The following is a 144,179-nucleotide window of genomic DNA, read 5'->3' on the forward strand; positions in this document are numbered from 1 at the left end:
GAGGAGGGAGTTAAGGGTGAAGAAGAGACGACGGGGATTGGAGCTGAGAGAATTGGTCAATTGGGTGTAGTAGTTCTGTTTGGCAAGGAAAAGGGAGGAGTGGAAGGAGGATAGCATGAATTTGTAGTGAAGGAAGTCTGAATGGGTGCGAGATTTCCTCCAGAGGCGTTCAGCAGATCGGGCGCAGGAGCGAAGGTGATGGATGCAAGGGGTCAGCCAGGGCTGGGGATTAGTACGCTTTGTGGGACGGGAGGTGGAAGGTGCGAGGGTGTCCAGAGCAGAGGAGAGAGTGGCATTGTAAGCGGAGACAGCTTTGTCGACAGACTCGGAGGACATGATGGAGGGGAGGAGATTAGAAATATTAGAGGATAGGGTGGGAGGGTCAATAGCCTGGAGATTCCTGGAGGTAGTGGTTAAAGTTGGACAGGGCTGATAGGGGGGGTGAAGTGTGAAGGTGATAAGGTGATGATCGGAGAGAGGAAGAGTTGAAACATGGAAATTGGAGGGAGAGCCGGAAGAGGAGAGGACGAGGTCAAGACAATGGCCATCTCGGTGAGTAGGGGTGGTGGAGCAAAGCTGGAGGTTGAAGGAGGATGTTAGAGTGAGGAACTGAGAAGCGTGAGGGTCAGACTGGTCATCAACATGTATGTTAAAATCTCCGAGAATGAGGGACGGAGATGAGGGTTCAAGAAAGACGGAAAGCCAGGCATCGAAGTCGGTGAGGAAGGAAGAGAGGGGTTTATTAGGGGGGTGGTAAATGACTGCCACTCTGAGTGGTAATGGGTAGAATAGCCGGATGGAGTGAGCTTCAAAGGATGAGAAGCAGTGAGACTGCGGTAGGAGGAGGGGTTGGAAACTACAGGAGGGCGAGAGAAGTAGCCTGACGCCTCCACCGCGGCCAGCTGGGCGGGGAGTGTGGGAGAAGAGATAACCTCCATGACAAAGGGCCGCGACTGAGGCAGAGTCGTCAGGGGAGAGCCGGGTTTCAGTTAGGGCGAGCAGTTGAAGGGAACGAGAGATGAAGAGATCGTGGGTGAAGGGCAGTTTGTTGCAGACCAAGTGGGCATTTCACAAGGCACATGAGAAGGAGAGGGAAGAGGGGGGAGGAGGGGAATAGAAACGAGATTGGAGACATCACGGAATCGTTTGCATGGATAGGAGGAGGACAGGTTAGGGGGGCCTGGATTAGGATTAATGTCTCCTGCGGATAGCAGGAGGAGGAGCAAGAGAGTGTAGAGGAGGGTGGGGGAGGTCGGGCGACGAAGGCGACGAAGACGGGGTGCACTGAGGAGGAATGGTGATGGGTTAATGGCAGGAAGGCGGTGTTGAAGGTTAAGAGCAAGGAAGGAGGAGGGGGCCAAGAGAGATGGTGAGGTGGTGAGGGATGCCGTAGCGAGCAGGACGGGAGGGAACATGGGTGGGCAATGAGTTCCAGAGGTAAACAGCGGTAAGGGGAAGGGAAAAAGATTAGGAAGGGACAGGGCAAGGAAGAGGATGTGGACAGGGGCCATAAGTAGTGATTGCGGTGTAACAGGTGTATGTGTAGTGATAGAGGTGAGAAGCAGATAGATAGAGCAGATAGCTGGATTGGAGGCTTGGAATTGAAGGGGTTGATGGACTGGAGAGCAGGTAAGTCAATGGCTGACAAGTTAGCAGCAGGCAACTTGCAGGCGGGCTGGAGCAAGCTGGTGCAGATGGACAGGAACTAAGTCAATGGCTGACAAGTTAGCAGGTAGGCAAGTAAGTCCGTGGCTGAACAGCTAGCAGGCGGGCTGGAGCATACTGGTGCAGATGGACAGGAACGAGCAGGGAGAAACTGGAGAGCAGGTAAGTCAATGGCTGACAAGTTAGCAAGTTAGCAGGCAGGCAAGTAAGTCAACGGCTGATAAGCTAGCAGGTGGGCTGGAACAAGCTGGTGCAGATGGACAGGAACGAGCAGGGAGAAGCTGGCGCAAGCAGGTGCAGATGGACAGGAACGAGCAGGGAGAAGCTGGAGCAAGCAGGCTGGAGCAGATGGACTGGAGCAAGCAGTGAGAAGCTGGTTAGGCGGACTGGAACATGCTGGAGCAGATGTACTGGAGCAGGCAGGCTGGAGCAGGTGTACTGGAGCAAGCAGGCTGGAGCAGATGGACTGGAACAAGCAGGCTGAAGCAGATGGACTGGAACACTGGAGCAAGCGGGGGAAGCTGGATCGGCGGACTGGAACAAGCAAGCAGGCTGGAGCAGATGGACTGGAGCAAGCAGTGAGAAGCTGGTTAGGCGGACTGGAACATGCTGGAGCAGATGTACTGGAGCAGGCAGGCTGGAGCAGGTGTACTGGAGCAAGCAGGCTGGAGCAGATGGACTGGAACAAGCAGGGAGAAGCTGGAACAGGCGGAATGGAACACTGGAGCAAGCAGGGGAAGCTGGATTGGCGGACTGGAACAAGCCGGGATTGGGCGGACTGGAACAAGCAGGGAGAAGTTGGTTCAGGTGGACTGGAACATGCTGGAGCAGAAGTACTGGAGCAGGCAGGCTGGAGCAGGTGTACTGGAGCAAGCAGGCTGGAGCAGATGGACTGGAGCAAGAAGGGAGAAGCTGGAACAAGCGGACTGGAACACTGGAGCATGCAGGGCAAGCTGGATCGGCGGACTGGAACAGGCTGGGATCATGCAGACTGGAACAAACTTGGAGCAGGCGGAACAGGTGGACTGGAACACACTAGAGCATTTGGACTGGAGCATCAGGCTGGAGCAGATGGACTGGAGCAAGCAAGGGGGAAGCTGGATCGGCGGACTGGAACAAGCTGGGATCAGGCAGACTGGAACAAGTTCAGATCAGGCGGACTGGAACACGCTGGGGCAGTTGGACTGGAACAAGCAGGCTGGAGCAGATGAACTGGAACAATCAGGGGGGACGCTGGATCGGCGGACTGGAACATCACACGAGGGCAGGACACAGGCAGAGAAGGAAGGCCGACAGCAGCTCAGCTGATCTGCCCTGCTGTGTTCCGGCGAATGGACGTAAGTAATCAGTAGCGGAGAAAGGGCCTGGGCCGGGTGGAGGGCTGGCGGCGGTAATGGCGACCTCACGGGGAGGAGCGGTGGCGACCACACGGCGGGGGGCCAGCATCAACCTCCGAAAACCCCAATACCAGCCCGTTTTAACGGGCTCAATGGCTAGTATACACATTAAACAGCACTGTAGAACAATCATATAACAGAAATATGATAAATGTCAATACAAATGCTACCATGAATAGACAGCAGGGAAGAACATTCAAATAGCATAGATATGATACGATATTAGCCTAATACCAATGAAACACTGAACGTTAGAACGTTCAAATAAAATAGATATATTGTAACAACTGCATTGGCATCATAATTACATGTCTTAAAATGGAGCCAAGGGGCCAAGTGCTGTTGTAAATTGCTTTGGTTCTACCACAGAAAGGCAGTATATCAAATCCCATTACCCTTTAAGACAGAGGTTTTCAACCCAGTCTTCGGGACACACCAAGTCAATCTGGTTTTCAAGATATCCCCAATGAATATGCATAAGATAGATTTGCTTATTAGGGAGGCAGTGCCTGCAAACTTATCTCATGCATATGCATTATGGATATCTTGAAAACCAGACTGACTTGGTGTGTCCCGAGGACAGGGTTTAGAACCTCTGCTCTAAGAGAACAATTCTATAAAGGGACAACTATTTTTAGTCACCAGGAAGTTGTCTATTTGGAGCCTATAGATTAAAGGAAATTAGGTGCCTCCTTTCTAGAATACTGGCGGAGCAGCGAAAATAAGTGTGTATAATTGAGGCGTAACTAACAGCCATAGAGCCTTGATTGCTAAAAAAAAACACACATAAATTATATTATTCTATAATTTTATGTGTATAGCTTTTACCCGTCCAGACTCTGCCCATGTACACACCTACTTTCAAAGTGCACGCCATCGCATTTAAGCACAATGCTCTAGCATAACACGTATCTGGAATATTGACCTTTACACGTGTATGGGTCAGAATTCTGGTCATTTACACATTTACACATGGCACCTAAATGTTGATGTCCTCTCTATAGAATTACTCCCTAAGCATGCACCTCTGCATTTACATTACAACTCTGCCCCTGCTCCCCCCAAAAAATGTTCCTGGAACACCTATGTGCAGAGCTCAATGTCTTTTATAAGTGTATCCACCCCCCTTCCACCCTCTGCTACCTAAAACTGTATGGATGACAAGAACCCATGTATCTTTATGTGACATGGGTGTCGGCATGGTTGGGGGCAGATTCTGGACACAGCACAAGCAGACTCTACTACTACTACTTATCATTTCTATAGCACTACAAGGCATACACAGCGCTGTACACCAAACATGAAAAAGACAGTCCCTGCTCAAAGAGCTTACATTCTAAACAGGACAGGCACACAGATAGAACAACTGAGAGGTATGGGGATAAAAGGGTACAGGGCAAGTGAAAAGTGGTTAGGAGTCAAAAACAGCATTAAAGAGGTGGGTTTTTAGCCTGGATTTGAAAATGGCCAAAGACTCGTGATGGATTTTTGCATACAGTATACCTTTAAATGTGCCCCAGTTCATTTTACCCACAATTCCTGCTAGATTTTCATGGTAGTTTACATGTATTGGCATTTTTGAACCATTAAGTTTATTTTAATTGATATGATTAAGATTGCTATATTTTATAAATTTTGAATAGAACACAGTGCTATTTTTGCAAATGGGTTCCCTGAAGAAGGTATGGCAAAACATGATCCATGTTGGGACCCTTAAATAGTTGCTTTTGGAAAACACCTATACAAGCTAGGTTTTTTCATTACAAAATTTAATTTCTGTATTTATGGTTTTTGAAGTGCTATGATTGTACTTATTGGAAGACATTAAGAAGTGTATTTTCAAAGCACTTAGACTTACATATTTAACTGCTTTGAAAATGAGCCCCTAAGCAGGGCCGTGCCTAGGGTCTCTGGTGCCCCCCTGCAGACTATCAGTTGGCGCCCCCCCCCTCCATCTAGCAGAGCAGGCAAGTAAGCCGGACCTCAGGAAAAAATAGCACTGTGTGTATCCTTCATTGATAAGTCTCTGACTCTAAAGTTTAGCAATTTCATTAAAGCAAAATTTATTTTCATAACACTTCAAAGATTTCCAACTCAAAATACGAATGCTAATTCAAAATGTGAGAAAAGTCCTCTTAGTTTCCAAAGATTCTTTTTCTAATCTCCTTTGCACCAAAGGATATAATTCAGATCAAACATTTATCTCTGATCAACTATCTCAGATCAAATATTTATTTCAGATCAAATATTAAGGTTTCCTTGCTTACGGTCACTTAAATCTACCTAGCCTTTATATAGCTTATAGGATTTAAACACTCTTAAACTGAAATTCACCCTTTTGTATTCTTCATAAACTTCAAGTAATCCTGAAATATTCAGATCCTTTTCTCACTAGAGAAACCTCAAACTTCAATCTCCACCAATCTCTTTTCACTCATATTTTCTCATTTACCACATAATCAGGCACTCTTTTATAAATTTCAGTCAACACACACAGGAACTCACAGCTGCATGTCTCTCTTGGCCAAACAGACAGTCAGTTGCTCTCTCACTCTGTTCCCTTCCCCGCAGATTTCTAACAGAAGCTGATCATCCAATCAGAGAGCTCTATTTGAATGCAGATTAACATACAGAAACTGTAATGGGAATTTTTAGTCACAAACACTAGATAAACCCTTCGTTTTTGGATCAAACTTCACATTTTGATCAGAGCCATGACCTAACATTAAGGCTGTAAACATTTCCATCATTTTTTATCCATAAATATGCAAATGAGAACCTCCCAAAAACGGACTAATTTGCATATGATTTAAACAAATCTGAGCATATGACAACCAAGTACAGACTCCCAGCACCTGAATTCTGCAATTAGATTTAATGCAAATACTTTTAAAACTTATTTTTAGCACTTTTAAAATTTCAGGTTCTTGAATGCTGGTCAAGCTCTGAAGCTCATCCTGAGTGAAGACTTATCCCCAAACCAAAGACATATATAGCAATCTGGTTGCATTCTCTCAAGTAACTTGAAGAGCCTGCCTACCTCAATGAATACTGGTTTGCCATGAAAAGGAGGGCAGGGGAGATAGGAGAATCACAACTTCAGGTAAATGATTTTGCAAGTGAGTGGAAGGCAGGGCAGCGGCGCAGCAGCGCCTCTCGAAGGCAGGCACCCCCCTGCCATGCTTACCCCGCTTACCGAATTGGCATGGCCCTGCCCCTAAGTCTATGGTCAACTCAACTGCCCATAACAGTCTCTTTCATCACTATTCTTTTAACTCTAAGTTCATGATTTTTAAATAACATTATTTAATTTCTCTGATAAGGCTTAATTTGTACTATATGTTTTTTTAAATTGTGATAGTTTTATAATACAAAACAAAAGAGAAGATCCAAAGTCCAACAGAACACACACAACGGAAGGACCGGAGTGAGAATGACGAAAGGGAAGGAAACTAGCTTCACAGAAGATTATCATTTATTAAAAATACAAACATCAAACATATTGGGACTTTACATGGGCCGTGTTTTGGCAATACTGCCTGCATCAGGAGACCATCACATCTGAGATCAATGCTAACAATGAAAATAAGCAGAAATGCTGTGATATCCCAGATAAAAAATTGTTATAAAGCAAGTCCCCAGCATATACCGATCGAGTTGCAAGCACAAGCAATCCAGCTTACTGTGGAGCCTATTGTGTCTTTAGAGAACAGGCCCACAATAGGCAGCTACTTGACCTTCACACAGTGACCTGCAGCCTCATTTTCGAAAGAGATGGATGCCCATCTTTTGACATAAAATCGGATCATCTCCCAGGGACGTCCAAATCGGTATAATTGAAACCTGATTTTGGATGTCTCCAACTGCAGTCCGTCAGAAGGATGTCCAAATCTCAAGGGGGTGTGCCAGGGGTGTGTTCAAGGTGGGACTTGGGTGTTCCTAAGACATGGACGTCTTTCAGCAATAATGGAACAAAACAAAGATGTCTGTTTTGAGCTAGACCTGTTTTTATAGCAAATAGCTGCAGTGGGAATTGAACCCACTTCTTCAGGCTCAAGGTCTGTTGCACTAACCACTAGGCTACTCCTGTACTCCACACAAGAGGTGCCCCAAATGACAAGATGACCACTGGAGGGACTTGGGGATCACCTCCCCTTACTCCCCCAAATCACAAAACATATTTCCGACCAGCACTTTCAAAAGGAAAAGATAGACGTTTTTTTTTTTTTTGTAGACAATGACCTTTCCTGTTCTGATTTTGGACATTTTACAAAAAATGTCCAAATTCAGACTTAGATGTCATAGCAAAAAATGTCCCTTGTGCATTTGACTTGCCCAAAGTCACAAAAAGCAGCAGTGGGAATTGAACCCATGTTGCTAGGATCAAAGCCTGCTGCACTAACCATTAAGCCACTCCTCCTCTGTTTTGGACAGCTTGCATTTAGATGTCTTTGTGTTCAAAAATGGCCGAAAATCAGAGCCGTCCAAATGCAAGGACATCCATGGCATTTTCGAAAACAAAGATGGACGTCCATCTTTTTTCGAAAATGACCTTTTCCCCGCCTTTGAATTTGGACGTTTTACAAAGACGTCCAAATTCCAACTTAGACGTTTCTTTCAAAAATGCTCCTCCTGGTATAAAACTGAGTTCGGCATTTTTGAACCATATTTGGACATTCCTTAATCCCTGAAGCAGTGAGACGCAAAATACTGTCCATCATCAGTGGGATCATTAAAAGCTTTATATAAGAACATAGGAATAGCCATACTGGGTCAGACCAATGGTCCATCTCACCCAGTATTCTGTTTCTAACAGTGGTCAATCCAGGTCACAACTACCTGGCGGAAACCCAAATAGTAGCAACATTCCATGCTACCAATCCAAGGGCAAGCAGTAACTTCCCTATGTCTATCTCAATAGCAGACTATGGACTTTTCTTCCAGGAACTTGTCCAAATCTTTGTTAAACCCAGATGAGTTCTAGAGCATTGGGTGAAAAAATATTTTCCCCTATTGGTTTTAAAAGTATTTCCATGTAATTTCCTTGAGTGTCTCCTAGTCTTTGTACTTTTTGAAAGAGTAAAACACCAATTCACTTCTACTCGTTCTACACCACTCAGGATTTTGTAGACCTCAATCATATCCCTCCTAATCTCTTTAGTCTTTTCTCATAGGGAAGTCGTTCCATCCTCTTTATCATTTTCATTGGCCTTCTCTGTACCTTTTCTAATTCCACTATATCATTTTGGGATGCGGTGACCAAAACTGCACACAGTATTTGAGGTGTGGTCACATCATGGAGCGATACAAAGTCATTATAACATTCTTGGTCTGTCAGGGCATAGACATTCATTCTCCTTTTCAAATGTTACAACAATTTTTCAGTTTTAGACATTTATATTCCGGCTTTATAAAATTGGGTCTTAGATGTTTATGCATGTCTAAAATGTGAATGGCACTTCTAAAATAAGTACCTTAGTTACAAAGAACAGCCATGTGTACCACAGTACCACTGTAGAAGTAAACTGTGTGACTCCTCCTGCAATCCCTACAAGCAAGGAGATGAACTTCAACACCATCTTTCTCCAGAATTAACACAAAACCCTGGATTGCATCATGGAGGCCACTCCTATGGGGAGGGCCTAGCAAAATGGGTCAATCTTTTCACTATTCCCTTCTAACTCCAATACGCTCTCTGGTGGCAGAAGCAGGGTCCGTAGGCCCATTGACACTATCAAGAAGCGAACTTCAAACAAAAACTTGGAAAAAGAAACTGGCATAAGAGTCTACAAGACATTACATTGGAAGCTATGCTCGTACATATCACAGTGCTTTACTGTTAGTCAGTGGAGGAAAAGACAGGGAACATAATGTAATTTAATTCAAAGCTTGGTTTGTTTTTTTTTTACTTTTACAGACATTAATTCTGTTTAAGGGGGCCCTATTTTTCCTTCTCTTCTGTCATATATTTTCAGTGTAGAAAATGTGAAGAGGTACGCCAGATTGGTGAGGTAGACCAGAACTTCAAGCCAAGAATAAACCTACCTACCTGCCCGATAAATCATTTTGAATATCAGGCCCAGAGATTTTTAATAGTTCTGGGCTTTCTGTGCTATACAGAAGACACCATATAGAGCAATGTTTCTCAATCCTCTCCTGGAGGCACACATAGCCAGTTGGGTTTTCAGGATTACCACAATGAATATGCATGAGATACATTTGCATACAGTTGAAAACAAGACTGGCTTGGTGCAGTAGCGTAGCCACAGGTGGGCCTAGGTGGGCCAGGGCCCACCCACTTAGGGCTCAGGCCCGCCCGACAGTAGCATACGTTTAGCGGTAGCTGGTGGGGATCCCAAGCTCGGCCAGCTCAAGATTTCCCCCTGATGGTAACGAAAACGCTACTCTCCACGATAACGGCACCTGCGCATGCTCAGTTTTCAGTGCATGCCTGCTGCAGACTGCCAAGATGGAAAGAAGTGTTTTCTCATCAGCTGAGATATTTTTTGGGTGGTGGTGGTGGTGGGGGAGAACACTTGGTGCCCACCCACTTCTTGCCTAGGCCCACCCAAAATCTGTTGTCAGGCTACGCTCCTGGCTTGGTATGTCCTGAGCCCTGGGAAGCCAAGAGAGAGATATGTCTGGCGAAAGTGCAAGCGGAAGAAAAAAATGGCTAGAAATGTAAAGAGGGGTGACAAAAATTTCTTCAGGTATATTAGTGAAAGGAGGAAGACAAATAAGGGAATTGTGAGACTGAAAGATGCTGCGAACCGCTATGTAGATAATGATGAAGAAAAAGCAAATTTGCTAAATAGATACTTTTGCTCTGTATTCACAGAAGAAAATTCTGGAGAAGGACCGCGATGGACTGGCAAAAGTGCAAATGAAAATGGAGTAGATATAGCACCGTTCACGGAAGAGAGTGTGTATAAACAACTTGAAAAGCTAAAGGTGGACAAAGCCGTGGGACCGGACGGGATCCACCCTAGGATATTAAAGGAGCTCAGAGAGGTTCTGGGGGGTCCTCTTAAAGATTTGTTTAATAAATCATTGGAAACGGGAGAGGTTCCATGGGATTGGAGAACGGCAGATGTGGTCCCTCTTCACAAAAGTGGTGAAGCTGGAAACTACAGGCCGGTAAGCCTCACTTTGATTATTGGAAAAGTAATGGAAGCGATGCTGAAGGAAAGGATAGTGAATTTCCTGGAAGCCAATAAGTTGCAAGATCCGAGACAACATGGTTTTACCAAAGGGAAATCGTGCCAAACGAATCTCATTGAATTCTTTGACTGGGTGACTGGAGAATTAAATCAGGGATGTGATATAGACGTAATCTACCTAGAATTCAGCAAGGCTTTTGACACGGTTCCCCACAGGAGGCTCTTGAACAAACTGGACAGGCTGAGGATAGGACCCGAAGTGGTGAACTGGATTAGGAACTGGTTGACGGACAGATGCCAGAGGGTGGTGGTAAATGGAATTCGCTCGGAGGAGGGAAAGGTGAGTAGTGGAGTGCCTCAGGGATCGGTGCTGGGACCGATTCTGTTCAATATATTTGTGAGTGACATTGCTGAAGGGTTAGAAGGTAAAGTTTGCTTTTTTGCGGATGATACTAAGATTTGTAACAGAGTGGACACCCGGGAGGGAGTGGAAAACATGAAAAAGGATCTGCGGAAGCTAGAAGAATGGTCTAAGGTTTGGCAATTAAAATTCAATGCGAAGAAATGCAAAGTGATGCACTTAGGGAGTAGAAATCCACGGGAGACGTATGTGTTAGGCGGGGAGAGTCTGATAGGTACGGGCGGAGAGAGGGATCTTGGGGTGATAGTATCTGAGGATCTGAACGCGACGAAACAGAGTGACAAGGTGGTGGCCGTAAGTAGAAGGTTGCTAGGCTGTATAGAGAGGGGAGTGACCAGCAGAAGAAAAGAGGTTTTAATGCTCCTGTATAAGTCATTGGTGAGGCCCCACCTGGAGTATTGTGTTAAGTTCTGGAGGCCGTATCTTGCTAAGGATGTAAAAAGAATTGAAGCGGTGCAAAGAAAAGCTACAAGAATGGTACGGGATTTGCGTTACAAGACGTATGAGGAGAGACTTGCTGACCTGAACATGTATACCCTGGAGGAAAGGAGAAACAGGGGTGATATGATACATACGTTCAAATATCTGAAAGGTATTAATCCGCAAACGAACCTTTTCCGGAGATGGGAAGGCGGTTGAACTAGAGGGCACGATACGAGATTGAAGGGGGGCAGACTCAAGAAAAATGTCAGGAAGTATTTTTTCACGGAGAGAGTGGTGGATGCTTGGAATGCTCTCCCATGGGAGGTGGTGGAGAGGAAAACGGTAACGGAATTCAAACATGCGTGGGATAAACATAAAGGAATCCTGTTCCGAGAGAATGGATCCTCAGAAGCTTAGCTGAGATTAGGTGGCAGAGCCGGTGGTTGGGAGGCGAGGATATTGCTGGGCAGACTTATACGGTCTGTCCCAGAGCCGGGGGTTGGGAGGCAGGGATAGTGCTGGGCAGACTTATATGGTCTGTGCCCTGAAAATGACAGATACAAATCAAGGTAAGGTATACACAAAAAGTAGCACATATAAGTTTATCTTGTTGGGCAGACTGGATGGACCATGCAGGTCTTTTTCTGCTGTCATCTACTATGTTACTATGTTACTCTGGGTTGTCTGTAAAGGCAAAAAAAACCAGTCAGGTTTTCAGGATGTCCACAATGAATATGCATGAAACAGATTTGCATACAGTGGAGGACTGGGGTGAGACCCCTGAGTTAAGGGCTGACTCTGTGTTACTGTCATGGTCTTCCCTTTCAAATTTATCATTTGACATCCCGCCTCAGTGATGTAACCATTGGTGGGCCTGGGTGAGCCTAGGCCCACCCACTTTGGGCTCAGGCCCTCCCAAAATTTGTATTTTGTACTCCTTTAGTGTGGCTGGCAGGGATCCCCAAGCCCTGCCAGCTGACGACCTCCTCCTCATTGAACAAACTTACACCTTGGGCCAGGGGTTCTCAACCCAGTCCTCAGGGCACACCAAGCCAGTTGGGTTTTCAGGATATTCAGAATGAATATGATTGAGAGAGATTTACATGCACTGTCTCCTTGGTATGCAAATCTCTCTTATGCATATTAATTGTGAATATCTGGAAAACCCGACTAGCTGGGTGTGCCCCAAGGACTGGGTTGAGATTGAAGCACTGCCTTGGGTAGCCAGTGGCCGTGTCCCTGAGCCACCACTGCCAGCTGCTGACCCCCTTGTACATGCTTAGTTTTTGCACATGTGTGTGTTCACAAAGACCAGTGGCTGCAGTGGCTCGAGAACACTGCCGCCAGCTGCCCAAGGTGTAAATTCGTTCAGGAAGGAGGTAGTATTCAGCTGATGGGGCTTGGTGATCCCCAACATCTCAGATATTTATTTTAGTTTGGAAGGGAGGGTGCACCAGGAGGGAGTATAGATTAAATCTGGGTATTTCTTTTAGTTTTGGGGGGTGCTGGTGAGGTGGAGAGATGAAATTTTGGGCCCACCTACTTTGGGCTCATAGTCACCCTAAATAGACCATCTATCTATGCTACTGTTCCACTTGTAACTGCATATATCCAAGCAGATGACAGAGCATGATATACAATATATTCCATTCAAAGAATTAAATATTAGTCCACTAACAGAAAAATGACATAAAAAGGCTTGAAATGGTATGGAGTTTGTACCAAAAGATTCATGAGAAGAGACTTGAAGACTTGAGGAAAGGAGGAACAGGAGAGATATGATCCAGACATTTAAATACTTGAAAGGTATCAATATAAACAAATCTCTTTCAGAGACAGAAAAGCAGTAGAACTAGAGGACATGAAGTGGGGTAAACTTAAGAGTAACATTAGGAAGTACTTTTTCATGGAGAGGGTGGTAGATGCCTGGAATACCCTTCCGTTGGGTCAAAAACAGCAATGAAATTCAAAAATGCACGGGATTAACATACAGGATCCCTATCAAGCATTGGTTCTGAATCTTTTTTTCAGTTGGGACACCCCTGACGAAAGATGCTCACCTATGTGACACACTGCATACATAACCCTCACGGACCATGGGTCTGACACAGTATGGCAGTTTTCATGAATTAAACGTACACATGCTCTTCATCCACAAAAACCCTGTCCCCACCCATCAACAGATGCACATCAGAATTAAAACATTTCTCCATGGAAGACTGTTTAGTGCTGAGCAGCCTTTATAGAGTTGGTGCTTGGCGTGGAGTCCCCCATGCCCAACTTTGGGCGCAAGGAGTTACACCTGCTGAAACCTGGTGTAAATGCTGGCGCAAAACTCATGGCAGTTGGACATATAAATGACCCGAATGTACCTAAATTTTGGAAATGCCCCTCCCCTGGCACACGAGACAATTTAGGCACCCGGTGTTATAGAACAGTGCATAGTCAGAGCCAACCATAAGTCTTAATTATTGCCAATTAATAATAATTGATTGTTAATGCTCATTAATGAATTAGTCTGCATGTGGATCTGGTGACCTTTATTGAATCTGGGGAAAAGAAGCCAATGCAATAAAGTGCACTCAGCTTTGCACATAGCTTAGAGCAACTTTTGCATGCAATTCTCTGGGCACCCTATTTATTTTATTTATTTATTCAGATTTTGCTCACACCTTTTTCAGTAGTAGCTCAAGGTGAGTTACATTCAGGTACTCTGGATATTTCTCTGTCCCAGGAGGGCTCACAATCTAAGTCTGTACCTGAAGCAATGGAGGGTTAAGTGACTTGCCCAAGATCACAAAGAGCAGCAGTGGGATTTTGTGCAAGAGATGACTTTGTTGCTAATAACAGCAACAGCTCATTTAAATCAGGTAATGGAAGCATTAGTTATTACATGCAGAGAAGTGCACAGAAGTCCCAGATGCTGTGGGCAGCCTTCTCTAATGCTGAGGCTTTAAGGGAGGGCCACCGAGAGGGGGGCAAGATTCCCCAGGCCCAGCTTCAAAGGGGGGGGGGGGCAGCTCCAGGGTTGGTCTCCCTCCTGCTCCTGTGTATCAGGACCCAGGTGATCGAGTTATCAGGATAACCTGGTCCCTGGCACACAGGTGCTGGAGAGTGACAGACCAAGGGAGGAGCAGACGCAAAAAGGTAGGGGGCGAGGGGTGGTGGCCTGTGGGGGTTGGGGGGGCAGTAGTCAATGTGGCCTGAGTGGGGAGGGGACCAGCAGCTGCTAAGGCCCTGCCTCGGGCCCAGCTCTGTCTCTTGGAGGCCCTGAAAGCCTGGCCTCAGAAGCAGTAAAATATTAACTAATTTATTCTGCTGTCAGTGAGGATTTCATGCTTGTTTCTTCTCTTCAGGGTGAGCATATAGGACCTACAACTTTTTTTTTTTAGCCTTGGGCGGGGCGGGGGAGATACATTGCCCAATGCAGCCACCTGATAATTAACAAAATTGCCCTGAAATAAACATTTATAAAAACAAAATAAAATCTACAAACAATACGGGAGCCTAAACAAAATGAAATTGTATTACCCGCACACTTCTAATATGGGCTGGAGTCCAGGAGGGGGTCAAACTGCTGACAGAGATTGTGGCTGGCAGCCATTAAAAAAAAAAAGGCAGGCATGAGATGCTTAGGGGGAGATGTGCAGAATAATATAAACGTTTATGCATGAAATAGCTACCACATGCCGAATTTGCCATAATATATGTGCATGCAACTCCCCATGTGCTGATAAATATTGTTGACATTGCAAAACTTGTATGTGCATACAGAATTGCACGTGTGTGTATACAACTGTGCATCAGTATTGGTACAGCAAACTTGTATGCAGAACAGTATTCCAGTACCTGGAGTTGAGTTACAAATAAGAGCAAGATACAGCTGCTGCTAAGGCAGACGTGTATGTGCATGCATCCAATGTGCTCTCCCATGTAAGTGCACATTTTTGCACACAGCCTGCTCGTATATTAATTTGAGCTGTAGCTACACCTAATCCAAAATTACTACATGGGCCCTAGAGTGTTAATGTTCGTCCATACGATTTTCTGTAGCGTCCGTCCGTCTGTTTGTTAGTGTTTTAGTGTTCGGTCTGCGTCTATGTACGAAGCATGGTGTTCAAAGGGCTCTGTGTATAGCCAGCTCAGATATAGGATGTCTCTTTTTCTGTAAATCGGGATTAGTTGCTCTAAAGATGTGTTGGTGTATGGTGTGTAGTCAGTAGGGGGTGTGGTATATGCGGGGGTCTGAACTTTGGGGGTGTGGTACAGAGTGGACTTTGCGCTGTAGGAGGTGGGGTACATGGTGGGCTTTGTGCTATGGGGGGTGTGGTTTAAAAAGGTCTGTGTTGTAGGGGTGTGGCATAGGGTGGGGTTTCCCCCAATGGGAGGTGTGGCATATGTGGGTTCTGCACTATGGAGGTGTGGCATAGGGTGGGCTCTCTTAGGGACCGACTGTGGTCACGGGGGTGGTCTGGTCTCTCTGTGGATCACTTGTTAGTTTCATGAATACTCGCCCGCCGCCTCCTTTTCTCTTTCCTTCCGTTTCTAGTCGCGAACACCGGGGATCGGATCGTCTGTAGCCCTGCACCGGCCCGAGATCTCTTCGGACATCCTCGGCGTTGCAGGAGCTCGGATTGCAGCTGCTATGGCCGGGACCTCGGGACCTGATCTGCGGTGGATCCTCCTCCTGCCTCCGCTTTGCTTCACAGGTGAGATCTGACTCAGCTCAGCCCTTCTCCAAGCCTAATCTCGCAGTAGAAAGGGGGGGGGGGGGGCGAGAAACGACCCGAGTCAGGGAAAATGGTTCAAATGGACCTCCAAACTGAAGAGCCTAAAATAAAGAGATCCCCAGGTCCTAGCTATTGGGTAGAAAACCCACCGATCCTGGAGGTGGGAAGAAGAAAAACTTAGCAAAAGCGATTTTGGAAGAGAGACTCCAAACGAGAGAGAAATTTCTCAAAACTAAAATAGAGAGGAGAGATCCCCAGTATTGATGGGGGGGGGGGGGGGAGAACCGCATGTCCTGCCCTACAGTAACGTGGGGAGTGACCTGCTAAATCGGAAAACATCATGAGATGGGGGAGACCCCAGATTCTCCCACACAGGTGAAATAGCCAGATCTGGGGTGGATGACCTCACGGTGCTGTTCTTTGCACCCCAAAGGGGAGAAAAAGCTATCTTATTGTACCTATTATTACTTAATTGGCGCGGCGTACACTGAAGGTTAGGAGATAAGGTATCATGCCAAGGTCAAAGGCTGTGGCAGAGCCGGAGATTAGAACTGGAGGGACGGGGAGGAGAGATAAAGCGACCTACCAGGGGTTACACACTTATTGGCAACGCCGGGGACTAGCACTGAGACACGAGGGAATAAAATTGACCTGTACCCAGGGCTAGGTTTAAATCTCACAGGGCTCTAAGTGCCGGATCTTGGCAGTTTCCCTTTCAACCCCCCCCCCCCCTCCCCATCCATCCCATCTCCGCTGCTGCCCTGTATGACAGGTGCCTGCTGCTTTTGATGGAAAATTCAGGTCTGGTCAGTGTTAGAGCCGGGGATTAGAACTAAGGCACAGGGGTTGAAAGTCACTCGCTCACGATGGTAGAAGGGAGTTCTGCCTTTTCATTGATATTTTAAACTCAAGCCTGCCCTAGTTTGATATCGTTTCTGGATGTGTGTGCTTTATAGTAGTAGTTTCTTTTCCTGCTATTCATTTCTCCTTTCCTCTCTCCTGGCCCTCCCTTTTTCTCTTCCTTCGGTTTTCCCCTTTCTAGCTCTCCTGCTTGCTGTTTCCTGGTCCTCTCTCCTTGCCTCAGGGCCAGCTCAACCAATTAGACAATATTAAGCAGGTGCCCCTAGGGTGGCAGCTTTTTTTTTTTTTGGGGGGGGGGGGGGGGCAGATACAAACAAAGTAAAACAATAGATCCTGACAGCCACACAAACTCAAAGAATCATCAGTACATATTGTAAGCAGCATTTTTAAAATATTTGTATAAAATATATGTTGTATGTTAAGTTTAATATCAAAATCTTTGGGGAGAGGGCCTGAAAGTTAATTGATGGGAGGTGTAAGGCTGAAATCTTGCCTAAGGCACCGATTACCCCTGTACCAGCGCTTCCCGGACTTTTCTTTTTCCCTTTCTTCGGTCTCCCCCCCCCCCCCCCACCCGCCGCTTCCTTCTTTCCGCCTCCTGGTCCCCTCTCTCCCCATGACCCTCCTCATCTCTCTTATGCTGCTTCACTCCTTGAAGCAGGGTTGACCAATGCTTTCAGGTTTCACTGACTGTGTTTTAAGATGACTAATATAACGCTGCTGACAGGAATTACACATGATTGCATCTTTTGTGTAAAAAGGAAAGAACTTGTTGTTTTGGTCTGCCAAAAATACAGTTAAAACCAATAAGATGATATATTTATAAGGTCTGACGAATATTTAAAAATATAATCCTGAGCTGAGGAAAGAACTTTATGAGTCCTGAAAGATTATATATTTAGTCATTCTAATTACATATAATCTATGAAAAAATGTTCCTTCCACGGAGCACTGGTCTCCAAACATGGTAACCATTGGAGCCCTAGAATACGCAGATTATCTTATGCATATTTATTGTGGATATTTTGAAAACGCAACAGCTCCCATGAAGTCAACCCCTGCGTATTGTCTCTGCCCTGCTCACAGGATGTGTATAGGGTTGCCACCTTGCACAGGTTATCATGAAAATGCTGAGCTAATCCTAGTTTGGCCCCAGTGCATGCAGGGAGATGTAGTCCTGCTTTGGGAAATCAGAGCTACAACTCCACATGTACTCTGGGATATAAACAAGAACCAGACCAGGCTCCATAGGTTGCCCTAGGAGAAGTGGCAACAGTCTGAAATGTGCTGATATTGTCCATAATGCTAGAGATGCTAAGTTACCCAGTTCCAGGAAGGAAATATAGCAACATAGGAAAATGGAGGCAGATAAAGACCATATGGCCTATCCAGTCTGCTCATCCATACCATCTACTATCCCTTTCTCTCCCTTAGAGATCATGTGTGCATTTCCCAAGTTTTATGCAACAGAGGTATTTAAATGTCTCTGTCATTTTGGGGAGACTTACTTACCCCCAAAAGCAGTGTGGGATTTACAGTCCTTTATTCTACCTATTGAAATCCATGCTGCAGACCCCATAATGCACAATGACAGGCTTGTCAGAAAGCCAGGACTGGCTGAAATGTCCCTGTTGGAAATGGACAATTTGGCTGCTCTATAATACTCTGCAGAGCAAAGTGACACAACAAACCAGAGAGAAAATATTTATAAAAAAAGAACAACGCAAAAAGTTTCAACAAGTTGCAGGTCTCTACCCCAAGCTGAGTAACTACAATTAACAGTTGCTGGGAGAGTGGGCGACAGCCCAGGTAGGTGCTGATAAGGCTGGGGAGGAGGGAGGGATGTGGTGTGTATTATTACTGAAATGTTTCCAATAGTCTTTAGTAGAACAGGAAACAGGACACAAGTGATCAGGTCCAAGCAGAGGTACCTGCGTAGGGAGGAATGTGGGACCCTCGCCAACAGTACGGTTGGAAGCTTTTTAGGGACCCTTGGGAATGTCCCAGTTATTCAGATTAGCCTGGGAGAGCTTTCCTCTCAGAGATCCACTTTCCTGAGCAGCAGCTGATCTGGTAATGGATCACTGGCATAAATAACTTTTCTGTTCAGTAAACCAGGTGACTGGATGAAACAATAGAGTCTCTTTAAATCACTCTTGGGAACTGATTCATTTATTTCTATTCTTCAGGACAATATGGGAAGGTTGGCAAGGAAAGAGGTGAGGAAGGAAGGGTGGTAAGAGGCAGAAATGGGGCAAAAAATGAGAGGAGAAGTGGGAGAGGCAGAGGGAGCAGGAGGTGAGAAGGATGGGGAGGCAGGAGCTTAAGCAAAGGGTGAAGGGAAAGGAACAGGGAGAATCGGAGGCAAGGAGGATGCTAAGAGGGATCCATCGTTAACCCAAAACTTACGGAATGCGATAGAATCTTAGTAGAAACTCTGCACCTCCATATCTGCAACTACCACATCATACCCACAGAAACCTCCCAACAAAGGGAGCAGAGCAGGATTAATATGGCTCCTCTTATACTCACCATGCAAGAAAAGAAAAATCAAATTCTGCTGTCCCCTCAGTCACAGGGACACAAATTCCCTCCATTGGCTTGTGAAACAGCTGAAAAATCTTAAACTGAGACACTTGACTCTGTGCAGTATAAAACTGGCTGTATTGAAACAGAAATGCAGTTCTCCAATATTAAACAAAATACTGTACAAAAATGCACATTCTCCAAACCTGGCAGAGAAAAATCAAAGGCTTTTCACAAAAGAAAAAGCAGGGAAATTCTGTATAATCCTGTGAGAAGTAGAAAGATCTGTTATACCCTGCCCTCGGGCCAGAAACATAGTCCTCCGGTTTCTATATAGTGTGACTAAGGTTGCACATGTAAATCTGGTCGTATTCTGGATTTGTGCACCCGACTTAATTGATTAACGAGCCATTCAGGACTGATTGCCAATTAACAAGCAATTATTGATATTAATTGGCATTAGTTAGAATTTACGTGCACAACTGTCTAAGCTAGTCTGTACAGTAATGCATGGAAATTCTAAGACGACTAGTGGAAAAGGGGGTGTGGCCATAGGCAGGTCATAGGCGTTTCTATGCTCGTTGTTGTAGAATACACCCGGTCTTTGCGTAATTTAGGCAGTGGGATTTATACCAGGTTTTACGTGGCGTAACTGCCTGCGACCAAATTTAGTCATGTGGTCGGGTGCTTTGCGTATCTAGGCGTGGCTTTTAGAATATGCCTAGGCGTATTTTTTTCAGTGCTGATTTTTTAGGCATGCTATATAGAATCTAGCCCAATATGACCACAGACAACACTGACTATCACCAGATGAATCTTGGAAGTGTCTGTGTTATTTCTCTTCTGGATTTGTAATTCTTTCCTTATACTAGTTAATTTATTATTTGCAGCAGTGAGAGAGTAATTTTCCAAGGAGGCGCCTACTTAGGTGCTAAGAAAAGTAGGTTCCTACTTTCAGTGGCGTATCCAATCAGGGTGTGTATGTTGCTTACGCACCCCCTGTAAGTCCCTCCTCCCTCCCACCGCATCTCTCCCTTCCCGGCGTGGCCCTGCAAAGATCCCTCCCCCCTGCCTTAAAATCACTTCCAGTCTTCGCCCGAGCAGCGCAGTGGCACCCATAATCTGCCTGTGGCCTGCATGGGGCTTTTTTTCTGAACCGTTCTACCCCTTCTGATGCAACTTCCTGTTTTCTGAAGGGCGGGATGGCTCAGAGAGAAAGCCCTGGTGCAGACCGCAGGCAGCCTATGAGGTGATTTTAAGGTATGGGGGGGGGGGGGGGGAAGGAGTGGGGGAGGGGGCAGAGGGAATTCCTTGTGGGCTGGTAAGGGGCGGGAGAGAGAAGGGAGGGAAATGCAGACACACCCTGTCAAAAATTCCTGGCTATGCTACTGCCTACTTTTCTTTAAAAAATACTAGTGTATGTAGCTTAACCTGTGCCTACATTAAGGGTTGAAGAAAGGACTTCACTAGCCCTGAAAGATTATTATTCTAATTGCATATAAACTATAAAAAATGTTCCTTCCTTGGGGCACTGGTCTCCAGACCTAGTGATCACTGGAGACCTAAAATATGCAGGTTTATCTCGTGTATATTTAATGTGGATATCTTGAAAACCCAAGTGGGTGCAGCTGCCATAAAGATTTCTCAATCCCATGCATTGTCTCTGCCATGCTCTCAGGATGTGTTTAGGGTTGTGACCTAAAGCTGGTGTAAATGTCCCGTTCAGATTTCAAAATAATGTGCGGAAATGATCTATGGGGGCAATTCTATAAGGTGCTGCCTAGAGGTAGTAGGAGCTAGTTATGCATATCAAAGGCGCCATCAATTTGACAGGTGCTGATGTGCAGTAGGTGCAATTCTATAAGGTAGAACCAAAGTGCCATATTGCCTAACTGCAAGGGGACATACGTGTGTGGGCGAAGCATGAACGGGACAAGGGTGTGTCTCCTAGTTAGGTGCATAAGAGGGAATTCTATCCATAGCACTCAAAAATGGGTGCCGAAAAAAATCAGCGCTAAGCGCTATTCCCACACCTAACTTTGGACACCAGACATGCCTGCAGGCTCCCAAGTTAGGTGCACTTACCCAGTATTCTCTAACTATGAGTGTAATTTTTTGGAAAGCCCCTGACATGCTCTTGCCTCTCCCTTGGCCACATTCCCTTTTGGGATACATGCTATGGAGTCTCTTAGCATTACTAGGCCCACCAACGCATGTCAGCTATTGACACCTACACATGGGCGTACCAATGCCGGCCTTACACTAGTATTCTAGAACAGAATCTTGGCGCCAAGCGCATGGCATTGGGGCACCTAAATTGAGGTGCCAAGTTGTAGAATTGCCCTTCATCTGTTTAATTGTGCTTTTCACCCAAACTCCACCCATGTGTACGTCTACCAACAAAGTACGTGCCAACAATTCTACGTGTATACAGTACAGTCTCGAGTACCGACCTTCGCTAATCTGACCATCCGGCATATCTGACAGACATCACATTGATTTCTATTAAAAAATCTTTGTTTTAGAACAAGTTTTGAAAATCAGGAACTCTATGCCTTTTTTTAATGCATTGTTTGAGGGGTTTAGGCATTATTTTCTGTATCATCGGACTTTTCACTTATCTGACAATGGGTCGGTCCCATTTACGTCGGATAATCAAGACTATACTGTACTTGTAAAATTGTACACAGGGGGAAAAGGGCTCATTTACCACGTGGATGCCCATCCTACCACCTATACACCGTCACGTTCATGCACTGGGTTCAGGTTAGCTGTTCTCCCTTAACCCTTTCTCATCTCAGTTCAACCAGATACTTTAGGTTTATTAAACTTTGATAAAATCGCCCTTATTGCGAAACAAATCTGAGCGATGAACATTCCAAAAGCAACAGATCAAAGCAAGAAGGAACTCCATTAAAATATAGAACAGAAACCGTCAATCATTCAACATAATCATCCTGAAAGAGATGAAGGAGAACCCCTTTGTCAACCATGCTAGCTGAGGGGGTGTTTTACTAAAGATTAGCTTGAATTATGTGCTGCAGGTCCCATTTTATTCCTATGGGCCCTGCTGTAGATAACTCGAGACAATCTTTAGTAAAACACTCCCTAACTATCTTCTTTTTCCTAGCCTCAGCACTTTGGAACCAACTTCTCCTAGCCCTCCGAGTTGAATCATCCTACCTCAAATTTAGGTGTGCCTTGAAAACTCCTTCTTTTAACACAGGCCTTTGTTGCCTGTTGGATGCAGTCCGGGTTCCAGATTCAGGTTGTCTGCCTGCTTTCCTCTTTTGATTCAGCTGCCCTAACACATTTTTATGCTTCCACAGGAAAGGCGGCATATTACATTGTAAAAACAATGAACAACAATAAACAATATCTCTGGATGTGATGTTCACAGTACATTATGCTAGCACAAAGGCTACAGCATTTTCAGGAGCTGGTCCTCAGTTATGGAATAAGTTGCCAGGACAGTTACGTCTATGTGCAGAGAAGATTCAGTTTAAACAATTGTTTGAAGGTGAAAAGTGGAGATAAAAATTTGGAATATGGTTAGCCACGGGATACAGCTGGTTTCTGGGGTTTGTTATGTGGTTAGTATTAATGATGGGGGATTAAGGTGGGATAGGTATCAACTGATGAAGTGTGTAGTTGCTTTTGTACTGATTATGAATTGTGTATGTATTTTATGTAAACCGCTTAAGCATAAGCAGGTTAGAAATTTTTAAAATAAGATAAATAATCAAATATACGAAAGTGGCTAAAATACCGCCATTTACATTCATTCTTATTACCTACAACTAGGCACCTTTTTATATAATTACCCTCCATGTGGACAGATCGCCAGGCCAGTAGATGGAGCAGTCTTCAAACTGGAAATAAGAACATAAGAATAGCAATATTGGGTCAGACCAATGGTCCATCTAGTCCAGTATCCTGCTTCCAGCAGTGGCCAATACAGGTCACAAGTACCTGGCAGAAACCCAATTAGTAGCAACATTCCATGCTACCAATCCCGGGGCAAGCAGTGCTTTCCCCATGTCTATCTCAATAACAGACTATGGACTTTTCCTCCAGGAACATATCTAAACCTTTTTTTAAACCCAGATACGCTAACTGCCTTTTACCACATCCTACGGAGCTAGTACCAGAGCTTAACTGTTCTTTGCATGAAAAAATATTTCCTCCTATTTGTTTTAAAATATTTCCATGTAATTTCATTGAGTGTCCCCTGGTCTTTGTACTTTTTGAAAGGGTGAAAAATTGATTCATTTCTACCCGTTCTACACCACTCAGGATTTTATAGACCTCAATCATATCCCCCCTCAGCCATCTCTTTTTCAAGCTGAAGAGCCCTAACTTCTTTAGCCTTTCCCCATACGGGAAGAGTTCCTTCCCCTTTATCATTTTGGTCGCAGGACAGGACTGCATAGACTTCTAAGTCGCAGGCTTTGCATCAGTTATCAGAATGAAAGTACACACGTTTTCGCTTTGAAACTTATGTGTACAAAGTACTCGCGATCACTGGCACCTGCTTTTCGTTTGTGTAGCTTTTGCTGTAGAGGTCAACATGAAGATCTGAAAGTGCTGTCTATGCATACTGTTCCCCTAGGAATGCCTCCCCTCAGTGCAGCAAAAATACATGTGGTTTTGCTTTTTTTTTTAATGTAAGTCCTGCCTTTTCAGTAGAAGCTCTGAGAGTTACATTCAGATACCTGTAGGCATTTTTTTTTTTTTTGCTACATTTGTACCCCGTGCTTTCCCACTCATGGCAGGCTCAATGTGGCTTACATGGGGCAATGGAGGGTTAAGTGACTTGCCCAGAGTCACAAGGAGCTGCCTGTGCCTGAAGTGGGAATTAAACTCAGTTCCTCAGGACCCAGGTCCACCACCCTAACCACTAGCCCAGAGGGTTTACAATCTAAATTTGTACCTAAGGATTAGGTGATCTGCTCATTGTTGCAAGGAGCTGTGGTGGGATTTGAACTCTGATTTCAGAACACTGTGTGGACTTCTAGTCATCTTACAGGGCGAGCATTTCAGGTAGCTGATTCATGCAGGTAAAAAGGATCTTGGCTCTGAGGTGGAGGCAGGGATGGTGAAGGGGAAAAATGAGGGAAGGCTAGAGGAATACACATAACAACAGACTTTTCTGTTGCATGCCCTGGCTTGCTGTTTTGTTGAAGTGGAATAACTAAATCCCCACATTCTTGGCATTTTATCACCAGTGTCCCCAGATCCTTCCTTTCCTAGCCTTTCTTACTAATCCTTCCTCCTCTTTCTAAACCTAGCTGGTCCCCTCCCGTTACCCCTCTTTTTCTGCCTCTCTGCCTTTTCTTCTACCCCCTTCTCTTCTCACCTTCCCCTCCTCTGACCTCTCTTCCCTTCCCTTTTCTTGTGCTTGTTTTCTTCAGCTCATCTATTCATTCTTTCTGTCCCTGTTGGACAGGAGGGTGTGGAGTAGAGAATGACAGGGGGATAAAATTTGTCCCTGTCCCCGCCCCGTCCCTGTGGGTTCTGTCTCCATCCCCACCCCATCCCCATAGGCCCTGTCCCCACAGGTTCTGTCCTTGTCCCCACCCCATCCTCTTGGGCTCTGTTCTCATCTGCAGAAGCCTTGAACACTTTATGATTCTATATTTTAATCTTTTTATTAAAGTATAAAAAGGAACAATATGCTGTGCAACTGTTGTGTATACATTACAAATAGAAAACAATAGTAACAATAAGCTGCTATAATAAACCCTCCCACCAACACCACCCTCTACCCTTTTAACTCCAACAATAGCTGAGTTCTACTACTTCCCTAAGGAATCCTAATCCACCCTGTTAAAATGTCCAGGGGTACAAAATATAACCCGTTCTATATGCCCTAGAGGCAGGGGTGTGCTGGTAAATTGTTAACAGGGGGCTCTCTCTCGCCAGCAAAGTAAAAGAGAATTCAGGAGGGGCCCAAGCCCACATTTTGGAATACATTTGTTAAAGTAGCCATGGAGAACCGGCTCCCAAAATTCTTAAGAACTTAACAAACGGCTTTCGAGAGCCTGTGAGAGCCTGCTCCAGCACACCACTGCCTAGAGGGGAGAAATATGCCCTATAAAGCACTGTTATGTGGATGAATAAGAAGTCATCAACAATCTCAGGATTCAGTCTAGCTCTCCTGTCTTCCACAGTCCTTCCTGCAACAGAAGATATCTTCTTAGAAGATGTGCTGGTAGCAGGATGTATAGAATTCCCCCATGCAAATTTTGCTAGCTGTGGCCAGCACGTTTGCTTGTTTTTCAAAAAAAATAAAATATTGTCATCTGCATCAATCAAACATAAATAACAGTCCAGTTCATTAACAGGCTTCAAAGTAGAAAGTGACACGGAGACAGAGTTTGTCCCCGTCTTCACAGGATCTGTTCCCGCCCTGTCCCTGTGGGCTCTGACCCCATCCCCATTCCCGCGGTTACTGTGGATCCCCGTCCCCCATGTCATTCTCTATTGTGGAGGGCCGTGAGTGGCAGTGGAAGAGACAGTTTCTTTCTGTTTCACCTGCCCAGCTATCAAATGGAGTGGAGGAGTGGCCTAGTGGTTAGAGTACCAGTCTTGTAATCCAGAGGTGGCCAGTTGCTCCTTGTGATCTTGGGCAAGTCACTTAACCTTCCATTGCTTCAGGTACAAACAGCCCTCCTGGGACAGAGAAATATCTAGTGTACCTGTACTTGGGCAAGTCACTTAACCCTCCATTGCCTCAGGTACAAACAGCCCTCCTGGGACAGAGAAATATCCAGTGTACCTGAAAGTAACTCACCTTGAGCTACTACTGAAAAAGGTGTGAGCAAAATCTAAAGAAACATTCAGTACAAAGGATGGGGGGAGGATGAGAAAAGCAGAAATCAGGGACAACCAAGTGAGAGGGGGAGGACTGACCTTATGTTTAATTAGAGCTAAATATTTGTCTGTTTTGCTTTTACCAGAAACATCATTATGAGATTAAAATATCTTGTTTCTAAGTGTGTTCTGATATGAGCAAAGGGATTGGTGACCTGGTGAAGGGCATGTGGTGAGACTGTTTTCTGCTTCTCTTGACAGCTATCTGCTGAGTTTGCTAGGCCTGGATAGACTGTGGTCTGATGGGCTGCAGCTTTGGGAGACAGACAGACAGACAGACAGACAGACAGACCAAGAGAGAGCCAAAGTGCCAAAGCTAGTGGCAGAATTGATTTCAGTAGGGTGGGCTGTACAGTTTGCTGCTGAAGAGACTCCCTTCAGATTATCTTTTGCAGGGATGTAACACTCTGTTATGATCTCCTTTATGAGTTTCCCTCATCAGTGGCATGTGCTCATTTGGGGGAGGGGTGTTGGTGGTGGGGGAGCCTGGAGGGGAGAGAGAGGCTGTACAGAGCTGATAGAGAAGTAGGGAAGCTTTATGAAGTGCTCAGCACACCAGAGGCAGATTGGCTAATTTTAAACAGAATTCCTGGTCGAATGCCAGAATGTCTCCAGCTCTCCAAGGGCTCCCTGCATTCCCCACCCCCATCAATCTCCTGGCATTGTAGAAAGTGCGCAGAGCGACTGGCTGTGCCCAGCTCTGGAGCTTATTAACACAGGGAATAGAGGAAGCCAGTGAAGGAAGGTCCTGGGCGATCATGTGGGGGCCCTTCAGGGCCGTCGCCCCCTACTACTGTCCTGATGTAGACATCTGCTCATTAGTGGGCATGCCAGAGAATTCAAGGTCTGAATGATCCCCTTTCCTGATACCTCATGAACAGAGTAGAAGCATCTTGGCAGTTTAACACTGTCTGTGCTACACCTGTTTTGTGGGAAAATGGAGGACTTCTGTTTCTAGTCACCACCCAGGCCTTTCCCTTATTCCTATCCATCCCACTGGTGCAGTGTGTGGGCCCAAGCCCTTTCCTCACTGCCTCTTGTTTCCAGTCACAACCCAGGCCCTCTGGTCACTCTCATCTATCCTAATGGGACAGTGACTCCCCCAGGGTCATCTCAGTTCCATCTCAGGGAGTATATCCAGTACAATGACAGCCCAGGGTACCCTCCCTCCCCCCCCCCAACTTCCATCCATTCTACTGGTGCAATATATTCCAGTACGTTGACAGCCCTGCCTCCCCCCACTCCTGCCTCCCATCCATTCCACTGGTGCAGTGTGTATATCCAGTACAATTATTATTTTATTATTTCTTAGGATTTATTTACTGCCTTTTTGAAGGCATTCACTCAAGGCGGTGTACTGTAAGAATAGAACAAACATGTGCAATAGGCAATTGCAGCAGTAAAAATATTCAAATAACAATTCAAAGTATGGCATCGTATATTACTTACAATGTCAACACAATATGTAATAGAACATTATAATTGATAGTGAAGGGTAAAGCAAAGATGGAACATATAATGACATCCAGGGCACCCCCCCCCCCCAATCCCATCCATCTCACAGCTACAATGTGTATATGGAGTATCCTGATGGCCCTGCCTCCCCCCCCATCCATCCTGTAGGTGAAGTATGTAGATTTAGTACAGTCCTACCTCAGAGCCCCTCTTCACTCCCATCCTGCTAGCACAGACACTGGGGGCATAATTCAGTTCTGATTCTGCTCTTTTACTCCTATGGACTTGTAATCTTGCCTGATCTAGAGAAACTGGAAATATAAATCCAAAAACCAATGGGGCAGAGCTAGAACTGGATCAGTCCCCTGGGTTTGACCCATATCAGATGGCACAGCAATTTAATTTAAAGGAACGGTGTACAAAGTGAGGGGTCAGAGATCGGAGGAGGGAGAGGAGTTTACAGCCGCTGTGGAGAGGTTTCCATAGTGACCGCAGGACTACCCGGTGTGAAAAGCTTGGGAGAGGGGGGGAGGAGGATTCAGAGAGGGAGGAGTGGTTTCTGCTTTCCATCACACAGTGGAGGGGCCAGGAGCAGGCTCCCAGTCTCAATAGCCTCCCCCCTTTCTAGCCTCTTTAATGCTAAGATAATGCATTTTTCTGCACCTCTGCAGCTTTCTCCTGTGCCCCCTTCCTCCTCCCTGTCTCTCTGTACAGCTGAGAGAGACTAGCAGATGGGATTATGAGTAGGGCTGTGCTGGCCCAGGTCCTGGGACAATAGGTCTCAGTGTTCTGGCTGGGGGTGGGGCAGGACTTATACCAATGTGTGCATCCAACAGGTGCCTACTTCCCAGGGTTTCCCAACCCCCCTTCCCATCTCAGCCGGGCTCAGACAAGAGACCACCCACACAAAAGATACCCTTGTCTTCCGGTCTCTAATTACATCTTTTTCTCCGTCTTTCCATCTTCTTCCTCTTTTGTATCCAGGCCTCACTCCCACTGTCCACTCTCTTTACCATCCTGTCTTCCTCCCTTCCTTTCCCAATAACTCATCCCATTCATTCTCCTTTCTTCCTCCCCAAGTTTCCAAGTTTAAGTGTTTGCTATTCTACCCATCAAGAACATTTTCTGAGCGGTTTACAATGCTAACACAGGTGTAGGAATACTGTGTAGATGAAAGACTTGGGGCCTGATGCTCAAAACCTAATGCCTGCGTTAGAACCGAATAGCGCTGGACTAGCCCCGGTGCTAATCTGCACAGAATGCTCAGAGGACTCTAGCGCAGGAAACAGCATACACACCAAAAATGGCCACAAATTGTATTGTAAATGAGGTCATTTGATATTCTAATGCTCAGAGAACAGCAGACAAGCAAAACCCGCTCTTACTGCTGGAAAAATAACACCGGGGGGGGGGGGGGGGGGGGGGGGGGGGAAGGGGGTTGAAGAGAGAATTTCTTGTGATTTTCTCTTTAAAATCTGCTGGTTTTCTTTTGATTTGGAAGCGGAAGGGAGTCCGTACAAGCCTCCAAGGACCGGTACTGAAAAACAAATGTGTGTGAGTCCAAGCAAAACCTACATAAGTACATAAGTATTGCCACACTGGAACAGACCAAAGGTCCATCAAGCCCAGCATCCTGTTTCCAACAGTGGCCAATCCAGGTCACAAATACCTGGCAAGATCCCGAAAAAGTTCAATACATTTTATGCTGCTTATCCCAGAAATAGCAGTGGATTTTCCTGAAGTCAATTTAATAATGGTATATGGACTTTTCTTTTAGGAAGCCGGCCAGACCTTTTTTAAACCCCGCTAAGCTAACTGCCTTTACCACATTCTCTGGCAACGAATTCCAGCATTTAATTACACGTTGAGTGAAGAAAACGTTTCTCTGATTCGTATTAAATTTACTACTTTGTAGCTTCATCGCATGCACCCTAGTCCTAGTATTTTGGAAAAAGTAAGCAAACAATTCACGTCTACCCGTTCCACTTCACTTAGAGGAACCCAAATTATAGCTACGTCATGCAAGGTTCCACGTTAGGAGTCATGGACCAAGAATGGGATCTAGGTGTCGTTGTTGATGATACGTTGAAACCTTCTGCTCAGTGTGCTGCTGCGGCTAAGAAAGCAAATAGAATGTTAGGTATTATTAGGAAAGGAATGGAAAACAAAAATGAGGATGTTATAATGCCTCTGTATCGCTCTATGGTGTGACCGCACCTTTAATATTGTGTTCAATTCTGGTTGCCGCATCTCAAAAAAGATAGTGGAATTAGAAAAGGTGCAGAGAAGGGCGACGAAAATGATAAAGGGGATGGGACGACTTCCCTATGAGGAAAGGCTAAAGCGGCTAGGGCTCTTCAGCTTGGAGAAAAGGTGGCTGAGGGGAGATATGATAGAGGTCTATAAAATAATGAGTGGAGTTGAACGGGGTAGATATGAAGCGTCTGTTTACGCTTTCCAAAAATACTAGGACTAGGGGGAATGCGATGAAGCTACAATGTAGTAAATTTAAAATAAATCAGAGAAAATATTTCTTCACTCAACGTGTAATTAAACTCTGGAATTTGTTGCCAGAGAATGTGGTAAAGGCGGTTAGCTTAGCAGAGTTTAAAAAGGTTTGGACGGCTTCCTAAAGGAAAAGTCCATAGACCATTATTAAATGGACTTGGGGAAAATCCACTATTTCTGGGATAAGCAGTATAAAATGTTTTGTACTTTTTTGGGATCTTGCCAGGTATTTGTGACCTGGATTGGCCACTGTTGGAAACAGGATGCTGGACTTGATGGATCTTTGGTCTTTCCCAGTATGGCAATACTTATGTTAAAAAGCAGCGGTACCAGCACAGAGACCCCTGGGGAACCCCACTAACTACCCTTTTCCATTCAGAATACTGACCATTTAACCCTACTCTCTGTTTTCTATCCTTTAACCAGTTCTTAATCCACAATAGGACACTATCTCCTATCCCATGACTCACCTGAATATGAAAGCTCATATTGGTACCTGTTTTCTGCATTTCAATATAAGCCTTTCAAGTGAAAAAATGTTTTGAGAAGCTTATATTTAAAAGCGCAGAAGAGCAGCACTGATTCGTGCTTTGCTTTCGGGTTTGCCTGGTGCATTCGCACAAGAGCTGCACTTACTGCGACACTCGTCTGCATATGCGCCAAGCCCGTTTCTCTCCTTTGCTTTCGCTTTTACAATGCACGTATAATTTGAACGCCATTAGCTTTGAGCATTCTGCGCTGTTCCTGTGATACTTTGCTGGTGCTGTTCGCTTCAGCGCCAGAGTTTTGCGCATCAGGGCCTTGGTGAGGGGGAAAAAAAGTAAGGGAAGAGGGGAAGAACTACAATTTGTTACAGGAAAGGTAAGAAGATGAGTAATATGGGATCAGGAAGAGGGGGTATCCTGCAGGTTCACGCTGGAAGTAATCTCACGAAACACCCTGTATGAAAAGGGTAGGGATGATTGAGATTTTAAAGTAAAGGCATTATTAAATAAAAAGGTTTTCAAATCAGATTTAAATTTGTCTAAAGAGGTCCCTTTGTACAGAGAGAGAGAGGCAATGCATTCCAGAGGATAGGGCCTGTGACAGGAACTATGGAGTGGGGAGCGGCATTGCGGCATCATACTTGATTTGTCTCATGGTGAGACTCTCACCCCCCCCCCAATCTAAATCCAGATTCTCCCCTACAGAAGTGGGGGAGGAGGGGTCCTATAAGACAGGTCTCTCTGTTCTTTAGCTTGGGGCAAGGTGGGAGCTGTTCTAGTGTTTGACTGATAAATTCCTTACTCCTTTTATTCCGGTTTGTTTGTTTTCCTTTGAACTGGTAAAACAGCAAACTGAAAGGCCAGAGGTTACAAGACTTTAGCCAAGGTGTTATCATTTTTATCAAAAACAGTGTCTCTAGAGTTTTCCATGCCTCAGCAATCATAGCCTCCTGATTTAAAGAAACAGGGTTGTGGCAGGAGAGGAGCCTGGGAGATCCTAGGCTGCCACATAGGTGCCCTGTAGGATGTAGAGGGAAGGGAGGACCACCGAAAAATAAAAGTGAACACTGCAGAACTCAGCGTCAGCAGAACTGGAAGAGGGGTATGAAAAACTATACAGCTTTTATTAAACTGGCTAGTTCAGACCCAAGTATTCAAATGCCTGATCTCTGCAACACAACCAAACTAAAGCATGTAATGGACATAACACAACTCTTCCAATGTACGATTCCCTAATGTGGCTGTGCCACATGAAAATGTGGGATACAAATGCAATAAATAAATAAATAAACTTTATCTTACCACAACATCACCTTGTATTTGTTCACACCGGAGTCTGCAAACGCCTCTCTGGTACTATGTAAGCCACATTGAGCCTACAAATAGGTGGGAAAATGTGGGATACAAATTTAACAAATAAAATAAATAAAAAAGCTAGCTGGGCATATCCAAGCAACAGCACTGACTATTCGGGTCAGCTGCAATACCCGGCTTTATGTGGGTACAGTTGATATTCTACGCTGTACCCACGTAGCTAACCGGGCAAAGTTAGGCCTGCTATTTATGTGATCTTACATTAACACTGCTTATTCCCTGAGCTCACGTAACTCCCAACTCTTCTCAGACTCTGCCTTAGTAGATTATCCCTTCCTGAACCGGTCAGTGCAATTTAATTGGGCACTTGCTTCTTCTGCTTGGTTAAATTGTTTGGAATATATAGCCATACAGTTTCCAAAACCTGTAGTAGGCAGGTGACCTGAAGCAGAGCAAAGACGTAGTTCTCTATATAAGAATAGTGAGGAAGCTTACACTGTTACTGCCTGTGCTGTACCTGTTTTCCGGTGGGGTAGTGTGTGTATGAGGGAAGACTGTACTGCTGTTGCCTGTGCTGTATCTGTTCTGTGTTGAGGCAGTATGTGAGAGGGGGAAGATTGCAGTGCTGCTGCCTCTGTTGTATCTGTTCTCTGGTGGGGTAGTGTGAGTATGAGGGAGGATTGCACTGATGCTGCCTGTGCTGTATCTGTTCTGTGGGTAGGCAGTGTGTGTGAGAGAGGGAGGATTGCACTGATGCTGCCTGTGCTGTGCCTGTTCTTTGGTGAGGCAGTGTGTGTGTATGAGGGAAGATTGCACTGCTGCTGTGCCTGGGCAGTGTGTGTGTGAAGGAAGCTTGCATTGCTGTTGCCTGTGCTGTATCTGGTTAGTGGTGGGGCAGTGTGTGTGTAAGGGAAGCTTACACCGCTGCTGCTTGTGTTGTATGTATTTTGCAGCAGGACAGTGTGTAAGATAAGGAGTAAAGGATAAGTGAATGTGCAAATATTCTTTTATTCGTAAAAGTCAAATTCTGCCATTAAAAATCATCTTAGCTCAGACTGAAAGTCATAAAATATGAGAAATAGTGACAGCACAATCTGCTTTCCCTTTTTCTCTCTCATTTCTCCCTCGTCTGTTTGTAAATATCACTCGGGTTTCATTTACGATTGAAATAACACAACAGTGAGAAATGTCAGATGCAAGTATTTAATTCATTATTGATTTTAAGGGATTTACAAGCACTTGAAAGTCAGGCTTTACCAAACTAAACAGAATTATTGGCAGACCTATAATATAGAGCCATTAGTGTGGAGAAAGGGTTGTGAGAGGGTTAGGAAAGATGATGGTGAAAGAGAGGGGTCATCTATGCAGATAACATGTAAGGTGCCCTTCATTACCCCAGGGTTGGCCAGTTGAACTGAAAAACATGTTGAATATTAGTGAGCCCTTTCTATCCAAGCTATATCCTCTGCTTCACAACTCAAATATGCTATGCTATCAGAGATGTCCCCTTATCCCAACACGCCCCCCCCCAACCAGGGCATGCTGGGTATCAGTGACCCTCCTCCAGAGATACCAAAATACCCAATACCAGGCTGGACATTTGGGGACAGTCCTGGATTTCTGACCACCCCATCCTGTTGCATTATGGGACTTGTAGCACTGATTTCAATGGGCAGGATCAGCAGGGTCAGCTCAGTCTATGGATGGTGAGGCTCTGGCTTGGCAGAGACAATCGTAATAAGAGATGTTAAAGTCCTGATCCAGCACCTCTCCCTCCCTCTTCCTTACTCCCTCTGTGGTGGTGGGGGGAGGGGACGGAGAGGTGCTGGACCAGGCTTTGGGATTTTGGTGTCCATTTTCACTAGTGTGTGAGGGGGGGGGAGGAGGGGATGAGAGAGAGAGAGAGAGAGGGAGGGAGGGGGGGAAGCTACTAGATTGGGGGGGGGGGGAGGGTTTCGATGGAAAAGTTGGCTCAGGGTACCATAGTCCCTTGAGCTGGCCCTGAGGGTGAGGGTCAGGCACTACAAATCCCACACTGCTTTGGGATGTAAATTCAAAACCAGGATTGTCCCAAAATCTCCAGCCTGAAACTGGGTAATGGCATCTCTGTTCCAGGCAGGTAGGTCCTCTCTTCCCATGTGACTGAGATATGCTGGATACTAGCATCCTATTCTTATCCCAGCCAGGCCGTCTGTGGAGTGACACAGGAATGTTGGGAATAATTTACGGTTTTTATTAGAACTGGTGGCATGACCCGTAATGTTTATTTTTATAGTGTACTGGAAAAATGCATTTTATTTTTGATGGAAAGGTCACTCCCTGGGGGAAACCAGAGGTCCTGGGCAAGTCCAGTGTTTCAGTGGCTCCAGCATGATTCACTGACTTGGCCAGAAGCAAAGTGTGGTGGCTGTCAGATGGGCTGAATCTGGAGGGGGAATCAGAGGGCAGAAGCTCAGCAGCTTAATGTTGCAATAATGAAGAGAATGAGTATTTGTTATCTCACCTTTCATCTCAGATGAGTCTCTGCATGCTTTGCAGCTACAATGCCTAATAAACAGCCAGGGGTAGCCTGTGGGAGATATAGAGGGATCTAGGGTGGGCCGGGGGTGGGGTGGGGGGCTTGTTGTGGGAGCCTCATTTTCATAAGTCAGTAGGGGCTGAAAAGTGGGTCATACATGAAAAACACATTTGCTGAATGGAGCGGCTGGCTCTAGAAACAGCCACCCCAAAATACATACTCTGCAGATCTTGAGTCCCTCCTGTTAGTGGGGTGGTGAGTGTTGAAGGGAAGGCTGATCTTACTGTTAGATAAGGGGATAGATGGGGGAAGAAGACATTCTGGAATTTTTAGGGTTTTTTGGGGGGATAATTTCACAGTCTTTTTATTGTAGGGTACTAATGGATGGATGTGATGGGGAAGGATGGGAATTTTATTGTTTTGTTGGTGGAGGGTGCGTTAAGGAGGTTGCTTGAGGGAAGGGGTATGTTAATTAATTCGTTTGTATACTTCTTCAGTAGTTTTTGTTAACCTGTAAGCAGTATAAATAATAATGATCTTAAATTTCAAGATTGTGTAGAAATTTGTCCAGCCTTTCCATAACACCCCCTCAGGCTCCTACAATTAGGCAAGACTCTGGAACAAGCCATGTCGGGTTATTCCTATTGTAGCAGTATTACGCCAAGGGAGAAAGTTCTACAAAACCTTGAAATTTCAGATTTGACAGCATCAGACTTACAGAAAACAGTTTTGATGGGTTCAAGCTAAATTTTACAAAGATACATGGATAATTCTTAAGCTTCGGGATGAAGCTCAAATTCTCCAGTGATACCAGATAAATCTTTGTGTCATGAGCCATGTATAATAACCATAATAATAAATAATAATAATCCTAACCAAGTTTATAGATGTATCTGAATGTATTCATAGGCGCCGACTCCATGGGTGCTGTGGGTGGTCGAGCACCCCCAATATTTGATCCGCCGGAAGTTGGAAGTTGCCAGCCCAACCTGCCTGGTGCCCGCCCTCTTCTCCCTCAACAGTCCTCCACCGGTCCACCCTCGCCTTCCTGCGTGAAGCCCAGAATTTTAAAAGTCATCTTACCTCGGGGTCCCGGCGGCAGCAGTGAAAAGCGAGCAGGCTCGGCGCTTCAGCCTTCCCTTCTCTTGCCTCAGCTCGGGACCAGAGCTGAGACGAGAGAAGGGAAGGCTGAAGCACCGAGCCTGTTCGCTTTTCACTTCTTCCATCGGGACCCCAAGGTAAGATGAATTTTAAAATTCTGGGCGGCACACAGGAAGGCGAGGGCGGACCAGCAGAGTACTATTGTGGGAGAAGAGGTCTGGCTGGGGTTGGACTGGCACTCAGAGGAGAGGGAGGGGGGCCTGGAACTTGGAGGAGAGGAAGGGGGGAGAGGGAGGGGGAGGGGAGGGGGGAATGGAGGGGGGAGGAGAGAGAGGAGGAGAGAGAGGAGGAGGGGGGAATGCACCACCTGTAAAAAAAAAAAAATTCAGCACCCCCAATCATTTTGAAAAGTTGGCTCCTAAGAATGTATTTAGTGCCCCTGTATTTTATTTATTTATTGTTTTTACCTTAGCTGGATATTAAACCGTCACTTCCTCTTTTCCCTGCTGGTTGTTTTGTGGCTGACAGGGTTTAACCCTTGCTTTATTTATTTATTTTGACATTTATACCCCACATTATCCTAGACATACTTGAGTTCAGTGTGGCTTACAATAAATAAAACAACAGGCAAGGTTTACAGTACTATAAACAGAATATCTGGTAAGAGCAGAGTAGCACAAGTAAGATACAAATAAGAACTAAATAATAAATCATTGATGGCCACTTACAATCTAACACACTCCATCAATGGGTAGAAACTTCTCAAAGAGGAAAGTTTTCAGTCTTTTGCGAAATACCAAGTAATCAGGCTGACTCTTGATTGCCATTGGCACTGAGTTCCACCACTTAGCACCTTGGTATGTAAGGTCTGCGGAGTGAACCGACTTACAGCGCTCTCTCTTGCAATCTGCAAGATGAAGTCTAAGGTAGGCCCTAGAACCAGAAGTTATATTTCGAAGAGGACTAGTTATTAAGGGCTGCATGTAATCTGGTGTCATGCCATATAATATTTGAAAGACAAAAATACATCATTTAAAAATAATCCTGGCTTTAATGGGCAGCCAGTGCAGCTTGCGTAATAATGGAGTGGCTCTATCAAAACGTGATACCTTGAGGACAAGCCTAGCTGCTGAATTTTGGACTGTTTACAGCTGTTTTAGGACACCCTCCTTACATCCTTTCTCTTCTCTCACCCCCCCCCCCCCCCCAGTTTGCTTTGCAGAAGTGGTGGTTTCCGTGCCAGAAGTCGTAGAAGCAGAATTGTGGAAGAATGTCCTTATTCCCTGCACTCATATGATCACTGAGGGGCCGGCCGATTACAGTGTTCAGTGGTTTATAGTAAGTATGGCAGGGGTGTCGGGTTGGGGCTCCAGCAGGTAATATCCTTCAGACTGGAGTCACTGTGATGTAATTTGGGCTCTGATACTTCCTCTCCTCATTTCTTGTAGCTATCTCTGCTATGTAATAATAATGATAATAAAAAACAATACTGTGATTTTCATCGACATTATGAATACTAGCAGACACAAGAATTAAAGACAAAGGGGCCGATATTCAGATCGCGGGAGTTAGCCTGGCTAACTCCTGCGGTCAGCTCTAAATACGACCTGGATTATTTTTGGCTGGTTTGAACATAACCGGCTAAGTCGACATTCAGACTTAACGGGTTATGTTCAAACTGGCCAAAGATGTCCCATTTATTCACGTGGCCAAATATAACCACTAAAGTGGGGCTGAAAATCAGTAGATAGACGGTTATATTGCCCAATATAACTGTCTATCAACTTGCTGCTTACTGGCGATATTTAGCAAGAGATAGCCAGCTGTTTCCTGCTAAATATTGATAGATAACTGGTTATGAGGTATTTAACCGACCAGGTGCTGATCCTGGGTGGTTAAATGCTTTTGATTATCGGAGAGAAAGAACTGGAAAAATGAACAAAGCATCAACCATGTTGGATTATCCCTATAGACTGGACAAATTTCTACAAAACCTTGATAAGATGTGACAACAGCTTCGAGCCTTATGCAATTTAGGTGCATTTAAAAAAAGCTCTAAAAACTGCCCTCTTTCAACAAGAGTAAATTTTGAACTGTTTGTATTGACACAAATTGGTCTAGTTGCAGTATGCAGAAACAGGTTTGATTCTGCTGTTTCCCTGTCCAATGTCGAGTTGATTATAATGTTTATTTGCACATGTCTTTTGATGACTGTGAATGCATATTGTCCCTCACTCAGGATTGTAGATGTGCAGGCTATACATTTTTAAATAAATACATTAAAAAAGCCAGTGGACTTAAACAGTAAAGGTTCAAGCTACATTTTACAAAGATACCTGGATAATTCAGATCTGTTTTACAATATCTGCTTGTTTTTATTTCTAATATGGTAACCAATATCTTTCTGTAACACTAAGTGTCTATTTTCTAATCTGTTTCCACCAATCATGATATATATTGTAAGCCACATTGAGCCTGCAAAGAGGTGGGAAAATGTGGGATACAAATGCAATAAATAAATAAATAAATTCCTAAGGTTCTGTATGAAGCTTGAATTCTCCAGTGATACCAGACAAATCTTTGTTTGTGTTATGCGCCATGTATAATAATAATAGGGTCAAAATTCAGCTGGATTTGGCCATTACCGGCATTATGTCCAGATATTCACTGCTAGCCCATGTATGGGGACTGACATTTAATATCCGTGTTTAGGCATTTGGCTATCCCTTATTCGGTTAAGTGTGATATTCAGCATTTAACCACCTAAGTGAAATCAGACAAAGGTAAGACTGAGTTTTGTGTGTTCCGATTTGTCTGATTAACTTAGGTGGTTAAGTGCTGAATATCAGACATCACATAAGTGCCGACTCCGCCCTCTGGCTCTGGTTAACATAAGCAGTGGTGTACCGAGGGTGGAGAGGTGGGGCAGTCCGCCCCAGGTGCAGTGTCATCCCCCCGACGCATCACCTCCAACCCCCCCCCCCCCCCCAGTGCATTACTCTTACCTCCTGGAGTGCAGGGAGCAGCTGCACAGCTGTTGGCTCCCTGCTCCCTCTGATGTTACTTCCTGTTTCGGGGCAGAGGGCGCAGGGAACCGGCAGAGCTGACAGCCGTGCGGCTTCGCCCAGCACCCCAGGAGGTAAGAGCAGTGCATCTGGGGGGACGACGCTGCATCTGGGGGAGGGGGTGCACAGCGGCGATCTGCGTTGGGTGGCAGCCGACCAAGGAACACCGCTGAATGTAAGACCATAAGAAGAGCCATGCTGGGTTAGGCCACTGGTCCATTGAGCCCTGCATCCTGTCTCGGACAGTGACTGCTATGTGTCACTTGGTAGTACTCAGCAGATCCTAGTGGGGAGCTTCTTTCTTTGTTACTCACTGTCAGACATAAGAGGTGGCCATCCCCATGTTTACCTGACTAGTGAGAGTTAATGGAGCTCACCTCTAAAAAAACTTGTCCAAACATTTTTTTAAACCCACATATATTATTAATTAGGACCAAATCCTTTGGCATCAAATTTCACAGCTTAATTGTTCATCGACTGAAATTATATTTTCTTAAGTGGGTTTTGATTTTGCTCCCAGTTAGTTTCTTGGTGTGTCCCCTAGTTCTTGTACCACAGGAAAGAGTCTATAAGTATTTCCTATTTACTTGTTCCACTCCACTGATGAGCTTGTAAACCTTTATCATGTTATCTCTGTGGGTCTTTTCCTACATCTCCTTCATGTAGTTTGATTCTAGTTCTAACTTCTGTGGCTCTCTATGTTCTGAGTTCTGCGCAGGTCCCAGTTCTGGCTCTGATCCCTCCACTCTGTGTTTTAATCAAGGTCTGATTGTATTTCTGGTTCTGATCTGGATCTCTGTGCATCTCTATTTATTGACTATAGGCAGATAAGAATGGAGAGCGCCGGCGCATTGCGTATCGGGATGAATTCAGCACCTCGATTGATCGCAATACAGAGTACACAGAGAGGGTCTCTGTGGACCAGGACTTCAGCCTCAGGATCACAGGCGTGGAAGTGACAGATGAAAGGGTTTTCTATTGCCAGGTGATGGCTGGTGAAGCAGGGAACGGCGAGGGCATGACAAATCTTAAAGTATACGGTGAGGCACGCGCCTTGTGGAAAGGGAGGAAGGGTACAAGAGGAGAGCTGGAAAATGCTGGGTGAGGTTGTGGGAGATGGGATTTAGGGGTGTGAGAGAGAGAACTAGGGAGTAAAGCTGGAGGACATGGGACTAGGGATTGAGGAGCAAAGGAGCGATGGTGACATCCAGGGATTAGTTTGGGGGAAGGCTGGAGGGATACTGGATGAATAGATGTGGTATAGAGTAGATGAGTGGGATTGAGAGATGCAGAAGGGATGGTTTGGAGTGGACTGGGACAAGGGTGGGAGATGGAATACAGGAGGGATTGCGGTTTCTACAGATGAATGGTATGCAGTGGGATGGTGCAGTATAAGTGAGGTACACAGGCACTATGGGAGGGTGAGATTGTATACAGAAGAATTTGGGGTGTTGTGCGACAGAATGAGAGGCTGGGATTGAGGGGTACATAAGTACGTAAGTATTGCCACACTGGGACAGACCAAAGGTCCATCAAGCCCAGCATCCTGTTTCCAACAGTGGCCAATCCAGGCCACAAATACCTGGCAAGATCCCCCAAAAGCTCTATACATTTTATGCTGCTTATCCCAGAAATAAGCAGTGGATTTTCCCCAAGTCCATTTTAATAATGGTCTATGGACTTTTCCTTTAGGAAGCCATCCAAACCGTTTTAAAACCCTGCTAAGCTAACTGCCTTTACCTCATTCTGTTGGATTATTTGTAGTAAATAATCAGCAGATTTTAGTACACACAGCTTCAGCTTTAGAAATGTTAATTTCTTTCTTCATCTCTCTCTCATTCACCCCTGAATAATTCACTGCTGAGTCACTTTAAAGTTGAAGTAACAAAACATCTGTTTACTCACAGTTTGTAGTTAGATTATAATCAGACAGGCTTATATATACATATTACTATACATTTGTATTATCAGCTCCTTCCATGTGCTTAGATGGTAATGGATGCTCACACCACCATAGATCCTCTCAGGTTAGGAGAGATCATGAGCTCCATGTGCTCCATGTGCTGCATGTGCTGTGTCTAAACCCCCACAGGAAGTTGCATAGGTGTGTGACCTCTCTAAGTAATTCACATCAGAGGTCACAGAGTAATCACAGAGAAATAATAGGTGACAGGCAATGCATGTAAAATACAATTACATTCCAACAAACCCCTTCTCATGCATAACTGTCATGCAATTATTTATTCATACAAAGTCCAAGCTTTATACGCAGATTCACAAAATGTTCTCTGGGTAACGGTTTGGTCATGATGTCAGCTGTCATCTCACTGGTGTGACAATAGTGTAGACTGATGACCCCTTCTTTCGCCAACTCTCGCACGTTGTGGTATTTCGTTGCGATGTGCTTGGTGCGTGACTGAACCTTGTCATTCTGTGACAGTCGGATGCAGCTCTGATTATCTTCCATTATCTGGATTGGTCTCTGTTCAGCTATTCCGAAATCCAGCAAAAGTTTTCAATCCACATCAGTTCTCTGCACGCTTCCGATACGGCCACGTATTCAGCTTCTGTAGAAGACAGACTCACAATACTTTGTTTATGACTGGCCCATGAAATTTGTACATTTCCATACATAAACACATATCCACTTGTGGATTTATAATCAGAATGATCCCCTGCCCAATCTGAATCACAGTAACATATTAGTTTTGGATTACTATTGGCTGAAATCTTTAATTTACAATCAATGGTACCCTTTAAATACCTTACCATCCTTTTAACTGCAGTCCAATCTGATTTGGTAGGTGAGCTGACCTTTCTGCTCAAAATTCCTACTGCATTTGCTATATCAGCCCTGTATGTGGTAGCTAGATATAAAAGCTTACCTATGGCTGATCTATATTGGATGTTATCTGGTAAAGGTTCTCTTACTGTTTCATCCTTCAGAAAATCAGTGATCATGGGAGTGCTTACAACTTGGGCATCTTGCATACCTAAACTTTCAATAAGCTCATTTATTTTCTGCTTCTGGCTTAGAAGATAAGAACCATCATTTTGTTTCTCAATTTCTATACCAAGATAGTATGACACATTACCAAGTTCTTTTATCTCAACATTGAGGTTTAAACACTTTACAATGTCCTTGTACTCTTGCTCACTTTTGCTTGCAATGAGCAGATCATCAACAAAAGCTAAAATGTATGCATATTGTCCATTTGTGCACCTAGTGTACAAGCATTTATCTGCTTCACCTTGCTTAAATCCTAAATTTGTCAATATTTCATGCAATTTATCATTCCAACATTTTGCACTTTGCTTTAATCCATAAAGACCTTTGTTTAATTTACACACTAGCTGTCTTTGTTTTGTATTTATGAAACCTGTTGGTTGTTCCATGTACAAGTCTTCAGTTATATCTCCGTGAAGAAACGCTGTTTTCACATCAATGTGGTTGACTTGCATGCCTTTTGAGACTGCAATGCTCAGAAGTGTTCTGATTGTCGTGTGTTTCACTACAGGTGCAAACACTTCATCAAAATCTTCTCCATATTTTTGAAGATATCCCTTTGCGACTAATCTGGCTTTATACCTTTCCACTTTTCCTTGTGCATTCCTTTTAACTTGAATACCCATTTGCATCCTATAGCTTTCTTGCCAGGAGGTAATTTTGTAAGAATCCAAGTATTATTTTTATCCAATGCATCAATTTCTTCTTGTGCAGCTTTATGCCATTCAGCAGCTTCTTCTGCTGACATTTTCTCAATCTCATCCCATGTTAAGGGCTCTTGAGCTTCTGCTGACTTTGTTAGGTAAGACAGTCTTGGGGGTGGAACACCTTTGTTTTCCCTGGATGAGCGTCTGACAACAGGTTGGTCCGACCTTTCCGCATCCTCTAAATCTGAGAGTTCTTCTCCAATTGATTCCCCTTCTCCAACTGTACTGTCTTCTTCAATGATCCTTTCTGTGTCTGCTTCCTCTGCCTGTTCCTCGTTAGATACAGATGAGTTACTTTCAGACATCTGCCTTGGTATGGCATTTATATACACTGGCATGTCTATTATGGTTCTAGTTTCATATTCTGGATGATAAGGCTCATCTGGGATAATCCAGCCTTTATCAACCCTTTTGTTTTCATCAAAATATGTAACATGTCTTATGCCAACAATGCCAGTTTTCAGATTCAAAATTCTATATCCTTTGTGTCCTGGAGTATAGCCAACTAAAATGCCCCTTTCTGTTGTGGAATCCAGCTTATGCCTTCTTTGCTTTGGTATATGAGCATATGCTGTACTTCCAAATGTTCTTATGTGTGAAAGGTTTGGCTTCCTACCATGCCATGTCTCATGTGGTGTGCGCTCAGCGCCTTTAGTTGGCATTCTGTTTTGTAGGTACACTGCTGTGAGAATGGCTTCCCCCCATAGTCTTTTAGGGAGATTGCTATCTGACAGCATACATCTGGTCATTTCCACAAGTGACCTAAATTTTCTCTCTGCAACAGAATTTTGCTCTGGTGTGTAAGCTACTGTTGTGATATGCTGAATGCCTTCTTGTTCTAGAAATGTGCGCATGCTTTGTGAAGTGAACTCACCACCATTGTCGGTCTGAAGAACCTTTGGTTTTCTTTCAAATTTATTGCTCACCATGGCTACGTATTTCTTCAGCATGTCTGTGACTTGACTTTTTTCTTTCAGCAAATAGGCCACACAATATCTAGAGAAATCATCCAAGAATATTAGCACAAATCTGTTATTTCCCAATGATGGGATATTAAACGGTCCACATAAGTCACTGTGTATTAAGTCCAGCACTTTATTACTCCTATTTCCTGTGTATGCAGGAAATGAGGGTCTCACACCTTTTTGAGTAACACAGTCTATGCATTTCTCCATTTTACTAGTATCTGCACTTATCTGAATGCCGGTGGCTAGTTGCTTACTGTAAAGATCCTGGATCACCTTAGAATCACGATGTCCCAGGCGGCGGTGCCAGATTTCCAGACTACATTTACCATCATTCTTCCTTACTTGCGCCATATGTGAGGCTTCACCTGAAATGTTCAGCTTATAAACATCATTATGCATAAAAGCTTCAGCATACACTTCATCATTTTTAGAGATTGTGCACTTACTGTTTTCAAAATGAATCACAAAACCCTTCTTATCTAATGTAGATACACTAAGCATATTGCAAACTGCTTGGGGAATATACAAGACATCACTTACAGGAATTTCTTTAACTTCATTAGACACTTTGCATTTTAAGAATCCAATTCCTTTTGCTTGGATCTGAGCAGTCCCTGCGTTTGCAGTTTTAAGAATACCTTCCTCTGGACACATTTCCTGAAAGAAATCCTTACAATTGGTTAAATGGCATGTGCTCCCTGAATCCAAAATCCAAGTACTTTCATTTGAATTATTATTTACCATAGTCAAAGATTTTTCTGCCATTAGAAAGCCCTTGTGTTTATCTTTGTCCTTCATACATTTCCTGGTTTGAAAATTCTTTAGTTCTATTGGCTTAGGTGAGCTAGAGGGAGTGTTTTGTGTTTCCTTACACCATTTAGATACATGTCCCTCCTTTCCACATGAGTAGCAAATCAGCTTGCCCTTGGGTGGAGTTTTCCCATAGCTCCGCCTTCCTCTGTTCTTTGCCAAGAAATTTGTTTCATTTCTCTCTGACTTGCTTTGAGAACACATCTCCTCAGAATCATTTATTATGCATTCCTGCCTTAGTTTTGATGTTGTCTGTTCAAAAGATTGCCCTTCAATGGCCTCATTTACAGACCTAAAAACATCAAACTTCTTTGATAGTGAGGTAAAAAGAAATGCTCTTTTCAATGCATCACACATGGGAATTCCAGAAAGTTCTAGCTTTTGAAATGAAGACATAAGATGCATAATGTGATCATTACATTTACTTTTATCCCTTAATTTGGTTTCATTCAACTCTGCCAACCAAATTGGTTGCTGCTTTGCATATGTAGTTGCATACATAGTTCTCAGTTTATATAAAATGTCCTTTGGTGTATCTTTTCCCTCCACTAATATGGCTTGTTTCTCTGAGAGAGCTTCCAAAAGCATGCACTTCACATAATAGTTTGCATTGTCCCATTCAGCCATATTTTCAGCTGTTCTGTCTTGATCTAAGCATATATATAATCCTTTTGCTCGAAGGAGACATATGAATCTTAGTTCCCACTGCTGATAATTAAACTCAGTTAATTTAGGCACCTTGAGAGAATAGAACAATGGTGAATTTCTTCCCTCAGCCATTTTCTTAGCCTTCTGTCTGCTGTGTGGGGGGAGAGAGAGACAGACTGAATCTTTCCTTTAAAACTTAAGAGAAAAATGTGGCCTTTTTTTCTGCCTGGTAATATTTCTCTTCTTTTTCAATTCCTGGCCCTGGGCCCGTAACCCTTTTGTTGGATTATTTGTAGTAAATAATCAGCAGATTTTAGTACACACAGCTTCAGCTTTAGAAATGTTAATTTCTTTCTTCATCTCTCTCTCATTCACCCCTGAATAATTCACTGCTGAGTCACTTTAAAGTTGAAGTAACAAAACATCTGTTTACTCACAGTTTGTAGTTAGATTATAATCAGACAGGCTTATATATACATATTACTATACATTTGTATTATCAGCTCCTTCCATGTGCTTAGATGGTAATGGATGCTCACACCACCATAGATCCTCTCAGGTTAGGAGAGATCATGAGCTCCATGTGCTCCATGTGCTGCATGTGCTGTGTCTAAACCCCCACAGGAAGTTGCATAGGTGTGTGACCTCTCTAAGTAATTCACATCAGAGGTCACAGAGTAATCACAGAGAAATAATAGGTGACAGGCAATGCATGTAAAATACAATTACATTCCAACACATTCTCCGGCAACGAATTCCAGAATGTAATTACACGTTGTGAAGAAAAATTTTCTACGATTTGTTTTAAATTTACTACTTTGTAGCTTCATTGTATGCCCCCTAGGAGGGGTAGTTGGAGCATACTGGGATAGATTGTGAGGGATAGAATTGAGGGATATGAGAGGGATAATGGGGCTACACTGGGACAGGGTGTGGAAAGGTAGGATCAAGTGATACAGGGTAGAGCTTGGGGTATATAAGATAGAGCTCCCTGTTTTTTTCCCCCTCTTGCAGAATAAATGGATGTTGCAGGAGAGGGTTGGAGAAGGAGGTGTGAAAAGCTGGTTCAGATTTTGCTAAGCTCATGTAGTGGAGGCAAATAAAAGGCTCACCAGGTTCTGCCTCCTGTCTGCAGGACTCAGGTTTAACCTTCTTTTTGGAAAGACATGAAAGGAATTCTTGTGGAAGCTGTGCCAGGTTACCCTGAGGAGAAATTGCTCTGGGGCTGGGCTGGGCTTGGGGCTGCTGTCTGGAATTCAGACAATGCGCTTTGTGTGAGAATGGTGCTCATTCCTAGATTAAACAATTGCTTTACCACTGAGTTTTCCCTCATCTTGCTGAGGGAGTGAGGGTGGTGGTCTTGGTACTGGGGACAAAAGCAGGTGGGAGCACCAAGGTTGTCCAGAGAGCCTTATTCCAACACCCCACCTCAAGTCACCAAACAGGTTCCCACAAAACAGCCTCCAAACAGCAGCTGGGAACACACAGCTAAAGTTAGATCAACAGAGGGAGGCAGGGAGGGAGGGGGAGAAGGAAAGAGAGAGAGAGAGAGAAGGAGGGGGAGAGGGAAAGAGAGGGAGGGGAGTGGAGTGGAGAGAGAGCAAGTGCATGAAACCTGCTTCTTGTCTGGAGATCCTTTCTCCCCTCCTCTGTCTCTGCCTTATCTCTCTGCTTGTTTTACAGTTCCCCCTCCACACAGTCTCCCCTCGCCTTTTCTTTGCCTCTCCTCTCTCTCTTTGATGCCTGGGTTTTCATCAGATGTTGGAGTTTACACATAACAATTAAATATTCATCAGTTTGCTTTATCTGATCACTTTGCTGTAATATGCAGGAGGTAAAACACCTGGCCAGGAATGAACTTGTCCTGTCTGTTCATAGCTGCCTTTATTTCAGACCCATTAGCAATTGGGGGGAGGGTATGCTCCATCCCCCCCCCCCCCCCCCCCCCACTATCCTGCTCTCTTCTTACATTTCCCTCAATCCTGGAGCAATGGTACCAGCAAATGGATTTCAAAGATTCAGTGGGAAGCTTTCAAGTCCTCCTTGGCACTCTTTCTGTACAACCTCCTCCCACATGTTACAGAGGAGGGAACAGGGCATTGCAGGGTCTGTTGGAGCACAAAGGCTTGCAGATCCAGTGCTGAATCTTTTGAGCGCATTTATTGCTGCCGCTGCTTAAGGCCACTGAAGGACACAACAGCACCAGCCAGAACTGAGACATGGCAGCAGCAGCAACACTTCAGTGCTTATCAGAAGTTGGTCCTGGAAGCAGTTTCCTAAGTTGCTTATTTTTAAATGTGGGCCGGCCTGTGTAGAGATTGACGCAGACGTGTGCCCAGGTAGCTCTTCTCAGGCAAATGGTGACCAAACCCACCAGGAGGAATCCAGGGAGTGTGAGATCACTAGATAGTGCACCAAAAAATGTGCTGATGCCAGAATGCTGAGATGCTTTCTTTTAAGCTGGTGAACATGCACCACTGTGCAATATAGATGCTCTCCCTCTGATGGGACATGATACTTATAGTACAAATGGGAAAAGTATTCTTTATGCGCAAGCAGGTGATGACCAGAGTTCCAGTGACCATTAGACAGTGTGGTTTAATGTAAGAGCAAAGGCAAAAAGGGGGGGAGGGGTCAGATGAAAGTAAGGGTCCTCAACAGTACTGACTAGCAAAACACTGGGGAGTATTTTAGGGAGGCACAGCCAGAGTGGGAAGGTCTTTGTGAAGCAGAGCTTCAGTGTGCTAAATTTAAAGGTGTTTAACCAAGGGTATCAAACCTTTGTGGAGTGGAGGAGTAGCCTAATGGTTAGTGCAGTGAGATGAGAACTAGGGAAGCTCAGTTCAAATCTCACTGTGGCAACATATGATCTTGGGCAAATCACTTAATCCTCTATTGTTTCAGGTACAAATTTAGATTGCATGGGGACAGGGGCGGACTGACAGTCATCGGGGGCCCCCCCGGGCAGTAAGGGTCATTGGGCCCCACCCAGCCATTGCCCGCTGCTCCACCGTTGCATCGCCACCCCCTCACGCACATCACAGCCCCCCCCCACTGCCGCAATTGCCACCCTTCTCCCACACACTACAGACCCCTGCAAGTGGGTCCTACCTTGAAGGTCCCTGGTGGTCTATTGGCTTCTTCGGGGGCAGCTGGGCAGGAAGGAATCCCACTCTTTCCTGCCTACTGCCGCTAGTGTGCCCGGGGCTGACGTTGGGGTATTTTCAAAATGTCTGCTGAGACTTCCTGTGGCAGTCTCATGGGTCTTGGCAGTCTTGCGAGACTGCTGCAGGACATCTCAGCAGTCATTTTAAAAACATGCCAGCCCCGGCCCCAGGCACACTAGCGGCAGTAGGCAGGAAAGAGTGGGATTCCTTTCTGCCCAGCTGCCCTCGAAGAAGCCACTAGACCACCAGGGCTGTTCAAGGTAGGACTGCCAGTGGCAGTGGGCAACCGGGTAGAGCCTCTGGGCCCTCAGGCACTGCCCAGCTACTCGAATGGTCAGTCCACCCAAGCTACTATATCTAAATGGAACTCACCTTGAGCTACAACTGGAAAAGGTGTGAGAAAAATTCATTTCTTACATGTCAGTGAAAGGAGGACATGCAGAGCTGGAATTAGAAGGTTATGAGGTGAATAGGAGGGGTGGGTAGAGGACGACAAGTTAAATAGGAGAAAAACAGAACAAACCCTGGGAAAACTTGAGAGTAACTGTCGCTGAAGTTTCACTATCCTCAGAAACTGATGAATAAGGATGTATCTAATGGGGCTCTTTCAAACTGTAGATCTTGTTTATTTGTGCAGAACGTCCTTTAGTTTGTAGCTTTTATAACATTGGGCTTTTTGAAGACCATATCACTGCTGTAATGCAGTAAAAGATAACTGCCCCACCTCATGAAGCAGTAGGTAGCCAGAGATCAATTTTTGGGTGGGCCAACAAGTAAGGTAGGTGAGCACAAGTTTCTTCTTCTGTCCCTCTCCCCCCCCCCCCAATTCTCCTACCAAATGAAAAAATTTAAATACCTCAGCTGGTGGGGATCCAAAAGCGAAGGTGACTCAATAAAACGATGATGCTGTATTGGTCCAGAACAGGGGTAGGCAACTCTGGTCCTTGAGAGCCGCAGGCAGGTCAGGTTTTCAGGATATCCACAATGAATATGCAGAAGATAGATTTGCATACCATGGAGGCAGTGCTTGCAAATCTATCTCCTGCATATTCATTGTGGATATCCTGAAAACTTGACCTGCCTGCGGCTATCGAGGACCGGAATTGCCTACCCCTGGTCTAGAAGATTTGTTGGTCAACAACAATGACTTGACACGGCCGTGTTTCAGGCAACTGGCCTGCTTCAGGAGTCTTCCTATGTCGTGTGGATAGGTCTATCAGTATCACTTGCTGTAATGAAGTATGTCAAGTTTTATTCTCTGTTGTGGTTCACACCTTCGAATATCACACTTTGAATCTTCACTGCAAGTAGCACCGCACATCCTCGAAAATCACACTCTGAATCTTCTCTAGATTTGTGACAACTAGAAGATACAGAGTGTGATATTCGAGGGTGTGCAGCACTATTTGCAGTGCTTCCCGTCATTTTTTTGAACTGCAACAGAGAATAAAACTTGACATACTTCATTACAACAAGTGATACTGATAGACCCATCCACACAACATAGGAAGACTCCTGAAGCAGGCCAGTGGGCCGAAACATGGCCGTGTTGAGTCATTGCTGTTGACCAATACAGCATCATCGTTTTATAGCATCACCTTCGCTGTCTCCTTAGTGTTATTATATCTGCAAGGTTTTTTTGTTCTGTATTTTTGTGGATCCGAAAGCACCACCAGCTGGAGACATCTGGAGCCCATCGCACCTGTCAGAAAGTCGTGGTAGTTAGCCACTGCATTCATGCTCAGTCCTTGTGCACGAACTGAGTATGTGCATGGTCCTGATGTCAGTGGCTCAGAGTGTGGCTGCTGACTGCCACACTTTTCTGATGGGTGGTGGGCTTGAAATGTGTTCAGCTGGCAGGACATATGGATTCCTGTCTGCTATACCAATGGTGCACTGCTGCTGAGTGGGCCTGAGGCAATAGTGGAGGAGCTCAGGCTAGCCCAGGCCCACCCATAGCTATGCTCCTGTCATGAAGTAGATGTTCCAGTTGGATTCCTGGAATTACCCCAAGTCATAGTTCTGGCTGTTCTTTTGGTGTACATAAGTTATTATTTATTTTATTTATTTATTGGCATTTATTAACCGCCTTTATGAAAAGATTCACCCAAGGCAGTGTACAAGCAGGTAGAGTTTAACATAGAACTTACAATTTTGTTAACAGCATAACAATAGTAAAATAACCAAGAATAGATATAAATACAAAAAAATGAGATAAACTTGAAAACAGTAAATTGAAACCTAATAATAGAACTACCGTGAAACATTATGAAAAATATACACATTTAACAGCACTGGAATTCAAATACCAGAGATATAATACAATTTTAGCATAATATTAATGATACACCTAATAAGCATACATTAGAACATTCAACTAACATAGATATGATGCTAAAGGTTTTCTACAATATGGCTTTACCATATAGCTGAAGAACCAAGAGCAGATATATGATAGGAACAAGATGCATGGTACAGAGTCAGTTGGGATAACTTGATGGTTGGCTAAACTGAAGGCAAGTTCGTTGTATAGTTAAGCAAGAGGTAAGGAACTGATCTAAGTTACAGTGTGTGTAGCAAGCTAGTCCAGGTGCAGAATGAGATATAGTCAATCACCCTATGTATTAAAGGCTTGGGAGAAGAGCCAGGCTTTCACCTGCTTCCTGAAATAGAGGTAGCCTCGAGTTATACATAGCCCCTCTGGGAGTAAATTCCAGAGCATGGGGGCTACTGAGAAGGTTCGCTGGCGGGTATCACATCATACAATTTCTTTTGACGAGGGTACAGATAGTGATGATCCTTGAGAGGACCTTAGAGGTCTGAAAGGTGTGTAAAGAGCTAACATTCTTTGCTCCATTTTGTCAGAGGACCTTGAAAATCAAACATAGAGTTTTACATTTAGCCCTGTAAGGTACTGGTAGCTAGTGTAGCTTTTGCAGGAAGAGTGTGATGTGGTCATTCCACTGCAGCCTTCTCTCAGTTGTGCTGCAGCATTCTGAATTAGTTGGAGCTGATACAGACTCTCTTGGTTTAGCCAGTGTACAGGGCATTACAGTAGTCTAGTCGTGATGTTATCATGGCATGGACCACTGTGGTCAGACTTGTCTTTTCAATACATGGAGAGAGATTTTGTAGCTTCCATAGGTGATAGAGACAATTTTTGAAGCTTGTTTGAATTTGTGGGATCAGAGTGGGTGATGAGTCTAGAAGTATCCCAAGATTCCTGACCTGTGATTTTAGGGGGAGTTCATACTGGGACAGACCGAAGGTTAATTAAGCTCAGCATCCTGTTTCCAACAATGGCCAATCCAGGTTACAAGTACCTGGCAAGATCCCAAAACAGTACAATACATTTTATGCTGCTTATCCTGGAAATAAACAGTGGATTTTTCCCAAGTCCATCTTAATAATGGCTTACAGACTTTTCTTTTAGGAAGTTATCTCCCCTCAGCTGTCTTTTTGCCAAGCTAAAGAGCCCTAGCTTTTCTAGCCTTTCCTCATAGGGAAGTCATCCCATCCCCTTTATCATTTTTGTGCCATCCCCATTATTTTGTGATTCTTAGTGCAGGGCTCTCTGTTCATGGTCAGTGTTGGATTTTCCTTCTCATCCATCTTTTGCATCAGTGTATATTCTATTTGCCTTTCTCTAATTAGTTCTTTCTGTAAAGGAATTCAAAGCTTATTACCTTTCTCCTCGTTGAGCACCTCTCTCAGGACAATGAAAGAGTGTACCACATTATTCAACGCAAAATGTGGTAGTCAAGTTTATGGGACTTTTGTGCTTTTGGATGCTGCATTGGCTGTGACACCCCTACGGTAACACTGTAATTTAAAAATAGGGCCAGTTTTCATATTTTGACCTGTGGGCTTTGCATCAAGCTTTCAAAGGGGAAGTACAAACATAGTTTTCTTCATATTTTCAGAGATTTGCACCTGTCCTTTTGTGGGTGCTCTGTCAGACATCTGATTGGAAAATATAATCTCTATCTGTGATTTCCTTCCACTTCCACTGGCTTGTACATATTTTATTTTAAATCTCTTTATTGACTGAACCAGCACAGAACACAAGTGAACTTCTGTAAAGATCAATATCAACAAAATGTTCTATTGTAATAATAGTTCACTAAAGCATGATTTCTGCTATTCACTATCCTTTTATTTATATACTAGTAAAAAAGGCCCGTTTCTGACAGAAATGAAACGGGCGCTAGCAAGGTTTTCCTCGGAGTGTGTATGTTTGGGAGAGTGTATGTGAGAGTGACTGTGTGAGAGACAGAGTGAAAGTGTGAGTGTGTGTGTGTGAGAGAGAGAGTGAGTCTGGGTGTGAGTGTGTTTGTGAGAGAGTGTGTGTGTGTGAATGAGAGTGTGTGCAAGTGTGTATGTGAGACACAGTGTGAGAGAGAGTGTGTGTGTGTGTGTGCGAGAGAGAGAGTGTGTGTGAGACACAGATTCTCTGTGAGAGTGAGTGTATGAGACCAAGCGAGTGTGTGAGTGACTGTGTGGCACATAGAGAGTGAATGTGATACAGTGTGAGACAGAGTGTGTGAGTGTGAGTCAGAAAGACATTGTATATGAGAGAGAGAGTGTGAGCCCTGCCCTCCCAATCCATGCCCATCTGTCCCCTGCCCCCTGCATTCATCCTTTTCCAGCAATTCTCCTCTCCCCCTGAGCCCTGCCCTCCCAATCCATGCCCATTCATGCTCCTCTGTCACCTGCCCCCTCCATTCATCCCTATCCAGCAATTCCCCTCTCTCCCTGAGCCCTGCTCTGCAATCCATATCCATCCATGCCCATCTGTCCCCTCCATTCATCCCTATCCAGCAATTCCCCTCTCTCCCTGAGCCCTGTCCTCCCAATCCATGCCCATCCATGCTCCTCTGTCCCCTGCCCCCTCCATTCATCCCTTTCCAGCAATTTCCCTCTCTCCCTGAGCCCTGCCCTCCCAATCCATGCCCATCCATGCTCCTCTGTCCCCTGCCCCCTCCATTCATTCCTTTCCAGTAGTTCCCCTCTCTCCCTGAGTCCTGCCCTCCCAATCCATGCTCCTCTGTCCCCTGCCCCCTCCATTCATCCTTTTCCAGCAATTCCCCTCTCTCCCTTCCATGACCCCCCTCGCATCCATGCTCCTCTCTCTCCCATGTCCCAGCCTGGCCCGCCCTCTTCTCCCCCCCACCCTTCGCATCCATGCTGTCGTTTCTCCCCTGCCCTCCCGCTCCCATTGTTCAACTTTACTGCCCACCCTCTTCTCTCCCCCCAACATCCCTTTTTTTTTTCTTTTTAAATTTACCTCCATGGCGGTTCCAGCAGCGCAGCGTCAGGGAAGGAGGTGGCGCTCCCGACGTCTAGCCTTCCCTTCGCTTTGTTCTGCCTTCTTCTGACGTCATCCTTGACGTCAGAAGAAGGTGGAACACAGCGAAGGGAAGGCTAGAGACGTCGGGAGCGCCGCCTCCTTCCCTGACGCTGCCGGAACCGCCACCACGGAGGTAAATGTAGTATAATAAAACGCACCGTGCGTGGGTGCGATCCGTTTTTTTTTTCCGCCCTTGACGTCATGACGTTTGACGCGAGGGCGGGGCAGAGACGGCTGGCTGGCTTCACACCATGAATCCACGAACCCTACAGCCAGGGAGTGTTTGAGTGACTTCAGAACTTTGTCTTCAGAACGTTCACGGTGCGTTTTATTATATTAGATATATAATATGTAACCTCTCCCTTCCCTCCCACCCTATCTTTATATCCAGCACTTCATGAGCAGATATGTATATCACTTATTGCACAGAGACTTGAGTTCTTATAGTGTTCCCGTGCTTCACTTGCTTTCCTACCCCCCCCCCCCCCCATAAACTCACCTTGACCCTGCCATCTTGACCCCTTATAACCTAACTCACAGAGTCATGTGAATACTTTTACCCACATAAGAGCAAAGCAGTCGTCAAATAGCCAGCCACTCAGTATTCAACCAGCATTCAACCTGGTATTCAATGCCAGGCCGTTTCCAGCGACTGGCATTGAATATCCGGGTTTTTCAACGCCAGCTAGCGCATGACCAGTTAAGTCGATATTCAGAGTTAACCAGCCTTGGCTTAGCAGGCAAAGATAGGTCTGATTTTTATGTGGCCTTATTTGGCTCCTAAGCCTGCCTGGTTAAATTCCAAATAGGGGACTTAACTGATCACGCTCCCAGAACGCCTCCCGGGCATTTTCAGCAGCGAAAACCAGTTAAATGCTACTGTAAATCTGCCGAGATGTGAGTTAACTGGTCGGTGGCCGTTCCCAGTCAGTTAACTTGCTGAATATCAGCCGGCAGATTACCAGGGTAAATACCCAAATGAATGATTTACCTAATTGAAGTTTGACCCATGCTGAGATTTGAAGCTTTACCTGTATATTTAGGACTCAATTCTGAGTGCTAAAAAAGATGTTCACTTAGCACTATTCTATACACAGCATTCCAAGTTGGGCACCATTTATAGAATAGCACTTACCACAAATTTTGGGCGTGAGGATTTACACCAACTAAACCCTGGTGTAAATCCCTGGGATCCCCAAATTCTATAAGACTATGTGCAAATCCTAGAAACATCCCTGTCCCACCTATGCCCCTCCCATGGGCACGCTACTTTATTGGATCCGAGCGGAAAAATTTACGCACACATCTTTATAGAATAGTGACTATAAAGATGCACACGTAAACTGTAATTATTGCTAATTAGCATCAATAATTGTTAGCAGCCAATTATCAGTGCTAATTGGCTTGTTAAGCAATTAAATTGCACACACAGTTTTGAGCATTATGTATAGAATTAGGGTGTTAGTCTAGAGGAGAGATGATTAGGTATGATCTTCTCTAGTCTTGGGTTAGTTTAATACCTCAGGAGCCGTTTTACAAAGGTGCGCTGAAAAATGGCCTGCAGTAGTTTAGACGCGTGTTTTGGGCACACGCAGAATCATTTTTCAGTGCACCTATAAAAATGTTTTCCCGAAAATGGACATGCAGCAAAATGAAAATTACCGCGCATCCATTTTGGGTCTGAGACCTTACCACCAGCCATTGACCTAGCGTTAAAATCTCATGCGGTAACTGGGCGGTAATGACCTACACGTGTCAAATGCCTCTTGGCACACGTCCAATATGCGTGTCCGAAAATAAAAAAGATTTTTCGGACGTGCGCCAAAAATGAAATTACCGCAAGAGTCATACGGTAGCCAGGCGGTAACTCCATTTTGGCGCGTGTTGGGTGCGTGTAGACGCTTACAGGGCAAAGGGGCCCTTTTACTAAGCTGCGTAAGTATCTACGCGCGCCCAATGTGTGCCAAAATGGAGTATCTGCCCAGCTACCGTGTGGCTCTTGTAGTAATTTCATTTTTGGTGCACATGTGATATGCGTGTCTGAAAAATAATTTATATTTTCAGAAGCGCACCAAGTGGACTGTGCCCAAAACACGCGTCTACATTACCGCAGGCCATTTTTCAGTGCGCCTTTGTAAAAGGGCCCCTTTGTATTTTATCAACTTAAATTTCCAGGTGACCTGCAGAATTATGCAGTAAAGGGACAATGGCAGAACTTTGCTTTTGGCCCTGTTTATTTTGCATCTTGATATTTTAGAAAACAAATGATTGATTTGGATAATTAACTCTTCTACGGAGCTACTCAGTTAGGAAAACGTCTGCAGCATTCATAAATGTTTTGCATTCAGCACAGTCTTCTTTAATTCCTGAAAATGTCCTGTCATGTTTCATAGCAAGTACCAGTGATTCCAGTACAGAAATTAAAAGCAAGGGGCATGGTGGGGCTGGATCCCCTGACGAAGCTGCGATTCTTTCAAACCCAGTCCACTAGGCAGCACTACATGTAGCCTATGTTTTCTTTATGAAGGGATCCCTTAGTACTTTCTAAAGAAACCTTCATTCCACTCCACCTAGGTTACTATATGGCTCCAGAAAAAGGAAGACAGATTGAGCCAGTCTGGGTTTTACTTCCATTGCTTTCACTGGAAGCAAACCTGGACTGGATTAATGTGTCCTCCTTTTTCTGGAGCCATATGGTAACCTTAACTCCACCAGATGTATTTTTGATGAGGAAATAGATCACAACTGTCAGGTCCAAGGAGTTTTGGGCATTCCACATAAGGTGAAATAAGCATCCCTTTTGAACAAATGCTAAATGGGTTAGGGCTCTTCGCAGTGGCGTACCAGAGGGGGGGGGCGGTGGGTGTGGCCCGCCCCAGGTGCACGCCGCTGGGGGGGGGTGCCGTGCGCCAGTCAGCTTCGTTGTTTCCATGCTCCCTCTGCCCCGGAACAGGTTACTTCCTGTTCTGGGGCAGAGGGAGCATGGAAACAACGAAGCTGACCGGCGCGCGACCCCCCCCCCCAGCGGCGTGCACCTGGGGGGGGGGTTCTTTCGCCGAGGTGGGGGGGGGTGACGAGGGGGTTCGCGCTGCACGGGGGGGGGGGGGGTCGGGGGGATCGGGGCGCTGCACCCAGGGGGCGGGGCGCATCGGCGACCGCCCCAGGTGTCAGCGCCCCTAGGAACGCCACTGGCTCTTCGGCTTGGAGAAGAGGCAACTGAGTGGAAATATGATAGAGGTGGAACAGGTTAATAGGGAACGGTCATGTTTTCCTTCAAATAGTAGAAAGACTAGGGGATGCTGAAATAATAGCGTATTACAAAAACATAGAGAAAGTATTTTTTCATTCAACAAACAAACTGTAAAATTTGATGCCAAAAAGGCATTTAGGTTTAAAAGGGGCTTGGACAGGTTCCTAGAGGAAACATTCTTAAACAATTATTAGCCAAATAAACAGTAGCGTAGCCAGTTTTAGGGTGTGGGGTGAGCGGAGAGCAGACTGCTGACAGTGCTGGCGTGTATTTTAAATGTGACAGATCACATGAAAAATAGGTGCCATCGGAACTCCGTTTGAGGAAACGGCTGCTCCCCTGGCAACCCACCTAACTGTGCCTCTGCAACTAGACTGTGGAAGGTTACTGCATATCAGTGGCGTACCGAGGGTGGGGCGGTGGTGCCGGTCCGCCCCGGGTGCATGCTGCAGGAGGGGTGCAGGGAGCAGCCGCACGGCTGTCAACTCCGCCGGTTCCCTGCTCCCTCTGCTGTTACTTCCTGTTCTGGGTCAGAGGGAGCAGGGAACCGGCGGAGCTGACAGCTGCAAGGCTGCCCCCAGCAGGTAAGAAGAATGCACCCAATGGGGGGGGGGGGGCTTGGAGGTGATAGGGCGGGGGGACAGTGATGCGCTGAGGGGGCAGTCGACCAAGGAGCATCACTGCTGCATATCCCTGGAAGGAAGTTGAAGAATAGATCTATGAATTAGCCACTGTTAGGGAAACGATGCTGGCTTGATGGACTCTTGGTCTGCCCCAACGCGGCACATTCTGGACCTGATATTCAAAGCAAACTATACATTTGCTGGTGGACTTCAAAAACATAGCTAGGTTATCTGGATAGTTTCAAAAATGTTCTATGGATAATATCAAGCTGTTTAACTCACTAAGAAGTCCTTTTACTAAGGTGCGCCGAAAAATGGCCTGCGCTGGTGTACATTCATGTATTGGACGCGTGCAGTTCCATTTTTCAGCTCACCTGCAAAAATGGCCTTTTTTTGGGCTGAAAATGGACGTGTGGCAAAATGAAAATTGGCGCACATCCATTTTGGGCCTGAGACCTTATGCTACCCATTGACTTATCAGTAAGGTCTCACGCGTTAACCAGGCGGTAATCGTCAGCACACGTACAATGCTGATTACTGCAAGGTTAGCACTGCGCCATGTAGCAGATGCACATAAAAAATGAAATTGCTGCCCGGGCCACATGGTAGTCGGACATTAGTTCAAAAATGACGTGCGTAGGATGTGCGTGTGTGCCTATGCAGCTTAGTAAAAGGGCCCCTAAGGGATGTAGTTATCAACATGGGCTGAAATTAAGATGAGCTATTTTACACTAACTTGTGCTGTCTTTAGAACAGGTCCCATTTTATGCAATGAGACCTTGTAACTAATAATTGGGGTTAACAGTATAATAACACATCGTAACAGTAGCCCACGTTGATATTCTCCCTGCTTAATTAAAGAAAGAAGACATGTCTTTACAAGTTGAAATCACTGCCATCTAATACAATAATTTGCTCCTTCAACGTTCGAATGTGTCTCACTGGGATCGTAACCTCTCCTGACGTCACTGGCCCACACTAGAACCCTGCTTGCCTGACGTCAGGAGATGTTACTACTCCTAGCAGGGAGGAGGGAAGCGCGCGACGACGAGAGGGCAGAGACGTTGCTCTCAAGGAGCCGCTCCTCCAAAGTTCTGTGGCTGCCTGGGTTCGTAACAGGCCCCGCCCTCGCGTCAAAACATCATGATGTCAGAGGGCGGGGCCTGAAATGAACCCTCTCTCTCTCTCTCTAAGCCAAACGAAACCACCTTCCCACGAGGTCGCTGCCCCTGCAACCCCCCTCAAAGTCACAGCCCCCACAAACCCCCCCTTCTTGGTCGCAGGCGCTCCAGATCAAATAAAGATGATTCGTAAGTCAGTCCTGAGCAGCGCCAGCCACCCATCAGCACGTGGGGTTGATGGTGCTGGGGAGCGTACGAGCTGGCTGGCAGGCAGAGCTTGCGTACGTTGCATTGGTGAATAGGGAAAGAGCGTGGGCTCCCATTAGCATGACATACGCGGAGTCAAGCTGGGAGATGCAGGGAGAGCAGCGGGGAGGGCGCTGCGAAGTTGAAGCGCAAAACTCTCACACACACACACACACACACACACACACACACACACACACACACACACACACACACACACACACACACTATCTCTGTCTCTCTCTCACACAAACTCTCTCTCTCTCTGACACACACACACACTCTCTCTCAGCCAACCCCCCCCCCCCCCCCCCCCCCAGCATATTAGCAGCAAAGCACAGGCGTTGGAACATCGCTCAGCCTCTTTCTGTCTCTCTCTCACACACACTCTCTCTCTCTCTCTCAGCCAACCCCCCCCCCCAGCATATTAGCAGCAAAGCAGAGATGTCGGAGCATCGCTCAGCCCCATACAGAGCACAACACACAGATTTAAAAAAAACAAAAAACAACAAACAATCTGCATCTCATACCCCTGGACCATATTTCTCGTTATCCACCCTTCCCAATTATTCCTTAACATCACAGCACATTTCTAACAATTCCCTTAAAAACATACTCGCCATTAGATGATAGCCTTGCTAGCGACCGTTTCATTTGTTTGAGAAACGGGCCTTTTTTACTAGTATGTAATAAAAGTGAACCATGCATAGGGCAATCAAGCCATTGTGACATCACTGATGAGGTTGGCTCTTAGGCACTGGTGGAATGAGGCATTGTGACATCACAATATCAGCTCTGGTTACCAGAGACTCAAACTCTTTACACTAGTGTAGGGGGGGGGGGGGGGGGCAGTTATCAACATGGGCTACAGTTAAGATGTGTTATTTTACCACTAACTTGTACTATTTTATCACAGGCTCCATTTTATGCAGTGAAACCTAGTTACTAATAACTGGGTTTAACAGTAAAATAATACGTCTTAATGGTAGCCCACATTGATAAATCCCCCACCTAAATGGCCAAATATTATCTAAATAAAAATGCCTGGGTTAGGGGAGGAGTGGATGTGACACTGCAAACTGTCCATTTAATGGTGATGTTCAGCCGTTAAACAGATAAGGTTCAAGGTTGAAATTTATTTGAAATATTGCCAAATGCAATTAAAAAAAAAATTCTTAGCAGTTTACATTAAAAATACAATAAAAAACAATGGTTCATAGGACGTAGCAACAAAAGGAGCTAAATACAATGATAAGATAACACATTATAAAATAGAAGGAAGGGATATACTAGAGATGCTCGGCCATATCTGCATATTCTTTCATTAGAAAAAGCATGGCCGAAGTAGAAAGCCTTCAAAAGGAGATTTAAATACAATAAGTTATCTATTTAATTTAGGCCTGCTGAATCGACTAGTGCTGGTGCAGTAGGATAGTGCTGCTGAATATACTTATTAAGTTACTGTCTATGGCTGGTGTTCAACTTTAAACGGTGGTCGCCTCAAATGAAAAAAATCAGGCCCCTTAGTAGACATTGCATTTTGTCAGTCTGTGTTCTGCTGTTAACAAAATCAACCTAAACGTCTTCCACTAATTACAAATTGATAACTTCTCTCTGATCAATGTTCAAAATGGCCGCTGACTAAGTCGCTTGTTTGGGGCTATCTGCTAATTTTCAGCAGCAATTAACCGGTTATCGCCACTGAAAATTAGCAGTTGATGCCTAAGTGAAATGTGGCTACTAGGGGGCATTCTGGGGGCAGAGTCAGCACTTGGCTGGTTAAGTACCAATATTTAGCACTTAACTGGCCAGGGTAACCGCAAAAAACACAGTCCTGTCTTTATGTGGCAACCCATGGCTGGTTAAATTATAAATATCGACTTAACTGGCTATGTGGTAGCTGTTGCTGCATAAACCGGATAGTCAGTACTGAAGCCTGGACCTGGCCCCGCATTGAATATCTGGGAACAGTGCTGGCAGTGGTCAGCAAAACGCTCAGCGCTGCTGGCTGAATATGTTACCCTCTTTATTTAGCTAAACCTTTTGTGTAACTTTGTTGATGGTATTCAGTAGGGATATGAGTCTGTAATTCTCCTCACTGCAAGAGTTGTTGCCCTTTTAAGGTATTCTGTTCAGAATCACTGTGTTTCCTTGCTTTGGCAGACATCCAGATGTTTGGAGTAGTAAGGGGGATATTCATCTTTAAATGACCTATAAAACTCATTAGGAAAACCATCTTCCCCAGGGGCTTTTCCTGTTGGCAAGGACAAATTACTTCCTGCAGTTCAATTCATAAAGACCTGCTAAGGTTCTCCTGCATGATGTCACTAGTCTTTAGTATTGCGATGCCCAGAAAAAAACATTTCCATCTCTTGCCAATGCACCATCATTTGGGTGGATGTATCTTCATATAAAATTCTCTGAAAACATTAACTATTTGTGATGAATCAGAAAACAGTTGATTGTCTTTATGGACCAGATGAGAAACTATGTGAGATTTGCCGGTTTTTGATTTATGTTGCAGGAGACGGTGGACCACTTTTTTCTTTCCTCTTTCAGGGGCCCTTTTACTAAGCTGCGTAGGTGCCAATGTGCGTCCTATGCGTGTCAATTTTGAAATACTGCCCGGCTACCACATGGTCCGGGCGGTAGTTTCATTTTTTTATGCGCACGGTAACTGGACGGTAATCTGTATTGTACGCACATAGACCATTACCGCAGGGTTAACACGTGAGACCTTACTGCTAGGCCAGTGGGTGGCAGTAAAGTCTCAGGCCCAAAATGGACACTAGCCAATTTTTATTTTGCCGCATGTCGATTTTCAGCCCCTCCAAAAAGGCCTTTTTGGTAGGTGCGCTGAAAAATGGACCTGCACGCGTCCAATACACCCGTCTATACCAGCGCAGGCCATTTTTCGGCACACCTTAGTTAAAGGACCCCTCCCTCATAATGTTCTTGCTTCAATCAAAATCATTTATATTCAGTTTCTTCCTATATAATAATTCTCACCTTCAACAGGATGTGCCTGGGACCGTGCCTGCCGGAAGTGGTCTGCTAGGCAGGCACGCACTGACGTCAGTGACAGACAATTTGGCAAAGCAAAACAATCTGAATGCTGGCCATTAGGACACAGGGTAGATAGGAGAGTTTTAAAAGACTGAAGGAAACGAAAGTGTTAAACTGGAGAAGTATTAAATAAATCCATCCACACCTTATTCAGTGCTAGTAATGGCAGTTTGTTATTCTGCTTCTGATTTCTTAACTTTGGCTATATGCTGTTTGTTTGTTATGCCATGTTAGTAGGTGACTTCTCATAAATGTCTTACAAGCTTCTCAGAATGTTCTGGACAATTGGATAGGAGTCTTACTGGGCTCAACAGATTTCTTTAACGCTAACCTGTTTTTTTTTCCAGTTTCTACAGTGTCTTTCGGAAGGCTCACGTCCTGACACCATTTTGTTGTTCTTGTGGGCTTAGATGGTTCTAAGATTATGCAGGTGATGGGAGCATAATTAGCCAGTATTCCCTAAGTATCAGTCCTGCACAAGGTCTATCAATTGCCTGGAAGAGCATAGAGTAGCCTATTTTGGTGGATAAAATAATCATCAGAAGAACTCATCATCGTTCATATTTGGAGCATAATGTCCTACCTGTCACTATTTTTGAAATACCAGTTTTGAGCACTGCCACGCTTTGTTTGCCATCCGCATTGGAAACTTGCTGATATAAACTTATAGGAAATTTTTTTTTTCGGAAAAGTATTGCAACATCACAGTCTCACTGTTACTCTTAACACAACTGGCTATAAACACATTGGGCCAATCTAGTTTTAATTTCATTGCTTTAGTTCCTTGTAAAATAGGTCTCTCGTAAAATTGTTAGGGATTTGAGATACAGTCGTGCTTTCTGACTTCTAATAAGATGCTTTAAATCATATCTGTTCATGTTCGTGCCTGCAAAGTGGTTCTTAGATTTATTTAGAAAGTTTATTATGTATTTATTTACAAAGGATCCCTTTTACTAAGCTGCATTAGAAGCTAATGCACACCTAATGCAGCTTAAATTGGCATACTGCGGGATGCGCTTGTGTCCTGGGGTGTGCCAATTTAGCACGCACTAACCGTGTGCTAAAGGTATTTTTAATTTTTGTTTTGAGGGGGTGTTAGGGGTGTGGAGTGTGGGCATTCCTGTGCTAATCAGCACAACTATATTACTGCTTAGTAACTGATTAGCACAGGAATACCTCGTAAAACGGGTGGCGGTAAATTCTCACGCAGTTAAATCTTTTAATGGCTACACACCAATGGCAACATTAGCACATCACCCATTGCAACAAAAAAAATAGAAAATTGGTCATTTTACAGCGGCACACTAGAAAAACCCACCTAAGGTTGCATTACGTTTTACCACAGCTTAGTAAAAGGACCCCAAAATGTACATCCTGTATTATCAATAAATCTAAGCGAGTTAGAAACATGGTAAAATAGAACAGTAAACAAAGCAAATTTCAGCCTGTCCTTCTTTAAGCACCTTCTACACTTTACCGGTTCCCACATCCACAGATCAAGTTTCAAGTTTAGCATTTATTTCAGAAACTGCATATGGATAAGCCATCTAAGCTGTTGTTTGGCCATATACATCTCCCACCCCCACCCCTCTGCCCAGGAGAGAAAGGGGACAGAGATGAGAAATAGAAGGAAGGAGAAACAATGCATGAAAGGAGCAGCATCTTACAGTCATAGCCATCTTAAACTTCTGTCATGCTAAAAACATTATTACTGAGCCACATTATTAGACAAGATGTTAATATTCCTCAGTCTCTCAGCAGTAATCTGAGCAACAGTTAAGAGAAAGGTATTTGGCAGCGAGTTCTTCTAGGGAATGGAACTGATATTCAGTATGACTCTAACCCCCTCCCCCTCTCCATCTTTGCCCACTCAGGTGACCATCCAAGCGAAAACTCACAGCCCACTCAGGTGACCATCCAAGCGAAAACTCACATTATCAAAACTGATTGATAAAACTTCCCTCACTTGTAGTTAGATATTTGAATTGCAACAAACACTTAGGAACATAGAAACATGATGGCAGATAAGGGCCAAATGGCCTAGCCAGTCTGCCTATCCTCAGTAACCACTAACGCCTCCTTTTCCTAAGGGATCCCATGTGCCTGTCCCAAGCTTTTTAAAATTCCGACACAGTCTTCGTCTCCACAGCCTTCACCGGGAGGCCATTCCATGCATCCACCACACTTTCCATGAAAGATTCCTCCTAAGCCTATTTCCTCTTAACTTCATCCTATGCCCTCTCATTCCAGAGTTTTCCTTCATTGAAAAAGTCTCACCTCCTGTACATTAACGCCACTGAAGTATTTAAACAGCTCTATCATATCTCCATTCTCCTGCCTCTCTTCCAGCGTATACATGTTGAGGTTCATAAGCCTGTCCTTATATGTTTTGCGACGGAGACCGCTTTCCAATTTTGTAGCTGCCCTTTGGTCAGACTCCATCCTATTTATATCTTTCTGTAGGTGCAGTCTCCAGGATTGCACATTCTAAATGGGGCCTCACCAGAGACTTATACAAGGGCACTATCGCCTCCTTTTTCCTGCTGGTCATCCCTCTCCTTATGCACTCAATCATCCTTCTGGCTTTGGCCATCACCTTTTCTATCTGTTTGGCCACCTTAAGATCATCAGACATAATCACCCCCAAGTTTTGCTCTTCTTTTGTACTCAATAGTACTTCACCCCCTATATTGTACCATTCCCTTGGATTCTTGTAACCCAAGTGCATGACCTTTCATTTCTTAGCATTAAATCTTAGTTTCCAATTATTGGACCATTCTTCAAGCTTCGCTAGATCCTCCCTCATGCCATCCACACCCTCTGGGGTGTCCACCCTATTAAAGAGTTTGGTGTCATCTGCAAAGAGACAAACCTTACCAGACAGCCCTTCTGCAATATCGCTCACAAAGATGTTAAAGAGAGCTGGCCCGAGGACAGATCCCTGTGGCACACCACTGCTAACATCCCTTTCCTCAGAGCAAGATCCATTTACCACTTAAATCAATAACCAGTGTAGGGGTTAATTATATAACATGATGCCTATGTGAAGAGTCTAAAAAGGCACCAATTTTAAGCCAAGTTTATAAAGTCAACATTGACACTGTCTTCCTCATTCTGTATAGTGTGCCAAAAGCTAGGCACCAAAACTGTGGTGAAATGACAGTTAGGTGCCTAACGGCTTATTTTCGAAAGAGAAAAATATCTAAAAAACGGCATAAAGTGGCAGATAGATATTTTTCTTGCAAAAACATCCAAATCGCTATTTTCGAAACACAGTCTTAGATGTTTTTCTATGCAGTTTGTCCAGCTCCCAAGGGGACATGTCAAGGCTGTGTTGGGGGCAGGTTTTGGGCGTTCCCAGAAATTGGATGTTTTTCTGCCATAATGTGAGAAAGTAAAAATGTCCAGGGCTAAAGGTTGCTCATTTTGGTCTGGACCGATTTCAATCATGACTAAAGTCATAAAAAGGTGCCTTAAATGACCAAGTGACTACTGAAGGGATTAAGGCATGACCCCCCCTTTACTCCCCCCCAGTGGTTACTGACCCTCTCCCATCCCCCAAAGACGTGAAAGAAATAGTACATTTCATCCTCTATGACAGCTTCAGATGTTATGGCCAGTTTCACAGAGCAGCAAGCATGTCCCTGGAGTAGCCTAGGGATTGGTGTCGTGGACTGTAGAGAAGGGAACCCAGGCCCATACTCTTACACTTGTGGTGGAAAGTATGAGCCCTCCAAAACCCACCAAAAACCTACCCATATATAGGTGACATCTGCAGGCATAAGGACTATTGTAGTTGGGTACAGTCCATTTTTGGTGGGTTTTGGAGGGCTCACCATACAATATAAGGGAGTAACGGTGAGATGTGTACCTGGGATGACAACTGAGCCAACATGAGAGCTTATTGGTTCTTATTTTCTTTCATTTATTTTACTATTGTGTTTGGTGATAATGTTTTAATTATTCATTTCATTTGGGCAACCTTATGTTGAATATTCTGCCCATGTATGAAGGCTGTACCTCAAAAAGAACGTAGACAAGGGAAGAGGCAACCCACAGAGGGGCCAGTGCAGTAATAGGTGCTAAGCTTTGTTCGGGCCTAATACAACTTTAGCACCTAATTTTGTGGACACACAGATGTAAAAAGGGATCTTGTGCATGTGCTAACCCTGTTCAAAGTCTTGTGTAGGGGTCCTTTAAGCTTTGGTAAGTACTAGCTTGTGCTTACCGCAGCTTAAAAGGGCTTACCATGGGACGTGCTCAGGCATCCCACAGTAAGTTCCTAATCACTGCGTGCTACCCACGCCCTAAAAAATATTGTAAAATATTTGTTGGAAGGGAGCATGTCTGGGGGCAGGATGTAAGCATTCCTATGCTAATCAGTTAGCGCATCTGCATTACTGCATACTAATTGGTTAGGGCAGGATTACCACGTGAGCCCTTGTCCTCCTGTGGTCATTTTGTTAATGGCTGCATGCTAATTAGCATGTGGAAATTAATTGAAAAAATGGAAAATCAGCCATTCTCCGACTGCAGTAAAAATGGCCTTAGCTTGTGGGAAAAGCCCGCATAAGGGCACGCCAAGGCCAGCTTCTACCTCAGCTTAGTAAAAGGACCCCTTGGACACCAGGACACAGCATATTTAAATCTACAATTATTTGCTACTCCTGTTTTTTTTAATGTGTGCTATGATGTGATCCACTTAGTTTTTAAGTGGAATATAAACAACTTAATACATAAATAATGAAGCTATTAGCTCTTCTGCGCGGATGCAGAAAAGTGAGCAGAAGACTGAAAGGCGAGAACAACGGCAGGGCTTCAATGCCAAGTCTGGGAGGCTTAAAAGGTTAGCTCATTCTTCTGCAGTCACTTTAGTGGGAATTTTATGCCTGTTTCTTTTCTTTACTGCCAGGATATGAGATCCACAACTTAATTTTTTGGTTCCATGAAGAGCAGAAGTTTTTTTTTTTTTTTAAGACAATTGAAGGGTAGGTGGGCTGGAAGAGCTGGACTGCTCAAGGCACCTGGCTCTGCACTGATGGCAGCTAGAGCTGTATATACTGTACATGCACATGTGGTGCAATTCCATTCTGCGCATAAATATTGGTATATCGTGTGCATGTGTAACGCAAGGTGCTGATACAGTTTTTTGGTGCTCAGACCTGTGTTCATCTCTAGATGCTGCTAGTGTAAAACTGTGTGCATGCCTCCAGTCAGGGGTGGACTGACAGTTAATACCAAACAAAAAACTCTAGCAAGAAAATGGCTAGTGCTTAGTTGGTGAAGTGGAGAAAAAGCCCTCAGAAACCGCAGTTAAACTACCTAGGGTTTAGTGCATGGTTATGGATTATTCAGTTCGTTTTATAACACACGCTACGATTCTATCATTGGGCAAAAAAAATCCACATAACATGGGCTAGAAAATCTTATGCCTCAAAATTGAAAAATGGACAAAATAAGTCACTCCTCACATACTTAGATGTTTTTTTTCAATCATAAGGTCGCTTTCTAACAGCAACCTTGAACACATCAGCATAACGAAAAAAAGGGGCTTGCACTTAGCTTGAGTCCAGCACTCTTCGTTGTCCGTTCAACGGGGACCACCGTTTCACCTAGAAACATGGCTTCATCAGGAATGGAGTGCTCTAAAGTTGTGCTGAAGGTTTAAAGTGGAAGCATTGAACTTTTCAATATGGACTGACAGTTCTCTGGGATCCCAGGCAATAAGGGTCATTGGGCAGGCACTGCCTGCACCCCCCCATCCACCCCGCCACCCTCTGCACCTTGCGCACTAGCGCGCCCTCCCTGGTCCTACCTTGAAGGACTCTGGTGGGGTCTAGTGGCCTCTTTGGGGGCATAAAAATCCCCGCTCTTTCCTGCCCACTGCCACTGCTCTGCCAGACGCCGCCATGTTTTCAAAATAGTTGCCAAGACTTCCTGCGGTAGCCTTGCGGATCTCAGCAGTCCTTGTGAGACAGCTGCAGGGAAATCTGAGCAGTCATTTTGAAAATGTAGTGGCGCCGGGTAAAGTAGCCGCAGAGGGCAGGAAAGAGTGGGGGGATCTTTCCTGCCCCCGAAGAGGCCACCAGACCACAAGGGCCCTTTAAGGTGGGGCTGGGGGGGGGGGGGTTGTAGTTTGCGGGGGGGGGGGGGGGGGGGGAGCCTCTGGGCCCTCAGGCACTGCCAGGTTGCCTTTATGGTGCCTCCAATGCGTTCTCTTATGTTAGCGCACAATTTTTGTACAAATTCTATGTGCTTACTATTTAGTAACCGCATTAGGAAGCAAACCTTTGGCATTATGCTTGAATTAGGAAGCTGTGTGCTAAGCTTCAGCACACGACTATAACGCAAACTTACAGCATCAACCCCCGCAGTGTGTAACCAAAAACCAATAAAATGAGACTTAAGGGCTGGATTCAGTAAATCATGCTGAAAGTTAGGCACCAGAAAGATCCATGCTTAGCTAGTATTCTAGAAAGGGTGCTTCACTGAGCGCCCTTTGATTTCGTATCTAGCTTTTAGGTGCCAGAATTTACACCTGCTAAAACCTGCTGGAAATGCTGGTGCTTAATTTTTGGCGGTTGGGCATACCAATAACAGTATTCTAGAACATTGTGCTTCTAGGAATGCCCCTGATCCGCCCATGGCCACGCCCCTTTCAGTTGCATGCTAGAAAATTTAGGCACAGATGTCATAGAATAGTGATTAGTGCAGAGAAAATCATTGCCAATTAATTCCAAATATTGATTGTTAACGCCTCTGTACTTAATTTGCATACTCATCTGCCCTGGAAGCCAAATTTGAGTGACCTATAAAGAATCCATGGGTGAATGTTGATTCAGCAAGTTGGCGAGCAGCAAAGTTTTCCCCAGGATTAACCGAGCTGGAATTGTGCCCTATGTGGCACACCTCCTAGTGCCCCACCACCACCATGCCCACTGTGCCGTGGCCACTGCAAAGGAGACTATTGATGGGGAGCAAGTTTTGTGCCCCTGTCTTCCTTGCATTCTGTGTGGCTGCACCACCTACACAGCCCTTGGGGCGGCCCTGGTTATTCTGCTAAAGTTACCCGGTTAACTTTATTGGCTCTTCAGACTGTCATCTGGATAAACTTTCTGCCTTACTATACTTGGATAAACGTGTTCTGATAACTTTAAATTTATTTCTGCAGCTTGACCGACCTGGGTAGTTTTGTCCAGAAAGTGCTGCTGGTAGGACAAAGTAAAATCACTTCCCAGGAACGCCACCAACCAACACTGTTTCTTTTTACCGTGCTAAAGCTTGCACATAATTTAGCCAGATAGAGGGTGGGAGATAATCATATCTTCAGTTTTCTTGCACTAACTCCAAAAATTAGCCGGATAAACCCTGTTGAGCCTCCTAAACATTTTGCAATAACAACCTCGAGCCTGCACTGAATTAATTTAAATTTTACATTCACAAAGTGAAATCGATTTGCATCACTGATGTCAAATTACATAGGAATCCCTCGTCCCGTTTAAGAGATTTTTCATTTTTACAAGCTGCTGTCACAAATCTCAGTGTCCGACATGACTTAATTATTTACTCGCTGATGTCATCCGTGACGTCATTGCATGTTGATAAAATGTCAAAAGAAGATTGAGTTTTAGTTAAAAGACTCAGTCCAGATCTGTTTGGTGGATGAGTCTGCTGCTGCCAGATTTGTAATGTCAACCATCTGAAAGAATGATTGAAGTGTGGGGCCACTTCGATCTGAGTATCATTGACAGAGCAGTGAACCAGTGGCAGGACTGACTGCGTAAATATATTTGTGCGAAAGGGGGATACTTTGAACATCAGATTTAAACATTTGCACTGTTGAGGTTGACATTAACTGTGTTAGAAATGCTAACCTTTGGGTAGTATTTAAAATTTGATATCTCAGTAATGTTACGGTGGATTTCTACGAAACCACAAATTACATTGTTTTGCAATAGAAGTCACTTTATGCATGTAAAATTTTAATTAATTCGGTGCAGGTGTGCGGCTGTTACTGAAAAATGTTTAGGGGGCTCACTTTTTCCCCAGACACAGTGTATATACACCAAAAGAGAGGAGGAAGAGATGGTATATGCTTAAAGCAGTCAGATAGTTCACGCATATAGATCATGCACAAGTAGAAAGAAGGTTTCAGTGGAAACATCGTATGGGGCTGAAGGGGAGTAGAGTGAAATAACATTAGAAAATATTTGTTCACACTTCACAGAAAGGATGGTGAATGTGTGGAACAGCCTGCCATTGGCAAACACCTAACACAATTCGGGAAAGCCTCTGATGAGCACAGCGGAGCCTTTGTTGTAAAGAAAATGAATGGAAAGTGTTAGGCTGCTCCTGGAGTACCCCCTAGCCACTCTGGCTTTCAAGATATCCACAATGAAAATGCATGAGAGAAATTTTCATGCAGTGGAGGCAGTGCCTGCAGATCTAGTTATTGTGTTTTCATTGTGGATATCTTTAAAACCAGACCAGCTAGGGGGTACTTCAGGATCAGCCTGAGAAACACTGGTTTATGGCATTGAAAAACAAGAGAGATCAGCCACAGGACATGGAAGAATGCGCAATCCCTACAAACGACGAAAAACGAGCAGATGAAGTTCAATGTTGACAAGTGCAAAGTGATGCATGTGGGTAAGAGGAACCCGAATTATAGCTACGTCTTGCAAGGTTCCGCGTTAGGAGTTACGGATCAAGAAAGGGATCTGGGTGTCGTCGTCGATGATACGCTGAAACCTTCTGCTCAGTGTGCTGCTGCGGCTAGGAAAGCGAATAGAATGTTGGGTGTTATTAGGAAGGGTATGGAGTCCAGGTGTGCGGAGGTTATAATGCCGTTGTATCGCTCCATGGTGCGACCGCACCTGGAGTATTGTGTTCAGTACTGGTCTCCGTATCTCAAAAAAGATATAGTAGAATTGGAAAAGGTACAGCGAAGGGCGACGAAAATGATAGTGGGGATGGGACGACTTTCCTATGAAGAGAGGCTGAGAAGGCTAGGGCTTTTCAGCTTGGAGAAGAGACGGCTGAGGGGAGATATGATAGAAGTGTATAAAATAATGAGTGGAATGGATCGGGTGGATGTGAAGCGACTGTTCACGCTATCCAAAAATACTAGGACTAGAGGGCATGAGTTGAAGCTACAGTGTGGTAAATTTAAAACGAATCGGAGAAAATTTTTCTTCACCCAACGTGTAATTAGACTCTGGAATTCGTTGCCGGAGAACGTGGTACGGGCGGTTAGCTTGACGGAGTTTAAAAAGGGGTTAGATAGATTCCTAAAGGACAAGTCCATAGACCGCTATTAAATGGACTTGGAAAAATTCCGCATTTTTAGGTATAACTTGTCTGGAATGTTTTTACGTTTGGGGAGCATGCCAGGTGCCCTTGACCTGGATTGGCCACTGTCAGTGACAGGATGCTGGGCTAGATGGACCTTTGGTCTTTCCCAGTATGGCACTACTTATGTACTTATGTACTTATTATGGTCCTTATCTGCCACTGTACTCTTTATGTGTGGTATCCATGACAGCTCTTGGATGCAAAAGTTTACCCCCCCCCCAAAAAAAAAAGTAAATTTTCAACAGAATAGAAATTAAGCATGAATGGGGCATGTGCTTACACACACATGTATATTGCAACTATAAAGAAACAACTCATAAAGACACAACAAAAAATTAAGTCCATTATTTTAGAAACATAACTGTAGGTATATGGTGGCATTTACATGTGCTTATCGCATACATGTATGTGTCAGTGGGGTAGCCACAGGAGGGCCCAGGTGGGCACTGGCCTACTCAGCAGTGGCACAACTGTGATGTGGCTGACGGGGATCTCCAAACCCCACCAGCTGAAGACACCCAGCATCTCTCCCTCCCCTCCTCTGCAGGGCTATTGGGTGTGTCTCAACTTCACTCCCTCCCCTTTGCCTTCAGTTCTTCACCTGTAGTGAGCAGCAGCTCATACCCACTGCTTGTGGTGGCTTTAGCTTCCTTCTGACCTGGTCCCGCCTATGTGGAAATAGGAAGTTGCATCAGAAGAAAGGCTCGGGGCCAGTGCAAGCAACAGGTATGAGTCACTGCTCACTGCCGGCGAATAACTGAAAGCTTTAAAAGGTACTGGGAGGTTGGGAGAGTGGAGTTTGGAGTTGAGAGACACCCAGTTGCCTGGTGGAGAGGGGAAGCAGAGATGCCAAGCCGAGGGGTGGAGTTGTCATGCCCATCCACTTTGGGCTCAGGCCCACGTAAAATTGTGTGTCTGGCTACACCCCTGGCTAAATACTAATTTTGGATAGCTGCTGGGCTCATGTGGAGATCAACGTCACACAGATTTCAGGTGGGGGCAATTTGGGCATGGCTTGGGGGGAGACTAAAATCTACACATGTATTTCACATTCTGCAAAGGGAATACACATGTATGGAGAAAATTTCCTAATCGGGTTATAGACTAGCTCAAGGACACGCATAGGTTTTATGCACGTGCTTGCTTTGGCCAGAGGTTTACGCAAGTCAATCCCTCTTACAAAATGAAACCAAGTTAAAATTATGGCCGCACTACTTCGCACTACTACTTACATATGTAGGTTTGTAAAATGGGGCACCTACACATGGAAGTGGTTCCAGTTACCGTGAAATTGCCACTTTCATGTGCTAAGTGCTACCAACTCTATGTGGAAGCCACCTGCACATATTTACTATTACTACTACTTATCATTTCTATAGCGCTACTAGATGCACACAGCGCTGTGTACTAAACATGTCCCTGCGCGACAGAGCTTACAATCTAATCAAGACAGATAAACAGGACAAATAAGGGATAAGGAGGGAATTACTTAAAGAGGGAATGATAAAACACAGGGGTACTGAACAAGTGAATAGGGGTTAGGAGTTAAAAGCAGCCTAAAAAAAAGTGGGCTTTTAGCCTAGATTTGAAGACGGCCAGAGATGGAGCTTGATGTACTGGCTCAGGAAGTCTATTCCAGGCATATGTGCAGAAAAATAAAAGGAACAGAGTCTGGAGTTGGCAGTGAAGGAGAAGGGTACAGATAAGAGACATTTACATGATGCACAGAGTTCCCAGGGAGAAGTGTAGGGAGTGTAAATTGGCTGATCCTGCTATACATGCTGGCAAATAAGGTGCATTCCTCCAGGTATTTTAGAATAGGCTCTGTGTTGACAGATCCTTTTTGAAAATATCATTGGAACTGAGCACATTCTAACCTCCATGTCTGAATTCCAATCTGTACAGTCTATGGAAAAAATATACACAACAAAAATCAAATATTCATAAAATGAGAAAATAAGGATGCCCATGTACAGCAGTCCAATATCTGGTTGAACTGATCCAGATAACATGGATATTTAGTGGGCTTTTCTGGTTAAAGTCAGGCTACTGAATATAATTGATCAGGTAAATTTAGTTTAGTTAGTTTTAGAATTGCTGTTTGCGAATGTAGCCAAGATGGCATCAGGTTCTTGACACTGAGTGCGAGACGATCATTCAGCTGAGTACTCTTAACTCTGTTTTCCTGAAGTTAACATAACATAACATCTGGTCTTATATCCTGCTTACACCTTACAGTTCAAATCAGGTTACAGTAAGATCAAGAGCCAGAACAATCCTCTGGGAGGACGGTTAAAAAAGAGTGACAAAATTAAAATTATGGTTAATAATCTTTTTGTAGTACAAATTTCTGAAAGAGCGTGACAGATAAGAATGAGATAACTCAAATGTCCCAGCAAACTATTTCCAATGACTGGTGGCTTGAAATACCAGTGTCGTTTCAAACATTTATAGTCTTTTCCTTCCTCTAGGCGAAGGAAAGGAAAACACAGTTGAACAATGTAGCCTTCGGTCTCTTAAGGAGAGAATAAATTAGAAATGAGAGTATAAATACTTTGGTGCCAGTCCATGTAATATCTTATATTTAAAAAACAGGCCAGTTTAAAAAGAACTCTAGCCTCAATGGGCAACCAAAATTCTGTCATATTTAGTTAAGCCAAAAATCAGGCATACTGCTGTGTTCTATACAGTCTGTTGTCTGAAATGAAGAGGAAAGGGGTCATCAAGACCATTCTCCCACCGGCTTCTATTGTGTCCCCGAGTTAGCAGAAGATGGACGGCTACACTGTTGGGCCCTTGAAGATCTATTCTGGGAGTGAGGGCTGTGCTTTGGAGTTGGACGAAGAAGCATCCACTTCTTTGGAGCATGAAACATTTTTGTCTCCTCTAGCTGCAAACATCCCGCCATGTCCAGCAGCCATGTCAGCATTGGTTGTTGGGGTGTGTGCTGCTACTGGAGAGGTGTTGGATGCATCTAGTGAGGGCAGCGCGCTGAGTGGTGGGCTGCTGAGAAGGAAAATCAAAGGAGTTACAGTACACACTCCTACAGTGGTAACTTTGGAATCGCACTAAAAGATCTTAACTCCACGCTTGGAAAAACAACAGCAGAGGTAACTGCATTAGTGACAAAGGGCCCTGTTTACTAAGCCAATCTAGAGGCGTGTTAGTGATTTTAGTGCGCGCTAATTATGTAGGCGCCCACAATATTCCTATGGGCGCCTACACAGCACGTGCTAATTTTGTGCACGCACTAACAGGCAGATCAAAAGCAAACTCCGGCGCTAGAGACTGTTAGCGCCATACTAGCACCGGCATTTGCTACCACCCCATGATCAGAGCCCTCGAGCGCGTGAAACAACTCGCTCGAGGGCTCTTAGCGCAAGTAGCATGCAAATGCATGCTAACCAGGGCAATGCTAGTGCACCTTAGTAAGCAGGGCCCAAAGTTTGATGCCTTGACTGTGGAAACATTAAAATCTGAGTTTACAATTCAAGTAGAACAGGTTCAGGTAGAGGTAAAATGCCTTCAAGGTGTTTAAAAATACAGCAGTGGTAGATAGACTGGCAGTTCACTGATGGATTGAGCAAATGGAAAATTACAATAGAAGACTTTTAAATTTTCCAAAGTATCTTTGTGCTCCCCCCCCCCCCCGCCAACCCCGATCTTTTTAAGAAATATCTTGTGGATATATTGAACTTTTCCCCAGAAGGTTTGCTGCCTATAAATAAAATGTATTACTTGCCAGTTGCTATAAAAAATGTCCAGGGTGAGGTAGCAGACCAAGAGCCTGATCCATTTTTAGATTTGAAAAATATTTCAACTATTCTTGAAAAATCAGTTAGTGAATTAACAGAAAGATCTACCTTAATAGTGTCTATGATTTTTGAACAAGATGCAAATTCAATAATGAAGCAATATTTTAGACACTCTCAGGATTTGCTTTATGGGCAGATATACCCGAATGTTGTCAAGGTCACCCAGGAAAGAAGAAAAGCTTCTCAAAATGAGATGAGGTGAAAAATCTGGGAGCCACTTTCCTGTTGGCATTTCTATATAAATGTAGAGTCAGATGTGTTGTTTTGCCCCTGAAAAACTGCAGGCTTTTCTAGATCTGAAGAAAATTATCTAATTTTGTTTCCATTTGATTAATATTTGAGGATATCCTGTTTAGCCTTTCTTTTGTATCATTTTTCTTTTATATCTACTCCCAAGTATGTTGGACCTCCCCTTTCTCAATGTATCGTGGTCTAAAGAAGAAAGAATTTGAATATTGTTCCTGAAAGATTCTTCATACGTTGTTACTTTCTGTATTTCTGGTTCAAGAGTAATCTTGTAAATTTGGGGTAAATATCAATAAATAATAAGATAGAAATAAAAAAAGAAGTGCTGTTTGTGTGGCCAGTCTTAACCAGATAAGATTACCCAGTGAACACTGACTTTTTCCATGGACATACAGGATGAGTCAGTCATTCACTGGTGATGGTACCATGGATGGATTAACTCTCCTAAAGCTCAGAAAGACCTGAAAATGGGCCTTTCTGAGCATGAGCCAGCCATTCCATAGTGCAGCAGCCACCCATTTCCCCATCAGTTTCTTTTCATCTGCCTAGCTTAATGGATGGATCCTCTCAGTTTTCCTCATATTTATTTTCATCACTTCTCCAAAGTGGCTGATCCAAAACCCAGGTACAATAAGAAGATGAATGCTACAATCAGCCATGACCACTATGCCTGGTGCCTTGAGCCTTCCCATCAGTTTGAGTCTGCTACTGGACCTTAGGATGTGCCTTCCAAGGCTCCCAGCCTTTGCATGGGCTCCAGTGGTCTACCCACTCCATCAGATATCAGCCTCTTTTCCACACTGATCTACCACAATGCAACTCTGGACTCCCTGGCTCCTCCTCCAGCCTTCTGCTTTGGTCTCCATGGCATTTCCCAGGATACAAATAGAAGGGCACCGCCCTCTGCTGAACAAAAGGCTGATCATCTTGGTGTCATTGGTCTGCCCACTGTGCCTTACAAGGCCTATCAGTATGGCACTGAGGAGCTGCCCATCTCACCAATCATGCACCATCTCCACAGCACCAGATTCTACCCTCAGTGCTCCAAAAAAGGATAGCATGGGGAAGCCCCACAGAGCTTGCTCAAATGATGAAAAATAGGATAGAAGCAAAGCTGATAAAGCTCCTTTCACTGTGCCAAGCATCAGCCACCATACCAACCTAAGCCTTAAGAACAGGAAGCACAGCCTCAGCCTGACATCCTCCCTGGACTGCACCTCTAAATGCAGCAAATCTCATGAATTAGGCACCTCAATTAACAATGCCATGAAGAGAGGAGGACTCCACCCACTCTGGCACCTCCTACACTGGCTATTACCACTATCCTCAACCTGTTTTTGTACTTTTTCAACCAATTTATTACACAGTATATACCAGCTCTAGTTTCAAAAGCCCAAGCTCACCTGTATAGGTCACCAACAGCCTGCACCCATCTTGGTAGAGACCTTGATACTCCTGCACCAATGGAGCCTCACTCTTCAACCACCATCATCTAACAGTGAAGGGGTGGCACTAGCCTCCAAATGCAATTCATGGGAGTATGACTGCTCAGTCCTTACTCTCCCTCAAACCAGGATCCCCAGACACTCCCAATGTCCCATCCAACCTGTGCCTACTATCACCTCAGTTGATATCATTGCCAGAGAACCTAATTAACCCTATATTCTTCCAAAAATTGGCTACCCAGCTTTCTATATCACCAGTTGACACTCCTGATCTCAGCAATGAGGATGTCAGAGTGCTCAAATATCTGAATACCTCTAAATTGGTTGTAGTGGTCACCCAATATGGAGGGATTGCCCTACACTCCAACCTGCTCACCCTTGCCTTAATAATGTGGATGTTGATCCTGTCCTCCCTCCACCTATCTCAGGACATGCAGCAGGCCATTTTAGTGGTCAGACAACAGTTCACAAGGAGATTCTATAGATATAGATAGAAGAAGTTCCAAGCATAGTGTATCCCTATGCACTTGGATCCTTTCTCCTGTCCCATCCTGCAATTCTTCTAATGCATAATCACCTTTGTCAACACTGGCCTCAAAACCACCTCTGTCATTGCCACATATCATGACCCATTGGACAAGTTGCACTTACTGGCAGCTTTATGGCTTTATCCACAGAAGCAGATAGTCACTATCATCTGATATGAGCATGCCCTAAGTTTGCTGACTATACAAATGGTTCCACTTACATTACAACTCTGTTCTTTTATTTGAAGTTTTAGATTTATATTATCTTGTCTCACAATTCACAAAAGTGAACTTCCACCCTCAGATTCACCAGCCTACCACACTGTGGGATGCCTCAATATTGTCCTGCACCAGCTCATTCTAAATACCTTTGAATGCATTCCTCACTTAGAAGACCCTCTTCCTTTTTGTAATCGTGTCTGCCAGATGCATCAGCAAGCTACAAACACTCATTGGCTACCTGCCCTACACCTAGTTCTGTCACAACTGGGCCACCATCTGGAAACACCCAAGGTTCCTTTCAAAGGTGGTCTCCATGTTGCACATCAACAGGACCATCATGTTCCTTTTTTCCTACTCTGAACCACACTCCATGCTAGACTCACCAGTGTGAGGTGGACTCATCCTACTTGTCCATGAAGAAAGTGAGGTTATTTGTCTATAATAGAAGTTCTCAGTGAACAGTAAGAAAAGTCAGCCACACAAATCCACTCACCTCCCCTCTTGGAAGAACCTGCTTACCTCTCTGTAACATATTGGAGTGGAAGCAGGTGGGCAGTGCACTATGGGATGGCTGGCACATGCTCAGAAGGACTCTTTATCAGGCTTTTTTGAGCACTGGGAGAGCTAATCCATCCATGGCGCTAACAGATGGTGTCATCAGTGTGTGGCTGACTTATCTTGCTGTCCATGGAGAGCCTCTTTTTACAGGTAAGTAACCTCACTATCAGCAGTGTCTGGGCAAATTTTAACTTTGACCACTTTATACCTCTCTCTCCCCTTCCAGTCTACATCTGTGTGAGGGAAGGAAAGGAGAAGAATTTTAGAAAGACAAGACTTGTTTGGGTAATTTATTAAGCTACTTGGACTAATCTTTTGAAAACTGGTCCCCAGGAAGCCATACAGATTCAAAAAGAAGGTCAGTTTAAGTGAGTCACATTGAAGTGTTCAAGGGTTGCTATATATGACTAGAAACTGGCCGTGTTTATTTGTAATACTGCATGTTCAATGCTAAATAGAGAAGTGGTTAACTTGACTTGAATACCAGCCTCATTATGTTTTATGTAGAACAAACTGTTGTCCTCTAAGAGGAATACACTGGATAAGTATTATGGTCACTTTCTGAACCTATTTGCTTGTAGTTTTGATTGGAACAGGAACTGGATTGCATGGTTTTGTTGAGAAACTATTAGTCCTTATTGGGCAAGCGAGCATGACAAGTTGCGCTTACTGGCAGCTTTATGGCTTTATTTACAGAAGGAGATAGTCATTATCATCTGATATGATCATGCCCTAAGTTTAGTGACTATTTATACAAATTGTTCCACTTACTTTACAACTCTGTTCTTTTTTTGAAGTTTTAGATTTCTATTATTTTTATATTTTTTCAATTTTTCTCTTCTATAACTTAGGCAATAGCGTTTACGCATGAGTTATGGGCATAAATGTTTAGAATGCTACAATATACCCCGGATTTTATAAATAACAACTAAAGTTGTGTGTGCAACTTAATTGCTTAACAAGCCATTCAGCATCAGTAATTGGCTGCTAACAGCCAATTAATTTTGTTAATGGGCCTTAATTAGGATTTACGTGCGGATCGTATTCTATAATGATCCGTGCGGAAATCCTAATGTGTGTAAATTTTTGGGGGCGCAGCTAGTGGCATTTCAGGGGTGTCCCAGCATTTTACTTGCGTATATACAGAATTCAGCTGAACTATGTCTAATTTTGGCACCAGCATTTAACCTGGGCACAATTGTCAGTGCCTAAAGTTAGGCACGGTTTATGCCCTAAGTCTTATTCTATAAAGGACCTGTATCCTTTATAGAGTAGCACTCAGTGTGTAGAATTTTTGGCACTGATTTTTAGGCAGCATGTATAGAATTTACCCAGTATGTGCATATGTACCCACCAGTGGCGTAGCTACATGGGGCCACGGAGGCCGTAGATTTGGCCCTGGACTCCCCCTGCCGATGACCCTCTCGACCCCCCCCTCCTGCCGCCAACCCTCCCCCACCGCCGCCATCGCCTATCTTTGCTGGCGGGGGACCCCAACCCCCACCAGCCGAGGTCCTCTTCTTCTGGCGCAAGGCTTCGTTCTGTTTCTATGAGTCTGACGTCCTGCACTTATGATATTTTAGGCTGGCATAGAGGCTGGAAAAAATATTTAAACATTTTTTTTAGGGTGGGAAGGGGTTAGTGACCACTGGGGGGTAGGGGGAGGTCATCCCTGATTCCCTCCGGTGGTCATCTGGTCATTTAGGGCACATTTTTGTGGCTTGGCAGTAAAAAAAAAAAAAGGACAAGTCGGCCAAGTGCTCCTCAGGGATGCCCTTCTTTTTTCCATTATTGGCCGAGGACGCCCATGTGTTAAGCTTCCGACACGCCCCCGTGAACTTTGGTCGTCCCCGCGATGGACAGCAGTTGAGGACGCCCAAAATCGGCTTTCGATTATGCCGATTTGGGTGACCCTGGGAGAAGGACGCCCATCTCCCGATTTGTGTTGAAAGATGGGCGCCCTTCTCTTTCGAAAATAAGCCTGGTAGACTTTACATATGAGCATGGACTGCTGTACTCACAAACATGTTTTTACATGGATATGATGGAGTTAGGATCCTCCCTTCCCTTCATGTCATTCACAGATTATTTTTAACAAACTCCTTTCTTATTTTCTCATTTCAGCACCCCCTGAACTCCAGGAAGTCAAGAAGAATGCAGGAACGTTGTCCGTTACCGAATCTTCAGCATCTGAGGTAGAGAGTATGGCAGTATCAGCTGTTAGCACTGGCAGTGGCCACCTCTTACTCTGTAATCAGAGTTTTTCATCCTATCTCACACTGGGAGGGGCCATCTCTTATCCTGTAACTCCCAGATCTTTTTCTCCTGCAGCAAAGACAGGAGTCGGATGATCTGGCCCTTACAATAACCAGGGGAGACGTATATACAATAAAGAGTTTACTAGTAAATCAGGCCCATTTCTGACACAAATGAAACGGGCGCTAGCAAGGTTTTTGTCGGAGTGTGTATGTTTGAGAGAGTGTGTGTGTGAGAGTGACTGTGTGTGAGAGAGAGTGAATGTGCGAGTGTGTGTTTGTGACAGAGAGAGAGTGAGACTGCTGTGTGCTAGTGTGCCTGCTCTGTCCCCTGCCCCCCCCCCTCCAGCTACCCAGCAATTCTCTCCCTTGCCCCCCTGCAGCCACCCAACAATTCTCCTCTGTCCCTTGCCCCCCCTTCCAGCCACCCAGCGATTGTCCTCTCTCCCCTGCCCCCCTTCAGCCACCCAGCGATTATCGTTTTTTCTTGGGCCCCCCCCGTATCCACCCAGGGATGCTCTTCTCTCCCCTGCCCCCCCATCCACCCAGTGATTTTCCTTTTTCTTCTGGCCCCCCTCCAGCCACCCAGTGATTCTCCATTTTCCCTTGCCCCCCCTTCCAGCCACCCACCCACCGATGCTCTTCTCTCCCCTGCCCCCCCCCTCCAGCCACTAAGCGAATCTCCTGTCTCCCCTGCCCCTAACGATACCGTCCAAATCTCTCCGCTGCCGTGCATAGCTCAGCGTGCAGGTCCAGTGAACGCTAGATAGATTCGCCGCTGTGCGTCCGACCTCCCACCTCTGGTTGGTCAGCTTTTGCGTGTGACGTACCCTTCACTCTCACTGTTCCGCCCTCAACGTCATCACGTTTTTACGTGAGGGCGGGGCAGAGAGAGATGTGACACCCTTATGAACTTACGAACCCTGAAACCATGGAGTCAGCTTCAGAATGTTGGAGGTCCGTTTTATTATAGTAGATACGTCTCCTCTGGTTATTGAAAGGGCCAGATCATCCTACTCCTGTCTTTGCTCCATATTGGGAGGGTCCATAAGTTACACCATAATCCCGAGAGCTTTTGCTCTTGGGCTATACTGGGAGGGACCATCTCTTACACTAGTGATTCCCAAACCTATTCTGGGGGAAACCCAGCCAGTCAGGTTCTCAGGATATCCAAAATGAATATCTGTGAGATAGATTTGCATACCAAGGAGGCAGTGTATGCAAACTGATCTTAGGACAGGTTTGGGAATCACTGTTTTACACCATAACTCCCAGAGCTTTTTCTCCTGAACCATACTGGAGAATAGAAAGCTAAAACACTCTATCTCCCAGACGTTCTCCTCTTGTGTCATACTGGGAGGGGCATCTCATGCGCTCAGATCCTGGAGCATGACCGCCTCTCCCACTCTCGATTTCTCAGATGGTCATATTAAAGATGCCGCTGAACCAGTTACATCTTTAATTGCTAATTTATGTTCATTTAAGTTAATGAAACAAAATTAGTCCTTGGTTCAATTCCCAGGTTGAGACTTCTATTTCTCAGATCTGTCCTCAGCGAGGGAGGAGGAAAGAGTTTATGGCCATTGTGTGGAAGTGATGGCGAAATGGTCAGAGCAAGGGGCCATGGCTGTATTGTTCTGAAGGGAGTCGTGCTATGTGGTCGCTATAATGACCCAATTAAGTATGAGTGGTGGTTTGGGGGGGGGGGGGGGAATAATACAGTGAAAACATTCTCCAGGTAGTGCCAATGAAGGCTCACTGTGCCAGATCCTAGCCTGATTATCATTGTACTGGAGAGAAAAGAAGCAAGATATAAATACTGGATTAAAAAAAAAAAAAAGAAAGAACAACTGGGAGGATTGAGTGCTAATATTTGCCTTTCTGTGATGTGCTGGCAGAATTAGTGAGGATGAAGAGGGTGACTGTGTTTTCATCTTCTCTGTAGATTGGAACATGTGTTGGGAAAAATGGGAATCCAGCTCCAACAATCACCTGGTACAAAAATGGCAAGGTGCTGCCTGCCACGACTGAACGCAATGATGGTGAGAACAAGCCCATTCCTTTTCACTGGTGGAAATCTAATGAAACCTCTTATTGCCACATTAACATGCACATTACAGGAGGATATGAATGTTCTTGAGTTGCTATATCAGCCATACCACCACAAATGCTGGAAAGTGCTGCATGCTGGAGGTGTGGCATTGCATTGTGCTTGTAACTCGCTGATCCACAACTCATGCTCATGACAGGGAGTCAGATGATAAAGGAGAAACACATTGCACCACCCAGTGACACACTTCTGCTCATCACTCTGTCCATCTGGATGTTATTACAGATATCTAGATACAGTCGTACACAGTGAGATGCCTCAGTTCATCACTCTGTCCCATGTGGATATTCTTATTACAGGTATGTAGATGCTGCCCTATATAGTGAGACATTTAAGCTCCTCACTCTGTCTCATATGTGTATTATTACAGATATGAAAATGGGCCTTTCTGAGCATGTACCAGCCATTCCGTAGTGCAGCAACCACCCATTTCCCCATCAGTTTCTTTTCATCTGCCTAGATAAAAGGTATACCATACGACCCAACTTAAATGCCTGAACCCTGCTACACAAGGAAACTAAAGCTCGTAAAGGATACAACAAAACTGTTCCTCTCTATGATTCCCAAATGTGTCTGTAATACATGAACCTTATTCTATCATAACATCACTTTGTATTTGTTCTTTACCGGAATTGGCGAATGCCTTACGGTACTATGTAAGCCACATTGAGCCTGCAAATAGGTGGGAAAATGTGGGATACAAATGTAACAAATAAATAAATATAGATGCTGTCCCATACAGTGAGATACCTCAGCTCTTCCTTCTGTCTCACATGGATATTATTATTTATTTATTTGTTACATTTGTATCCCACATTTTCCCAGCTATTTGTAGGCTCAATGTGGCTTACATAGTACCAGAGAGGCGTTTGCAGACTCCGGTGTGAACAAATACAAGGTGATGTTGTGGTAAGATAAAGTTCATGTGGCACAGCCACATTTGGGAATCGTACAATGGAAGAGTTGTATCATGTCCATTACGTTCTTTAGTTTCGTTGTGTTGCAGAAATCAGGCATTTATGTTGGATCGGTAGGGTATGCCTTTTTTAACAGGTTGGTTTTTAGTATTTTCCGGAAGTTTAGGTGGTTGTACGTAGATTTCAAGGTTTTTGGTAATGTGTTCCACAGTTGTGTGCTTATGTAGGAAAAACTGGCTGCGTAAGTTGATTTGTATTTGAGTCCTTTGCAGCTTGGGTAGTGCAGATTTAGGTACGTTCGTGTTGATTCAGATGTGTTTCTAGTTAGTAGGTCGATCAAGTCTGTCATGTAACCCGGGGCTTCACCATAGATGATTTTGTGAACCAGGGTGCAGATTTTGAAAGCAATGTGTTCTTTGATCGGGAGCCAATGTAGTTTTTCGCGGAGGAGTTTTGCGCTTTCAAATTGCGTTTTTCCGAAGATAAGCCTAGCTGCCGTGTTTTGAGTGGTCTGGAGTTTCTTTAAGGTTTGTTCTTTACAACCCGTATAAATTCCATTGCAGTAGTCTACATGGCTTAGTACCATTGATTGTACCAGGTTGCGAAATGTTTCCCTCGGGAAGAATTGCTTCACATGTTTTGAGCTTCCACATTGAATGGAACATTTTCTTTGTCGTGGATGTCACTTGGCTCTCTAGTGTTAAGTTGCGGTCCATTGTAATGCCAAGGATTTTCAGGCTGTCTGAGATAGGGAGGATGTAGTCTGGGGTGTTGATGATTGTGGGGTTGTCTGTGCTGTGTTGGGATGAGAGGATGAGACAGTGTGTTTTTTCCTTGTTCAGTTTTAGTTGAAATGCATTAGCCCAAGAGTCCATGATGTTCATGCTGAGCTTGATATATAGATCAGTGGCGTAGCCAGCCAGCCAATTTTGGGTGGGCCTGAGCCCAAAGTGGGTGGGCACAAACTGTTCTCTGCCACGCCCTACCCCTACCTCAAAATATAAATACTTTAGCTAATAAGGATCCCCACACGCTGTCAGCTAAAGACTTTCTCTAAAGGTGGCCAGAACTTCCTTTTACCAAACTTGGCAGGCAGCAGCAAGGTCCCTAAGCCACTAATGCCGGCACCCTATGCATACAGAGAGACACCTCAAATAATCATTTTGTCTCACATGGATATTATTACAGGCTAGTAAAAAAGGCCCGTTTCTGACACAAATGAAACGGGTGCTAGCAAGGTTTTCCTCGGCTCCCCTGCAGCCACCCATGTCCAGCGACCCTCCTGTCCCCCTGTGCCCACTGCAGCCACCCATGTCCAGCGAACCTCCTCTCACCCTGCGCCCACTGCAGCCACCCATGTCCAGCGAACCTCCTCTCTCCCCTGCCCCCCTCCTGCCACCCATGTCCAGCGACCCTCCTCTCTCCCCTGCCCCCCTCCAGCCACCCATGTCCAGCGACCCCCTGCTTCCCCTGTAGCCACCCATGTCCAGCGACCTCTCCTCTCTCCCCTGCCCCCCCTCCAGCCACCCATGTCCAGCGACCCTCCTCTGGACATGGATCAGCTGTAAGGCATGTTTTTTTTTCCCCCCGGGTTCTGAATTTGACATCATAATGGCTACGGTGATGTCAGCCTGATCTACAGAGCCTAGCAGACCAACTCGGAATGAGCCACGGTCCCAGGCAAGTCAGAACGTTGGAGGTGAGAATTATTATATAGGATATGTGTATGCCCTCCCACATGGTGAAACAGTAAACATAAATAACAAATCAAAGAAAAAAGCACAACTGGGCCTTCAAGACTGAGACAACAGGAGTCCTTTATTGCAGTCAGACCCATGTTTCGGCATAAACAATGCCTGCATTAGGGGAGCAATTAAAATGCCCCCTCCCTTCCAGTGCCGCCTTGGTAAATGATATAGAGTGAGCTGAATAAGACAGTGCTTAGGAAAGAAAAGAGCTTCACAAAACCTAGACTGAGGCTGGTTCAGCAGCTGCAGCGGAATCAGCAATGTATGGAGTCGTACATTAACCTGTTTTTACTGTGTTCCTTTTTATGTACTTGACATTTTAATTGGACCCCTGAGGCAGGCGTTGTTTACGCCGAAACACGGCCCGTTTCGGGTCTGACTGCAATAAAGGACTCCTGTTGTCTCAGTCTTGAAGGCCCAGTTGTGCTTTTTTCTTTGATCTCCCACATGGTGAAACATCTCAGCTCATCATCATTCTGCCTCTGATGAGTATTCTTATTACAGATATATACCTGGTGTCCCGCACAGTCAAGGAAGCTTCAGGACTTCATTCAGTCTCAAGTACACTCTATCTGAGACCTACCAAACAGGACAAAGACTCAAAGTTCTACTGCAGACTTCAGTACCTGATGCCACAAGGAAAGACGGAGAGTGTGGACTCTGAGAAGTTCAGTCTGAAACTGCACTGTGAGTATGGGGGAGACAGTCTGGGACTCCCACACCTCTTCTAACTTGTCTTGCACTGTACTGTAAGAAGGGAAGGTCATACTACACCGTAAGCATGGGGAAGGGGGCAGTCTGATGGTCCTTTCTTCTCCCCACCTCCCACATATTGCACTGTATGGGGGAGGGGGGGGGGGAAGCAGTCTATTCCATATTCCCCTCTCTTATCCTTTCAGTTCTTTTATCCCCCATTCCCTCCACCATCTCCTCTTCTATTTCTCCTACTCCACCTTATCTCTCATTCCTATGACTTCCCTATTCTTACCACTTTCCTCTACCAACGCTCCATTTCTCATTTCCCTGACCCTGCCAGTTCCCCCACTTATGCAGTATCTGCCACTATCTCTTACCCCCTTTTCCCCAGTATTTATTCATTCTGCAGCCCCTTCTTTGCAGATGAAGTTGGGACTGTCTTTTTGCTGTTCTAACTTTATGCACTTGTCTGTGTAACTGGTTAGTGGACTGAATATCACTGCAGCATTGGTGGTCTTGTGGGTCTCAGGTGGTAGTGATTCCCCTCTGCTGCCACCTGGTCAGCACCAAGATTCAAAATGGTGCTAATGATCCCTAGTAATGGTCTCTTGGTAATACTGATGTGGGGTACAATTCTAGGAGTCATCGGCTTTTTTTTTTTTTTTTTTTTTTTTTTGAATCCCAGTCCCGACCCAGGTTGCAGCAGTGGGGATATAAATCATTTGTGCATCAGATTTCTTCATATTTACTCAAGCAAAAATAGTTAAGAAACATATATACACACCATGCACAATATTTCTACTCAAATGCGGTTCTTGTCTCAGACACAGCAAGATTCGGACAGCTACAACAATTCAGGACACCAGTTGCGGAAGCCTAAGAGAACGCAGTGATTTTTTAATCTACCATGTCTTTCATTTCTCCCCCCCCCCCCCCCTTTTTTTTTTCAAATGCAAAACTTCTGGGAAATGTATGTCTCTATTTCTACTCCTTCAATTTCCTTTTGTGGCTCTCCCTCTCTCTAATTATTTTCTATTAGTTTTATCTCTCCCCCCCCCTCTCCCGGTCTCGCTTCTGCATTCTTGCTGGTGTCTTTAGACATCTTCATTCGCTGGAGATCTCATTGTGCATTTCTTTCTGCACAGATTATACTGAGAATGTGAACTTTGAGCTTCTCTCACCCTTGCTTATCAAAGAAGGTGATAATGTAACCCTGAGATGTCAAGCTGATGGGTACCCTCCACCTACATATGACTTCTACAAAGTGACTGTAAGGATTCCACCTACATATCATCAAGCTTCCTCCTTTGTACCCCCCTGTATGATCTCCTTTCCCTGTACACTCTGTCCCTTCCTTCCATTTTTGTTACACTGTCCAAGGGGTTCTCAGCCCAGTCCTCAGGACATCTGCAATGAATATGCATGAGTTACATTTTCAGGCACTCCTCCATTGTATGCAAATCTCATTCATATCATTGCAAGCATCCTGAAAACTTGATTGGCTGGGTGTGTCCTGAGGAATAGGTTGAGAACCCCTGCACATACTATCCGCCCGATATTCCAAACCATTTAACCAGCCAGGAACGGCTCCTGGCCAGTTAAATGGCACTTAACTGGCTATCCGGCAATATCCAGTGGGAGATAGCCTGTTATCTCCTGCTGAATATTGCCAGTTAGCACTTAGCAAATAACCGCTTATGTTGCGAGATATAATTGACCATCCGCTAATATTCAGCGCATCGCTGGCTAAGTTTGGTAGCCAAATTCGGGTGCCAAAATAGCAGGCCTGTCTTTGGCTGGTTTCAACTTAACTGGACAGTGCTGAATATCAGCGTGGCCAATTAAGTTGAAACTGGCCAAAAAACACCCGGATATTCAATGCCAGTCACTGGAAAAGACCCAACATTGAATATCTGGACTCAGCACCGACCATGGGAGTCAGTCCGGCTAAATCCAGTGGTATGAATATCGGACCCTTTGTGCTTTTTCTAGTCACCCCTACTCCTGCTATGCTTCCTTTCCCCACAAGCTGTGTACTGTCTCCTCTCCCCCAGACTCCCTGTGCGTTCTGCTCATCTTCATGCTTCCCAATCTTCCTCAGGATAACACAAACGAGGAGATAGAGTCTAACCTGGAGGGGCTGCTTGTCCTGGAACATGTTACAAAAGAGAGCAGTGGCACTTACCAATGCCAGACCCTGGACTTTGACAGCCCACCTGAGATCCTACTGACCAAGAACGTAGACATCTTTGTCAACTGTAAGTTTTGGTGAGGGAAGGGATGGGATGAGATCACATGAGAGGGGGTAATTCTCTATAGATCGCCTAAAGTTAGGTACCAGAATGATGTGTGCTAAGCGCAGATTCTGTAAAGACAATTATGCGCACATTTACACGCCCAACTTTTGGCATGAGCGCTTACGGTGTGATTTAACTGGCCAGGAACGGCTCCTGGCCAGTTAAATAGCACTTAACCGGCTATCCGTAAATATTCAGCGGGATATAGCCAGTTATTGCCCACTGAATATTCGTGGTCAGAGCTTAGCAGATAACCGGCTATATCGCGCCAATATTCTACGCATCGCAGGCTCACTTTGGCAGCCAAATTGGGCTGCCGAAATAGCAGGACTATCTTTGGCTAGTTTCAACTTAACTGGCCAACACTGAATATTGACTTGGCCGGTTAAGTTGAAACTGGCCAAAAATAAACAGGATGTTCAATGCCAGTCACTGGAAACAGCCTGGGCTCTGCCCTGACTAACTCCCACAGTCTGAATATTGGCCCCATTAATGCTAGTATTCAGTAATCTGTGCCCATAAGTTCTAAACACGCCCCTGACCTGTCCATGCCGCTCCCAGGTCCACGCCATTGTGCATGCTGGATTGTGTTTGCACAGTTTATAAAATACCAACTAATGGCAGCTCTGCGTGTAACTACTAGTTAGCGCCAATTAAGATGAATTATAGCCAATAATTGGTCATTAATGTCAATTAACATCTAATTATTCTATTGTTAAATGCATAATTGAAACTATTTTACAACTTGCACACGCATCTTTGTGTGCTAATCGTAATATTGGGCATGCAACTTTCTAGAATTAGGGGGACATTAGGGAAAGGGAAATGGGACTTGATATACCGCCTTTCTGAGGTTTTTTGCAACTACATTCAAAGCGTTTTACATATATTCAGGTACTTATTTTGTACCAGGGGCAATGGAGGGTTAAGTGACTTGCCCAGAGTCACAAGGAGCTACAGTGGGAATCGAACTCAGTTCCCCAGGATCAAAGTGACGGGGCAAGGAGAGAATGCAGGGACATATGGGATGGGTGAATAGGTACATCATGGAGGATACATACATATAGGGAAGGGAGTGGGACACAAAGGAGAATGTGAAGGAACAGATGCAGGCAGGGCCAGCCTTAAACAGGGGCAACAGGGGAGCCACACAGTTCCCTGCATCCTAGAGGCTCCACCCAGCATGTCCCCCTATTGCCGAACCCACCCACCTTAAATCATTTATTTCTCCGTAGAAGGATCAGGGCAGAGGCAGTGATTCAGATAGGCTGTCTGTCACCAACTCCGGAATCTGCTCTCTGCTGCATCTTGCCCATACAGAAGCAGAAAGTTATGTCAGAAAGGCACAGGACACAACAGAGAACAGGCTGTGGGGTCGGATCGCAGATGGCCTATGTGAATCACTGCCGCTGCCCTGAACCCTGAGCCCTCTACAGAGATGCACACATTTTAAGGTTGGGGAGGGTTCAGAGACAGGGGCACATACCAGACTTTTTTTTGGGGGGGGGGGGGGCTCCTAAAACTGGTCCACATAGGACCATTCAATTGGTAAGGTTGGCCCTGGATGCAGGAAAGGAGAGTGTGTAAATGAGGAGAGGGGGAGGGAAAGGGAGAAGTGACACATAGTAGAAGGATCATGGACAGGGGGGGTAGAGACCAGGATGAGAGGGTAAGTGCTGGGAAGGCTGTACATGACAGTTTTATTGTTGCCAACAGAGTTAGTTTGCCTTAGCTGTGGCACTATTAATCCCTTTGCTGTCCTTGGAACGCTGTAAGTTAATCAGTAAGAGACAATTCCTTGAGGCCCAAGGACGAGAAACCTGCTAAAATATGAGCTTTGGTTGTGTTGTCTGTAGCCAGTTTTCAAGCTTGTAAAAAATAATTGCTGTCTCTGTGGTGACCAAGGGTTAGAGGCCGACTGAAGCCAGGCTTTTTTGGTTTTGGTTGAAATCAAATCTGCTGCTGAAATTCGCCATTCAATTTCAGCCAAAGCTGAAACCAAAACCAGCCAGCCCCCATCCCCCAAACAGCATCTACTCCTTCCCCCCATGACCAGACAGTGTCTTCACTCCTGCTGCTGCCACCAAATAGAGCCTTCCTTCTCCTCCCTCTCCCCACAACCAGACAGAGCTCCCTTCCTGTCAGCCCCCCACCCCAGGCCAACCTTAAAACATGGTGGTCTAGTGTCCTAACTGGGACAGGAGCAATCCCCATTTGCTCTTGCTCCCATATCTTCGCCATCAAAATGGTTACCGAGATCTTCAGTGGCAGTCCTCTGCGAATGCCGCTGAAGGTCATTGCAACCATTTTGAGATTGGAGCTGACATAGGCAGGAGTCACTGTGAATTGCTCCTTCCCTGGTTAGACCACTAGACCACCAGGGCTCCTAAGGTAGGCTTCGGGGGGGGGGGGGGGGGTCTAGGGGTGGTGGTGATTTTGGTTGAAGGAGGAGGCAGAGAGTGGGAGGCAGCTTTGGTTGGAAAGAATTTCAATTTCAGCTGAAAGTGTACCAGCATTTTTGTCCAAAACCGAAACATGGCCGAATCGGGATTTAAGGCTGGTTTTGGTGTTGAAACCGAAATTCGGTCAGCTTCTACTAAGGATCTTTGTGTCCCTTATATAAGTTCTTTTTGGTTTGCAGATTTGGAACCCCTTATCCTTGAGCCCTCTAAGGAGGTGAGAGTGCCTTTGGAAGGTGACCTTGAGATGTCCTGCTCCGGCCACGGCTCTAAGCCCATGGAGCTCAAATGGAAAAAGGTATGGCAGGGCCCGACCCTTCTCTGAACATTTCCACAAGGACTTCTTACCAGTGACTTGGACCCCAGCTTCTTGCATACTTCTTATACCTCAGTTACAAGGACCAGCAATACAACCTCAGTTATAAGAACCTTGCCTAATCTGTGTACTGGGGCTCTATTTCATGGTAAGAATTGTGTAAAGGAGGCTGTACCCAGGACTGGCTTAAGGCATGAGCCAGGTGAGACAGTAGCTCAGGATGTCAAAGCGCAAGGATACCAAAAGCCTGCCTCACCAGCGCAACCTTCACAATGGCAAGAGTGGGTTTTACTCTCTCCACAGTATTCTCTTCTTTGCACACCACTGACACTGCTGCAGCTTTCACCACTTTCTCCGGCAACGAATTCCAGAGTTTAATTACACGTTGGGTGAAGAAAATTTTCTCCGATTTGTTTTAAATTTACTACACTGTAGTTTAATCGCATGCCCCCTAGTCCTAGTATTTTTGGAAAGCGTGAACAGACGCTTCACATCCACCTGTTCCACTCCACTCATTATTTTATATACCTCTATCATGTCTCCCCTCAGCCGTCTCTTCTCCAAGCTGTATAGCCCTAGCCTCCTTAGTCTTTCTTCATAGGGAAGTCGTCCCATCCCCGCTATCATTTTAGTCGCCCTTCGCTGCACCTTTTCCAATTCTACTATATCTTTCTTGAGATGCGGCGACCAGAATTGAACACAGTACTCAAGGTGCGGTCGCACCATGGAGCGATACAACGGCATTATAACATCCTCACACCTGTTTTCCATACCTTTCCTAATAATACCCAACATTCTATTCGCTTTCTTAGCCGCAGCAGCACACTGAGCAGAAGGTTTCAGTGTGTTATCGACGACGACACCCAGATCCCTTTCTTGGTCCGTAACTCCTAACGTGGAACCTTGCATGACGTAGCTATAATTCGGGTTCTTTTTTCCCACATGCATCACCTTGCACTTGCTCACATTAAACATCATCTGCCATTTAGCCGCCCAGTCTCCCAGTCTCGTAAGGTCCTCTTGTAATTTTTCACAATCCTGTCGCGATTTAACGACTTTGAATAACTTTGTGTCATCAGCAAATTTAATTACCTCGCTAGTTACTCCCATCTCTAAATCATTTATAAATATATTAAAAAGCAGCAGTCCTAGCACAGACCCCTGAGGAACCCCACTAACTACCCTTCTCCATTGTGAATACTGCCCATTTAACCCCACTCTCTGTTTCCTATCCTTCAACCAGTTTTTAATCCACAATAGGACATTTCCTCCTATCCCATGACCCTCCAATTTCCTCTGTAGCCTTTCATGAGGTACCTTGTCAAACGCCTTTTGAAAATGTGAGAACAGGTAATTTCTATTCTCATGCTTAAACTCGTGATGCTGCTGGTGGCCACACAAGGAGAAGAGCACAGTCCTGAGAGCAAAGCAACATGCTCTCACTGCTATTTAGAGATCAGGTAAAGAGCTGTGGGTGTGGAGTACTGATACAGGTAAGAGGGCCAGAGCAAAAAGTTGGTTCAGTGTGCCACAACACCTAGAGCCAGTGCTGGTTGTACCTCTGTAATTTGAAAGTCTAGAAATAGGTGAGCCCGAAGCATCATTAGGCTATCTCTGTTTTATGATGTATTTCTGTAGTTGTTGTATTTTATGTTTTATGATGATTATGTATGTTGATCTTTCTGATTATGTATGTCTTATGGAATCCACCTAGTTAATAGGTGGAATATAAATTAATTAACTGTAACTGTAGCCCTGGGATCTGGAGTTGTATCTTTATTTATTTATTAGGATTTATTTACCGCCTTTTTGAAGGAATTCACTCAAGGCGGAGTACAGTAAGAATAGATCAAACATGAGCAGTAGGCAATTAGAGCAGTAAAAATATTCGAACAACAATATAAAGTATGGCATGGTATACTACTTGCAATGAAAACACAATATGTACTAGAACATTATAATTGGTAGTGAGGGGTAAGGCAAAGTTGTAACATATAGATGAGTAAGAAAGTAGGAAGAATTAGAAAGTAAGGTGATTGATTTGAAGAAAGTTGCACATGAGGTCAGAGAGATGGTTAAATATTATCTCAGCTAGGGTAGGAGTGGATAAACATGTCCCGCTGCAGTATGTGTAGCCCGAGTCAATCCTTGTGTGTGTGAGTGAGACTAACAAGTTAGTTACTTCTTCCGTTAAAGGCTTGGTTGAAGAGCCAAGCTTTCACCTGCTTCCTGAAGTAGACCTGTCTTGTGTTAAGCGGAGAGCGGAGCCTTTCAGGCAATGCATTCCAGAGTGTGGGAGCTACTTAGTAATAAGAATCATGTAAGGAAGATGCATCTCAGTGGAGCTGTAATAAGAACTTTGTTTGTATTATACTTTCCCTGTATATTGTGGTACATGGTGTGAACTTTCCCCCTCCCCACCACCATCGAAACTCTGTGAACAGCACTTTCCTATCCTCCGGTTGCAGGGTGAGAAGCTCCTTTCTTCCAGTAGCACACTCAGTCTGAAGTCTCTGACTTATCACTCTGCGGGACCCTATACCTGTGAAGCCTCTGTCCCTGAGGTCCCTGGACTGCACAGGAGCCAGAGCGTGCATGTGATTGTGCAAGGTAAGCTGAAAAATGTGCAGGGCTGATGGGAAGGGAGTGAGGAGAGGGGAAATGCAGACCTGCCAAGTCTCCCGCTTTCAGCAGGAGATTCACGCTTTTGCTGCTCATCAACCACACTCCCACTGGAGAACCGGGTCCTCCCACTGAACAGCGTCCTTTTCCAGTAACAGCAGGAAATGCCTTCATAAAACATCATCTCCTGCTGCCCTGGTTCCACGGCAGCAGGAGATGATGTTTTATGAAGGCGTCTCTTGCTGCCGCTGGAAAAGGAGGATACTTCTGGTGCCCCTGGCTGCAAATCACCATGTGCTGGGGCGGAGCTGTGGGCGGGTCTGGGCGGGGTTATTGGTAGGCTTTGCAGAGCCGTGGGCGGGTTGGGTGGAGCTGTGGGCAAAGTGGGGTGGGTCTATGGGCAGAGTGCGACAGAGCTATGGGTGGGCCCTAAATCTCCCCCTCAGAAGATTGACCCCCCTTGGCAGCTCTGGAAATGTGAGGGGGAGGTAGAGGAGCAGGAAGATGGTGGTGAGTGAATGGAGGTGATGGAAGAAGGGTGTAGAAGGTGGTGGAATTAAAGAGTGGATGAGATGGAGAAAGGTTGTGCAACTGAAAGGAGGTGGAGTGAGAGAAATGAGGAGTTGGGGTGACACAAAGTGAGAGACAGAGTCTTATCTGTTTTTCTTGGTTTTGGAGTTGACAATACCGAAACACTTTCACTTGATGGTCGAAGACGCTACGCTCTGGTATAAAAGGAAGTGCAGAGAGACAGAAAGTAAAATGGAGGAATGTCATATGTTCATCTCTTTCAGGGAAACCCAAAATTGAGGAGAAACCTTACAAAAGACATGTTTCTACAGAAGGTGAAAAGGTCACATTGACCTGTTTGGTTTTTGGGCACCCTAATCCCGAAATCTTCTGGAGTGTGCCTGAAGTTCAGGTGAGTGTCTCCCAGTGCAATCACTGGCTTCAGACCTTGTAAAGTTAGGGGGCAGCTTTCCTCTTCCTGCCACTTGTCTGTACAGACCTGATCTGACTAGCCAGTTGTTTTTGTAACATTATCAACTATAAGATGAATGGGACTGATTAGAAAGACTGAATATTTCTCCAACCTATGAACTATGCAGCAGCAGAAGCTGTACTGTTGGATTGAATATTATTATAATCTATTTCTCATACGTTACAGTAGACATTGTAGAAGGGTTGAGTGTTCTTGAAGGTAGGGTTTTGAAAATCCACTTAATCTGAATGAAGTAGACATCCTTGGCCTAGACTCAGGGCCTGGGAAGCAATTGGGAGGAGGGGGCATGTGTAGAGAATAAGAAGGGTTGCCAACTTTTTGGCAAAGAAAAAACTGATACCTACCTTCCTCCATGCCCCTCCCTTGCCCCCTCAATGTCCCTCCCCTAGTCCCTTGCCACACCCTCTGTTGTACCCTTCTCCACCCCACTACTCTACAACCAACTGTCTGCACTACAGTTGCCATCCCAGAAGAATAAACTGCCATGTGTATGTACATGCTATGATTACTTTACAAACTCGACATAAGAGAAACAGAGCTCTAGTAACCAAACCCTGCAAAAAACAAACACATTCCACACACACACACACATATATATATATATATATATATATATATAAAACCTGGACATATATAGAAAAACTGGACATTAGTGCTGCAGTCCAGTACTCAAATAGCAACAACTCTACCTATGAAAAAGCTGTACCCAAGAATACCAATATAATCCCTCAAGGCTGGTTTTAGCAATTGTGGGGCCCTGTGCAGACCAGGTCGGTGGAGCCCCCCGCCCCCACCTAGTCCCTCCCCTTGTTGATAAAATGTGTTTTAAAAATATTTTTATTTCAAATAAAGACAAGTCAAGCAAAACTTGTACAGAAAAACTAATCCAAATATGCACAATGCTATCATAGGAAACCTTTGGGTTTAAAAAGCAAAACCATGTGCATGTAAGGACTGGATAAATGAATTAAAACAAATCCCCTTAATATGTAATACTTGGTAGTAATAATGAAACAGTGATTGAATATTCACATAGCAAGCTACCTGAGCCAACAGATTTATTTTCCAATGAACATAATTAACTTTGTATGAACTTGGCTGCAAATAGTGTGCTGAACTGGACAATGCTGGCACATTTAGATTGACTCTGGACAGTTCTGCAAGAAGTAAACCCTTCCCTCGTTAATCAATACCTTCTCTGTGTAATAGTAATAATTTTAAAAAAAGGCACAAACAAAAGGAACAAGTTCCCACATGCCATCTTTTTTTCTTTTGATGTAGGCATAGGAAAAAAAAAAAGATTTTAAATGTTCCCATAACATGATGTCTGTTTAGTGGCCCTTTACCAGGAGAAAAAAAAATCTCTGCACGAATATAATAGAACAGGGGTGTCCCTTTAATCAGCCCCTCCAAATGACACACTAATTACGATTTATAACAAATTACTACTTTACTTATTATACTTCCTTTGTGTACAATCCGTATGCACAAGCCAGCATATTTGAAAATCTAAGTGAGATTAAATAACAATAAAGAAAGACAACGTGGATGCAGCAGCTTGAGTGCACAGGGATCAGGCTGCGCAAGGAAGGGGACAGATATTACCTTTTTTTTTTACAGTATCCTTCCCTCCTCCCTCCCTCCCACCCACCTATTGCAGAACTCATTCCCGCTCCCCCAAGCCACAGGGTGCCCTCCCGTTACATACTGAAGCCACCCTAGTAGACTAGTGGATTCTTTGGGGCAGGAAAGGTCCTCAGTTTTTCCTGCCCACTGCCAGCGCTGACCCTCTTGCTGCTGCATCTTTAAAATGGCTGCCGAAACTTCCGCCTCACAAGATTTCAGCAGAAGTCTCGTGAGGCCGCTGCTAGAAGTCTCGGCAGCCATTTTTAAAAAGCAATGCGGCAGCAAGAGGGTCAGTCCTGGCAGCGGGCAGGAAAGACTGGGAATCTTTCCTGCCCAGAAGAATCCACTAGATCACCACGGCGGTTTCAGGTATGTGCCGGGAGGGTACCCTGCTGCTCGGGGGAGGAGAGGTGAAGCGGTCAGATCGCAGCCCGTGCATAAAGGAGACGGCAATAGCAGGGAACGGGAGCACCAGGGGGCCCCTGGAAGCGCAAGGCCCTGTGTGATCACCCTGCCGCCCCTGCCTAAGACCGGCCCTGTAGTTCCTACTGGAAAATCACACTGCTACAGCTTCCTGCCTGAAAACTAAACACTAGCAGAATACCTCACCTTGGTCATATGCACAAAACATGACAGGCCCTCAGCAAATCTAAAACAAGGGACCACATGCCAGTGGGCATGACAAGGGAGGGGCATGGGACAGGGTAGGTATTGGCCTTTGCAAAACTGGCTGGTTGGCAACCCTAAGGAGAAGAGTGATGAGGGTAGAGGAAAAATTAGAGGACAGATGACTGCTCCTCAGTGGAGTAGGATGAGGGAGGGGTTTTGGTGTGGAGTGAGAGGATGGGGGTGTGCATTCACAAGGAACACATGGTCCTTTGGTCACTTGTCTTGAACTGGCCAGAGTGAGGTAATGTAGTGAGTCTTTTGACTGGACACTAGCCCCCTCATTCAATAGCAGGTTGCTTAAATGTACACACCGATGATTCGCGTCCATTTAAAGAATGCTGCTGTCCACGTGAGTAAGTGTACACTTATCCATGTAAATGGCAGGATCATGCCTAATCAGTATTCTGTAATTATGCACTCAAATTGCATAGTGCCTAACAGAGGGGTTGGGTGGGGCCAACATTTACATGGGCAACTTACAGAATACTGTAAGTTGTGTATGTAAATGTCACAGGTAGGCACAAATATTTACGGAAGGCATAGACCTGTTGTAAACGTTCGCGCCTCCATTTCAGCATACTGATGCCGGGCTATCTACAAGGACATGTGTGCGCACAAGTGTCTGGATAGCATAGCTTGCTATTCGCGCTGTTATGCTGCTGAAATGGAGGCATCCTGTTACAGAACCGCCTCTAGTGACTCTTTAACTTCTCTCCAGCATTCCATGAACCACTCGGGAAATGTGATTATCAGCACCGTGACAGTGGAGGTCACTCAGAAACTGATTCAGTCAGGAGTCTCGTGCAGTGCCAGCAACAGTCATGGAACCACCCAGCACAGTTTCCATCTGTCTATAGGTGAGTAATGGAAGGGACAGACAGCGGGATACACAGTACGCCTACAAATGACTGCTGGGGGAGGGGGGACATATAGCACATTTTCTATCTTTCTGTCTGTAAGTGCTAGAAAGCACAGACATCAGGACTTATAGCACAGTTTGTCTGTCTGTCCATGAGTTCTAGAAGGGATAGACAGCAGGACATATAGCACAGCTTCAGTCTGTCCATGAATGCTAGACAGGACACATAGTACAGCTTCTGTCTATTTAATGGTGGGAGGGACAGACAACTGGACATTTGAATACAGCTTCTGACTGTGTCCTAAAGGCCGATGAGCAATTTCTGAATAGCACTTTAAAACTAGAGTGGGGAAATGAAGCCCCAATGATCAAAGTTAATAGCATGCAAATATGTGTACGCTATTACCTTCAATCATAGGGGCACTTCTGTGGGAGGATTGTGCCTGGGCATGCACCCAAGGTACAATCCTCCCGCAGAAGTTGTTTGACAAAGCATGAACCTGTCAAACAGACCAACGCAAGGGACTGGAGGTCCACCAGACCTCCAGCCCCCCCAACCCACCCCTCAAACAAGGGGTTGGAGGGCCAGTGGATGCACTGGGTGGGGCTTCAGTACCATATAAGGGCGTTTCCTCCTTATATGGTATTGAAGCCCAGCCCGGTGCATAAGGTGTACACAAAAAGTAACACATATGAGTTATATTGTTGGGCAGACTGGATGGACCGTGCAGGTCTTTTTCTGCCGTCATCTACTATGCTACTATGAGTGGAGGAGTGGCCTAGTGGTTAGGGTGGTGGACTTTGGTCCTGAGGAACTAAGTTCGATTCCCAGCACAGGCAGCTCCTTGTGACTCTGGGCAAGTCACTTAACCCTCCATTGCCCGTCGCATTGAGCCTGCCATGAGTGGGAAAGCGCGGGGTACAAATGTAATAAAAATAAATTTTACTATCCTAGGATGCACAGGGCAAGGCGCTGCCGTTTTGAAGGTGGTGCTCACAGAAGGATGGAGTGCAACTCCTTTCTCCTGCTTCAAGATACGGGGGGGGGGGGCTTGGGGGGCACTAGGTCACCAGGGTGGGTGGCAGGGAGTGCCCACTTGGCCACCAGGGAAACCTTTTTGCGTGGGGCAATAGAGGTCCACCGGACCCCTAGCCCCATGTATCGGGGGGGGGGGGGGGGGGGAGAGTTGGGGCCTGTATGCATGGAAATTCATGCTGGATAGGGCTCCCCATTTCTCCCCAATGCTCTGCAAACCCTAACGCCAGCTTCGAGTTGGCAGAGGGTTTGCCAAGCAAGCAGCGCCAATATTTGGCACGTTGCCTCTGAGCATTGGGAAGAAATAAATAATGCCATGTTTAGCATGCAACTTGTGCTCAGAGCTGGTGAGCTCATTGTTACAAGCACTCGCTGGTTCTGATCATAGGGCGCGGGCAAATACGGGCACCAGTCTGGCGCTAATGGGCTCTAGCATCCGCTTTTGCCTTTGATCATCTGCCCATCAGTGAGTGGAAGACACAGTATAGTCTCTATTAGTGAGTGCAGGGACAGTGGAGAAGGGGGCAAGCAGGACATTGCATAGCCTCTATAAATAAGTACTGGAGTGGGGGGGGGGGGGGGGGGAGGATAAAAGCACAGCATCCAGCAGTTGGGGGTGGAGGGGATAGAAAGCAAATCTTACTGCACAGTTTCTCTTAGGTGAGGGGGATGGTGATTGGATGCTGTAATTCTATTTCATAATGTTGACTTATGCTCTCTGCCTTTACTCTTCAGTACCCAGCACTGCCGCTCCCTCCCTGTCCCCTGCAGGTAAGAATATAATTCAGGCTTTCTTCTGTCTATCTGGAAGAACAGAAGCAGTACCTTCTCTCGCCCACCTCATGATGCACACCCACACCTGCTCATTTTTCACTGCCATCCCCTGCACCTAGCTCTTCTTTCTTACTACTACTACAGTATAAGTCCAAAAATCCGGACTGCTTGAGCACTGGGTCAGTCTGGATTTTCAAGCAGTACTTTTAAAATTCAAATCTAAGGAAGAATAAAGAGATGAACAGGCAAATTTTGTTGATTTATTCATTAACAAATAGAGGAAAAACATGCAAAGAAACTTAAACATTATATCATAAAAAGATAGGTATTTTACTGTAACATTTGCTTTGGAAAGTTCATTTTTTTCTGTTTGTAACATCAAAGTCTCTTTTCCCCCATCTCTCTCTCTCTCCCTTTCCCCCATCCAGCATCTCCCTCTGTCTCTTCCCCATCCAGCATCTCTCTTTCCCATCCAGCGTCATCCCATCTCTTTCTCTGCAGCTTAAGAAATAGCCTGAGCTGAAAGGAGGGGGCCCAGGTCCCCCTGTGGCTATGCGCTCCCTCCCGCACGGTCTGATGTCTCTACCTCCCCTCCCAGCAACTCTCTCTAATTCCCCCAGTGTACCTTTTCAGAAGTGTAAGCAAGTCTTCCATGCTGCAGCGTCAGTGACAGGCTTACTTACAGGCTGCCTCTGACCCAGCATTCTGTCCCTTCTGGTGCAACTTCCTGTTTTTTGGAAGGGCGGGATGGGACAGAAAGGCCTGGTGTAGGCTGGTGGCAGCCTGTGAGTAAGGCTGCCGCTGATGCTGCAGCATGGAAGACTTGCTTACACTTCTGAAAAGGTATACTGGGGGAGTGAAAGAGAACTGCAGGCAGGGCTGGGAGGGGAGAGACGCTGGACCGTGCAGAGTGGGGGTGGGGAAGAAGGTGTGCAGCACTTCTAGTCCAGATTCTCGGTGGATTTGGATGTCTTAATTTTAAAGGGTTCGAATTTCTGGCATCTGGATTTTTGGACTTCTACTGTACTACTTATTTCTGTAGTGTTACTAAATGTAAACAGCGCTGTGCACATATTATATGCAGATACTTTCTCTGTCCCTAGAGGGCTCAGAATCTGTTTTGTTGTACCTGGGGCAGTGGAGGGTTAAGTGACTTGCCAGGATCACAAGTTGCTGCAGTGCAGTGGGAATTGAACCTGGCTCCCCAGGATCTCACTGCACAAACCATTAGGCTACTCCTCTGACTCTTCCTGTGTCACCCCATCTTCCCTTCTGTTACTCTGTCCTCACCGCTCCCAAATCTCGTGGAGCTCTGTCAGTAATGCCTATTGTCTTCCTCTATGCATGCTGCCATTAGTGGATCCACTTCAGAAAACAGGTGTGTCTTCACTCTCTCTTGGAGGGTTCTGTTATCCCTGAGCAAGGGAGGGACAGATTACTTCATCAGTTGATGGCCTGACTAATTTGCACTGCATCACTGCACTACTGATACCTGGCTTGATTGATGGATTGGTTGATTTGCAGTGAATTGTCAGCACTTCAGTATTGATACATAGGGAGAGGGGATGCAGGCTTGAGTGAGTGATTGATGGATTGATTTGTAATGAATTGATAGCACTGCAGTATTGATAAATTGGGGGTGGGGGTTGTAGGCATGAGTGAGTGATTGATGGATTGGTTGATTTGCAGTGAATTGTGAGCACTGTAGTATTGGTACATGAGGAAGGAGAGGTGCTGCAGAGTTGATTAGTTGATGGATTGGTTGATTTGACGAGAATCGTCAGCACTGCAGTATTGATACACAGAGGAGGGAGAGGCTGCAGGTTTGACTGCTGAACGATGGTCTCTTTGATTTGCAGTGAATCAGCAGCAGGGTGGCAGCAGCACTGCAGTTATTGCAGTGATCGTCTGTGTCGTGGTGCTTCTCCTCTTGGTTGGACTGTTTTACTTCCTGCAGAAGAAAGGAAAATTGCACTGTGGCAAGTCTGAGAAGAAATCCCTGTGAGTACTGCTCAACAGACTAATCACACCTCCCCCAGCTCTTTCTGCCCATCCTTTGGCCCTCTGATTTTCTTGCTATACTGTCTGTCTCTCTGGTTTCAGTGGCCTTGTCATAGTAACAAGTACACTAATGAGCAGATGATGGCAGGAAAAAACCAATTTACCTATCCAGTTTGACCAGTTATTACAGTCCATACTGTAAGGATATATCCCAATTGCCAGCCATAGAAACTTGACACTAGATATTGTTCCTTATTCAAGTCAATTTTTGGTGTCTCCCTTATTGATACTTTACAATTTGGGATTCTGTTTATTGTTTCTTTAGTGATACTAAACATAAGCCGCATGGATAACCATACAAGCTCTCTTAAGCAATCCAACACCCAAGCTTACCAGTCTAAACTCCTTCCAAAACCGGTGAGGCTGGGATGGTTCTCGGCCACTATAAACCTACCAGCACTGACCTAGTTGGTCCCTGAGGAATTTTAGCCCGCTGATATGAACCCCGCTGCCCCATGACCTGTGGTATTGCTGGGTTCTGCTTCCTTCTTTTCTCTTTATCACCTCTCTTTCCCTTTGCTTCTGCTGTCCATAGAATGAAGGATGAAGTGTTTGCAGTCCTGCAACCTAATAACCTTTTCCCTACCACTGTTCTATATATCTGTCTGAAGCATGCTTGAATTCTGTCTCAGCACTGCTTTCTACCACCTCTGCTGGTGGGTTATTCCAGGCATTTACCACCCTTTCAACAAAAATTTTATCATTTTTTTTCCTGAACCTTCTTCCCTCTAACTTCAGAGCATGACCCTTTGTCCTTGAAATTCCTGTCAGTGGAAAATGTCCCCTTCCTGTGATTCACTGAAGCCTGTCAATGTCTCTATCATATGCCTCCTTTCCCTCCTTTCCAGTGAGCACATTCTGAATGTCTTTAGCCTTTGCGTGTAGGCTTTCTATTGCAGGCTCTGCATCATTTTCATAGCCCTTTTCTCAATGGCTTCCATCCTTCCTTCCTTGTCTCTCTCAGTATCACCTGACATGGCTGCAGAGCTAAGGGAGTCCTGATCAAGATGCTGCTCTCCATCTCTCTTCTGTGCTTAGCGATGTCTTCTTGTTACCCTGCTAACGGGAAATACAGTTCAGACTGTCAGTGCCAGGCGCTCAGATACAGCCACTAATCTTCATTTAAGTGGCATAAGCAGAAAAATGATCAATTTGTAATCTTTATTGATCAAAGCACCATTTTCCTGAAGGCATTGTATTCTTCCAATGCTTAACTAATTTGTTATCCATATGTGTGTGCTATCATGTGTTCATGTACTAATTGTTATGTACTGTGTCCTGTGTCTTACTCATGATAAACCTTGTATATGTATGTATGTATCATTCTTATGCTCACTGTACCTGCCCTTTCATGTAATTCACCTTGCACCTTCCTCGAGGAAAAGGTGAAGTATTAAATGTATATAAATAAACAATAAATAAATAAGACATTGTAATAATTGTATTCTTCTGAGCAAGACACCTTTCAGCAGCGATTGTAGACTCGATATTTCTTTGCCGTTATAAATGTGTCTTTTTGTCTGTCTGTCCCAGTGTTTCCCAACATTTTAAAGTCTCCATAGAGTAGATCAGGTGGATATGGAGAAGGGCAATGGAACCTCTCACAGCTGGTGTTCAAAATTGTCTTTATTGGAAACTATAACAGTGACCCGTGGGTCAATCTTATAATTTCCAGTAAAGACAATTTTGAACATCAGCTGTGAGAGGTTCCGTTGCTCTATTGTTTTTTTTGTTTGGTGCCTTCCTCCCAGTGGATCATTTTGCCTTCTGTTTGTGATGGATATGGAGAAGGCTCATAGGGCCAGAAGAAAAGTCAAAGAAGTACTGAAAATTCCACCTGTCTCTCTCAAACAAAGGGGTAGAGGAAGTGGAGGCACACATGAACCCATCACAATTGTCCAGCTTCTTGAATGCACAAAGGCAGGAGAAAGGAGAAGTCGGCGTGATGGGGGTAGCGGGTTCAGTTAATTACCTTGGCTGCTGCGTGTGGCTGCCAGAGCCCTTCTAGTGCCGCTCCCACCACTCAGAGCGACTTACACACCCTCCCCAGCTCTCTCTGGCTAGGGGTAAGATAGACGCTGGAAGGATTCAGGGGGTCTTTTACTTAGGCGCAGCTATTTTAGCACACGTTAAAAATAGGTGCGTGCTAAATGTTAAAGACGCCCATAGGAATGCATTGGTGTCTTTAGCATTTAGCGTGCACTTATTTTTAACGCGCGCTAAAAACGCCAGTGCGCCTTAGTAAAAGACACCCTCATACAGCAAGGCTGAAGAGGAGGTGTTATGTGCAATGCATGTGCTGCACTAAATGTGGCTCACCCATCCTTTAACTACATGCTGCCTATTAATTCCTGCCATTAGGGCTCCTGCGGTTCTGCCGTAGTCAAGATGGGAATCACTAACACATATTTTCACAGAGTACTATTTCAATTAACATAATTACATTGAATTTCATATCTCTATCTATCTATCTATCTATCTATCTATCTATCTATCTATCTATCTATCTATCTATCTATCTATCTATCTATCTATCTATCTATCTATCTATCTATCTATCTATCTATCCTCATAGGCTTACCATCAGGTCTAATTCTTTGTCCACCATTTAATCATTGCACACTACTTCATTTTCTTTAATAGCACCAAACTCCGTGCTCAAAAAACAATATTTGAAGTGTTTTAAAAATACTTAGCTTATAAATTTTCTTGGGTCCCATAGTTAGGATGGTGAAAGGGCCAGCTGAAGGGTATCTGATGCTCTAGACAAACCTTCAGCTGTGTACCACTCCCACCCTTCTGGGGGTGGCCCAAGACCCTACCCCCTCCCTGTAGTCCAGCATCTCCCCTTCCCTTTCATATCTTCTCCTCTCCCAGGTGGCCAGCATTCCACTTCCCCTCCTCCCACCGGTAACCAGCATCTCTTCTTTCCTTTCTTATCTTTTCCCTAGATAGCTAGCTCCTCCTTTCCACTCCCTACCACCCATTCAACGTCTCATTTCCCCTTTCCTATCCCTCATCTAGTGTTCAGCACTTCCCGCCTCTTCCCTGCCTCACTACCACAACTCTTCTTGAAACCATATCAAAGTTGCAAAGAGACTCAGTGCCAGCACACGGCCTTTATACAGAGGCCTGCGCTCAAGTATTGTTGTCCTTCCCCCTTCCGACACAGTAGTTCCTGTTGAGGGGAGGGCCTGTATTTAAACGCCCCATACTGGCACTGATTCTGTTTGCAACTTTGCACCAAGTCCAAGAAGAGGTAGGGCAGTGGTGGTGGGGGGAAGAAAAGAGGGGAGAAATGCTGAGCCTGAGACATGGGGGGAGGGATTAGGGAAGGGAGAAGAGATGCTGCTCTCTTGTCCTGCTGCCACCCCCACAATAATGCTGCCCTAGGTGGATGGGAGGGTCAGCCCTGGAATGAAAGACAATGCATGACCACACATGTGCTCAGAAAGAAGCGCCTGTACATTTACGGTGTCTCTTGTTGCTGCAGGATACTGAGAGTACATAAGTACATAAGTATTGCCATACTGGGAAAGACCAAAGGTCCATCAAGCCCAGCATCCTGTTTCCAACAGTGGCCAATCCAGGTCACAAATACCTGGCAAGATCCCAAAAAGTACAAACCATTTTATACTGCTTATCCCACAAATAGTGGATTTTCCCCAAGTCCATTTAATAATGGCCTATGGACTTTTCCTTTAGGAAGCTGTCCAAACCTTTTTAAAACTCCGCTAAGCTAACCACCTTTACCACATTCTCTGGCAACGAATTCCAGAGTTTAATTACACGTTGAGTGAAGAAACATTTTCTCCGATTCATTTTAAATTTACTACATTGTAGTTTCATCGCATGCCCCCTAGTCCTAGTATTTTTGGAAAGCGTAAACAGACGCTTCACATCTACCCGTTCAACTCCACTCATTATTTTATAGACCTCTTTCATATCTCCCCTCAGCCATCTTTTCTCCAAGCTGAAGAGCCCTAGCCGCTTTAGCCTTTCCTCATAGGGAAGTCGTCCCATCCCCTTTATCATTTTCGTCGCACTTCTCTGCACCTTTTCTAATTCCACTATATCTTTTTTGAGATGCGGCAACCAGAATTGAACACAATATTTGAGGTGCGGTCGCACCATGGAGCGATACAAAGGCATTATAACATCCTCATTTTTGTTTTCCATTCCTTTCCTAATAATACCTAACATTCTATTTGCTTTCTTAGCCGCAGCAGCACACTGAGCAGAAGGTTTCAACGTATCATCAACGAAGACACCTAGATCCCATTCTTGGTCCGTGACTCCGAATGTGGAACCTTGCATGATGTAGCTATAATTCGGGTTCCTCTTTCCCACATGCATCACTTTGCACTTGCTCACATTAAACGTCATCTGCCATTTAGACACCTAGTCTCCCATTCTCGTAAGGTCCTCTTGTAATTTTTCACAATCCTCCTCGTGATTTAACGACTTTGAATAACTTTGTGTCATCAGCAAATTTAATTAGCTCACTAATTACTCCCATCTCTAGGTCATTTATAAATATGTTAAAAAGCAGCGATCCCAGCACAGACCCCTGGGGAACCCCACTAACTACCCTTCTCCATTGAGAATACTGACCATTTAACCCTACTCTCTGTTTTCTATCTTTTAACCAGTTTTTAATCCACAATAGAACACTACCTCCTATCCCATGACTCTCTAATTTCCTCTGGAGTCTTTCATGAGGTATTTTGTCAAACGCCTTCTGAAAATCCAGATACACAATATCAACCGGCTCACCTTTATCCACATGTTTGTTCAACCCTTCAAAGAAATGTAGTAGATTGGTGAGGCAAGATTTCCCTTCACTAAATCCATGTTGACTTTGCCTCATTAATCCATGCTTTTGAATATGCTCTGTAATTTTGTTCTTAATAATAGTCTCTACCATTTTGCCCGGCACAGACGTCAGACTCACCGGTCTATAATTTCCCGGATCTCCTCTGGAACCTTTTTTAAAAATCGGCATTACATTGGCCACCCTCCAATCTTCCGGTACCACGCTTGATTTTAAGGATAAATTACATATTACTAACAACAGCTCCACAAGCTAATTTTTCAGTTCTATCGATACTCTGGGATGAATACCATCCGGTCCAGGAGATTTGCTATTCTTCAGTTTGTAGAACTGCCCCATTACATCCTCCAGGTTTATAGAGACTTCATTCAGTTTCTCCGACTCGTCAGCTTCGAATATCATTTCTGGCACCGGTATCCCACCTTAGTCTTCCTCGGTGAAGACCAAAGCAAAGAATTCTTTTTTTTTTGTTACATTTGTACCCCGCGCTTTCCCACTCATGGCAGGCTCAATGCGGCTTACATGGGGCAATGGAATCTCTCCGCTACGGTTTTGTCTTCCCTGATCGCCCCTTTTACTCCTCAGTCATCTAGTGGTCCAACCGATTCTTTTCCCGGCTTTCTGCTTTTAATATACCTAAAAAAGTTTTACTATGTGTTTTTGCCTCCAACGCAATCTTTTTTTCGAAGTCCCTCTTAGCCTTCCTTATCAGCACTTTGCATTTGACTTGACATTCCTTATGCTGTTTCTTATTGTTTTCGGTTCCTTCTTCCATTTTCTGAAGGATTTTCTTTTAGCTCTAATAGCTTCCTTCACCTCACTTTTTACCCATGCTGGCTGTCATTTGGTCTTCCGTCCTCCTTTTTTAATACGCGGAATATATTTGGCCTGGGCTTCCAGGATGGTGTTTTTGAATAGCATCCACGCCTGATGTAAATTTTTGACCCTCGCAGCCACTGCTCTAAGTTTTTTTTTCATCGTTCTTCTCATTTTATCATAGTCTCCTTTTTTAAAGTTAAACGCTAACGTATTTGATTTCCTGTGTATACTTACTTCAAAGCTAATATCAAATCCGATCATATTATGATCACTGTTATCAAGCGACCCCAGCACCATTACCTCCACTAAGGACTAGGTCTAGAATTTTTCCTTCTCTTGTTGGCTCCTGTACTAGCTGCTCCATAAAGCTGTCCTTGATTTCATGAAGGAATTTTACCTCCCTAGCGTGCCCCGATGTTACATTTAACTAGTCAATGTCGGGGTAATTGAAATCACCCATTATTATCATGTTTCCCAGTTTGTTTGCGTCCCTAATTTCCTTTAACATTTCTGCATCCGTCTGTTCATCCTGGCCAGGCGGACGGTAGTACACTCCTATCACTATCCTTTTCCCCTTTACACATGGAATTTCAATCCACAGTGATTCCAAGAAGTGTTTTGTTTCCTGCAGAATTTTCAATCTATTTGATTCAAGGCTCTTGTTAATATACAATGCTACCCCTCCACCAATTTGATCCACCCTGCTGATCTGCATTTGCGCATTAGCAATGGTGACTTTTCCACGACACACCTGATCAAGTCTCGGGGCTCATTAGTGTTACTCCTGGGAGAATTCCACGCTGCTGCTCATTACAGACTTTGCACAAATTCCCCTTCTGTTCGAATTCTGCATGTGCCACACACATTCTGCACAGGGACCAAAAAGGCGGAAGCAATTTCATTTTTACAAGATACCCTCGATCTCCGGCATCCCCCTTCTCCACTAGGAACCCCACCATGGGACAAACAGTTTTTAATGTTTTCCCTTACTCCTGAAGCCTAATCTGTGACTTCAGAGGAGGAGGAAAGCAGCTGCATGTTAGCCCACGACCTACTCCTCCACCACCACCACTTAGGCTGACTGTAGTATTTGAACACAGGAAACACCATAGAGCCCCAAGGTTCTAATACAGATTAGGCTCTGGGGGTAAGGGGAAAATATTAGAAACAGTGGGCCAGATATTCAGCCAGTGGTGCTCAGCATTTTGCAGACTGCTGCCAGCCTTATGCCCAGAAATTCAATGCCCGTTGAGTGTGATAGTCGGCAGTTAACCAGCTATGGGGCACTGCATAAAGATAGGACTGACTTTTATGTGGTCGTATTTACGCAGTGACCATGGCTGGCTCAGCACTGAAAATAGGAACTTAACTTGTCAAGTGTTGACTCTGCCCTCAAGATGGCTGATTTTGCTTTCAGCAGCAATAACCAGTTAAGTGAGCAAGCGATATAACCAGCCAGGTCTCTCCTTCTATGAGCAGGTCTCTCCCGCTCTCTGCCTGTCTCTGCTTTACAGACTTATCCTGTCCTGTGGGCCTCTGCCTGCTTCTCTGTTCATGAACATGTCCTGTCTGCCTGTCTGTCTTTGTGTAGACCTCTCTTTCCGTCTGTCTTCTCTATGAACATGTCTTCTGCTTAGGTGTCCTTTCTAGTGACCACTTCTGTTTCTCTTACCTATGAGCCTGTTATTGTCTCACTGTCTTAAGTACTCTTAAACTTGTCTGTGTGTCATTTTATGAATATATCTTACTGGCTACTGAGAATCCCTTTCTCCTGTTACAGGAATCTTCTCTTTTTATATCTCCAGGGGATGATCTGTTCCCCCTGGTGTCTGTCTCATTACATTATATACTTCTGTTCTGCTTGCACTGAGTCAGCTGTTCTGCATTTTAGTGGCTGCCTATAACCTCTTACCTCCTCTCCTTTCCTGTCCTTTAGGACTCACAAGGAGGCAAACACGAATGAGATTGTTGATGAAATGAAGACGGACAAACAGCATGAACACAGGGGCTTGCTGGCATCTGGTGGAGGTGGACACTCAGGAGATCAGGTCAGAGGTCATAAGTGCTCCCAATAAGGCCAGTGCGACCTATTAGATGGTCCACCTCTGGTCCTTGCACCTCTCATCAGTTCTTCCAAGTACCCCATTCCCAATAATTTCTGGGTTGATAAGGGGGGAGGCAAGAAGGAGGCACATGGCATGGGAAGAGGCAGGCACTTTCAGGGATAGCAGGACAGCTGTTTGGGAGGGGGGGGGGTCCAGACAAATCAATCTGTGCCCCTACCCCTCCAGTCTCCGCAATTGCTAATGCTATGTGGGGCAAAACATTGGATGAGCCATGGCCCTGGTGGTCCACTCATTCTGCTGCCTATAATTTATTTTGAGTTGGGCGGAGGAAGCTGAGTTGGTATTTCCATATGGTGGGAGAGAGTCCCTAGGGGCAGGAGAGCCAAATTTGAAGCCGCCTAGGGAATAAAATTCCTTGCCTTGCCCTGGCTTCTGGTGATCACATGACAGGAATTATTCATTGCTTAGTGAGAGAAATGTCTACACACCATTTTTGTATGAGCATCAGATGAATCAGATGATGGCATCATGTCCATTATGTTATAGGTAGAAAGAAGGATGTGAGCAGAAAGGCAATTACTCAAGGGTCAGTAAGATTGATTGTATTAACAAAACTCAATGGAATGGCCAAGCCATGGTGATCTATTTCTATCTGGAAAGGAAAAAGGCAGGCCATGAAATCTTTAGGGATTTCTTATTTTCTGCTATGAAGCGATGATGTCATTTCCTGTTAATTAACAATAGTTTCCTTAGCTTCTGCAGAGAATGAAAAATATTTGTTTGAGCTCTGAACTGCAGAGAGAACATTTTGTTGTTTTTCTCATGATTAGGAACAGCTGATGAGGTGTTTAAAAGGTTTATCAGGGGGAGGTGGGGGGGGGGGGCTTTTGAAGCTCAACACTGCCACAGCCTCTGTCCCCAACTCTGGGGCGTGACCTGCAGTATATTGTGGTACTTTTTAGGGGTACGGTCAGACAGAGAAAAATACAAGTTTTTGCACTCATTGAGCCCTTTTTTGGACTACTAATTCCACTCCAGGAACATGGAGTTGGGAGGGAAACTATGGATCCTTATGGAAGTAAGAGTCCCAGTCCGGGAGGTCACAGTTCAGGCCCAGACAAAACCACTTCTTTCCATCCCAGAATATCCTAACAGAAGACATAAACATATTAGCACATAAAGTAAGGATACTGCACTTAGAAGGTCCCAAAACATCTTTTAGATGTCCGGAACTACAATCCCAAAATTTCATGAGAAAGCAGCAAAACAGGAGGATCTAATGCCAAGACACCCTGACACTTTTTCCTTGGGACACTGATTAAGTAAGTCAATAAAGCTAATGAGAAAACTAAAGCTTTGCAAGATAGTGGGGAAGAGTCTCAACTCCTGTTCCCTCACTTAAAGTCTCTTTGATTCTTTACCTTTTTGTCTCCTGTGGTTGGACAGTGTTGAGAGCTTCCTGCAGGGCCAGCCGTCGTGGAGAAATTGACAAACCCAGTTCTTTCCTTCACTTCTCTCATCCTCTGGTTAAGAGGCTGCATGTTCTGAGTCACCGCAAGACCAGATCTATGGACTATTCTCCAACTGTCTCCCATTTCACCTTAATATTACGAAAATGAAAAAACCTGAAGGAAGAAAGCAGTTCCAGGCTGCGATCAGATTGTGCTTCTCTTCTTGCTGTTCATGGCTATGATCTCTGTATTGAACCTGGAAGCGTCCCAACTTGAGCACCAAAAGCCTGTTGCTAACGGGACCATTATAATAGAACTGTGATGTCACTTCCTTGTTCCTGGCTATCCCAGCATGCCTTTGTGAAGCTTGTAGGTCAGCAGCTTTCCACTGAATGCAACAACATATAGTTTTGTTTTTTTGTAATTTTCCTGTGTTTAGTTTCTTATGTGAAATAGTTTTAGTGGTAGAATATGCAGATGACGCTGTGACAACTGGCACCTAATTTTATTCATGAATTTTCAGCTTCCAAACACCCATTCTTTTTCCCATCTGTTGAACCCTGGGATCTATTGCTTTGCTTTTTCCATATAGGAAAGCCAAACTACAAGTGTCAGAATGCTGTACAGCAGGAATTGAAGGGCCAAGCTGGGTTAAAGCTGTCTCAGTGTTCCTGGGGTCTTTCAGGAGCCCCCAGCCTATGAAGCTGCATGAGTTTCAGGAAATTTGGAGCAGAGTTGTTTGTCTCTTCCATTCAGTTGAGGCACTTCTCTCCAAGTACACTTCCCAGATCTTAAAGGTCAGAGATGTAAATAATGAAATGTTTATTATGAAGTTTTTAAAAAAAATGCTTCTCTTTGGTCAATACACTGGTTTTATATATTTTATCTTTATTATTGTAATTAGTAATTTTTGTATTATTTCATAATGGTTGAGGGTTCTGAGGTCAAATTGTCTCATTGGATTAAGAATATGGTGTGAAATTTGTCCAATCATGTCAGAGCAACTCTCCTTCAGCTCGTGAGGAGCACTGTTGCTGTAAGGAGTTGAACTAGAAGGGGTAGAAACCTGTCTGGGAGCAGGTAGAGCAATACTCCTGATACTAGCCGGTGGGGCACAGTGGTAGAGATGGAGGCAATGCCCGTGTCCAGAGAGGGTACAATTGTTTAGATCCAAGCTCCAGGAAAAGATCACTGAAGGCTCATCTGTCAGCAGTAAAGGGGAAGATAAGTCAGTGAGACGAAGTCTGCTCTCCCTCTTTTCTCAGAGAGAGTCTTTTGCAATATGCAGACTCCCCCCCCTTCTGCTACAAGAACTCCCCAGACACTAGTAAGGGGGTAAGAGAATGCATGTGGCTGGGATAGGCTAGCAGCTGGTTCCTCAATCTTTCATACTATGAGCACTGGAGCAGTGGTGTAGCCGCGGGTGGGCCGGGGCAGGCCCACCCAAAATGTTATCTCCTTTAGTGTGGCTGACAGGAATCCCCAAGCCTCACCAGCTGAAGAACTCTTTCCCGCTACATGAGCTTACTTCTTGGGCAGCTGCCAGCACTGTCCCCAAACTGCTGCTGCCAGCTGCAGGTCCCTCCACCATTAGCATGCTCATTTTTCTTGCATTCGCGAAATTGAGCATAGGTGGAGGTTGGCGTCTGATTGCAGCAGTTTGGGGACAGTGTCGGTGACTGCCCAAGAAGTAAGCTCAGTTGGGGGGAAGGTCATCGTTTGGCGGGGCTTGGGGATCCCCATCAGCACAGGTATTTACTTTGGGAGGGAGGGGGTGCTGGGAGGGGAGGCGGAAGTTAAATTTGGGTTTTGTTTTGGGCGGGAGGAGGGAGGCAGTGGTGAACATGAAATTTTTGACTCACCCACTTTGATCTTGGGCCCACCCTAAATTGGCTGTCTGGCTATGCTGCTGCACTGGATACCAGTAGCTGAGCAGTGAGTGAGGAATTTTGCTGAAGGGTTTTCAGGAATGTCCCTAAACTGAGTCACATGTTGATGCATTAGGTACATTCTCAGGTACTGAAAGACTGCAGTAAAATATTAGTGTTTAAGAGGGCACAGGGAGGAGTGCCCAGAGAAAGAATGTGGCAGTGTGTGGGCGTTGGGGGTATTTTTTTCTATGTGTACTTTTCATCTTTTCTATCAGCTGCTAAGATTCCTGGTGTGGATGTTTGGCATTCAGAGTTCACATTTATTAATCTAGTGAGTTTAGGTTGAGTCAGAAATGTCTGGAGATGATCAGCAGAGCAGCTGCCTGTGAGGGGCACCAGGTGCACAGCTCAGTCCCTCCCCTGGGTTGGGGGCCTCCCCCCATTCCGCTTTCCTTGTCAGTATTACCATCTTGCTGGCTTATTTTTAGGTCTTCAAATGTGCTCTGTAAAACCAGAGACAGTCCTTCAAGGGATGCCTGATTCTCCAGTATCACTTCCTCCTCTCTGTCCTTGCCTGTGGCAGCTAAGGACAGCTGAAACCATTTGACATTCCCACTCTGTTGCTTTCAGTGTATGTCTCACGGCTGCCTATCTCGGCCCATGGGAAATCAATCCCTAAAGATGTTTAGGCCAAGGATTCCTGAGGGTGGTGGGAGCTAGTTTCTGAGTATCACACCTCCTCACTCTGCCCCATCCCTCCAATGCTATTTTGAAGCCTTGGCACTGCTCACAACATGAGTGTGGGACCAGGGATTTCCATGTACTTCTCTGGGAGTTCAGGAGGTGGTAGGTGGTAGTATGGTGACCTCACAACACTAATTTTACCAACTTGAATTTCTTGAGTTTCCATCTGTGATGCTTCCTGGCTTCTATGAGATTGCCCCTTGAAAGGTTTTCCAGATGTCAAAGACTTCTTCCAGAATGTTTCTGCTCTTCCCTGAGCTGTGTGTGAGGAAATACTAACACATAAACCATAGTCTGCCCTTTCTGTGCACCAGGCCAGTTCTGAATCTGAGGAAATCAGCCCTTTGTAATTAGCTACTATAGGCGAGTGCCTTCCTGTGCTGACCCTGAGACATTCACTGCTTCTTGGAGGAAGAAAACATCCCCATTCTTGGTCTGTTCTAATGCTATGTGATAATAGGAGCTTCACAGATACGTAGAAGAAATAGTAGGTGTACAGCTATGACCACCATGACTCCACTCACCTTACCTGTGGAAAAACCTCTTTGAAAATTACCCTCCCCTATTTGCAGGAACAGGGGCAGAGCTGGGGAGGGGAGGTTGGTCTTGGAAAGGCTAACAGGTAGATGTGGGGATTTCATTTTGAAAACACCACATCTATCTGTTAGCCTTTGAAATGGTGTTTAACCCATTTCAAAGTATGTGGGTTAAACACCTTTGAAATGGTATTTAACACCCACATACTTTATACCTGTTGTTATGGACCCACAGGCCTGCAAATTATGTGGGGTGAACAGACACTGAAACTATACAGACACCATCCCCCAGCACACACAGACACTCACTCTCACCCTCACTCTATAAACATGTGCGTCCAAGTATTGTAATAGAATAAGGTCTGTTACATGCATTATTTAATTGAATAATTAGATGCTAATTGGCTTTAAAAACCAATTATTAGCTATAATTGATGTAACTGGTGCTAATTGGCACTAAATATCAGTTACATTCTACAAAATATGCACGTAATTTCCACAGCATGCAACTGCAAGGGGGTGTGAACCTAGGAGGCGCATAGGCAGGTCAGGGGCGTACCTGGCACTTACACACACATCTCACGGAATATTTGCTTACAGTTAGACACATAACTGCAGACTCATGCTAGCATTCTATAAAATTTGCACCCGGTGTTATAGGCAATCTATAGAGAATTAACCCATGTGAGTATTAGGGCGCACTGCCCCTCCAATCTTCCCAGAGTTTCCTAACAGGAGGATCTTCCCAGCTCCTGCCAGCAGGATAATATTATTCAGGCTCAGTCCTTGAATGGATGGCAGAATTGCCAAGTCCTTTCAGAAACAAGAGAATGTGGGGTAGGGTTGCCATGGTCATCCATTCCTGATGCAGGATCTTGCAGTTTTGCTTTTCTTAGGGAATACATTTGGAAAGTACATAACTACAAAACCCTGCATGCAACGGGGCAAGCATAGAATGGATCAATCCTGATGGACGAATCTGGAGCCAGCTGGCAATTATAGTGTGGGCTCATAGAAAGGAAAGGTTAGAAAGATCAGTCCAGGAAAGCCCCTGAGTATAACTTTACAGATTCAGGAAACTTTCTTGGCATGACAATTTTTGTGCTTTGCCAAAGCGTGCTTACAAAAATAAAGCAAAAAATATTATATTAATAACAAAATAAAACGAGCAGCTACAGAATAGAAAACAAGGAAAGTTCCCAGGTTCTGATTATATTAAGTTTCTGGCCTGGTGGCAGGATATAATATATTTTTGCTGTTTCTCCTGCTTCCCTCTGTATTATATACAATCTTTCCTGTTCATTCTTTGGTGGGAAGTTTTATTTTCTCTGTCAGTTTTGGGAAATGTACATTCTAATATGTTTATATTTTGCACAGTACAAGAGGAAATGCATTTCTGGCTTCTTGGTGTCTCTAGTTTTATTTTGTCTTCATGTTTGTTTCTGATTTGTGGTTCCTTAGGGGGCAATACTATAACTGCCCACCACAGGTTATGTGCCCAGATGGTGTGCACTGAGCGCCAACCCGTGCACAAAAATACCCTTATAGAATGCAGGTATAAAAGTTAGGTTTATGCACTTCCACCAAATCAATGACAGGTGTAACTGGGTGTGTCAAAGTGCTGCATGTCACCTGCGTAAATAGGAGACACACCTATGTCCCATCCACGTTGCCCTCCTGTGCAGTTATGCACTAATGCAATAGTTCAAAATAAAAAGTGGAGGCACACTGTGTTCAAAACTGTTAGCACAACAAAACCTTCTCAGAAAACCCAATGATAATCACATAAGATAAACTGTGTATGTTAATCAATATGCGAGGAAACGACCTCAAATGCCCAGATGCTGACAATATGCAACATCTTTACCAGGGCTCCAAATCTTATCGGTCAAAAAACCTCGCTTTTATTCAATTTTTACTTCAAATTTTTGTTTACCATTTCATTTAAATGTAATTCCATAATATGTTGCTCCCAAATGGATCAAAACTGTCAAACAATCAAATATTGAAAGACTTAACTTGCACCCAACGGTGGCCCAGCTGTTTCACTATCATGGCTTCTTTCAGGGGTGGTGTTTCACAGCCTAAAGCTATTATGCACAATAGTCCATAAACTCAGCTCCATTCGGCTTATTTCACTCGACTTATTAGTTAGCGGTATGGAGCCGAGTGAAATATGCTGAATGGAGCTGAGTTTATCGATTATGCTGGATTGGCACTTGTGCATGTAATTGATAAAATATGTGCATATGCACAATTTCTACCTCGCAGCAGGTGTAAATGTGTGCACCCTGGAACAATATTATAAAGGCAGAGAAGTATACGTGCTACCTATATAAAATAGTACAACCTATGTGCCTTGCCTGCCTCACTGCCCTATTTTAAGATTACCCCCTAAGGAAGTCAATATTTGCACACAAGAGAGAGGAAAGCTGTTGGACTCTCAGGACCTGACTGATATACTACTACTTGACATTTCTAGAGCGCTACTAGGGTTACGCAGCGCTGTACAATTCAACATGGAAGGACAGTCCCTGCTCAAGGAGCTTACAATCTAAAAGACAGGTGTACAAACTAAAAACAAGTATAGAGTCCGTCTGATAGGGAATACTATATTGCACAAAAGGTTAGGTGCCGAAAGCAGCATTGAAGAGGTGAGTTTTAAGCAGAGATTTGAAAATGGGTAGGGAGGGGGCTTGGCGTAGGGGTTGAGGAAGATTGGTCCAGGCAATGGGTGAGGCAAGGCAGAATGAGCGGAGCCTGGAGTTGGCAGTGGTGGAGAAGGGAATTGAAAGGAGGGATTTGTCCTGTGAGCGGAGGTTATGGGCGGGAACATAGGGGGAGATGAGGGAGGAGAGGTAGTGAGGAGCCGCAGACCGGGTGCATTTGTAGGTAAGGAGGAGAAACTTGAATTGTAGGCGGTATCTGATCGGAAGCCAGTGAAGTGACTTGAGGAGAGGGGTGATGTGAGTATATCGGTTCTGGCGGAATATAAGACGTGCGGCAGCATTCTGAACGGATTGAAGGGGGGATAGATGGCTAAGTGGGAGGCCGGTGAGGAGTAAGTTGCAGTAGTCAAGGCGAGAGGTAATGAGAGCGTGGACGAGAGTTCATGTGGTGTGCTCAGATAGGAAAGGGTGAATTTTGCTGATGTTGAAGAGGAAGAAGCGACAGGTCTTGGCAGTCTGTTGGATATGCGCAGAGAAGGAGAGGGAGGAGTCAAAGATGACTCCGAGGTTGCAGGCAGATGGGACGGGGAGGATGAGGGTGTTATTAACTGAGATGGCGAGTGGAGGAAGAGGAGAGGTGGGTTTAGGTGGAAAGACGAGGAGCTCGGTTTTGGACATGTTCAGCTTCAGGTGGCGGTTGGACATCCAGGCAGCAATGTCGGATAAGCAGGCCGATACCTTGGCCTGGGTCTTTGCGGTGATGTCTGGTGTGGAGAGGTATAGCTGGATGTCATCAGCATAAAGATGATACTGAAAACCATGAGATGAGATCAGTGAGCCTAGGGAGGAGGTGTAGATTGAGAAGAGAAGGGGTCCAAGGACAGATCCCTGGGGAACTCCAACAGATAGTGGGATGGGAGTGGAGGAAGATCCATGAGAGTGTACTCTGAAGGTGCGGTGGGAGAGATAAGAGGAGAACCAGGAGAGTACAGAGCCCTGGAACCCAAAAGAGGACAATGTGGCAAGAAGTAGATCATGATTGACAGTGTCAAACACAGCGGATAGATCGAGGAGGATGAGGATGGAATAGTGGCCTCTGGATTTGGCGAGGAGCAGGTCATTGCAGACTTTAGAGAGTGCTGTCTCTGTTGAGTGTAGAGGGCGAAAGCCGGATTGAAGTGGATCTAGGATGGCATGAGAGGAGAGAAAATCAAGGCAGCGACTGTGAACGGCGCGTTCAAGTATTTTGGAGAGGAAGGGGAGGAGAGAGATGGGGTGGTAGTTGGAGGGGCAGGTAGGGTCAAGTGATGGTGTTTTTTAGGAGAGGTGTGACTACGGCGTGCTTGAAGGTGTCAGGGACAGTTGCAGTGGAGAGAGAAAGGTTAAGGATGTGACAGATGGAGGGGGTGACAGTATGGGAGATGGTGTTAAGTAGGTTGGTGGGGATGGGATCGGAGGAACAGGTAGTGCATTTCGAGGAGGAAAGAAGGCGGGAGATTTCATCCTCGGTGATCTCAGGAAAGGAGGAGAAAGAGGCCATGGTTGGTTGGTTGTTGGATAGGGCTACAGGCTGAAGAGGAGGTGGCTTGGTAGTGAACTCAAGGTTGATCTTTTGTACCTTGTCGCGGAAGTAGTCAGCTAGTGATTGAGGAGAGAGTGAAGGGGGAGTTGGAGCGGGGGGCACTTTGAGGAGGGAGTTAAGGGTGGTGAAGAGACGATGAGGGTTGGAGCTGAGAGAATTGGTCAATTGGGTGTAATAGTCCTGTTTTGCAAGGAATAGGGAGGAATGGAAGGAGGATAGCATGAATTTGTAGTGAAGGAAGTCTGAATGGGTACGAGATTTCCTCCAGAGGCGTTCAGCGGATCAGGTGCAGGAGCGAAGGTAGCGGATGCAAGGGGTCAGCCAAGGCTGGGGACAAGTACGCTTTGTGGGACGGGAGGTGGATGGAGCGAGGGTGTCCAAAGCAGAGGAGAGAGCGGCATTGTAAGCAGAGACCGCTTTGTCTGCAGTCTCGGAGGAGATTAGAAATACTAGAGGATAGAGTGGGGGGGGGGGGGGGTCAATAGCCTGGAGATTCCTGGAGATGGTAGTTAAAGTTGGACGGGGCGGAGGGGGGGGTGAAGAAGTGTGAACGTGATCAGGTGATGATCGGAGAGAGGGAGAGCAGAAGCGTGGAAATTGGAGGGTGAGCCGGAGGAGGAGAGGACTAGGTCAAGACAATGGCCGTCACGGTGAGTGGGGGTGGTGGAGGACAGCTGGAGGTTGAAGGAGGATGTTAGGGTGAGGAACTTAGAAGCGTTAGGGTCGGATGGTTCATCAACGTGAATGTTAAAGTCTCCGAGAATGAGGGACGGAGATGAGGGTTCAAGAAAGACAGAGAGCCACGCATCAAAGTCGGTGAGGAAGGAAGAGAAGGATTTTTCAGGGGGGCGGTAGATGACTGCGACTCTGAGTGGCAGCGGGTAGAATAGCCGGATGGAGTGGGCTTCAAAGGATGAGAAGCAGTGAGACTGCGGTAGGGGGAGGGGTTGGAAACTACAGGAAGGCGAGAGTAGTAGCCCAACGCCTCCACCGCGGCCAACTGGGCGGGGAGTGTGGGAGAAGAGATAACCTCCATGGCAGAGGGCCGCGACTGAGGCCGAGTCTTCCGGGGAGATCCAGGTTTCGGTTAGGGCGAGCAGTTGAAGGGAGCGAGAGATGAAGAGATCGTGGGTGAATGGCAGTTTGTTACAGACTGAGTGGGCATTCCACAGGGCGCATGAGAAGGGGAGGGAAGAGGGGGGGGGAGGAGGGGAATAGAGACGAGATTGGAGACATCTCGGAATCGTTTGCATGGATAGGACGGGGACAGGCGAGGGGGACCTGGATTAGGGTTAATGTCACCCGCGGATAGCAGAGTTGATGTAGGGCTGCTACTCTAGGCGGGGAAGGGGGGGGGGGAGACAGCAGAAAGCAGAGATGGAGAGGACAGTGAAGAAAAAAATAGGGAAAAGTGTCAAAGAGAGAGGGAAGGAAAGACAACTTCACAAAAGGAAAGAAATGGAATTGAAAAGGAAAATAAAAAGGAGAAATGAGGTAACAAACAGAGAGGGGCAAAAATAGCAAGCATACAGACATGAACTAGAGGAGGAGAAAAGAGATATCAGCAGAGCAGGAAATAAAACCAAAGACAGCACGGTTGAAAAATGATTTCAGTTCCAGAAAGAGAAAATTAATCAGCACAATGCCAATGCACATATAGGCAGGATTTATGTTTTGGAAACTGCTGAATGTGGTTGGCTGATTTGGCTTTTCTGGTGTCTATGTTCCTTCTCACCAGAACATATTTCAGATGAGTTAAATTGGGGATTGAGGGGATTTTAGTTTAAATAAAAATGTAGGAAGAATGCTTTTCTTAAGTATTAGATCATTGCATATTTTGAAACTAAGAAAGTCATTTTAGCAGGGTTTAGGTGTCATTTCCACATGCAAAAAAAAGCTGATTTACATGCATAAATGGCCCTATGCGTGTAAGTAGAACGGTGTGTGATTACAATGGGCCTGAGAAGTGTGTGCATTTTCCATTTTGCAGCAACAATACACATACTGTATATTTTCTAATAATAGCCCACCTCTAATAATCCCCCCTACTTCAGCACTGAAAACCCTATAAATTTCAACTTAAAGCCAAATTTAAATTCCCAAAAAAATCTCTCCCACCCCCACGGAATTCACAGCAACTGGCAATGCTCTTCTCTATTCTCCACCCACCCCCCAGATGCTCAATGCCCGCACTGGCCCAGCGCCATAATCGTGAGAAGAGGTAAGAAAAGAAATCTGGGGGGAGGGGGTTGAGAGCAAAGTTGGTTACCACAGGGGTAGGGTGAAGGAGAGAAATGATGCCTCTATTAATAGCCCACCCTTGAATCCAGAAAACCCATTGTTTCTAATCATAGCCCAAGCGTTTATTAGAAACAATATGGTATATATCAGAAGATTTGCTTATGAGCATTTGCACCTGTGTCATACATAACTGGTAGCTAATTGTTGCTTTGGACCCAAGCTTTGGACGAAATCGAATGATTGAGGGGGCATCTGTTTTTATCTCTCTGGTGTTTCAAACCACCTTAAAAAATCTAAACGGCGCTCCTTAAGTGATTCTCCTTGGACATGCAGTTAGTGAAATTAGATACTTATGCATGGAAGTGGCTGCATTTCCACATGTAGGTTGCAAAAACCACTGCTTAGGAGCCTGGAGTGATGCTGCTCTGTTTTGAATGTGTATTTTTGTAAAATTGCTGGTCTACTGTCATTGAATACATATAATAATTCCACAGCTTTTTATACAGTTTACAAAAGGCTTTGGGGCTCTTTTACTAAGCTGCGTAAGCGTCTACGCGCGTCTCTCGCATGCCAAAATGGAGTTACCACGTGGCTACCACTTGGCCTTTGCAGTAATTTCATTTTTGGCGTGCGTCTGCTACGCGCACCTGAAAAATATTTTTTATTTTCCGGTGCAAGTCAGCTACGCGCACCAAGTAGCATTTGGCATGCGTAGGTCATTACCGCCCAGTTAACATGTGAGACTTTACTGCTAGGTCAATGGCTGGCAGTAAGGTCTCAGACCCAAAATGGATGCGCGGCAATTTTCATTTTGCCGCACATCCATTTTTGGCAAAAATTTTAAAAATGCATTTTTTGCAAGTGCGCTGAAAAATGATTCTGCGCGCACCCAAAACATACATCTACACTACCGCAGGCCGTTTTTCAGCGCACTTTAGTAAAAGGACACCTTTGTATTCAGTGAACCTTTTATAAAATACCTTGCACATTAATATCTTGATTTGGACATCCCTTTTACCACTTAGATGACCTATGCAAAATCAGACTTTAAGCCGGTAAATCTTTTCCCTAAATCTTTTATTAAGCACTTGCTTACTAGTACTATACAGTCCTTGGAGTGGAGGAGTAGCCTAATGGTTAGAGTAGTTAGCTGAGAACTAGGGGTGCCCAGTTCAAATCTCCTTGCCACCCTTGTGATCTTTGGCAAATCGTCTAACCCTCTGTTGTCTCAGGTACAGACTTATATTGTGAGCCCTCGGAGGACAGAAAAATACCTCCTGCGCCTTGGATGTAACCATGGCTTTTTTTTTTTTTTTGAGGGGGTACTGAGTACCAGCAACTTTTCCATTGTCTGCTAAAATTGACCCATGGTCCCCAAGTTTTAATGAAAGAGCTCAGGCTCTATATACAATTCTGCCTTGACATAGATTCTGTGACCTGCTGCAGGGGGAATCGCTGTTGTGAAGTGGGTCCCTCAGTAATCACACCACCCCTGAGAGGTGGCCTGGCATTTGAGTACCGGCACTTTTTTTGCTAGAAAAAGCACACTGAATGTAACTCACCTTGAGTTAATACTAAAAAGGCATGAGCTAAATCCAAATCTCTTTCCTTGTACAAGGCATGAGCTAAATCCAAATCCCTTTCCTTGTACATGTAAGACTGGTATGCTTATGGCAAGGGGTAAGAGTGCTGATATGGTACAGAAGAGCTAGCTTTCAGAAAGGCTTGCCAAAGTTGCCATTAAAGAGAGGGGGCAGGCACAAAGAGCATTTTCAGCCACTGACCCTGCAAGGCCCAGTTCCTCCTCCTGCTCCTCCTCTGGCACCTGAATGTAAGTGAGAGAGCACTTGGAGATTGGGCTGGATCCATGAGGTGAGCATAAAAAAGGAGAGAGGGTGAAAAGACTAGGAATCAAGCTGGAGAGAAGAAAAAGAGGACTAGGGAGAGATTAGGCTGGGGGAAAGGAGGGAGGGTGAGCTGGGGACAGAAACTAGGGACATACACAGAAGCCATTTTTAGCTCATTTTCAGACATTATTTTGCCTCATTTATGGAAACAGAGCTTATGCATATTAATTCATAGGTTAATGTGTTAAATTGATTTAGCGTGCATTCTTTTGCAGGTCAGATTAACAAACCAAATATATGTAAACTAATGCACATCCCTAACAGATACTATACTCAGACACTACTCTCATCACACAACTACAAAGATCTGAAAAAGCACTGGTTGAAAATTGTGCTTCTCGGAGCAGCTGAAGTACACACAGGTTGCGCTTCTGGGGATTTTGAGGGAATAAACAATGTGTGACATTTGGATTTTCAAATGCCTGTGCCCCCAATCTACCAGGTGCAAGTGCATGTGGAGGCATTGTACACATGTATCCCCAGATACATAACATAGATAACATAATACATAACATAGGATCTGAGGATCTGAAGGCAACGAAACAGTGTGACCAAGGTTGCCAGATGGGAAAAATTTTCCTCGCCCAAAATCAGCCCTAAACCAGCCCAAAAGCAGCCCAACGTCAAACCCCGCCTCTCACGTCACCAGCCCCGCCTCTCACATCACCAGCCCCGCCCCCTGACATCACCCCTGACGTCGTTAACCCCGCCCCTGACATCGACCACGCCCCTCAAAAGCTTCTATTGGACCACATTGGACCAATAGAAGCCCCGGGAAAGCTTAAATTGGACCAATAGAAGCCCTGGAAAAGCTTCTATTGGACCAAATTGGACCAATAGAAGCCCCGGAAAAAAAGCACACAGTGGCCACAGGAGAAGAGCCCAAACCCGCACCCCGCAGCCGCCGAAAGTTTGCCGCAGCTGCTCAAAGAAAACCCGCCCAGTGTTGCGGGAAGACCGCAACCCTGGCAACAATGAGTGTGACAAGGCGGTGGCCGTAGCTAGAAGGTTGCTAGGCTGTATAGAGAGGCGTGTCCAGCAGAAGAAAGGAGGTGTTGATGCCCCTGTATAAGTCGTTGGTGAGGCCCCACCTGGAGTATTGTGTTCAGTTTGGAGGCCTATCTTGCCAAGGATGTAAAAAGAATTGAAGTGGTGCAAAGAAAAGCTACAAAAATGGTATGGGATTTGCGTTACAAGACTTATGAGGAGAGACTTGCTGACCTGAACATGTATACCCTGGAGGAAAGGAGAAACAGGGGTGATATGATACAGACATTCAAATATTTGAAAGGTATTAATCCACAAAAGAACCTTTTCCGTAGATGGGAAGGCGGTAGAACTAGAGGACATGAAATGAGATTGAAGGGGGGCAGACTCAAGAAAAATGTCAGGAAGTATTTTTTCACAGAGAGAGTGGTGGATTCTTGGAATACCCTCCCACGAGAGGTGGTGGAGATTAAAACGGTAACGGAATTCAAAAATGCGTGGGATAAACATAAAGGAATCCTGTTCAGAAGGAACGGATCCTCAGAAGCTTAGCGGAAATTGGGTGGCAGAGCCGGTGGTGGGAGGCGGGGCTAGTGCTGGGCAGACTTCTACGGTCTATGCCCTGAAAATGGCAGATACAAATCAAGGTCAGGTTTACACATAAAGTAGCACATATGAGTTTATCTTGTGGGCAGACTGTATGGACCGTACAGGTCTTTCTCTGCCGTCATCTACTATGTTACTATATATAACACTGCTGAGATGCGTGCACAACTCAATTGGCTAATGTGTTGTTAACCATCAATAACTGGATGCTAACAACCAATTACTGATGTTAATTGGCACCAATTATGATTTGCATACACCAGTGGCGTAGCTATGTGGGGCCACAGGGGCCTGGGTCCCCCCAAATTTCCTCTGGGCCCCTGATTTTGCTGGTGAGGGTCCCCAACCCTCGCCAGCTGAAGCCTTCATCCAGCGCCCATCTCTGGCTCCACCGTGTAGCCTGCCCTATTCTCTTTTTCCCCTCACGTCCGGCACGCTCCTTTTAGTGAAACTAAGCATGCTCAATTTCACTAAAAGGAGCTTGCAGGACGTGAGGGGAAGAGAGATCAGGGCAATGTGGTGGCGCAGGAGACCAGCGCTGGATGAAGGCTTCAGCTGATGGGGGTTGGGGACCTCTGCCACCCAATGTATTTGCATCAGCAGTAGGTGGGGAGTGGAAGGGCGATGAGGCGGCAGACCAAAATGTGCCCTCCCACCTCGGGCTCTGGCTTCCTCCCACTGTGAGGTCTGGCTACGACCCTGGCATAGACATCTGGCTAGTTATTCTATAATGTTGAGTGCCTAAATCCCATTGTGTACAACCCAAAAGGGGGTGTGGCCATGGAAGGGCCTAGTGGTTAGGGTGGTGGACTCTGGTCCTGGGGAACTGAGTTCAATTCCCACTTCAGGCACAGGCAGCTCCTTGTGACTCTGGGCAAGTCACTTAACCCTCCATTGCCCCATGTAAGCCGCATTGAGCCTGCCATGAGTGGGAAAGCGCTGGGTACAAATGTAATAAAAATAAAAAATAAAATAAAAAAGTTGTGCACAGTGTTATAGAACAATGAGTCTCCGCAATTAGCTTGGGTACCAGGATTTATGCCAGGTTTCAGCTGGCATAAGTCTGGTGCCTCAAGTCGGGCAGGAACCTGGTAATGCCTTTTATAAAATAGCACTTAGCGCTGAATTTTTCCAGTGCCCATTTTTGAGCGCCATTTATAGAATTTGCTTCCCCCCCCCAATAATACCTTATAGGCAGTTTTCAAAGGGTCACATCATATAAAGATCAAAATTGCTTCTATGTACATGTACATAAGAATAGCCATACTGGGTCAGAACAATGATCCATATAGCCCAGTATCCTGCTTCCAACAGTGGCCGATTCAGCTCACAAGTACCTGTCAGAATCTCAAAGAGTAACAAGATTACATGTAGAACCCCAAAGAGTAGCAAGATTTCAAGGTCAAGCAGTGGCTTTCCCTCTGTCTATCTCATTATCAGACTATGGACCTTTCTTCCAGGAACTTATCCAGACCTTTTTTTTTAAACCCAAATACACTAACCTCTGTTACTACATCCTCTGGTAACAAGTTCCACATTATGTACAGCCATCACCCTAAGGTCACACAAAACTACACCTTCCACTACATATAAAAACTCTCTGGGGCTGATATTCAAACTGCGGGAGTTAGCCGGGCTGATTCCCATGGTCGGTACTGAGCCCAGATATTCAATGCTGGGCCATTTCCAGTGACCGGCATTGAGTATCCAGTTTATTTTGGGACAGTTTAAACGTAACCAGCCAAGCCAATATTCAGTGCTGGCTGGTTAATTTGAAACCAGCCAAAGATAGGTCAGCTGAATATTTGCAGGTAGCCAGTTAAGCCCAATTTTACCTTCCAGGAGCACTAAATATCGGGCAGTCTCTCTCTAACACATATATTAAAGAAACTCAGATTACACACAATCCACAGACATCCCCACTATACTATATGTGTAAGTTATAGAATTCTGGTGTTACCTATATATGTACGCATCTGAGTGCATAAATGCCAAGTCACTGCTTTTGCACTATTCTGTAAAAGCACATATCGGGACAGCAGGGTGGCCTGACCATTAGGCCACCTGAGGCAGGGGCCTCAGGCAGCATTCTTCAGGAGTGGCATCTTGCGGAGAGGCATCTCCCCTTTCGTGGCGTTTTTCCTTGTCACATTCCAAACCCGGCAGCGGCAGCAACTCCCATATGCTGCCCTGCTGCCGGCACCCACCTCTTTCCTTTACTGCAGCCACCTCTCTGATGTAACTTCCTGTTTTGTCAGAGGCTCAGGCAGTCGCAGTAAAGGGAAGAGGTGGGGTGCCAGCGGCAGGGCAGGATATAGAAATCACTGCTGCTGCTGGGTTTGGAACATGACAAGGTAAACGCCACCTGGGGGGGTGGCATCTCAGCCTGGGGGGTGCGGCATGTTAGCTCCGCCTCAGGCGGCATCTTGCTTCGGGCCAGATTCTATATATGATGCCTAAAAAATCCGTGCGGTAAAGATTTCTGCCTAAGCATATTCTATAAGCGGCAAATAGATTTAGGCACGGCATATAGAATATGCTTAGGTGGAAATCCTAGCACCTAAAACTATGTGTGTCCATTTAGACCAACAAAAATGTGGCCTAAACCCCTGTGCATAGAATTACACGCAGTGGGCTACATTCTATATCTGTACATGTAAATTTTGGAATGCCCAAGAAATGCTCATTTCCCCACCCATAACCACGCTCCTTTTGAACCATGCCCTATTTGAATTTAGGCGCAGTTAATTACAGAATATGCTTAACGAGTTGTGTGTGTAAATTCTAATTAGTGCCAATTAGTCTCATTATTGTTTGCTAAGTGCTGTTATCAATGCTGATTAGTTTGTTAAGCCAATTAAGTTACGCACATTGTTATAGAATACGCCTAGATTTCAGCACAGATCTCTAGGCATGCTATATTGAATTCGGGGGATCCTCTATAGTGAGTAAGTGGAAGGTGGATTTTTACATGGGCAGGACATAGGCTGGCAGGAATTCTTGCACCTAAAATTGTTGGATTATTTGTAGTAAATAATTAGCAGATTTTAGTACACACAGCTTCAGCTTTAGAAATGTTAATTTCTTTCTTCATCTCTCTCTCATTCACCCCTGAATAATTCACTGCTGAGTCACTTTAAAGTTGAAGTAACAAAACATCTGTTTACTCACAGTTTGTAGTTAGATTATAATCAGACAGGCTTTTATATACATATTACTATACATTTGTATTATCAGCTCCTTCCATGTGCTTAGATGGTAATGGATGCTCACACCACCATAGATCCTCTCAGGTTAGGAGAGATCATGAGCTCCATGTGCTCCATGTGCTGCATGTGCTGTGTCTAACCCCCACAGGAAGTTGCATAGCTGTGTGACCTCTCTAAGTAATTCACATCAGAGGTCACAGAGTAATCACAGAGAAATAATAGGTGACAGGCAATGCATGTAAAATACAATTACATTCCAACAAACCCCTTCTCATGCATAACTGTCATGCAATTATTTATTCATACAAAGTCCAAGCTTTATACGCAGATTCACAAAATGTTCTCTGGGTAACGGTTTGGTCATGATGTCAGCTGTCATCTCACTGGTGTGACAATAGTGTAGACTGATGACCCCTTCTTTTGCCAACTCTCGCACGTTGTGGTATTTCGTTGCGATGTGCTTGGTGCGTGACTGAACCTTGTCATTCTGTGACAGTCGGATGCAGCTCTGATTATCTTCCATTAACTGGATTGGTCTCTTTTCAGCTATTCCGAAATCCAGCAAAAGTTTTTCAATCCACATCAGTTCTCTGCACGCTTCCGATACAGCCACATATTCAGCTTCTGTAGAAGACAGACTCACAATACTTTGTTTATGACTGGCCCATGAAATTTGTACATTTCCATACATAAACACATATCCACTTGTGGATTTATAATCAGAATGATCCCCTGCCCAATCTGAATCACAGTAACATATTAGTTTTGGATTACTATTGGCTGAAATCTTTAATTTACAATCAATGGTACCCTTTAAATACCTTACCATCCTTTTAACTGCAGTCCAATCTGATTTGGTAGGTGAGCTGACCCTTCTGCTCAAAATTCCTACTGCATTTGCTATATCAGCCCTGTATGTGGTAGCTAGATATAAAAGCTTACCTATGGCTGATCTATATTGGATGTTATCTGGTAAAGGTTCTCTTACTGTTTCATCCTTCAGAAAATCAGTGATCATGGGAGTGCTTACAACTTGGGCATCTTGCATACCTAAACTTTCAATAAGCTCATTTATTTTCTGCTTCTGGCTTAGAAGATAAGAACCATCATTTTGTTTCTCAATTTCTATACCAAGATAGTATGACACATTACCAAGTTCTTTTATCTCAACATTGTGGTTTAAACACTTTACAATGTCCTTGTACTCTTGCTCACTTTTGCTTGCAATGAGCAGATCATCAACAAAAGCTAAAATGTATGCATATTGTCCATTTGTGCACCTAGTGTACAAACATTTATCTGCTTCACCTTGCATAAATCCTAAATTTGTCAATATTTCATGCAATTTATCATTCCAACATTTTGCACTTTGCTTTAATCCATAAAGACCTTTGTTTAATTTACACACTAGCTGTCTTTGTTTTGTATTTATGAAACCTGTTGGCTGTTCCATGTACAAGTCTTCAGTTATTTCTCCGTGAAGAAACGCTGTTTTCACATCAATGTGGTTGACTTGCATGCCTTTTGAGACTGCAATGCTCAGAAGTGTTCTGATTGTCGTGTGTTTCACTACAGGTGCAAACACTTCATCAAAATCTTCTCCATATTTTTGAAGATATCCCTTTGCCACTAATCTGGCTTTATACCTTTCCACTTTTCCTTGTGCATTCCTTTTTAACTTGAATACCCATTTGCATCCTATAGCTTTCTTGCCAGGAGGTAATTTTGTAAGAATCCAAGTATTATTTTTATCCAATGCATCAATTTCTTCTTGTGCAGCTTTATGCCATTCAGCAGCTTCTTCTGCTGGCATTTTCTCAATCTCATCCCATGTTAAGGGCTCTTGAGCTTCTGCTGACTTTGTTAGGTAAGACAGTCTTGGGGGTGGAACACCTTTGTTTTCCCTGGATGAGCGTCTGACAACAGGTTGGTCTGACCTTTCTGCATCCTCTATATCTGAGAGTCCTTCTCCAATTGATTCCCCTTCTCCAACTGTACTGTCTTCTTCAATGATCCTTTCTGTGTCTGCTTCCTCTGCCTGTTCCTCGTTAGATACAGATGAGTTGCTTTCAGACATCTGCCTTGGTATGGCATTTATATACACTGGCATGTCTATTATGGTTCTAGTTTCATATTCTGGATGATAAGGCTCATCTGGGATAATCCAGCCTTTATCAACCCTTTTGTTTTCATCAAAATATGTAACATGTCTTATGCCAACAATGCCAGTTTTCAGATTCAAAATTCTATATCCTTTGTGTCCTGGAGTATAGCCAACTAAAATGCCCCTTTCTGTTGTGGAATCCAGCTTATGCCTTCTTTGTTTTGGTACATGAGCATATGCTGTACTTCCAAATGTTCTTATGTGTGACAGGTTTGGCTTCCTACCATGCCATGTCTCATGTGGTGTGCGCTCAGCGCCTTTAGTTGGCATTCTATTTTGTAGGTACACTGCTGTGAGAATGGCTTCCCCCCATAGTCTTTTAGGGAGATTGCTATCTGACAGCATACATCTGGTCATTTCCACAAGTGACCTAAATTTTCTCTCTGCAACAGAATTTTGCTCTGGTGTATAAGCTACTGTTGTGATATGCTGAATGCCTTCTTGTTCTAGAAATGTGCGCATGCTTTGTGAAGTGAACTCACCACCATTGTCGGTCTGAAGAACCTTTGGTTTTCTTTCAAATTTATTGCTCACCATGGCTACGTATTTCTTCAGCATGTCTGTGACTTGACTTTTTTCTTTCAGCAAATAGGCCACACAATATCTAGAGAAATCATCCAAGAATATTAGCACAAATCTGTTATTTCCCAATGATGGGATATTAAACGGTCCACATAAGTCACTGTGTATTAAGTCCAGCACTTTATTACTCCTATTTCCTGTGTATGCAGGAAATGAGGGTCTCACACCTTTTTGAGTAACACAGTCTATGCATTTCTCCATTTTACCAGCATCTGCACTTATCTGAATGCCGGTGGCCAGTTGCTTACTGTAAAGATCCTGGATCACCTTAGAATCACGATGTCCCAGGCGGCGGTGCCAGATTTCCAGACTACATTTACCATCATTCTTCCTTACTTGCACCATATGTGAGGCTTCACCTGAAATGCTCAGCTTATAAACATCATTATGCATAAAAGCTTCAGCATACACTTCATCATTTTTAGAGATTGTGCACTTACTGTTTTCAAAATGAATCACAAATCCCTTCTTATCTAATGTAGATACACTAAGCATATTGCAAACTGCTTGGGGAATATACAAGACATCACTTACAGGAATTTCTTTAACTTCATTAGACACTTTGCATTTTAAGAATCCAATACCTTTTGCTTGGATCTTAGCAGTCCCTGCGTTTGCAGTTTTAAGAATACCTTCCTCTGGACACATTTCCTGAAAGAAATCCTTAGAATTGGTTAAATGGCATGTGCTCCCCGAATCCAAAATCCAAGTACTTTCATTTGAATTATTATTTACCATAGTCAAAGATTTTTCTGTCATTAGAAAGCCCTTGTGTTTATCTTTGTCCTTCATACATTTCCTGGTTTGAAAATTCTTTAGTTCCATTGGCTTAGGTGAGCTAGAGGGAGTGTTTTGTGTTTCCTTACACCATTTAGATACATGTCCCTCCTTTCCACATGAGTAGCAAATCAGCTTGCCCTTGGGTGGAGTTTTCCCATAGCTCCGCCTTCCTCTGTTCTTTACCAAGAAATTTGTTTCATTTCTCTCTGACTGACTTTGAGAACACATCTCCTCAGAATCATTTATTATGCATTCCTGCCTTAGTTTTGATGTTGCCTGTTCAAAAGATTGCCCTTCAATGGCCTCATTTACAGACCTAAAAACATCAAACTTCTTTGATAGTGAGGTAAAAAGAAATGCTCTTTTCAATGCATCACACATGGGAATTCCAGAAAGTTCTAGCTTTTGAAATGAAGACATAAGATGCATAATGTGATCATTACATTTACTTTTATCCCTTAATTTGGTTTCATTCAACTCTGCCAGCCAAATTGGTTGCTGCTTTGCATATGTAGTTGCATACATAGTTCTCAGTTTATATAAAATGTCCTTTGGTGTATCTTTTCCCTCCACTAATATGGCTTGTTTCTCTGAGAGAGCTTCCAAAAGCATGCACTTCACATAATAGTTTGCATTGTCCCATTCAGCCATATTTTCATCTGTTCTGTCTTGGTCTAAGCATATATTTAATCTTTTTGCTCGAAGGAGACATATGAATCTTAGTTCCCACTGCTGATAATTAAACTCAGTTAATTTAGGCACCTTGAGAGAATAGAACAATGGTGAATTTCTTCCCTCAGCCATTTTCTTAGCCTTCTGTCTGCTGTGTGGGGGGAGAGAGAGACAGACTGAATCTTTCCTTTAAAACTTAAGAGAAAAATGTGGCCTTTTTTTCTGCCTGGTAATATTTCTCTTCTTTTTCAATTCCTGGCCCTGGGCCCATAACCCTTTTGTTGGATTATTTGTAGTAAATAATTAGCAGATTTTAGTACACACAGCTTCAGCTTTAGAAATGTTAATTTCTTTCTTCATCTCTCTCTCATTCACCCCTGAATAATTCACTGCTGAGTCACTTTAAAGTTGAAGTAACAAAACATCTGTTTACTCACAGTTTGTAGTTAGATTATAATCAGACAGGCTTTTATATACATATTACTATACATTTGTATTATCAGCTCCTTCCATGTGCTTAGATGGTAATGGATGCTCACACCACCATAGATCCTCTCAGGTTAGGAGAGATCATGAGCTCCATGTGCTCCATGTGCTGCATGTGCTGTGTCTAACCCCCACAGGAAGTTGCATAGCTGTGTGACCTCTCTAAGTAATTCACATCAGAGGTCACAGAGTAATCACAGAGAAATAATAGGTGACAGGCAATGCATGTAAAATACAATTACATTCCAACAAAAATATCAACAGCTATTGGATTTGGACTTATTATGCTAGAATTCTAGAAAGGAAAATAGGCACCTGTGTTCCTTTATAGCAGGGGTTCTTAACCAGTGGTGCCCATACCCTTGAAGAGGTCAAACAAGGTGCAGAGAAGGGTCTTAAAATCTAGGGTTCTGTTCTCGGTCCTCTGCTGTTCTCCATCTACACTTCCTCCCTTGGCTCTCTGATATCATCCCATGGCTTTCAATACCATCTCTACGCTGACGACTCCCAGATCTACCTCTCTACCCCCGAAATCTCAACCAGCATCCAGACCAATGTTTCAGCCTGCCTGTCTGACATCACTGCCTGGATGTCTCAATGCCATCTGAAGCTTAACATGGTCAAGACCGAGCTTCTCATCTTTCCCCCTAAACCCACCTCTCCTCTCCCCCCTTCTCTATTTCTGTGGATGGCACTCTCATTCTCCCTGTCTCATCAGCTCGTAACCTTGGGGTCATCTTCGACTCCTCTCTCTCCTTCTCTGCTCACATTCAGCAGATTGCCAAAATCTGTCGTTTCTTTCTCTATAACTTCAGCAAAATCTGTCCCTTCATCTCTGAGCACTCTACCAGAACCCTCATCCACACTTTTATCACCTCTCGCCTAGGCTATTGCAACCTGCTTCTCACCGGCCTCCCACTTAGCCATCTCTCTCCTCTTCAATCAGTCCAAAACTCTGCTGCATGACTCATTTTCCGCCAAAATCGCTACGCTCACATTAGCCCTCTCCTCAAATCACTTCACTGGCTCCCTATCCGTTTCCGTATTCAATTCAAACTTCTCTTACTGACCTATAAGTGTATTCACTCTGCTGCTCCCCACCTCTCCATTCTTGTCTCTCTCTACACCCCCCCCCCCCGGGCACTCCGTTCTGTTGACAAATCTCTCTTGTCTGTCCCCTTCTCCTCTAGTACTAATTCCAGACTCCGTTCCTTCTATCTCGCTGCACCACACGCCTGGAATAGACCTCCCGAGCATGTACGTCTAGCCCTGTCTTTGGCCGTTTTCAAGTCCAAGCTAAAAGCCCACCTCTTTGACGCTGCTTTTGAGTCCTAACCACTGCTCACTTGCCTGTACCTTTTATCCCCTCCTCTTTAATTCCCCTTACCTCTTAGTTGTTCTGTCTGTTACCTGTCTTATTTAGATTGTAAGCTCTTTGAGCAGGGACTGTCTTTATGTGTATGGTGTACAGCGCTGCGTATGCCTTGTAGCACTATAGAAGTGATAAGTAGTAGTACGTATCATTTGTAAATGGTCATTTTATTCAACAACATTATGCAGCATTGTAGTTTTAAGTGTGACTTCTTTGGTAGTATAATAACTGTGAACTACTGTAATTTTAATGATGTTATCACTATTAGTGGCTAAGAATTAGCAACATATGTAGCTGTCAGTAGTCACTAGCGCAACTTGCTTAAAAACAGTTCAATACTCACTACTTGTATGGGGTCACATAGCTCTTCCGTACCTCAGTGGTTGCTTGTTTCACATGGGCCCCATTACACCTGTAACTCGCTTACCTCTTCATCGGTCCTTAAATATATCTTTAAATATATCCCTATACCTCGTGAATTTTACAGAATATATTTAATTATTAAATGCTTCCATTTCATTTATTATATATTTTTCTACCATTTTTCGACTTGCGCTGCCTCAAGGTGCAGTCCTATAACATCTCATCTCATTCTCATGTACATTTCCATAATCGTTTAAGGATATATTTAAGGAATAATTTTTTAATGATACATTTAAAGATATATTTAAGGACCGATGAGAAGGTAGGTGAGTTATAGGTGTAATGGGGCCCATGTGAAATGAATCACCATTGAGGTCTGGAAGAGCTGTGTGGCTTCATAGAAGTAATGAGTGTTAGGATGTTTTTAAACAAGTTGTTATAGTGGCCCCCATGTAATATTATTGCTGTTGGTTCAAAAGTGACTTATCGAGTAGTTACTAGTGGACATGTGGATTAGGAAAGGGGTGTGAGAGTTTCATTGATCAGTTCAAAGGCTGCAGGAACCAAAAAAGTTTAAGAACCCCTGCTTCATAGAAAGGGCTCCTACCAAGTACCCTCTCTATATAATCTGCATATAACCCCAATGTAGTCACAAAGTTTAACTCCCCACTACATAGGGTTACCATATGGCTTCAGAAAAAGGAGGACACATTGATCCAATCCAGGTTTTGCTTCCATTATACACATATACTTTACTCATGGACAGTGGCGTAGCCAGACAGCCAGTTTTGGGTGGGCCTGAGCCCAAAGTAGGTGGGCACAAAATTTTCTCTGCTCCGCCCTACCTCCACCTCAAAATATAAATACTTTAGCTAATAAGGATCCTCAAGCTCAGTCAGCTGAAGACTTTCTCTGAAGGTGGCCAGAACTCTCTTTTACCAAGCTTGGCAGGCAGTAGCAATGACCCTAAGCCACTGATGCCAGCACCCCACACATGCTTAGCTGTCGATGGCTCAAGGATGCTGTTGCCAGAGCTTGGTAGAAGGGAGTTCTGGCCGCCTTTGGAGGAAGTCCTTAGCTGGGGATGCCTGGGAATCCTCACCAGCTATACAGCAAGGGTTAGGACTGTTGTAAGACCTACTTGGCCCAGGTCAGAAAATAAAGGAGGGCTCCCCTCCCCGATTCCCTCTCCTCTTTGCCTCCCTTCCAATTTTCCACCTGCCATTACTATCACACCAACAGAACCTCACCAAACACAGAACAAGGGATCACAAATTAGAAATAAAAATATTTAGACAAAAATTGAAAAGGAACCCCAAGAAGTTAAACATAGCATTACTGCAACACTGGAGACACAAAACATGCATTTCCTTTTCTACAGATCACAATACAAAGACATTTCCTATGCACATTTCCAAAAGCTAACATATTCCATTTAAAACATTTGAAATAAAATGCTTTGTTTCTACCTTTGTTGTCTGGACATTTTATTTTTCCATCTTGCTGGTTCCAATTTCTCTTTTCTGCTTTCCTCTCTGCCATCTGCTAATTCTTTTTCAAGTGGCTGTAGTCCATTTGTCTTTTCTCCTCTCTCCTGTCTGTTCCCTCAATATTCCTGCCTCTGACATGTTGGTCATTCCTTTGTAGCTCTTTTCTGCCTCTCTCTCACCCTTCTTTGTCTCCTTTTTACTTTTCAACTACCTATCAAATTTCCATCTTCTTCTTTCACCCACTAGCTCTCCCATTCCCCATCTTACTCCTCCCCATCCCTACTTTCTCTTTTATCTTTAATCTACTCCCCATTACCATATTTCTACCCTCTGTAATCACTATCTCTCATTCATTTCCTTGCCACCCCCTCCTCCCCCTCTTGCCCTCTCCCACAGGGTTCCACCATTCCCATCATCTTCTCCCTCCATCCTTCTAACCAGCATCTGATCCCCTCCCCACCCCACCATGGTAGCCTTATATTTTCCTGCCCCTTCTTTCTTCATTCCTGTTAAATAGTAATAGTAGTAGTCCTCTCCTCCATGGCCCAGCATTTCCCCCCTCACCACCTACTGTGTACCTCTCATCCACCCCCATGTCTATCTCCCCCTCTCATTCCCACTGTCCAACGTCTCTCTCCCCTTCCCATACAGCATATCTACCTTCCTCCCCTCTACCAGCATGTCTAACATTTCTCCCTTCCCTCCACCCCTATGCCCACCATTTTGCCCTCCTCTCCACCCCTATGTTTAACATATTTCCCCCTCTCTATGCAGCATGTCTCCCTCTCCTCCACCTCATATGCAGCCAAGACTTCTCCCTTCCTGACCCCTCCACCCCTTTAGTGGATCTGTCCCTTCTTCCCCATGCAGCTTCTCCCCCACCCACCATGCCTCATCTTTCCATCTTCCCTCCTCCTTGTGCAGCATCTTTCCTTCCATCTTCTTCCCTCCCCCCCCCCCGTGCAGCTGCTGTCCACGTCTTCCCTCCCCCATTCCAACATCTTTTCCCCATCATCCCTTGCCCCGTTGCGTGCCACAACTTTCACCCCCATCTTCCCTCACCCTCGCAGGCCCACCCAGCAGCGATTTCGATCGCAGGCAGCTCCTTCGGCTCGTACACGCTGCCTGCCGGCTGCCGCTCAAATCTCCTTGCAGCTACTAGCAGCGCTAACCCGGAAGCCTCTGAGCTTCCGGGTTAGCGCTGCTAGTAGCTGCAAGGAGATTTGAGCGGCAGCTGGCAGGCAGCGTGTACGAGCCGAAGGAGCTGCCTGCGATCGAAATCGCTGCTGGGCGGGCCTGCGAGGGTGAGGGAAGATGGGGATGAAAGTTGCGGCATGCCACGGGGGAATAGATGATGATGGGGACCGGAGCCTCCGGAATCGCTGTGCTGCTGGGCGGGCCTGACCCCAAATTGGGTGGGCCCAGGCCCACCCGGGCCCACCCATGGCTACGCCCTTGCTCATGGATACCCTCTATCTCTGCACCTTTGACCTCTGCCTCCCCGATAGGATTTCAGAGTCTGGAAAACTAGGTGTGGCCTCTCCCCTCTGCTTCCTGGTTTTTTCTTGCCTATGCAAGTTTGATGATGGGAGTGTGAAGATCAGAACCAGAGTGCAGTCTTAAGAGAGGCTGGTGTAAGGACAGCACACCATATGCCCAGGGCTGCCGAGAGGGGGGGACAGGGGGGACAAAAGTCCCGGGGCCCGGGCCTCCAGGGGGGCCCGGCGCAGCCGCTGCCTGGCCCGCACTCTGTTGCTGCCTGGCCCGCCCTCCGTCACTCCCAGAACTAACCTTAAGCCTCCTTTCACTTCGCAGCAAGCAGCAGCAGGTCAGGCCACTCCTTCCTTCCATGTCCCGCCCTCGCCTGACGTAACGTCCGCGAGGGCGGGGCACGGAAGGAAGGAGGAGAGGTCTGCCCTGCCGCTGCTTGCTGTGAAGTGAAAGGAGGCTTAAGGTTAGTTCTGAGGGCCCGGCCCGATAGCGGGTGGAGGGGGGCCCGGTGACCTTGGGTGGGTGGGCGGCGGGGGGGCCCAGCGATCTCGGGTGGGCAGCGACCTCGGGTGGGGGGGGGGGGCCCGGGGGCGGCCTTGTCCCGGGTCCGGCTCCGGCTCCGGCTCTCGGCGGCCCTGCATATGCCCCTGGCCTTCTATATTCTCCACTTTCTCTGTGTACTGTACCCTTTTCTGTTTCTACACAGCCTCAGCCTCTGCTAAGCACAGTTGCCTTCCTGTTCATTTTGACCTTAGCCAAAGGAGGTAGCCCACTGCAGACCTGAAGCTCTGCCCAGCGTCAGTTGAAACCAGTGCATCCAAGGTGCTCTGATCAGGAACCCATTCTGCTGCCATCCTGTCAATGCACCTCCAGACTTGGAGAGCAGAGATTCCAGCTGTCTAACCAGTGTCACTCAGCTTTACCCACAGCTTAGAGAAAAGCGTTATTGTAGCCAAAGAAAACACAACTCAGAAAAGCGCAGCTGTGAGAAAGCCAGAGTGCAAGATGGTCAAAAGAGAGACAGGCATTGGTTGAACAGAACAGTTGCATCTTGTGGAGAGACGGCTCTGCAAGTTGTCCAGAACACAGCAGATTGATTGTGGACTGGAGCGTTACTTTATGTACACATTATTCCATGTCTCTCTGCTTTGCATCAGCTCCGCAGGGCTTGGAAGATAAAGTTTAAAATGCTTACTCTAATTCCTAGATGGGGATGCGCCTGGATACTTCAAGACCTCATATTTCCTTGATACTACAAAAATGTTTCTGTAAGCTCAAATTGATTCAGTCTGTTCTCTTTTTGAACAAAAATCCTTTTTGTGTTCGGCTGCACACACTAGTATGAAGTCTCTAGTTGAACTACTGTAATGCACTCTTCCAAGGACGCCAATTACAAGACATAAGATGCCTATAATTAATCCAGTACACAGCTGTTAAACTTCTTACCAGTGCCAAAATTACAATCATGTCACCCCTCTTTTAGTGGAAGAGCACTGGCTACCCATCTTATCTAGATTCCATATAAAATATTCATAAGATTCATACTACAGGCCTCCCCGCATTTCTCTCCAGTCTCTGAATCCCCTATGCACCTTCCAGAACGCTACAATCATCCCAACAACATTTCTTAGTTGTTCCTTTGCTACGATAGAGACATCTTGATACGACCCGCAACTGTATTTTCAGTGTTATTGATCCAACTTTATGGAACAATCAATCATCATACCTGCGCCTTGAACTAATTTAAAAACATCTCTATGACCAATCTTTTGGAATCTAACCACTACCAACATTACTGCACCACCGATCTTCTGCCAAACAACATGTCCAGCCTTGAAATCTGCCATTCAAACTGGTAGCGTGGCTCAGTATCTGAATTTGGAATATACAGCAGTTACTTTCCTTCTTTTCTCTTATCATCTTTCCAATAAATGCATATTGTACCTTCCTCTATTATCTCCTCTCTCTAGCCTTTGTCACAGTTAATTATATTTTATTATAATGTTGTATTATATTGTATTATTGTACACCGCTCAGATGGCTCCCTGATGGACAGTATATCAATAAATAAACTTTAAATTACCAGTGATGAATCACACAATTTAGTAATACCAAAATGAATGACAGGCTGGATGAATGACAAACCAATCTATGACATCAAGGGGCCCTTCTATCACCCAGCGATAGGGCTACCACTGGGTTTGCGTGCAGCTACTTGGCCCTACTGCTGGGCTTGCCCAGGAATCCAGCAGTAGTTTTGGGCCTGCTGCATGCCATTTCTGGCACTAGAAAATCCCAGAAGATCTTAACTCATGGCTAGAGGTAATACCACTCAAGAACCTCCCACAAAATAATTTTGTTCACACTTATGGAGAGCGTAGAATGTGAGGGAATCAATGTTAAACTGATACATTGTAACACGGGGCCATTACAAAGCTTTAGTTCAGGAGAGATTCTAATGGTCTTTCTGACACTGATCAACAACTGTGTCATGGCAGTCTGGACCACATTGGAAGGAATTCTTAACCTCTTTTGATTCCTGCACCCCTTTAATTGACCAGTGAAATCCTTATACCCCCTTCCTAAACCACAGGTCCACTAGTGACTACTGATAGCTACCCTTATATATGTGAAAAGGTTTTACAAAAGAGAGTTAAGACATGGTTTATTTATTTATTTTTAAAATGATATACCACACAATCTAAAGTTCTCAGTGGTTAGATGGACCCTTAGTCTGACCCAATAGCACTTATGTTCTTATGTTATGTTCTAAGTGGCACTTCTACCTGAATTCAACTGTTCTTTACCAGATAACGTTGAATCTGCCATAAAATCTAAGTCTTGCACTGGCATCACTACCAGAATTGCTGACTAATTTACCATCACTTTGGTCAAATCCTCTGGAGGCCCCTTATGCCCGGCCTGTATCAGTATAGGTAGTACTAAGTTGTTCTGTGTCATCTAGGCTCCATGTAAAGGTTACACAGCTCTACAGGGATTTGAATTTAAATAGCATTTGGGAACATGTGAAAGGAAAAGCTTTGCACTGCCAGAAGAAACACCAGTGGTTGTTAGAAGATGCTAAACAAGAGGATAGTAAAGAGAAATCCCTACAGCTTGCCACTCTCCATAAGGCCCCAATCTGCTCTTGAAACACCTTCTGAACCCTTCCCGCCCAAAATGATGGAAATCATGTGGACGGGCATAATCAAAAGGGGCACCCAAGTTTTCCTGAGGACGTCCATCTTTCATTTCAATAATATGGTCGGGGACGCCCAAATCGCAAAATTTAGGTCGACCTTAGAGATGGTCGTCCTCAATTTTCGGCAATAATGGAAACCGAGGATGCCCATCTCAGAAATGTCCAAATGCAAGCCATTTGGTCATGGGAGGTGCCAGCATTCGTAGTGCCTGCCTGAAGTGAACTGCACCCACTAAAACTGCTCCAGGGACCTGCATACTGCTGTGAGGGAGCTGGGTATGACATTTGAGGCTGGCATACAGACTAGCAAAAAATATTTTTAAAGTTTTTTTTTAGGGTGGGAAGGGGTTAGTGACCACTGGGGGAGTAAGGGGAGGTCATCCCTGATTCCCTCTGGTGGTCATCTGGTCAGTTTAGGCACCTTTTTGAGGCTTGGTCGTAAGAAAAATTGGACCAAGTAAAGTCACCCAAGTGCTCATCAGGGACGCCCTTCTTTTTTCCATTATCGGTCAAGGATACCCATGTGTTAGGCACGCCCCAGTCCCGCCTTCGCTATGCTTCCAACACGCCCCTGTGAACTGTGGTCATCCCCGTGATGGAAAGCAGTTGAGGATGCCCAAAATCGGCTTTCAATAATGCTGATTTGGGCGACCCTGGGAGAAGGACGCCCATATACCGAATTGTGTCTAAAGATGGGCGCCCTTCTCTTTCGAAAATAAGCCTGATAGTTACATACAAACATAAGAATGACCATACTGGGTCCATCTAGCCTAGTATCCTGCTTCTAACAGTGGTCAATCCAGGTCACAAGTGCCTGGCAGAAACCCAATAAGTAGCAAAATTTCATGCTAACAATCCCGGGGCAAGCACTGGTTCCCCCATGTCCACCTCAATAACAGACTATGGAGTTTTCCTCCAGGAACTTGACCAAATCTTTTTTAAACCCAGATACACTAACCACCTTTCCCACATCCTCCTGCAATGAGTTCGAGAGCTTAACTCTTCTTTGAGTGAAAAAAAATATTTTCTCCTATTTGTTTTAAAAATATTTCCATGTAATTTCATTGCGTATCCTCTAGTCTTTGTACTTTTTGAAAGAGTGAAAAATCGATGATCTTTTACCCGTTCTACACCACTCAGTTGTGTAAATGCAATGCTACGATCAGAGTGTCTAAAAGCCAAAACATCCAGAGACAGAAACAACACATGCACCAAAAATCAGACAGTTACCTGCACTAGACAGGAACAATGCACACAGCAGACAGACAAGCAAACACATGTACTAGAAGAGACTAATAATACACCCTCAGAAACAGCCACACAAGTGCTGTACAGAAACAGCCATATCTAGGAACTCCCAGAATTTGTATTAATTGTTGGGTCAGGGGAGCAAAGGAAACACTACAAATGATGATGAGGGCCACCCCAAAGGTCTTCAAGGGTCAACATTGGCCCCTGGGCCTTGCATTGAAGAACTCGGGACTAGATAGTCTGCTTCTTCCATTGCTTAGGAACCTCCAGCCCCTCCTGTTCAGACTAGTGAAGTGAGGGGCTGGAGAAGGGAGAGCAATTGATTTCTGCTCTACAATGGGGCTTTAGCCTCACCTCCTCCTCTCCTGTGCTTACAGATTGGAAGGGCAGGAGGCTGGAGGAAACACTGCAGGTATCCTGGGGAAAAACAGGAGCATTGAAGAAGGAAACATGGTACATTCTTTCTGCTGTGATGCTGTTTGCTGCATTCACCCTCCTCCCCCCACATCAACAGGCTGTACCCGTAAGAAACAGGAGAGGATGGACTGGGATAGACAGTTCAGCCTGTAATTGTCTGATCTCATGATTTTGTACATAGCTGAAGGTGGAATAGGTGAGGCACACGTTAGGGAGTTGTGAATGGTTTAATGGTGGAGGGGGAGGGTGAAAGGTAAAGACTATTATGCTTTTTAAGGAGGAAGGAAAAAAAGGGGGAAAGAGAGTAGAGGTTAGTAGGAAGGGGTTGTGGAAGAAAGAAAGTTGATACATATTCCCCTCCCCTTTATAAAAAGCCAACTTTTTAGAATTATTGGAACTTCTAACTCATTACAAATTACCCTTCCTTATACAAAGTGAAGGCATTTGCTTAATATTGGGGGTGCTCAAGCATCCACAGCACCCCCAGAATTCACACCTATTCTCCCCTTCTTCCCCAGTGCAACCATCAAGCAGTCTCTGTGTGCCAACAATGCAAAAATTTCCACTTGTGATAAGTGCAAGTGGACGTGTGGATATCTTAGCCACACACTCAAGTGACCTGCAATTGTCACACTGCCTGAATCAATGTGTATTTGTGTCTCACTTGCACAGTTAGCGATGTGCATCACTTGCGGATGATGTGCAGCTACTCATACCCATTGAACCTGACTTAATTACAGCCTTGAATAAACTGATTACCTGTCTAACATCAATTCAAGAATGGGCTAAACATGAGGAGGAAGTGACGTCATCGGAGAACATGGCTGCTTAAACGCTGTGCTCCCAAGAACCCACAGCGATAAATAGCAGTTTCCTGGCTCCCAGTGAGCAACCGATACCAAACAGACCAGTTGGAAGAGCTGGAAGCGTGCGGGGATCCGAAACAGAAATGCAAAAGCATGCGGAACCCGTCAACCTGGCACAATTCGCGTATAAACACAACGCGGCCAAAAAGCGCATGGCGACCCGAGCGGCCGAGGCCACTGAGGGGCAGGAATCGGAAGAGATACAGCCCTCGGGCGACATGTTTGCGACACAGGAACGGATGGAACCCGAGACGGGGGGCTTCCCGGAGCTGCGCTCTTGGCTGCAGGAGATCCGCACTGATTTGAAGGCAGTGTGACCAGATCTGGTGACCCTGGGAGCCGACTTGAGGGGCGAGATAGCGGACCTGGGGCACAGAGTTGAGGAAGCTGAAGGCCGCCTCGAGGAGCAGGCAGAGACATTGGGGTCTCTGGATCGGCAGATCGATGATGTGCGCCTGGGACAGCAACTAATCTCTGATAAGCTAGAAGACCTGGAGAACCGGAGCAGGCCTGCCAGAGACTCCAACGTATCAGAACAGTGAGTTGGTGGTCCAGCAAATTGTTAGCTCACTATTAGCGGAAACGGAGGAGCCCATACCACCAGAAAAAGTAGCCCTGGAAAGAGCGCATCGGGCTTTAGGGGCTGTCAGAAAGAACAGAAAGAATCTCTCTAAAGATATAATAGCGTGCTTTCAGGACTTTAAGTTGAAAGAGCGAGTAATAACAGCAGCGTGGCAAGCAAATGACTTTAAGTGGGACTCCTACTCTGTGGAAATATATCAAGACTTGGTGGCAGCCACCCTGAAGCATCGGGCCGATCTAAAGCCAGTTACAGCCAGATTAAGAGATATGGGTGTCTGCTATAGGTGGAGACACCCGTTTGCGCTGATATTCTATAAGGATGGAAAGCAGCATCAGATTAAATCGGTGGCGGAGGTCCATGAGATCCTTCAGGGGGAAGACCTGGCAGCCACGCCTTCTACAGCGGGGGTATCCCAGTCGAAGGCAGGCCTGAGGACACATCCGAAATGGCAAAGAATGGGGCACAAGCGCCTGCAGCGCCAGAAGTCGGCAGGGCGCCTCACCTGAAGTAGACACGGGAACGCTTCATGTAATATACTGAGTTATTTGTTGGGTCCCAATGCTGAGTTGTGACGGGTACTGAACTGTTTAAAGAAATGGCGAGTTGGGCCTGTTTGTTGTCAGATTTATCTGTATGACTGAGCCGGGAGACACAGTGATCTGCCATGCTCGCAGAAACACTAATGGATAGAGAAGACAATCAGAAGGGCAGCACAACTAGATGGGGTTTAGAGGCACAGGTTCCTCTCTCGAAGCACCGACCAGAATCTGGCAATGGTGCTATGGATGGAGGGAAGGGGAGGAGAGAGGGGGGATATATTTTAGTCCGGGAGGGGAGATTTGTCTGCATGGGAGGATGGGGGGGGGGGGAAGAATGGAGGGAGGGGACAGAGGCTATCCCTAGCATATGGTAAGGGTATAATAGGCGAGGCTAATATAACAGTGTATGGCAATGTATAAATGTGTAACTGTAAATGTACGAGGTCTTAACACCCTGCAAAAAAGAAAGCAGATGTTTAGAGAAATGGTGCACCAAAAAGCAGATGTGGTGTTTCTTCGAGAGACACATCTGAAGCGGAACCATGAGTATTTGGTAAGACATAAACACTTTCCTATAGTACATTGTGTGTCAAGCACAGAGGGGAAAAAAAAGAGGGGGTATTGATTGCATTATCACGATCACTGCCCTGGATAATATACACAGTGGTTAAAGATGTAGCGGGCAGATATGTGTTGATGGTAGTCTCATTGCATAATATGTGTTACACCATGCTATGTGTCTATGCACCTAATGACAGTCAAAAGGTATTTCTGGGGAATTGGAAAAGGTTATACAAAAGCATGCAAAGGGCCAATTGTTGGTGGGGGGAGATCTAAATCTTATGGTGGATCCTCGAATAGATAATTCTGGTGGCAATGTGGGATATGCGAAAGGTGAGAGAGCTGCTTTTAAGGCCTGGATGGCAAGATGGAGTTTGGTGGATCTCTGGAGGGAAGGACATGGGTTAGAAAAGGACTACACACACTATGCCCCTAAATATAAAACATATTCGGGAATTGATTACTGGCTGGGCGATGGGGTGGTGAGAGGTAGAGTGAGTGAGGTGAAAATTGAACCCTGTAGCTGGTCAGACCACTCTTTGGTGGTTCTGACCCTGAAAATAGGAGGTAGGGATAAAGGGCGGAAACAGTGGCGACTAAATGAAGCGATGTTACTAGACCCACAGAATGTAACTGAGATTGAAAAATATATAGTAGATATATTAAGTTCAATGACACGGAAGAGGTACAACCGGCTAGCCTATGGGAGGGGCTGAAAGTGGTTCTGAGAGGACAACTAATTGCTCTGCAGGCCC

General features: G+C 45.0%; 1 protein-coding gene across 2 annotated transcripts; it reads left to right on the forward strand.

Annotated features, from left to right (window-relative positions):
• The first annotated feature begins 15,508 nt into the window (after window positions 1-15,508).
• On the forward strand, window positions 15,509-114,797 carry LOC115475459 (basal cell adhesion molecule-like). Of its 2 annotated transcripts, XM_030211191.1 has the most exons (16): window positions 15,509-15,775; window positions 36,651-36,778; window positions 39,329-39,545; window positions 79,760-79,830; window positions 81,836-81,932; window positions 85,170-85,352; window positions 86,507-86,631; window positions 87,463-87,619; window positions 90,300-90,415; window positions 92,902-93,043; window positions 93,850-93,977; window positions 97,072-97,210; window positions 98,984-99,019; window positions 100,882-101,023; window positions 108,673-108,784; window positions 110,249-114,797. In XM_030211191.1, exons 1-16 carry the CDS (start codon window positions 15,712-15,714, stop codon window positions 110,252-110,254), a joined length of 1,863 nt encoding a protein of 620 aa, XP_030067051.1. In that variant the 5' UTR covers window positions 15,509-15,711; the 3' UTR covers window positions 110,255-114,797. The 2 variants fall into 2 exon arrangements, with proteins under 2 accessions (XP_030067051.1, XP_030067052.1); XM_030211192.1 differs by lacking the exons at window positions 108,673-108,784; window positions 110,249-114,797 and adding an exon at window positions 102,048-102,420.
• Window positions 114,798-144,179: the final 29,382 nt, after the last annotated feature.

Source organism: Microcaecilia unicolor, chromosome 8 (assembly GCF_901765095.1).
Source record: "Microcaecilia unicolor chromosome 8, aMicUni1.1, whole genome shotgun sequence".
Taxonomy (NCBI): domain Eukaryota; kingdom Metazoa; phylum Chordata; class Amphibia; order Gymnophiona; family Siphonopidae; genus Microcaecilia; species Microcaecilia unicolor.

Coding starts and splice junctions, on each gene's coding strand:
- LOC115475459 (XM_030211191.1), top strand. CDS start 15,712: ATGGCCGGGACCTCGGGACCTGATCTGCGGTGGATCCTCCTCCTGCCT. Junction 36,779..39,328: donor ACAGTGTTCAGTGGTTTATA/GTAAGTATGGCA, acceptor TATTGACTATAG/GCAGATAAGAATGGAGAGCG. Junction 101,024..108,672: donor AAGTCTGAGAAGAAATCCCT/GTGAGTACTGCT, acceptor CCTGTCCTTTAG/GACTCACAAGGAGGCAAACA.